Consider the following 127,417-nt stretch of genomic DNA (forward strand, 5'->3'; position numbering starts at 1 on the left):
GTGTTGGATATATATATTGGAAATAGAATTTGGTTTAATGAAGTTGTGTTGTATTGTGTTGGATATATATATTGGAAATTGAATTTTGTCTAATGAAGTTGTGTTGTGTTGGATATATATATTGGATATATTATCTTGTTTAATGAAGTTGTGTTGGATATATATATTCTTGGAAATTGATTATGGATTGGATTAGATTGGATTATGGATGGTAAATTATATATGTGGATTGTGGATTATGGATTATGTAGATGGATTGTGGATTATGGATTATGTAGGTGGATTGTATTATGAATGTATATTATGTATTGGATTGTGGATTATGTAGGTGGATTGTATTATGGATGTGTATTATAGATTGAATTGTAGAATATGTAGGTGGATTGTATTATGAATGTATATTATGTATTGGATTGTGGATTATGTAGGTGGATTGTATTATGGATGTGTATTATAGATTGTATTGTAGATTATGTAGGTGGATTGTATTATGTATGTGGATTGGATTGTGAATTATGGATTGGATTGTGAATTATGGATTTGATTGTGGATTATGTAAGTGGATTGGATATTGAATTTTGTTTAATGATATATATGTTGGATTTTGGATATATATTGGATGTTGGATATATATTGGTTGTGTTGTGTTGTGTTGGATATTGGATATATATTGGTTGTGTTGTGTTGGATATTGGATACGGATTATATAGGTTGTGTTGTGTTGGATATTGGATACGGATTATATAGGTGGATTATTGGATATATATTGGTTGTTGGATATTGGATACGGATTATATAGGTGGATTATTGATGATATATATGTTGGATGGAATATTTGGATACGGATTATATAGGTGGATTATGGATTACAAATATTGAAATTATTGTAATTGGAATTGAAATATTGAAATTATCCAATATATATCAGGAATTATTAAAAAAAAAAAAAAAAAAAAATTTTGACGTGTCACTGTAGACACGTCAAAAACCCCAGTTTTTTGACACCTACCCTTTTAACGGTTGATGAACGTCAAAAACGACACGTCAAAAACCCCTAGTCAAAAAAAAAATTAATTTTTGTAGTGAAGTTAGAGAGAGAGAAGGAGAAGTCGAGAGGAGGCAGAGGGCTGTAACGACTAATGATGGGTTCTGAAACAAACAAACAAATATAAACACCCTAAATCAAAACTCAAAAGCAAATATAAACCTAAAGTAAAAACAAAAGCCAAATATATATATATACCTGGTTACCCGGTTATAATCGGTTGCCAAAAACTAGAACCGGGGTACCCAGTTCCCCGATATTTTTTGATACCCCTAATTTTTAGGATAACTGTGTTTTTTTAACCATATATATATATTGGTACTTGGTTACCCGGTTATAATCGGATGCCAAAAACTAGAACCGGGGTACCCAGTTCACGGGTATTTTTTGATACCCCTAATTTTTAGGATAACTGTGTTTTTTTTTAACCCCCCCCCCAAAAAAATAGAAGTATTAAAAAATAACTTAAAATGCAAAATATTCAAGACTATTTTTATTTTTACATCATATCACAACTATAAAAAAGAAAAAAGAAAAAGAAAAACTTTCTAAAACATTTTAGATAAAAAACACATAAACTACCTTAAACTACCACCTCATTGTCAAATGCCAATGTCACTCTAAAAAACTCAAGCAATGGGAATAACGTGTTTCAATAACTTTAATCCTTCTTTCTTCACTATATAACATTTAGTTTCTGAGTTTATTATAATGATTAAGTAATTAAATTTACCTCTTCCTACCAGTTTAAGTTTTTAGGATAACTAGTAATTTAATATTGTATTAGATTTCTCTTTTTGAGGCGTCACTCTAATCAACAAGAAATTTATCCATCTTTTATTTTGTTCTTCTTTAATTTCTGTTGTTTTCCTTTTGTCCTGCATCATTAACACTAGCGTATAATATGCACAAGTTATTTTTGATTATTATCTTATCCAAATGTTTTTAAAAGATTATTGGTAACCAATTTCCTCCTCTCCCTTAGTAAACTAATTTGCTGTAAATTTTATACCCAGATTATGACTAATTCGAACTACACATCAAACTATACTTGTGAACCTAACATTATCCCTAAACACACAACTGCAATAATGTGACTCATATCATAAAGTATAATCACAGCCATTTTGTATCTGTAAATTTTTACTATTATTGACGATAATTTTTTTTTTTTTTTTCACAACTATATATTAATCAAATCTCTACGTCAACACTCAACACCAAATTAAAATCCAACTGTTCTAACTATCTCTAACTATTCTATTTTGAATGCAGGATTGGGAAAATCGTCAGATGAAGAACACAAACTAATCCTACCTATCGCACCGCGACCTCGTTTTTGTCAGAAAATTTTCTACTTACTTTGCAATTTTCGGTACTTAATTTCATATTAACCAAACAGAACTCAGAGAGTTTTTGCAATTCTCCAAAGTACTTTGCACCATAGAGGCAAAAAGAGTCCAAAAGTTTCTGAGCAATCAATTGTTGATATAGATAGATACTTTTCTGGAGGTCCACCATTTTTTCGAAGCTCCAAAAGCGTCTGTCATTCTATGATTTCTTCTTCAAGCTCCTTTAAGGAGACTAACCCGCATCCAAAATTAACCCATATAAATCTTATATGAACTAAGCCAATTATATGGTTGCACTGAAAACCCAAGCAATGGAAATGCAACCGATCCCAGCAATGGAGATGAGACTCATCAAGGGCTTACAATCTCCTCTAGATCGGTCCATTCGAAGATGCAGCACTGAATTGGGCCGGCCCAATAGAAAAGATGCAAGATGGCCTGGTGATGATTAGCCCACGGTCGGAACCATGGGGCTAAGAGCTATGTTCCCCCAATTTGAAATTTTCCCTTAATATATACACTAGTGAGTGGTGACCGACCCAAAAGAAATACTTATTAAAAAAAAAAATTGAAAGAAATAACTGAAACATAATTATTCTCAAAAATATTAAATAATATAAATAAATAAGATTTGTATTAGGGCTATAAGATTTGGTCTTCAAGTGAAACAATTTGTAAATTAGTCTTCTATAGTGGATACATCTAACTCCTTGAGTGATTTTACTTTTTAAGACCTCTCATACTTGTGATTTTTTAGGTTTAACTGTCTCAGAAAAGTTTTACTTTTAAAGAATTCTCTTCATAACCAAATATATGTGTCTCTTAATTTACAACATTTTTTATTATATATATTTGGTGTTGTTGCTGTGTTGCATGCTTAAGATTTTTAATTCTGTTTATTGTTGGTAAATACCTATTCAACCTCCATCTAGATGTAGATCGGAGACAATTAGATTTTTCAAATATATTTCAAACTTTCCTTCTCAAAATTCTTTCGATCTATGGAAAATCAAGGCCACTGGGAGGCTACTACTATTCTGCCAGAAATTACGACCACGCAGAAATAAAAGTTTGACTAAAGTTGATATTGACACATAAGTGTTGGAAATACACAACTACAACAAAAAGAGCTCAGCATTTTCCAATTGTTATCTGTAAGGAATGGCCAGCATCTTTTGGAGGTGATCTTTGTCACAAAAAAACTCCCAAGTCTTTTTTGTCTGCGTTCCTTGGGAAGCCTCAAAAGTCCAAAGGCAAGCCAATCAGAGAGCTCATCTAGCTCCAAAATGGGATGTGGCTCACAATTCTTATGAATATGCTTTCTGTAGCTGTCATTTGTATTCTTTTCTTAAATTCTTGTTTGTTGCTCCTTCCCCTTCTTTCTGTATTGCTTCGAAAAAAAAGGGACCAAGTTTTCTTCTAGCATTTTTCTGTAATTATTAACTGCGTTACAGCAAGTTATACAGAGGGATATATGAGTAGCATGACGAGGAAGCCATGGCTCTTATTTGCTCTGCTTCTAATCATGTCTTATTACAGAGCATGCTTTTCCACAGCTGGTGATACCCTTTCACCAGGTCACTCTCTTTCAGAGAGCGACACCATATTATCTAAAGGTATCAAATTTGAGCTCGGTTTCTTCAAACCAGGGACTTCATAAAAAATCTACCTAGGCTAAGGGCTATGTTCCCCCTATTTGAAATTTTCCCTTAATACAAACAGTGACTGAGCCAAAAGAAATACTTATAAAAAAAAAAAAAAAAAATTAAAAGAAATAACTGAAACATAATTATCGTCAAAAATAATAAATAATGTAAATAATAAAAATAATAATCATCAACACATTAACTAGAAGTATATCTTTTGTAAAGTTAAAATATGTAAAGAATGTGTATATATATATTCATCAACACATTAACTTAAAAGAACGTACAATTCAAATATTAAAGTTTAGAAATATAATTTGATTACTTACGATTAAATTGAGAAAATAAATTATTGTGAAAGTTTGAGTGCCTCGATTTCTTTAAAATAAATTGGGTGGGCACCTCTACATGAAAAAGGGAAAAGACCAATCATATTTTTGATTTGAAGTGGATAAGGTTTGTCCATGAAGGTAACTCATATAGAAGAAAGCCAAATTAAACTTCTGAAGTCACTGTGGTGGGAGGTGAACGTATCATTTATCGAGGTTACGCGATTTTGTAAGTAGAACAATATGTAACATAATTTTTCAATTGTGAATGTCTTTGGTGTTAGCTAACTCCTTGAGTAGTTTTACTTTTTGAAGAGTTCTTCAAAAATGTTTCCACTTTAGCATTAAATTCGTGTGTTCATTTAATTTTTTGCTTATTGTGATTGTGGTGATTTAATCTATGATAATCAGATTAATTGTGAGTATTTGTAACTTAAGGTATAAATTATAATTTTCAATTTATGTCTAGCTTATTATAGGAGTGATTGACCACCCTAAATCAGGTTAAAGGGTGGTTCGACCACCCATTAAGTGCTTCTTTTAGTGTTTTTTTTTTTTTTTTTTTTCAAAGTTCATCATCAATTTTCATTTAGAATTGATGGCGATGTCAATCCATGCACACAAGGGATACTTGCCACTTTTTTAAAAATTAAAAAATTAAAAAATTTTCTATTTTAATTTTCCTCTCTCTCAATATATGAGGCATGATAGTAGGAGGGACATAGTGTCCTTTTCTCAGTTTCGTCATAAGAATAATTGTTAGTTTTTGGGGGGAATATAATTTTAAAGGGTAAAGTTCTTTTAACTCCCTCAAACTACCAGTTCAATGACAATCTCCCTATAAACAATCTATTACACAATTTACTCCCCAAACTACCAAAACAATAACAAGGTGCCTCAATGCTAGAAAAATGACAAAATTACCCCTATAATTCTCTAGATCCAGCACCTGGTGTGTTCTCCTTGGGGTTAAGCAATCAATTTTTCTTAGAGTGGAACAAATCCCAAATTTATTGGAGTTCTGATGTTTGGAATGAAACATCTTTCAGCGTAGTTCATGACAAGAGCTTTATCTTCAACTGCACTTTTGTGTCAAGTGAATATGAAAGTGAGAGATATTTTACTTACTCTCTTTATAATCCTTCTAATCTTGCTAAATATCGGGTTGACCAAACGGGACAAATCAAGGCACATGTGTGGCAGTCTGGCGTCTCCATTTGGACTACACTTCGTTCTGGACCGACGAATTATTCTGTAGTGTATGCTTTGTGTGGTGCATTTGGCGTGGTACAATACCTTGACAATTTACTATTATTTGATTTCGATATTGAACTTTATGCGATCAATGATGGAAATAATACTGACAGTAATTTGAAGAAAAGAGAGAAGGATGCTGAGTTATCATTATTCAGTTACGAGAGTGTCTTAGCTGTAACTAATAATTTTTCAGCTGTGAATAAGCTTGGAGAAAGAGGGTTTGGACTTGTTTATAAAGTACGTTACATTTTCCTAATGAATGTGCTTTGAACACTATTAAGAAAATTGCCTTAATGCATGGTAAACCTTCATGAAAGTTTAAAGAGCTTATGGTTCTCTTTCATAGGGAAAATTACTTAGAGGGCAGGAAATTGAAGTGAAGATGCTTTCAAAAAGATCTGGACAGGGAATTGAAGAGTTTAGAAATGAGACAATACTAATTGCAAAACTCTAGCATAGAAATCTTGTTAGCTCTTAGATTGTTATATCGAGCAAGATGAAAAGATATTAATATATATATGAGCACATGTCCAATAAAAGTTTGGACTTCTACCTTTTTAGTGAGTGCATGTTTATGCGTGTATATTTTTCTCTCAATACGTTTCTAGGTTCTTAAGCACTAATTTCCTTGATTGTACTCTTTAAATAGATCCAACCAAGAAAAAGATGTTAGGTTGAGAGACACGCATACGCATTATTGAAGGGATCGCTTAAGGGCTTCTTTATCTTCATCAATATTCAAGGTTATGAATCATACATAGAGATTTAAAACCAAGTAACATTCTCCAGGATAGTGAAAGGAATCCAAAAATATCATATTTTGGCATGGCTCGAATAGTTGGAGGCGATGAAACACAAGCAAACACAAAACGAATTGTTGGACCTTAGTAAGTATGCAACCTGGTTTAAATATGACATTTGCAATTGACAATTAAATTCTTTTAGCAAGCTACTAAAAGAGTGATGTACTAAATTTTGGAATCCAGTGGGTACATGTCTCCTGAATATGCTATCAAGGGTCTATACTTAATAAAATCTGATGTGTTTAGCTTTGGAGTATTGCTACTAGAGATTGTGAGTGGTTGGAAGAATACTGACTTCTCTGACAGTGATTCACTTAATTTTCTTAGTTATGTGAGTAGCTTTTTATACCCTTTCAATTTCTTTATGTTTTACCTTAGTCTTACAAATTGAAATGCGTCTCATTTAAGCAAATATTTACTAACGAAAACAAGTTTGGGAGTTGTGGAGGAATGGTCAAAGTTTGGAGTTGACGGATCGAACAACAGGAAATCCTTCCTCTACTTCTATTCTATCAAGATTCATTAACATCGGGCTTCTTTGTGTACAAGAAAGCTCCATTGATCGACCTACCATGGTTGATGTAGTCTCATTTATTAGCAATGAATATGCACCTCTAGCTATACCAAAGCCTCTAGCTTTTAGCATAGACCGAAATACAGTAGTTGCCAATGTAGAGAATTGCTCTAGAAACAATATAACCCTTTCAATAATGGAAGCCCGATAGCTTTAAAATTCAAATTTACCCTTAAGTTCAAATTTTAAAATTTCAAATTTACCCTTAATTTTAAATTTTAAAATTTCAAATTTACCCTTAATTTCAAATTTAAAACTCTTTATTTACCATGGGTCACCTTGTGACCATTTTGTTTCAATTTTTTTTTTTTTTTTTTTTTTTTTTTTTTTTTTTTTTTTAAGGAAAATCAAAGGTAATTTTTCTTTTTTGGTGTTTTTGTTAGGGTTTAACAAAAGGAATTGATGGAGGAGGGTAAATTGCATCAAATTGAAAAGTTCGAAAGGTGAAATAGAGAGTTTTTGAAATTTGGGGAGTCTTCTCAAAATGTGCAGTAATTTAGGGGTCCTTTGTGAAGTTTTCATTTTTTTTGTTTTTTTATGAGCAAATATACAAGGGAAACTTGGAAAAGTTACAAATGGGGTCTTGTTCACTGTTAATCCTAATGGAAGAGAGAATTGAAGAAATATTGGGAAGAGAAATGATACGATTCATTTTTTTTTTTTTTTTTTCAATCACCTTTTAATCATTTTCATAGTGAATGAATGAATCCACTATTAAATTTGTAAGTGGTCCACATGAGTTTACAAATCTAATAGATGAATCTATATTGAGAATGCTTTCAAACACAACGTTAAAAGCGGCTCACTTTGCAAATCACAAAATTGGCCCTACAAGAGACTTTTGCTGCGGATTGCCTGGATTGTGGTTAATGAGTGGTGAAAGGTTAATCTTGCCCTTGCGAAATGATTGTACTCATAGCTATATGAAGGGCAATCTTGACTTCTTAAATTTGCATGTTGGGAGTGCTAAAGCGGTGTACAATGACCAACTCCTATTATAAGGAAAAAAAAAAAAAAATCTTAATTTAGAAGTGCTAATTTCCTCTCATTTTTTAGAAAGCTGCGGCCAAAAAGACATCTAATTAAGCTCTAATTTTTTTGCTAACATATTCACCACTCAGCCATCCCAAACGATGTGGGACATTTCTTCGTCGTGTGGTAGGACCCAGCCACTAGTGATCATGTTTAAAGACTTAACACGATTTTTACTCTAGCAATTAACTCCACCTGCAGGGAATTTTTCAAGTATTAATTTTTGCTTTTTTTTTTTTTCTTCTCTAATTGAAAAGCTTTGAAATTTTTTAAGAATACTAACTTTAAAGCACAACTGACGAAGATGGATGCCCAAGTTTGGAACGCCACACGCTAAATGGAGGCTTACACCAAACAATGCCGTATGAATTCTAGCTTTGTTGATAGAAACTATATTGGTGCGATGGGGTAACCAAGCTTATTTGATCGTATACAAAATTCTATTTATAGAAAAAGAGTTTGAATATTATATGTCTCTTATATTTTTACATTAACAATAAAATTAATATATACAAACTATATTGTAACTCTTATAAAAAAAGAAGAATAAATTTTGGAGAAGGTGCAAACTTTTCAATTTATCTTTAGATTAATCTTAATTAAAAAAAATTAAAAAATCAAAATTAATTAAGCATGCCACATTTGCTGAACATGCTGAAAAAATGATGAGAAAATACAAAATAGCATTTTTATATAAACAGAAATTTCCTCCAAACCAGTTTGGAGGAAATTTCTTTCAACCTACTTGGCTACTTTAATAGGTACAAGTGTCATCTCTCACATTTTTTAAATATTTTTAAGAGTCATTTATTGTCATTCTACTAACCCAAGAATTTAAACATTAATTTTTGATAAATCTAAGGATGTTGAATGACACAAGTCAGTGATGTCACTTATTGAGGTGGAAAATGATCCTTTCTGTTTCAAATAAAATGGATAGTATTCATTTATTGGATTTAGGAGGGCAAGATTGTCATTTTCTTTTTAAGGGCAAATTTTTTGGACTAGTTTGCGCTCCTAAATGTACTAAACGGATACACAATTTTAAATGAAATGGAGATGATCTGTTTCCGAGGTTTTGGAGGAAATTTCCTCCAAATTAGCTTGGAGAAAATTTCCTCCAAATTTACTTCAATCTATATCAACTAGTCTAAGAAAAAAGCTTTCTTAAACAAAGCCGTGTTTGAATAACTTGTTTCCTTCTTTCTTCACTACGTAACATTTATAGTTTCTGATGAGTTTAACTCAGGTATATATAGCAGTTGACTTGGAAATTGGATATGGAACACTTGTAATGCAGGCTGAGATTGGAGCAAGTGGGGAGTACATTTATGGTTTATTTTGATGATGAATAAAACCAAAACGAAAAAGATGTCCAACCACCCATGAAATTGCGTCTCTAGCTAAGTCTGGAGTGAACATTGAATAAAGGTGATCAAAGAAGATTAGACCATATTGTGGTGATAATTGTATAACGCGTCTTTCTCGTAATAAAACAAATATTTTGGCATATGGTCCACAATCTTTGGAAATATAAAGATAATAAGAAAAATATATATAAAGATAATTCCGTAATCAGGCAAAATAGAAAAGAAGAAAAATATAAAGGTAACTGGTGCGGTGACCAAGTTTCTTGGTGTTCGTGTCAAAAATTTATGAAGCTGCGTAATTCATTTGATGCTAGGAGTACTAACTCTTTTACTAACAGATGCTTACTAAACGGATGTGTAGTTTATTCATTAGAGAAAATAAAACAATTAATTAAGATAAATGTAACCAATATTAATGAATAAGTTACACATCAGTTTAGTAAGCCTCTTTTAGTAAAATAGTTAGTATTCCTAGTATTTTTCTTCCTTTTAATTTTTGTTTACATACAGTGATGTGGTTGTTTTGGAACTTTTTGTTGGGTTGCCTAGCAATTTGTTTTTCTTTGTTGTAATTTCTTAGTTGATGTACTTTAGGAAAAAAAAAAAAAAAAAAAAACAAAACCAATCCAAAGGAAAAATGAGATGCAACTGATCTAGCAAAGACTTGACTCCCTTGGCTCCCTAAAGCAACCGGCGTTTTACACCATAACGATTTGCCTTCAACTTATCTGAGAAGCTCTCTCTGCGCCGCCATCTCCCACCGAAAAAAACCTTAAATTTGGCTGGTGTAAGAGGAGCACGGGCTTCTTCGCTCCTCCCTTTTACTTCTTGATGCTTTTATCTACGGGTTTTTTCTTTCTCGTTTGAGACCATATCTATTGCCTTGTGCGATTAATCTCTCTTTGCAAGATCCAGCACCTGGTCTGTTCTCGGTGGGGTTAAATCCAAACGGAAGCAATCAGTTTTTCTTGAAGCCACCTCCCGCCACTGTTGCCAGTCTCTTGAAGCCATTTACTGCCTTTCGGCGTCCACTGTCAATTCAACAATTGAAGGTGGAGGAAATTGTTCAACAAAATAGTGTTAAGTATTTCAAAGAGAAAATAAATGTTGTGTAGTCGATCTTTCTGTCTTAGCCGTTGGAGAAATTTGTGCTGAAGTGATGTTCAAAATCGGTACATGGAAGTGAACTTTGTCATAAGGAAAGTCCGTTTTCATGCCTGCGTTCCTTCTTGGGAAGCTTCAAAAGTCCAAAGGCAAGCCAATCAGAAAGCTAATCTGGCAGCAAAATGGGCTGCGGCTCACAAATCTGATACACTCCCTGGAGCTCTTCTTTGTGTTCTTTTCTTTCTTCTTGTTTGTTTCTCCTTTTCCTTCTTCCTGTATTGCTCCGTAAAAAAAAAAAGTCAAAAGTTTTCTTCTAGCATTTTGCTGTAATTACTTTTCCTTCTTCCTGTACTGCAAGTTAGAGAGGGATAGGTAGCATGATGACTAATCACCAACCATGTCTCTTATTTGCTCTGCTTTCAATCCTGTCTTATTACAGAGCATGCTTCTCCATAGCTGCTGATACCCTTTCACCAGCTCACTCTCTCTCTCATTCAAAGAGAGAGACCATAGTATCTAAAGGTGGCACTTTTGAGCTCGGTTTCTTCAAACCAGGCACTTCATCAAAAATCTACCTGGGCATATGGTATAAAAGGTTTCATGAGGAAATTGTTTGGGTAGCAAATAGAGAAAACCCTTTGTCTCACCCATCTTCCTCAAGACTTGAGCTCTCAGAAAATGGCAATCTACTCCTTTTTGACGGTTCCTCCGAGATCCCAATTTGGTCAACAAATTTGACATTTCCCCAGTCAAATATAACTGAAGCAGTACTTGGTGATGATGGAAATTTTGTTTTGACAGGTAGATCGAACACGTCTTCTATATTTTGGGAGAGTTTCGACCATCCAACCGATACATTGCTGCCAGGTGCGAAGCTTGGGGTCGATAAGGTTACTGGAAAACCACAGCAACTCATTTCATGGAAAAATTCACAAGATCCATCACCTGGTGTGTTCTCATTCGGGTTAAACCCAAATGGAACCAATCAGTTTTTCTTAGAGTGGAACAGATCCCAAATCTATTGGAGGTCGGAAGTTCTGAATGGAACATCTCTCAGCTCACATTCTGAAAGGAGCATGTTCTTCAACTTCAGTGTTGTGACAAGTAAAATTAATGAAAGTGAGAGATATTTTACTTACTCTTTTCGTAATCCTTCTACCCTTGGTAGATATCGAATTGGCCAAACAGGACAGTTTAGGGCACTGGTGTGGCTACCTGGCGTCTCCGTTTGGAATACATTTTGGTCTGCACCGACGAACCTATCAGATGTCTACGCTTTGTGTGGTGCATTTGGCGTGGTACAATACCCTGACAATTTCTCAAACCCTTGTGAGTGTCTAAAAGGTTTCAAACCATTTTCGATGGAAGACACCAGACTAAATGATTGGTCAGGCGGTTGTGTGAGGAAATCTCCTTTGCAATGTGAGAATAATACGCATGCTAATGTCAAAAAAGATTGGTTCATGAAAATATCGAACATGCGATTGCCTGTTTATTCGAAAGAATATAATTTGGCCTTGAATGCTAGCAGATGTGAATTGGCTTGCATGGAAAATTGTTCTTGCACAGCTTATGCTTATAATAGGAGTGGGTGTATGATATGGGAAGGAGCTCTTTTGAACTTACAGCAACTTCCATATGGTGGCGAGATTGGACAAGATATCTACCTCAGACTTGCTGCTGTTGAGTATCCAAGTACCCAAGGTGAAAAATATACACAAATTTATGTTATCTTTCCTTTTGAACTAATACTTAATTTCTCTTTTATGGTTTAGCTAATAGTGATTATTCTCATCAGAATCAGGCAACAAATGGAAAGTATGGGTAGCTGTGCTGGTCCCTGCAACAGGGCTTATCTTATGCCTCTCAATTTGGTTTTCATGCAAAGGAAGGCTCAAACGCAAAGGTAAGTGCATGTGAATGTTCTAACCGTATATAAAAATCACTTTAAAAAAACTACAAGGAAGTCTACCTTAATCTAAGACAAGAAAATTGTCAAAAGTCCTTGTTCTTAGGGAAGTCACTTAACAAACTTTTCTAATGGCCTAACAATGAAAAGTAAATAGTATGATTAGTAATTGGTTAAGTTTGATGGGATCCTCCTACAACCTTCTCCATGTCTTCGGGAAGGAGCTTTGTAGTTATTTGGGATCATTTTACTAAAATGGGAATGAATTCCTAAATTATTAGTTCTTATTTGCGAAAATGACTATATAAACTTACCTTTAGATACTGGCATTGCTCATAGTGGTTGAACTTTGGTGAACCTAATGATGTCACCTCAATTTTTCTCTGACCAAACACTACATTTCCGCATGTATAGTGACCAATTCTTATCATTCTAGATCAAACAGGAGAGAGACCTTCAAGTTATAATCTACTATTATTTGATTTTGATGCTGAAATTCATGCAATCAATGATGAAATGAATACCAACAATAATATGAAGAAGAGAGAGAAGGATGCCGAGTTACCACTTTTTAGTTATGAGAGTGTATTAGCTGCAACAAATAATTTCTCAGTTGTGAATAAACTTGGAGAAGGAGGTTTTGGACCTGTTTACAAGGTACGTTACATTTTCCTCTTCATGATGAATGTGCTTTCAACACTATTAAGAAAACCAACATTAATGGTAAACCTTCATGAAAATTTAAAGAGCTTTTGGTTCTTCTTCATAGGCAAAATTACTCAGAGGGCAAGAAATTGCAGTGAAGATGCTTTCAAAAAGATCTGGACAGGGTATTGAGGAGTTCAGAAATGAGACAATACTAATTGCAAAACTCCAGCATAGAAATCTTGTCAGACTGTTAGGTTGTTGTATCGAGCAAGATGAAAAGATATTAATGTATGAGTACATGCCGAATAAAAGTTTGGACTTCTATCTTTTTGGTAAGTGCACGTTTATGTATATATATGTGTATATATTTTTTTCTCATATGTTTCTAGGTTCCTAAGTACTAATTTCCTTGGTTGTACTATTTAAATAGATCCAACCAAGAAAAAGATGTTAGGCTGGGAGACACGCATACGCATTATTGAAGGGATCACCCAAGGGCTTCTTTACCTTTATCAATATTCAATGTTACGAATCATACATAGAGATCTAAAACCTAGTAACATTCTCTTGGATAGTGAAATGAATCCAAAAATATCAGATTTTGGCATGGCTCGAATAGTTGGAGGCAATGAAACACAAGCAAACACAAACCGAATTGTTGGAACTTAGTAAGTATGCAACTTGTTTTACATTAATTGAGCAAGCTAAATTTCTCTTGTTTTACATTTACTTAGTAAGTAACATTCTCTTGGTACTTTCAATTCCTAGTTAAATTTATTGAGCAAGCTACTAATCGGGTCGTTTTCTAAATTTTGGAATGTAGTGGCTATATGTCTCCTGAATATGCTATGGATGGTTTGTACTCAATAAAGTCTGATGTGTTTAGCTTTGGAGTATTGGTGTTAGAGATTATGAGCGGCAGGAAGAACACTAGCTTCTATAACAACGAGTCACTCAATCTTCTTAGATATGTATGTAGCTTTTATACTCTTCAAAATTCCTCATGTTTTACAATAATCTTTAAAATTAAAATGCTATTAGTTTTTAATTAAATTTAGTCTTATTTGAAATGAAACTAGGCTTGGGAGTTGTGGAGAGATGATCGAAGTTTGGACTTGTTGGAGCCAACAATAAGATATCCTTCTTCCACTTCTATCATGTTGAGATTCATTAACATTGGCCTTCTCTGTGTCCAAGAAAGCTCGACTGATCGACCTACCATGTCTGATGTAATCTCAATGATTAACAATAAACATGCACCTCTATCTACACCTAAGCAACCAGCGTTTTCCACCAGCCGAAATATGATGGACACAAATTTAACAGTTGACAGTGCAAAATATTGCTCAAAAAATAGTGTAACTATTTCAGCAATGGAAGCCCGATGATTGATTCCTATCTGAAAGAAAAGAAATGTTGGAGAAGCAATCTTTTCAGCCTAATTTGTATGCATGTTGATATGCTACATAATTTTCACTAAATGTTGCATGTCTTAGTTCACTCATTTTGGTTTTGTTGCCAATGATACTATAGATGTAATTTTTTTTTTTTTTTTTTAATTTTTTTTAAGGTCTATAGAATAAATGTTGCCAGCAACTTCAGGTGTCTTTAAGAGATTATCGATTATTGATTTCCTTTCCCTCCCTCAGTGGCTACCTAAAAGGGTTGAAATATGAAATCTTGACTTATTTCTTTTCATGTTTATTCATGTAAGAGACAGAATGTTAACAACTAATTCAAGCACACATTTACTTAATGCTTAAGACCCAAATTATGACTAATTCGACTACACATGCATAAAAACTATACTTGTGAACATAACATTGTAACTAAATAGACATGTTCATGAAGATTTTGAACAATATCTTCAAATTATGTGATACATATAACTGCAATGATCGATGTTTATAAACAGTATATCAAGAAACTAATTAATATCAACACAATCCTTATAAACGTTATACTTATAGGATTCTCTCTTTATAATCCTTCTTTCTTCACGACATAACATTTATAGTTTCTGATGAGTTTAATTCGGTAGTAGTTGATGACTTGGAAATTGGATATAGAAGACTTGTAATCCAGGCTGAGATTAGAGTAAATGGGGGGGGGGGGGGGGGGGGGGGGGGCATGTGATAATAATTGGTCTGTGCTTTGGGATTTTCCTACCCATCTCTTCCATTAGAAAGACTTGACTCCTTGACTCCTTGCCTCTTCAAAACCTCTGAATAAAACCAAAACGAGAAAGGATTTCCAATCGCCCCTGAAATTGCCTCTCTAGCTAATTCTCGAGTGAACATTATTGAATAAAGGTTGACCATATTGTGGTGATAATTGTATAACGCGTCTTTCTCATAATAAAACAAATATTTTGGCATATGGTGCACAATCTTTGGACATACAACTGAGCTAGCAAAGACTTGACTCCCTTAGCTCCCTAAAGCAACCAGCGTTTTACTCATATATTAACATTTTTTCATCTCGCTCAATACAGCAACCCATGATTCTAACAAGATTTCTATGTTGGAGTTTGACAATTAATATTGTCTAATTTCTGAACTCCACAAGCTCCTGTCCAGATATTTTTGAAAACATCTTTACAGCAATTTCCTGCCCCTAAAGTGATTTTCCCTATAAAAGAGAACCTTAAGCTTACCTTTATGGGGTAGCTTTTTAGTTATGTGAGTAGCTTTTTATACCCTTTCAATTTCTTTATGTTTTACCTTAGTCTTACAAATTGAAATGCTTCTTATTTAAACAAATATTTACTAACGAAAACAGGTTTGGAAGTTGTGGAGAAATGGTCGAAGTTTGGAGTTGACGGATCAAAGAACAGGAAATCCTTCCTCTACTTCTATTCTATCAAGATTCATTAACATCGGGCTTCTTTGTGTACAAGAAAGCTCCATTGATCGACCTACCATGGTTGATCTAGTCTCATTTATTAGCAATCAATATGAACCTCTACCTTTGCATAGACCGAAATACAACGGTTGCTAATGTAGAGAATTGCTCAAGAAACAATATAATTGTTTCAATAGTGGAAGCCCGATAGCTTTAAAATTCAAATTTACCCTTAAGTTCAAATTTTTAAATTCCAAATTTACACTTAATTTCAAAATTTAAAATTTAAAATTTACCCTTAATTTCAAATTTTAAAATTTCAAACTTTAAAACTCTCAATTTACCTTGGGTCACCTTGTGACCATTTTGTTTTCATTTAGTTTTATTATTTTTTTTTTTTAAAAAAAAGGAAAATCAAAGGGTAATTTGGTCTTTTTTTGGCTTTCTGTTAGGTTTTAACAAAAAGAATTAATTGAGGAGGGTAAATTTCATCAAATTGAAAAGTTCGAGAGGTGAAATTGAGAGTTTTTGAAATTTGAGAGTCTTTTCAAAATGTGCAGTTCAGGGGTCTTTTGTGAAGTTTTTCCTTTTTATTTTTTATGAGCAAATATACAAGGGAAACTTGGAAAAAGTTACAAATGGGGTCTTGTTCACTGTTAATCCTAATGGAAGAGAGAATTGGAGAAATATTGGGAAGAGAAATGATACAATTCATGTTTTTTCTTTTTCCAATCACCTTTTAATTATTTCCATAGTAAATGAATGAATCCACCATTAAATTTGTATGTGGTCCACATGAGTTTATAAATCTAATAGATGAATTTATATTAAGAATGCTTTCAAACACAACGTTAAAAGCTGTCCACTTTGCAAATCACAAAATTGGCCCTACAAGAGACTTTTGCTGCGGATTGCCTGGATTGTGGTTAATGAGTGGTAAAAGGTTAATCTTGCCCTTGCGAAATGATTGTACTCATAGCTATATGAAGGGCAATCTTGACTTCTTAAATTTGCATGTTGGGAGCGCTAAAGCGGTGTACAATGACCAACTCCTATTATAAGGAAAAAAAAAAAAAAAAATCTTAATTTAGAAGTGCTAATTTCCTCTCATTTTTAAGAAAGCTGCGGCCAAAAAGACATCTAATTAAGCTCTAATTTTTTTGCTACCATATTCACCACTCAGCCATCCCAAACGATGTGGGACATTTCTTCGTCGTGTGGTAGGACCCAGCCACTAGTGATCATGCTTAAAGACTTAACACGATTTTTACTCTAGCAATTAACTCCACCTGCAGGGAATTTTTCAAGTATTAATTTTTGCTTTTTTTTTTTTTTTATTCTCTAATTGAAAAGCTTTGAAATTTTTTAAGAATACTAACTTTAAAGCACAACTGACGAAGATGGGTGCCCAAGTTTGGAACGCCACAAGCTAAATGGAGGCTTACACCAAACAATGCCGTATGAATTCTAGCTTTGTTGATAGAAACTATATTGGTGCGATGGGGTAACCAAGCTTATTTGATCGTATACAAAATTCTATTTATAGAAAAAGAGTTTGAATATTATATGTCTCTTATATTTTTACATTAACAATAAAATTAATATATGCAAACTATATTGTAACTCTTATAAAAAAAGAAGAATAAATTTTGGAGAAGGTGCAAACTTTTCAATTTATCTTTAGATTAATCTTAATTAAAAAAATTAAAAAAAATCAAAATTAATTAAGCATGCCACATTTGCTGAACATGCTGAAAAAATGATGAGAATTTGCAAAATAACATTTTTATATGGACAGAAATTTTCTCCAAACTGGTTTGGAGAAAATTTCTGTCAATCTACTTGGCTACTTTAATAGGTAGAAGTGTCATCTCTCACATTTTTTTTAATATTTTTGATAGCCATTTATTGTCATTCTACTAACTCAAGAATCTAAACATTAATTTTTGATAAATCTAAAGATGTTGAATGACACAAGTCAGTGATGTCACTTATTGAGGTGGAAAATGATCCTTTCTATTTCAAATAAAATAGATAGTATTCATTTATTTGATTTAGGAGGGCAAGATTGTCATTTTCTTTTTAAGGGCAAATTTTTTGGACTAGTTTGCGCTCCTAAATGTACTAAATGAATACACAATTTCAAATGAAATTGAGATGATCTGTTTCCGAGGTTTTGGAGGAAATTTCCTCCAAATTTACTTCAATCTACATCTACTAGTCTAAGAAAAAGGCTTTCTTAAACAAATCCGTGTTTGAATAACTTGTTTCCTTCTTTCTTCACTACGTAACATTTATAGTTTCTGATGAGTTTAACTCAGGTATATATAGTAGTTGACTTGGAAATTGGATATGGAAGACTTGTACGTGGCTGAGATTAGAGCAAGTGGGGAGTACATTTATGGTTTATTTTGACGATGAATAAAACCAAAACGAAAAAGATGTCCAACCACCCTTGAAATTGCGTCTCTAGCTAATTCTGGAGTGAACATTGAATAAAGGTTATCAAAGAAGATTAGACAATATTGCGGTGATAATTGTATAACTCGTCTTTCTCATAATAAAACAAATATTTTGGCATATGGTCCACAATCTTTGGAAATATAAAGATAATAAGAAAAATATATATAAAGATAATTCCGTAATCAGGCAAAATAGAAAAGAAGAAAAATATAAAGGTAACTGGTGCGGTGACCAAGTTTCATGGTGTTCATGCCAAAAATTTATGAAGCTGCGTAATTCATTTGATGCTAGGAATATTAACTCTTTTATTCACAGATGTTTACTAAACTGATGTGTAGTTTATTCATTAGAGAAAATAAAATAATTAATGAAGATAAATGTAACGAATATTAATGAATAAGTTACACATCAGTTTAGTAAGCTTCTGTTAGTAAAAGAGATAATATAGTATTTCTCTTCCTTTTAATTTTTGTTTACCTACCTACAGTGATGTGGTTGTTTTGGAGCTTTTTGTTGGGTTGCCTAGCAATTTGTTGTTCTTTGTTGTAATTTCTTAGTTGATGTACTTTAAAAGAAAAAAAAAAAAAAAAAAATCCAATCCAAAGTAAAAATGAGATACAACTGATCTAGCAAAGACTTGACTCCCTTAGCTCCCTAAAGCAACCGGCATTTTACACCTTAACGATTTGCCATGAACTTATCTGAGAAGCTTTCTCTCTGCACCGCCATCTCCCACTGAAAAAAAACCTTAAATTTGGCTGGTGTAAGAGGAGCACGGGCTTCTTTGCTCCTCCTTTTTACTTCTTGATGCTTTTATCTTCGGGTTTTTTCCTTCTCGTTTGAGACCATATCTATTGCCTTGTGCGATTAATCTCTCTTTGCAAGATCCAGCACCTGGTCTGTTCTCGGTGGGGTTAAATCCAAACGGAAGCAATCTGTTTTACTTGAAGCCACCTCCCGCCACTGTTGCCAGTCTCTTGAAGCCATTTACTGCTTTTCGGCGTCCACGGTCAATTCAACAATTGAAGGTGGAGGAAATTGTTCAACAAAATAGTGCAAGTATTTCAAAGAGAAAATAAATGTTGTGTAATTGATCTTTCTGTCTTAGCCGTTGGAGAAATTTGTGCTGAAGTGATGTTCAAAATCGGTACATGGAAGTGAACTTTGTCACAAGGAAAGTCCGTTTTCATGCCTGCGTTCCTTCTTGGGAAGCTTCAAAAGTCCAAAGGCAAGCCAATCAGAAAGCTAATCTGGCAGCAAAATGGGCTGCGGCTCACAAATCTGATACACTCCCTGGAGCTCTTCTTTGTATTCTTTTCTTTCTTCTTGTTTGTTTCTCCTTTTCCTTCTTCCTGTATTGCTCCGTAAAAAAAAAAAGTCAAAGTTTTCTTCTAGCATTTTTCTGTAATTACTTTTCCTTCTTCCTGTACTGCAAGTTAGAGAGGGATAGGTAGCATGATGACTAATCACCAGCCATGTCTCGTATTTGCTCTGCTTTCAATCCTGTCTTATTACAGAGCATGCTTCTCCATAGCTGCTGATACCCTTTCACCAGCTCACTCTCTCTCTCATTCAAAGAGAGAGACCATAGTATCTAAAGGTGGCACTTTTGAGCTCGGTTTCTTCAAACCAGACACTTCATCAAAAATCTACCTGGGCATAAGGTATAAAAGGTTTCATGAGGAAATTGTTTGGGTAGCAAACAGAGAAAACCCTTTGTCTGACCCATCTTCCTCAAGACTTTACCTCTCAGAAAATGGCAATCTACTTCTTTTTGAAGGTTCCGCCGAGATCCCAGTTTGGTCAACAAATTTCACATTTCCCCATTCAAATATAACTGAAGCTGTACTTGGTGATGATGGAAATTTTGTTTTGAGACGTAGATCGAACACGTCTTCTATATTTTGGGAGAGTTTCGACCATCCAACCGATACATTGCTGCCAGGTGCGAAGTTTGGGGTTACTGGAAAACCACAGCAACTCATTTCATGGAAAAATTCACAAGATCCATCACCTGGTGTGTTCTCATTCGGGTTAAACCCAAATGGAACCGATCAGTTTTTCTTAGAGTGGAACAGATCCCAAATCTATTGGAGGACGGAAAATGGAACATCTCTCAGCTCACGTTCTGAAAGGAGCATGTTCTTCAACTACAGTGTTGTGACAAGTAAAATTAATGAAAGTGAGAGATATTTTACTTACTCTCTTCGTAATCCTTCTACCCTTGCTAGATATCGAATTGACCAAACAGGACAGTTTAGGGCACTGATGTGGCTACCTGGCGTCTCCGTTTGGAATACATTTTGGTCTGCACCGACGAACCTATCAGATGTCTACGCTTTGTGTGGTGCATTTGGCGTGGTACAATACCCTGACAATTTCTCAAACCCTTGTGAGTGTCTAAAAGGTTTCAAACCATTTTCGATGGAAGACACCAGACTAAATGATTGGTCAGGCGGTTGTGTGAGGAAATCTCCTTTGCAATGTGAGAATAATAAGCATGCTAATGTCAAAAAAGATTGGTTCATGAAAATATCAAACATGCGATTGCCTGTTTATTCGAAAGAATATAATTTGGCCTTGAATGCTAGCAGATGTGAATTGGCTTGCATGGAAAATTGTTCTTGCACAGCTTATGCTTATAATAGGAGTGGGGGTGTATGATATGGGAAGGAGCTTTTTTGAACTTACAGCAACTTCCATATGGTGGCGAGATTGGACAAGATATCTACCTCAGACTTGCTGCTGTTGAGTATCCAAGTACCCAAGGTGAAAAAGATACACAAATTTATGTTATCTTTCCTTCTGAACTAATACTTAATTTCTCTTTTATGGTTTAGCTAATAGTGATTATTCTCATCAGAATCAGGCAACAAATGGAAAGTATGGGTAGCTGTGCTGGTCCCTGCAACAGGGCTTATCTTATGCCTCTCAATTTGGTTTTCATGCAAAGGAAGGCTCAAACGCAAAGGTAAGTGCATGTGAATGTTCTAACCGTATATAAAAATCACTTTAAAAAAACTACAAGGAAGTCTACCTTAATCTAAGACAAGAAAATTGTCAAAAGTCCTTGTTCTTAGGGAAGTCACTTAACAAACTTTTCTAATGGCCTAACAATGAAAAGCAAATAGTATGATTAGTAATTGGTTAAGTTTGATGGGATCCTCCTACAAACTTCTCCATGTCTTCGGGAAGGAGCTTTGTAGTTATTTGGTCATTTTACTAAAATGGGAATGAATTCCTAAATTATTAGTTCTTATTTGCGAAAATGACTATATAAACTTACCTTCAGATACTGGCATTGCTCATAGTGGTTGAACTTTGGTGAACCTAATGATGTCACCTCAATTTTTCTCTGACCAAACACTACATTTCCGCATGTATAGTGACCAATTCTTATCATTCTAGATGAAACAGGGGAGAGCCCTTCAAGTTATAATCTACTATTATTTGATTTTGATGCTGAAATTCATGCAATCAATGATGAAATGAATGCCAACAATAATATGAAGAAGAGAGAGAAGGATGTCGAGTTACCACTTTTTAGTTATGAGAGTGTATTAGCTGCAACAAATAATTTCTCAGCTGTGAATAAACTTGGAGAAGGAGGTTTTGGACCTGTTTACAAGGTACGTTACATTTTCCTCTTCATGATGAATGTGCTTTCAACACTATTAAGAAAACCAACATTAATGGTAAACCTTCATGAAAATTTAAAGAGCTTTTGGTTCTTCTTCATAGGCAAAATTACTCAGAGGGCAAGAAATTGCAGTGAAGATGCTTTCAAAAAGATCTGGACAGGGTATTGAGGAGTTCAGAAATGAGACAATACTAATTGCAAAACTCCAGCATAGAAATCTTGTCAGACTGTTAGGTTGTTGTATCGAGCAAGATGAAAAGATATTAATGTATGAGTACATGCCGAATAAAAGTTTGGACTTCTATCTTTTTGGTAAGTGCACGTTTATGTATATATATGTGTATATATATTTTTTCTCATATGTTTCTAGGTTCCTAAGTACTAATTTCCTTGGTTGTACTATTTAAATAGATCCAACCAAGAAAAAGATGTTAGGCTGGGAGACACGCATACGCATTATTGAAGGGATCGCCCAAGGGCTTCTTTATCTTCATCAATATTCAAGGTTACGAATTATACATAGAGATCTAAAACCTAGTAACATTCTCTTGGATAGTGAAATGAATCCAAAAATATCAGATTTTGGCATGGCTCGAATAGTTGGAGGCAATGAAACACAGGCAAACACAAACCGAATTGTTGGAACTTAGTAAGTATGCAACTTGTTTTACATTAATTGAGCAAGCTAAATTTCTCTTGTTTTACATTTACTTAGTAAGTAACATTCTCTTGGTACTTTCAATTCCTAGTTAAATTTATTGAGCAAGCTACTAATCGGGTCGTCTTCTAAATTTTGGAATGTAGTGGCTATATGTCTCCTGAATATGCTATGGATGGTTTGTACTCAATAAAGTCTGATGTGTTTAGCTTTGGAGTATTGGTGTTAGAGATTATGAGCGGCAGGAAGAACACTAGCTTCTATAACAACGAGTCACTCAATCTTCTTAGATATGTATGTAGCTTTTATACTGTTCAAAATTCCTCATGTTTTACAATAATCTTTAAAATTAAAATGCTATTAGTTTTTAATTAAATTTATTCTTATTTGAAATGAAACTAGGCTTGGGAGTTGTGGAGAGATGATCGAAGTTTGAACCTAATGGAGCCAACAATAAGATATCCTTCTTCCACTTCTATTATGTTGAGATTTATTAACATTGGCCTTCTATGTGTCCAAGAAAGCTCGACTGATCGACCTACTATGTCTGATGTAATCTCAATGATTAGCAATGAGCATGCACCTCTATCTACACCTAAGCAACCAGCATTTTCCACAGGCCGAAATATGATGGACACAAATTTAACAATTGACAGTGCAAAAAATTGCTCAAAAAATAGTGTAACTATTTCAGCAATGGAAGCCCGATGATTGATTCCTATCTGAAAGAAAAGAAATGTTGGAGAAGCAATCTTTTCAGCCTAATTTGTATGCATGTTGATATGCTACATAATTTTCACTAAATGTTGCATGTCTTAGTTCACTCATTTTGGTTTCGTTGCCAATGATACTATAGATGTAATTTTTTTTTTTTTTTTTTTTTTTTTTTTTTTTTTTTTTTTTTAAGGTCTATAGAATAAATGTTGCCAGCAACTTCAGGTGTCTTTAAGAGATTATCGATTATTGATTTCCTTCCCCTCCCTCAGTGGCTACCTAAAAGGGTTGAAATCTGAAATCTTGACTTATTTCTTTTCATGTTTATTCATGTAAGAGACAGAATGTTAACAACTAATTCAAGCACACATCTACTTAATGTTTAAGACCCAAATTATGACTAATTTGACTACACATGCATAAAAACTATACTTGTGAACATAACATTGTAACTAAATAGACATGTTCATGAAGATTTTGAACAATATCTTCAAATTATGTGATACATATAACTGCAATGATTGATGTTTATAAATGGTATATCAAGAAACTAATTAATATCAACACAATCCTTATAAACGTTATACTTATAGGATTCTCTCTTTATAATCCTTCTTTCTTCACGACATAACATTTATAGTTTCTGATGAGTTTAATTCGGTAGTTGATGACTTGGAAATTGGATATGGAAGACTTGTAATCCAGGCTGAGATTAGAGTAAATCGGGGGGGGGGGGGGGGGGGGGGGGGTGGGGGTGGGTACCCATGTGATAATAATTGGTCTGTGCTTTGGGATTTTCCTACCCATCTCTTCCATTAGAAAGACTTGACTCCTTGACTCCTTGCCTCTTCAAAACCTCTGAATAAAACCAAAACGAGAAAAGATTTCCAATCGCCCCCGAAATTGCCTCTCTAGCTAATTCTCGAGTGAACATTATTGAATAAAGGTTGACCATATTGTGGTGATAATTGTATAACGCGTCTTTCTCATAATAAAACAAATATTTTGGCATATGGTGCACAATCTTTGGAAATACAACTGAGCTAGCAAAGACTTGACTCCCTTAGCTCCCTAAAGCAACCAGCGTTTTACTCATATATTAACATTTTTTCATCTCGCTCAATACAGCAACCCATGATTCTAACAAGATTTCTATGTTGGAGTTTGACAATTAATATTGTCTAATTTCTGAACTCCACAAGCCCCTGTCCAGATATTTTTGAAAGCATCTTTACAGCAATTTCCTGCCCCTAAAATGATTTTCCCTATAAAAGAGAACCTTAAGCTTACCTTTATGGGGTAGCTTTTTAGTTATGTGAGTAGCTTTTTATACCCTTTCAATTTCTTTATGTTTTACCTTAGTCTTACAAATTGAAATGCTTCTTATTTAAACAAATATTTACTAACGAAAACAGGTTTGGAAGTTGTGGAGAAATGGTTGAAGTTTGGAGTTGACGGATCAAACAACAAGAAATCCTTCCTCTACTTCTATTCTATCAAGATTCATTAACATCGGGCTTCTTTGTGTACAAGAAAGCTCCATTGATCGACCTACCATGGTTGATGTAGTCTCATTTATTAGCAATCAATATGAACCTCTACCTTTGCATAGACCGAAATACAACGGTTGCTAATGTAGAGAATTGCTCAAGAAACAATATAATTGTTTCAATAGTGGAAGCCCGATAGCTTTAAAATTCAAATTTACCCTTAAGTTCAAATTTTAAAATTCCAAATTTACACTTAATTTCAAAATTTAAAATTTAAAATTTACCCTTAATTTCAAATTTTAAAATTTCAAAGTTTAAAACTCTCAATTTACCTTGGGTCACCTTGTGACCATTTTGTTTTCATTTAGTTTCATTTTTTTTTTTAAAAAAAAAGGAAAATCAAAGGGTAATTTGGTCTTTTTTTGGCTTTCTGTTAGGTTTTAACAAAAAGAATTAATGGAGGAGGGTAAATTGCATCAAATTGAAAAGTTCGAGAGGTGAAATTGAGAGTTTTTGAAATTTGGGAGTCTTTTCAAAATGTGCAGTTCAGGGGTCTTTTGTGAAGTTTTTCCTTTTTATTTTTTATGAGCAAATATACAAGGGAAACTTGGAAAAAGTTCACCCACAAAGAGTACCTAGACAAGCAGAAACAACAAAAGCAAAAACAAAAAGAAACAACCACAAACGCTAGCAATAAAAGGAGAGAATACAAGAAAATAAAATAAAGAAACAAGAAACCCAAAATAGAAATCACGTGAGGGAGGAAGGTTGCTGAGGGAAAATGGCGGGAACGCGAAGAACCCGGACAAAGCCGAAGAGGACAGGCGGAGGGGTGACCGACGATGTGGGTTCGGCAAGGATAGTAGATCGGGCAAAGAACGGCCGATCCAAAAGCCTAGTGAAAAAAAAAAGGGGACCAAAGGAGGGGGAAGAGGCGGAGAGGGAGGGAAAGAAAAAATCACCCAAAGAGATAGGAGCATCAGGTAAATAGGCTAGCTAGCTAAGAGAAAGAGGGCAATGGGATGGGAGGGGAGGGGAGGGTGGAGGCAGAAGAGGGAGAGGGGAGGAGGGCCGGAGGGGGAGAACCTCCGATGGCGCTCTTTGCTAGAGATGAACCCTAGCAGAGAGGGAGGGCGAAAGGCTTGTTGGAAGGCTTAAGCCTTAATGCTATTTACCTCTAAATGATTCCAATATCAAATAAAAGAAATGTTGCATAACCAATCTTTTTGTCTTATTTGTATGCATGTTGATATGCTACATACATAGTTGTCACTAAATGTTGTCGTAGTTCACTCATATTTAGTTTTGTTGCCAATAATACTATTAAGATAGAATTTGAATGTACTACTACATTAGCTAGTAAACACCAACCTATAGTATGCACACACTAGTTTTCATTATGAGAAACTCCAATTGTCTTTAAAAGGTTATCAATAATCGATTTCCTTTCCCTCCATCACTAAACTAATTGGCTCTACCAAAAGGGGGTTAAATTCGAAATCTTGGCTTATTTCTTTTCATGTTTATTCATGGAGTAGACAAAATGTTAACAACTAATTCAAGCACACATCTACTTAATGTCTTAGACCCAAATTATGATTAATTCGACTACACATCAAAACTATACTTGTGAACATAACATTGTAACTAAATCGACTTATTCTTGAAGATTTTGAACAATATCTTCAAATTATGTGATACATATAACTGCAATGATCGATGTTTATAAACAGTACATCAAGAAACATATTAATATCAACACAATCCTTATAAACGGTACACATAAAGGATTCTCTCTTTATAATCCTTCTTTCTTCACAACATAACATTTATAGTTTCTGATGATCGAGTTTAACTCGGTAGTAGTTGATGACTTGGAAATTGGATATGGAAGACTTGTAATGCAGGCTGAGATTAGTGTAAATCGGGGGGTACCCATGTGATAATAATTGGTCCATGCTTTGGGATTTTCCTACCTGTCTTTTCCATTGACCTGCATTAGAAAGACTTGACGATGTACTTGACTCCTTGACTCTTCGAAACCTTTGAATAAAACCAAAACGAAAAAGATTTCCAATCACCCATGAAATTACCTCTCTAGCTAATTCTTGAGTGAACATTGAATAAAGGTGATCGAAGAAGATTAGACCATATAGTGGTGATAATTGTATAACAAATAATTTGGCATATGACCCACAGGCTTTGGAAATATAAAGAAAAGAAGAAAATTTAGAAAGATAATTCCATAATCAGGCAAAAAAGATAAAGAAGAAAAATATAAAGATAATGACGGACGACTCATTTGGCAAAGGTTGGGCCTCTATGATCTACAACAATTTCAATTAAAATTTTCAAGTGTTTGGCCTCATCTATTAAAAGAGAGTTTGAGTCCACATGTGAGGGGAAATGTAAAAATATTTATTAAATGATTAATTTATCTCTTCATTTAAACTTAGGCACTATTTGGTTTGCAGAATAGACCCCTGGAATGGAATAGTAATTCTTTTGTTTGGTATAGGTTTATTCCTAAGAATAATTATTCATGTATGAATGATTAATCCCTTACATAGAGAAATAGTTATTCTTCTAAAAAAGTGAAAGGGATAGTTATTCATTAAAAAATGAAATACATTTTTCAAAAACACCCATAATATTTTTTATTTTATTTTAAACTTAAACAAAAATAAAAAATAAAAAATAAATAAATAAAGGAAAAAATATAAAATAGCCCCCCAAATTATCAGCCACTTGTAATTTAGCCTCCCAATGTTCAAAATGTAATAAAGTAGCCCTCAAACTACCAACCAGTTACAATTTGGCCACTTCGTTAGTCAGTACAGTCAAAATAGATGGAAAATGCAAAACGACATCGTTTTATTGAGGTTAAGTTACTAAAATGCCATTTTTGGAAAAAAAAAATCAAATTAAAAACAAATCCAACTAAACTTGTCGTTTTGCTTTAAAAAAATCGCTTGCACGACAACCATATCAGACTTTGGTCAATACTGTTTCTCACTTCGTCTTCTTTGTTCCAGTTCGTCACTTCCAGCTCAAAACCTTCTCCTATCCGGCTCAGAGCTTGTCAAGATGGTTTTAAAAATTAGGGGTTTTACGAAATAAGTTTCTTAGGGTTTATTTGTGAATCGCGGCCGTTTAGTCTCTCGATTCCAGGTATCTCTCTCCATCTCTTCTATCTCTCATTTCTCGCCCTCTCTCTGTATTTCTAGCTCTCATCTCTTTGTTACTGTTTTCGTTTTTCCCTCTTTGTATTTCTATCTCTCATCTCTCGGTTTGTTTTGGAAGAAGATAGGGTTTCATTTGATGTGTTTTGTGATTTGCTACTTATTTATGTGTGGGTCTTAAATTGTTGGGTGGTCCCTCTTTATGTGGGGACCAACCCACGTGGCAGGAAACACAAAGGGTTTCAAACCCTTTGTGTACTATATATATATAAGACGTGAGACAAAAGAAAAAGTGAAAAAGAAAGAAGAGTGCGGCGCGCAGGAGAAAAAAGAATAGTGCCGCGCAGGGAGAGAAAAAGAAAAAGGAGAAAAAAAAAAAAGGTTAGGCTTTTTTTCACATTCGTCAGAGATTGGAAGGTCGTTTGTGGTTCGATCTTGATGCAAATTTAGAGTGTTGCTCCTGACGACGAGTGCTACGTATTGACTGGTGTCGATCGTTGGAATTCCTCTCCAATCGCTTGGTTGCTAATACCTACTTGGTGAGATCTTTCTTTATTATTGTTGGAATCCACTTTAGGGTGATGAATTTATGTTTAATCCAAGAATGCATGTATTCTTGATGTGGTGATAACCTCTAGATATTTCTCTAGGGAAGACAAATTGTAAACTCATTATTGTTGATAGTGGAAGATTTAACTGGACTAGGTCCCGTGGTTTTTACCTTCGCATTGGAGGGTTTTCCACATAAAAATCTTGGTGTCTTGCTTGTAGGTTTGCTTGATTATTATTTTGCTATTGTTTTACTATTTAATTTGCACAAAGAGGGGTAGATTAATTCCGCTGAGCATCTGAATTTGGTGTTCACCCCTAACATAAATTGACATGTATTGTGATTTAGATTCGTTATTTCGGTCTCTGTTTCATATTGATTTCGGGTGATTGTGGTTGATTGAAGGGTTGATTAGGTGTTCTTGTTCAGTTGTAGTTGATTAATTGATTGCAAATCATGGGGTTTGATTTTGGAGGTTTTGTCGTTGAATTGAAATGTTCTGGGCTGTCAAACCAATTGGGTTTTGAGAGGAGTTTTGATTTGGTGATTTTTGGGGGATGGCCGATCGGAGCCTGGAAAATGGGTTAAATAACTGCTCTTCTGCATTTATGTGCAGCAGCCATGTTTTCCCCTTTTGTCCAGAGTAATTTTTCCTGTCTGAAAATCTAAATTTGGCTGGGATTTCTGTTGCGTCATTGATTTGCTTCCTTTCTTTTTGTTGTTCCAGACAAAAGTACAGAATGCTACAAAGTTGAAAAAGATTCTTCAAGATTCAAAGGAAACTGTGGTGGAATCTGATGTACGGGGTAAAATGCAACCACTGAAAGAGCAGGTGACAAATACAATAAGTCAGCTTCATACGGTCTTTGAGACTCATGTTTTCATTGCAATCTGTCGAGGTTACTGGGACCGGCTGGGGCAGGTAAGCTAATTGCATCCGTCTTACGAATGTTAGGTTCCAGATTCAGTCTCAAGGTTAATGTTTTTCACGATTATATATATATATATTCTGTCACAGGATGTTCTAAGTTTCTTGGAGAACAGGAAAGAGAATAGGTCATGGTATAAAGGTTCACGAATTGCAGTAACTGTAAGTACAACTCCTTTTTCCTTTGATGAGTAGTAGTGCTATAGCTTCAGTTATTTAGTTGTAATCTAGATACTGAATTTCAATTATAACAGATTGCAGTTTGCATGCATATGCCCAATGATATAGTCGGTTCCTTCCAATTATTGCTAAATTTAAAAGTTTATCAGATTTATATATTATTTTTACCGCCTGATCCCATTATCAAAAAAAAAAAAAGAAAAAAAAAAGGTGTGATCCAGTAAAAGGTTTTTGTCATTTTGGGGGATGGCCGATCGGAGCCTGTGATCGGCGAGAAGGTTTCTGTTCATAGATATACATCAAAATTTTGGAAAATGAGTATCTTTTATATGGTTCTGTACGTGCTGAATGCTTCATTTTTTGTCTTTATTTGAGCTTCCTTGTCTCAAGCAACTTTGGAGAACTGCTAAATGGATTTTAATTTGCATGGTTTTTGTTATTTGGAACAATAAGTTAGTTATGGTTGCTTTTGATTCAGTTTTAAGATTGTGTTGAGGAGATTTACTTCTTGGAGTTCTTTTAGGGAGACTAAATTATATTACGCTCCATTTGTCAATGTTTTTTGTTCAAAAAAATTTTTTGATGTAAAAAACAAAAATTTAGTTTTGTATGTTTTATGTTTTGAGTTATCACTCAAACCATAAATCTCTCCTGATGGTTCTGCAGGACGAATGTTAAACAATCTGTATGATGGACTTTCATGAGGTTTTTGATTTGCTGTTACTTTTTTGGATTAAAGAAGTGCATAATTTGCATGCATAGTTGTGAGGACATCTGTTTGAGGGATTTGGCTTAGGTTTTTTTACAGCACCTATGTTGTTCTTTTAAGGGCTGGGATTCAATTTTGATCTCTCTGTTAAGGGCTTAGGATTCAATTTTGCTCTCTCTTTTAAGGGCTTAGGATTCAATTTTGCTCTCTTTTAAGGGCTTAGGATTCAAATTTTTTTTATTAAGGTTCTTTAAATATATAGAACGAACAATTGATGACTAATTCTCATTTATGAAATATGCAGAACGAAGATGATCGTGGTTGTGATTATTTTATCTGGGTTGACGAAGAAGCTATGCTCCCTGTGTCACAGTTCAATGCCCAAATGGCTGATCAAGAGAAGGGTCTTGAAACTGAACTGGCGAAATTGACGTTGCAGATTGATGCCAAAAAGTGCAAAAATAATAGCATGGAAAAAAACTTAAGGATGTCATTGGCCACTTGTTTGATTTTAGCATCTTTGTTGTTGTCTTGTTTAGGGTTTAGTATTTAGTGGCTGGTCTTAAAGTGAGAAAACCATATTGCCTATTAATTTTTGTTGAACTTCTTTTGTTGATGTAGCCATTAATGTATAGATTTTTACTCACCTTGCTATTAATTTGCAAAATTATTTCTTGTTGATGGTGTTGGTGCAATGATGATATGATTTGTACATGATATGGCTATGATAAAATGTATCTATATATTCTCCATTCTTGAACTTTGGTAATGTCAAATATACATTTGCTTTCTTGCTTTAAATGTTTATACAAGTGAAATTTAGAAATTGCTTGAAATGACTTGAATACCCAAACAATGTACATGCAACAGAAATGGAGGATATATTGAATACCCAAACAATATACCTTCATCAATGTGCATGCAACAAAGACACAAACACAAATGACTTGAATACCCATAAAAAAAACACTTTTGGTTCTCCCCTCATCAGCTGCCCAACCAAATGCACATTTGGGTTTTGGACATAATACCTAAGCTACTTCATTTGTATATATAATTCGGACCAAATAATAGAGACAGTTTTCATTTAACATCAAAGCTAAGAATAGACATTTCCAAAAAAAAATTGTTTGTTGCTTTCACAAGGTAAATGTGTCTACCATTAATTATATATATTCCACATCGAACATGACCAATTGTTGCTTTCAGAATCCATTTCTTTGTATCTAATATTTTTGCCAATCCGGCTTCTTCCATTTTTTCTTGTTAGCCTCCATTACTGCAATTGTCTTCTCCACGATTGGTACAATAGTTTTACCTCTTCTGGTAGGTGTTGATGTACATGCAGTAGTAAGCCCCAATTGTGGTTGAGGAGGCTGAGAAGATCCAATTGGTTGCGATGTCCCATGTTCCTGCGTCGACAAGTGTGTGCTCACATTAACCAACTATCAAATTCAAAGGAAAAGAAAATAAAAGACACACTTAGTGTATGAAGTACTCACAGTAGTACTAGCATTGCTCACAATAGCATTGCTCTGATATTGTGTGGATTGTGTTTGAGGAGGTCCATACAACCTTACTGTGTTGACAATACCCTGAAACTATGTAACATTAAAATATTAACTTTCATTCAAAAGTAAAATGCACATTAAATTAAATGGACCACAATAAAATATTATTATAATTGCTCACACTAGCATTGCTCTGAGACTGTATGAACTGTGTTTGAGGAGGCCCATATAATCTGACTGTGTGGACTGTACCTTGAAATTGACCTCTACCTCCATCCTTAGTCATTGGTCCACCTCTATATAGTCCAGTAGGCCCTCCCCTAGTCCTTGGTCTACCTCTATGCAATCCAGTAAGCCATCCCCTAGTCCTTGGCCCACCTCTATGCAGTCGAGTAGGCCATCCCTTAGTCTGTAGTCCACCTCTTTGCAGTCCAGCAGACCCTTCTGGGGTAGGTTGACCCATACTCCTACCTCGACAAGATGCATCAGTTGCTTGCAAAATCTGCAAAGATGATGAAAACTTGATAAATCAAATGTAATGCAGTTATGACAATGAGTAATGACATATTAACAGTTTGAAACTTACTGTTTCAGCAGCAGTGGTTGGCTGGGGAGTTGGGGTCTGACCATGTAAACTTGGACCTATTCCATCTTGTACCTATCATAACAAATTTGTCGAACATTAACATATTATAACCATAAAAATAAAAAAAAATAAAAAAAGACAGCTCCAGTAGTAGCTCACCCCATATTGTCTTGCACTACTGCTTTCTCCCCTGTAATTCACTGCCTCTCTTCTGTTCTGTGGACATGTTCTACTATTGTGTCCAATCCCTTTACATTTGGAGCATCTCATCCTAACTCCACCCTTCCTCATACGGTATTGATTAACAGGTTCTTCTGGACCCCTTGTCCTTAATTTTCTGGGCCTCCCTGGTTGTATTTTACGTAGGGGAGGGTCCACATGGTCGTAGTTTGTCTTCACCCATTGGTCATCTCTAGGCATTGGATAAATAATTTCATCATATGCTTTTTTATACATCTCAACAGTATATCAATCATCTACATAATCTTCGGGGTCTGCATTAAAAAACCAAATTGTAGACATTGCATGTGCACATGGGATTCCTGTCAAGTCCCACTGTCTACAGCCATAAGTTCTCCTCAACAAATTTACAACATACTACTTGTTATTGTGTGTCACTTCATATTACCCGGCCCCAGCATATGTGCTGTAGCAATGCCCAACAATCTGTCCAATTTCATCCAATTTTGCAACAACCCTTGGACAAAGCCTACCAGTCATGGTGCGGATGCCATCCCTCTTTGTTTGATATCTCTTCATCAACTTCTTCCTTATCATCTCCAGCATAGATATGATCGGCAGGTCACGTGCCTTCAGAATGTAAGCATTGAAGCACTCGCACAGGTTGTTCACAAGTAGATCACACTTGGGGAATGTATTGAACCAAGCCCTGGACCATGAGCTTGGGTCAATCTTTGACAAATAGTTGTATGCATCCTGGCTTATAAGCTTCAATTCATCCATTTCCTTATGGAATTCAGCTTCAGTGTATGTTGCAGCCGCAGCCTATAACTTGTCCTTCAATGCAAGACCACGATGACCCACGTCTCTGTAGTTCGCATACAAATGCCTTACACAAAACCGGTGGTCACCCCCGGGAAGCACCACATCAAAAGCTGGTTGCAGCCCCTACAGTCAGTCACAATAATAAATAAAAATTGGTTACCTTTTGATGAAAACAACGAAAAACAAAAACAAATAAATATAATGAACTTAAAATATATTACCTTTTGACGATCAGAAATAAATGTCCATCCTTATGCAGGAGGAATGCCAAGATCTGATAGCAAAGTCTCAAGAAATCATATCCAACTATCTTTGGTTTCTGCCTCAACAACTGCAAGTGCCACTGGGTACATATTATTATTGTCATCCCTCGAAATGGCAGACAAAAGTTGTCCCTTATAAGTCCCCTTAAAAAAACATCAATCTAACCCAATGATAGGCCTACAACCAGCTCGAAAACCTTTCTTCATGGTAGCCAAAGAAAAATACAACCTATGAAAACATGCTGGATGGTCAGGTAAAGCTCTATCAACCTTCATCATCACACAACTACCCTGGTTCGTTTGTCTAATTGTCTCACAATAATCTCAAAGCCATTGTATTGAAGCTTTTCTTTGCATTGAATCATTTCCTTTGCAATTCTTCTAGCCCTATACTTCTGCCAATTAATAACATCAACACCCCACTTATCTTTGACTTCCCCAAGACTTGCCTTCAACGGCATGTTAGGTTGTGCTCTAAACTTGTCAATCAGTTTATCAGCAATCCATGATGATTTCACAGTCGAATTCCTATGCTTCCTTGTACAAGTGTGTTTGGCCTGTATTGATATAATTTCCAATGACTCCTCATCTTTACATTTACGACCGTAAACCCGATACCTACAACTTTGATCCCTACATACCACAATACATTTGGCCATGTAATTCTTTTTAAACCTTATATCCTTCCCATTTCTTAAATTGTTCTGTCTAATAGCTTCTCTAAAGACTTTGATTGAGGAAAATCTTTGTCCATTATTCAACTGTGGGTTGTACATGTCAGTTTGTTGAAACTCTGTTCGCCTAGTTACACATGTGGTAAGAGAATCAACCTCATTCTCCTCATCACTTCTGGGAGGGGATACAAGAATGTCACTTCGTACCATGTCTGAGTTTGCATCATCATCATCAACCTCATCACCATAGCATTCACCCCTTCTACTAACTTGTATTATTGCTCTCTCTGCACTTACATTTTAATTATCACCGTCCGCCTCCTCATCACTCTCCTCTTTATCATGATTATCCTCCTCGTCATCCTCACCCTCATTACCATCCCCATCACCCTCAACACTACCTTCCTCGATAATGCCCCCTTCCATGGATGGCCCAGGAAGGTTGTTATCTTCATCAAACAAGTCCAGTTCTAACATCTCTTCCCAATAAGGATCATCTAGATCAATCCTACTGTTTTCACCATATTCACCATCATTATCATCATTATCGTCTTCTATTCATCATCATTAACTCTAGGCTCATCAAATGAAACAAGGTACAACGTAATAACCGGTACCCCTACATTTGCAGCAACCATTTCCAACACATTATAGTCTGATGAAATTAATTTTAGACCACTCTGGATACTACAACCTGGGTGTATGTAATACACAAGATCCCCTGACTTGTATCCATATTTTTTTACTATACCCTCAATCTCAAAAAATGACAATTTGTCCTCGTCAAATTTCTCATCATACACATCTACCCCACCTCCCACATATGCGCATGTAAACCCCCTATTAATCTTACCACCGTAATGCACCTAAAACACAAACTCTTGTGTAGTCATCCTAAACAATCAAAAAAATAAAGAAAATTAACAAATCAATAAAATATTAAACAAATCAAGCTTATATATATATATATATGCTAGTTTCAAGAAATACATCATATGTATTATAATTGGCAAAGAGAGACATCTATATTCATTGTTTGCTCGTTATGAGGTCATTAAATTTTGATGGTGTTTGATGGCATGCACAAAGGGAGTTTTAGTAAATAAATTGATGGGTTTTAATGAAATAAAGTAGTATTTAATTCACGTACGGGATCACAGACAAAAGGGAAAACTATACCTACCCATTAACCCCTATACGTGAAACACGTCAGACAATAAGCAGAACCAAAACCCCCCAATAAGCAGACAAGCAAAAAAAATATACCCAAAAAAACAAAAAAGAAAGGGACCCATATTATTTTCCTTTCACCATAAAATCAATTTCCCTTCACCCAAATCAAAACATCAATAAAGAGAACTTAAACCCATCGAAAAAGATAACTCCACAAACCTTAAAAAACAGGAAAATTCAATTAAATTTAGTGTTAAACCTTCAGTGGCCGAAATCTTAAAAGGAAGACGTCTTTTCCCCCACGACATATATGCTTTTTGCAAGTTTAATGGGTTGGCTAAACAAATTGTAGGTGAGGCGAGGTGAAGTGACGAACTGAAAACGGCGTCACAAACTGAAATCTACTTGAAGGGGCTCTTTCGTTTGCTGAAATCTGTTGAAATCTGAAGGAGTTGGCCTACTAAAATCGAACTGAAATCTTGAAAGGAACAAATTGCACATGAAAGGATCAAGTTGCTAACGAAAAAGATCCAATAGCTACTGGATGGGGGGTTCTTTTTGCTGGACGGGGTTCTTTGCTTGAGAAAGAAATCAAAACGACAACGTTTTGTGGAAGGGGGTTTGTTGCTTGAAAGCCAAACGACAAGGGCTTTTTTTTTTTTTTTTTTTTTAATTTGACGGCGTGATGAACTGAAATATTGAAAGGAACAAATTGCACATGAAAGAAACAAGGCGCCGATGAAGAAGAGGAAGTAGCTGCTGGACGGGGGGTTCTTTGCGGAAAACTTGAAGCCGTGCAACATATCCTTCTACATACACGGTAAAATCTGGGCTAGCTTCAAGGTCTACACATATAGAAATTCCATAACAAGAACAAACTTGGCAGCCGCCACATGGACCACCAAAAGCACTACAATCACTAATAAAAGATTCTTGTGAAATTTGTTAAGACCTAAATAGTCCACCAGATTCTGAAAGGGTGAAGTCCATGGCAAAACTTGATCAAGTGACTCTAAATAAGAAACGGGGTTCTTTGCTTGAGAAAGAAATCAACACGACAACGTTTTGTGGAAGGGGTTTGTTGCTTGAAAGTAGAACGACAATGTTTAGTGGGTTTTTTTTTTTTTTTTTAATTTTTCTTTTAAAAAGGGCATTTAAGTAACTTTACCTCAACAAAACGACGTCGTTTTTACTTTTCCATCCATTTTGACGGTGTTACTTAACGGAGTGGCGAAATTGCAACTGGTTGAAAGTTTGGGGGGCTACTTTATTACATTTTAAACATTTGGAGGCTAAATTACAAATGACTGGTAGTTTGGAGGGCTATTTTATATTTTTCCCATAAATAAAACATGAAAAATAACAAAAGAGGTTGGGGGACCACCCCCGAGGCGTCTAGGAGTGGTGCGGCCACCCCGTTGCATTTGGGCGTGACTACGACCACCCCAAATTTGCTTCAAGGGTGGCCGCAGCCACCTTGGAGCTCCTTTGGGGTGGTCTGGGGTGGCGCGGCAACCCCCAGCCGTTTTTGTGGGTGGTTGGCCACCCACTTTATTTTCTATTTTATTATTTTTTTTTATGTAAGTTGAAAAAAAAAAAAAAAAAAAAAAAAAACAAGAAATACATAGCATGAGGTTTTTAGTAATTTTAGGTTAAGTGGTGATTTAACATTTTATTTTCCTCCCTCATTAAATTAAGGGAAATGCTAGGTATTCTTCGAGTGTTCTCCCAACTGTGATGCGGTTTTTAAAATTACTGTTGAATTTGAAATTATCATTATTGACTTTTAATCTATTGGTGAATTTAATAGCCACATCATAGATGAGAGAATATTAAGAGAACACTAGAAGAACACCAAACATTTCTCTTAAAAGTAATTGGCTACGAAAAAGAGGTGAAATCCCACACCTTATCTTTGTCTCGTTCCTCTTCATGTTTATTCATGTAAGAGATATACACAGTTTTAAGAATCAGTTCAAGCACACTTCAACCCAATATTTTAGACCTAGACTATGACTAATTCGAACTACACATCAAAACTATACTTAATACTTAATTCTTTGTTAGGGTTGAGCTAATAGCGATTGATCTTGTCATCAGAATTCAGAATCAGGCAAAAAAAGGAAAAAAATAAAAATAAAAAATAAAAAAATAAAAACAGGAGGAGGAAATAACGTGTTTGAATAATTTATTTCCTTCTTTCTTCACTATATAACATATAGTTTCTCAGTTGAAGTCCGTAGAGTAGCTGACTTGGAAATTGGATATGGAAGACTTTGTAATACAGGCTGAGATTAGAGCAAGTCGAAGGGTACCCATGTGATAATTGGTCTGTGGTTTGAAAAATTCCTTTATACCACAATCGAAGAATCTACTGATCAGGTGAAGGATTTTCCTACCCATCTTCCCCATTGACCCCACTAGAAAGACCTGAATCATTGACTCTTCAAAACCTCTGAACATTAAATTTTTTTGATGATGAATAAAACCAAAACAAAAAAGATCTCTAATCAGTAATCACCCATGTCTTGCCTCTCTAATTCTCGTGTGAACATTGAATAAAGGTAAAGAAGATTAGACCATATAGCGGTGATAATTGTAGAATGCGTCTTTCTCATAATAAAATAAATAATTTGGCATATGGTCCACAATCTTTGCAAATATAAAGAAAAGAAGAAGAAAAAAACATAAAGATAGTAGGGAAAACTATATTTACCCTATGAATTAATACGTTTTTTGCACTTACACCTCTAAACTTTAAAAAGTGACATCGGGACCTCTCATACTACTACCGCGTGTCAACTTTAAGAGTGTATTTTTGGAAGAAAATTGAAAAATTTCAATTTAACATGCAATGGTAGTATGTTAAATGGGTGATAATTCGAAGAGTTATATTTTCCTCAACATAATAACTCTAGACTCATTTGACAACAATTTTTAGTAGGGGCAACCCGGTTATTGGCCAAAATCGGGAACAGGAACTGGGGTACCCCAGTTATTGATTTTGGAAAACCAAAATCGAGTAATCGGTTCCTGGTTAACTGGTTATACAATAAATGGCTAGTTTCGGTTTGTACTTGGTTATCCAGATTGGGTAATCGGGTTTTTAAATTTTTTGTATTTTGGGCTTATTTTTGCTCCCCACTTCGTCCTCTTTTCTTCTTCTTTTTCTTTTCTCTCTACCCCTGTTTCACGCCCATGGTTTTCATATTCTCCATTTTTTTTTTCCTGTTGCTTAATGCGTCTTCACCATCTCATTCATTCTTTCTTATGCTTATTTATTTCTTCTTTCATTCACCTTAACGCAGAAGCTGAGAGATTAAGAGAGAGATTGAACAAGTTAGAGAGAGAGAAGGAGAAATTGAGAGGAGATAGAGAGGCAGAGGGCTATAACGACTAACGAGGGGTTCTGAAACAAACAAACAAATATAAACACTCTAAATCAAAACTCAAGAGCAAATATAAATCTAAAGTAAAAACAAAAGCCATATATATATATATATGGCTTTTTGGTACCTGGTTACCTGGTTATAATCGGATGCCAAAACCGGAACTAGGGTACCCAGTTCTCCGGTATTTTTTGATACCCCTAATTTTTAGGATAACTGTGTTTTTTTAACCCAGAAAAAAAAATAGAAGTATAAAAAAATAACTTAAAACATAAAATATTCAAAACTATTTTTATTTTTACATCATATCACAACTATATATAAAAAAAAAAATAAACGAAAAAGAAAAAGAAAAAACTTTCTAAAACATTTTGGAAAAAAAAGCACATAAACCACCCTTAAACTACCACCTCATTGTCAAATGCCAATGTCACTCTAAAAACTCAACACTTGAATCCTTCTTTCTTCACTATATAACATTTAGTTTATGAGTTTATTATAATAATTAAGTAATTAAATTTACCTCTTCCTATCAACTTAAGTTTTTAGGATAAGTGGTAATTTAACATGATATAAGATTTCTCTTTTTGAAGCGTCACTCTAATCAACAAGAAATTTATCCATCTTTTATTTTGTTCTTCTTTATTTTTTGTTGTTTTTCTTTTGTCCTGCATCATTAACACTAGCGTATAATACGCACACAAGTTATTTTTGATTATTATCTTATCCAAATGTTTTTAAAAGATTATTGGTAACCAATTTCCTCCTCTCCCTTAGTAAACTAATTTGCTGTAAATTTTATACCCAGATTATGACTAATTCGAACTACACATCAAACTATACTTGTGAACCTAACATTATCCCTAAACACACAACTGCAACAATGTGACTCATATCATAAAGTATAATCACAGCCATTTTGTATCTGTAAATTTTTACTATTATTGACGATTAGTTTTTTTTTTCACAACTATTCTAAGTGAACACCCAATTAAAATCCAACTATTCTAACTATCTCTAACTGTTCTATTTTGAATGCAGGATGGGGAAAATCGTCAGATGAAGAACACAAACTAATCCTACCTATCGCACCGCGACCTCGTTTTTGTCAGAAAATTTTCTACTTACATTGCAATTTTCGGTACTTAATTTCCTATTAACCAAACAGAACTCAGAGAGTTTTTGCAATTCTCCGAAGTACTTTGCACCATAGAGGCAAAAAGCGTCCAAAAGTTTCTGAGCAATCAATTGTAGATATAGATAGATACTTTTCTAGAGGTCCACCATTTTTTCCAAGCTCCAAAAGCGTCTGTCATTCTATGATTTCTTCTTCAAGCTCCTTTAAGGAGGCTAACCCGCATCCAAAATTAACCCATATAAATCTTATATGAACTAAGTCAATTATATGGTTGCACTGAAAACCCAAGCAATGGAAATTCAAGATATAATTAAACATCAATTCGTTTATTTTCCTTCATTTTCCCATCAACCAAACAAAGAATTAATTGAACAACTTATCGAAACTTCGAATTGAGAAACGTACCCAGAACAGCAAGCTCGGTTGAGCTTCCACAACCGATCCCAGCCATGGAGATGAGACTCATCGAGGGCTTACAATCTCCTCTAGATCGGTCCATTCGAAGATGCAACACTGAATTGGGCCGGCCCAATAAAAAAGATTCAAGATGGTCCGGTGATGATTAGCCCACGGTCGGAACCATGGGGCTATGAGCTATGTTCCCCCAATTTGAAATTTTCCCTTGATATATACACTAGTGAGTGGTGACCGACCCAAAAGAAATTCTTATTAAAAAAAAATTAAAAGAAATAACTGAAACATAATTATTGTCAAAAATATTAAATAATAGAAATAAATAAATAAATAAATAATAATCATCAACACATTAACAACAAGTATATATTTAGTAAAGTTAAAATATATAAAGAATGTCTTTATATTCATCAACACATTAACTTAAAAGAACAATTCAAATATTAAATTGAGAATTTCTACATGCAGCATGCAGCATAAAACCATCTACAATTAGAAAGTAGCACCTCAGCAGCATGCAGTAGTGACAGAGGAGTTGATATTTTCGGCAGCCTGGGGTCATCCCAGCGTCTGCCAAGTCTAGTCAATTTTTTTTTTTTTTTTTTTTTAAATTGAAGAAGAGATATTAAAAAAAAAAAAAAAATTGAAGTATTAGTATTAAATTTGAGGTATTAGCACTAAATTTAAGGTATTAGCACCAAATTTAGGATGATCAAATTCCTTTTGGGTGATACAATCCCTAAAGGGTTAACCTTCCACCCTTAGATTTTAGTTTTAAATTCAAAAATAAATTTTGAGGCATTAGAAACTAAATATTAACTCATTAAAATTTAACAAAAAATTAAAAAAAACAAAATCTAGCAGGACTAGGAAAAGAGAGATTTTTTTACAATTTTTTTTTTTTTTTTTTAATAAAGCCACATCAGACTTTGGCAGACACTTGTCTGACTCTTGGCAGCCTGATAGCAGGACTCGTGACAGAGACTTCATCTACAATTTCATAAAACCATCAATCATAACTCATAAGTGCCACGTACATTGAGAAACACCATATTATATATATATATATATATATGAACCTTTGTGCTTGAAATTTAAATAAAGATCAAACAATTTTAAATATGGGAACAGGCATCTCATCTATACGATAAACCTAGTGGTGTCTTGCAAGTGGGTCTAGTTGTTAGAGTTGGTGAAATCTGGTTTATATATATATATATATCAGAGCTAACAAAATATGAACCTTTGTACTAAATATAAATAAAGATCAAACAATTTTAAATATGGGAACAGGCATCTCATCCATACGATAAACCTAGTGGTGTCTTGCAAGTGGGTCTGGTTGTTAGAGTCGGTGAAATCTGGTTTATATCAGAGCTAACAAAATATGATTCCTTTGTACTTGAAATTTAAATAAAGATCAAACAATTTTAAATATGGGAACAGGCATCTCATCCATACGATAAACCTAGTGGTGTCTTGCAAGTGGGTTTGGTTGTTAGAGTTGGTGAAATCTGGTTTATATGTTAAAAAATATAATTTGATTACTTAAGATTAAATTGAGAAAACAAATTCTTGTGAAAGTTTGAGTGCCTCGATTTATTTAAAAAAATCTGCGTGGGCGCCTTTGCATGAAAAAAGGAAAAGACAAATCATATTTTTGATCTGAAGTGGATAAGGTTCGTTGGTGAAGGTGATTCATATAGAAGAAAGCCAAATTAAACTTTTGAAGCTACTGTGGTGGGAGGTGAACGTCTCGTTTACTAGGGCTATAAGATTTGGTCTTCAAGTAAAACAGTTTGTAATATTAGTCTTCTATAGTGGATGCATTTAGAGTTGGCTAACTCCTTGAGTGATTTTACCTTTTAAGACCTCTCATACTTGTGATTTTTTGGGTTTAACTGCCCCAGAAAAATTTTACTTTTAAAGAATTTTCTTCATAGCCAACTATATGTGTCTCTTGATTTACAACTTTATATATATATATATATATATATTGCCTCTAAATCTGAAATTGATAACGGTTGTTTAAATTTAGTTTCTGCTAAGCATAAACAACTCAATTTCCTCAAACAAGAATTAAGGTATAAGAAGATTGCTGAACAGCTCTCGGACGAGCTTTTACAATCAAAAATTTCTGTTTTTAATACCTTGATTGTTGATTCTGTTTGTTCTGATTTTCCTAATGCTTTTTGGCATAGGAAAAAGCATATTGTTTCCTTACCTTATGTTAAAGATTTTTCTGAAAACTCACGATTTTCTTTTGAAGAAAAATCTTTGTTCAAAGCTTTCCAATCAATAACAGAAAAGAAATCTTTGATATGGGCAGTGATAACATTACACTGATGGGGAAAATCAGAAGGAACAGGAGCAACAAAATCAGAAGCAGAGGGAGAAAGAGATCTACGATCGTCATCCGTCAGTGGATGATTTTTCGTAGAATAAAAAGCAGATGAAACTTGGGAATCAGTGGAAATTCCTTTGAGTTTCAAACCAGGACTAACTGTGGGATGAAGATGAGGAGAATCGTTAAGGGATTCGTCGACATCTTTATCTCTACGACGGAGTCCTTCTGAGGTCGTTGAACCCGTAAAAGAATTCCTTCGTTCGTTAATCAACAGGGGACATTCAATTCTGTTTGAATATCCCAAATCAGCAAAATTGATTTTAACAGATCCATCCATGTATTGTTGGATGTAATCAAGATTAGAGGCATCGTTAACTACTCGAGAAGGTTTTGCAACATTCTCCAAAAGCCACTCGTTGGGGAGTTCAATCTCCGACCACCGAATCATTTTTGGAGTTTTAATATGAGCATTCTGAGTAGAGCTCTGAATCAACAGAGTCGATTCGCCAGTATTCTTAATCACAGCACGTTGATCAAGATTTGTTTTCATCAACTTGTAATAAATACGGTAGATGATAGCAACAGGATGGCTACCTTCTTCCATATTATAACCAGATGTGAGAATATTCAGCGTTAGTGCTTTCAGAATATGAACATCGGTTAAACTCAAAGTCATGTTGGGGAAAACATCAAAGTGGACAGGGCCACCAAATAATGAAGACTGAATTAAACCAATAATGCTTGTTTTAAAATCAAGAAAACGAGCATCACGCAAACAAAGCAAAACAGAAGCATTAATACCGAGTCGAGTCAAAGATTTGACTGCAACTTTTTTAACAATGGGACCAATTTTTGGAGACATTGTCCAAGTTTTGCACATAAACCATCGCCTTTCAATTTTCTCTTGATTTCTGGTATATTTCCATTTGAGAAACCAAGGGATTCTGAATTCTCTGGCAAAATAAAGCATGGGAGAAAAAATAGGGTTGTAATGGGCAATAAAGCCTTTACAGCCAACATGGGAGGAGAAAAGATGAAAAGCATAAACAAGAGGACCAGGAAGAACATCAATTGTTAGGCCAAAATAATCCCACCAATGTTTGAACCAAGAGGGAAGCTGGCAATTGAAATCTTCGATGAAAGTTATAAACCAAAAGTGTTTGGATTCAGAATTCTGGTAAAGCATAAAGCGAAACCAGGCATTGACATAGTCATAATATGAGAAGCAAACAGGAGAATTAGAAGATGGGAGTAGCTGAGATGGGTGAGAACCCCATTCTTCTACAGAGATGAATTTGACAATATAGGCAACAGTCCCGATAGCCGTTAAAGGGTTATCTTTCTTGGGAATATTCCTAAATTTGATGGATTTGGTTTTGATTAGGATATCAGTAAAAAATGATAAATCCTTCAAAGGATGCTCAGGAATCCAATGGAAATGAGCAGGGAAATAATTGAAGGCTAACTGTCCAGGAGTCCTGGAGAGATCTTGGGAAGAGAACAAATATTGAGAAAATGGTAGGGTAACCCATGGGAATGACAAAACAATTGGGTTAGAATTTGGTTCCGTCTGAGAACCAGGTTGGGAGCTGGATTCCGTCTGGGAATCTGAAGAAAGGGGAATATAACCATGAAAAGCAGAAGAATCTGACTGGACAATAATTGGGGATTTCCCAAAAACTGTCGAAGTATGGGTTACAGGTTCTCCAAGAAAATCAAGGGGAATCATGTCAAGTGGGATGGAGGGGCAAGGCTTCAAAACAGAGTTAACCTTTTCCTTTCCCTTGTTGCTGGCCATTGTGGCACTGCAAGAATTCACGGGTAAGAAAATCAGGTATTGAATTGTTTGAGCCTTTGATGTATTCAATATCAAAATCAAAAACACTCAAAATAGCTTGCCATCTGGCAAAAATCTGTTTTGATGCAATATTTTCAACATCTTTTTTCAAAATATACTTGGCAGATTTACAATCGATTCGCAAAAGAAATTTTTGATTGAGCAAATCAGACTGAAATTTGGTAATGCACAAAACAACAGAAAGTATTTCTTTCTTAATAGTACTATAATTAACCTGCGCAGAATTCCAAGAGCCAGAATGGAATCGAACAATTTGTTCAATAGGTTCTGGGTTAGATTCTGATGGAACAACTTGTTTCAGGATACCTCCAAAGCCAATATCAGAGGCGTCAATATCAACAATCTTGAAAGAATTATCAGAAGGGATGCCAAGGCAAGGGAGAGTCTTGACATGGAGTTTGATTTCTTTGACAAGAGAAGTATGGATATCAGTCCAAGGGGGAGGATTGCCTTGCAACCTTTCAAATAAAGGTTTACAATGTTTTCGCAAATCCTTGTAGAAATCAGCAATGTAATTCAGAGAACCAAGAAATCTTTGAAGCTGTGATTTCTCAGTGATGACATCAGGGAATTTATCAGCAAATTGAATCGCCCTGTCAATAGGACGAATCTGGATTTTTCAAATAAATGTCATACTTTCCTTCTCAAAATTCTTTCGATCTATGGAAAATCAAGGCCACTGGGCGGCTACTACTATTCTGCCAGAAATTACGATCACGCAGAAATAAAAGTTTGACTCAAGTTGATATTGACACAAAAGTGTTGGAAATACACAATTACAACAAAAGGAGCTCAGCGTTTTCCAATTGTTATCTGTAAGGAATGGCCAGCATCTTTTGGAGGTGATCTTTGTCACAAAAAAAGTCCCAAGTCTTTTTTGTCTGCGTTCCTTGGGAAGCCTCAAAAGTCCTAAGGCAAGCCAATCAGAGAGCTCATCTAGCTCCAAAATGGGATGTGGCTCACAATTCTTATGAATATGCTTTCTGTAGCTGTCATTTGTATTCTTTTCTTAATTTTTTGTTTGTTGCTCCTTCCCCTTCTTTCTGTATTGCTTAGAAAAAAAAGGGACCAAGTTTTCTTCTAGCATTTTTCTGTAATTATTAACTGCGTTACAGCAAGTTATACAGAGGGATATATGAGTAGCATGACGAGGAAGCCATGGCTCTTATTTGCTCTGCTTCTAATCATGTCTTATTACAGAGCATGCTTCTCCACAGCTGGTGATACCTAGCCTAAGGGCTATGTTCCCCCTATTTGAAATTTTCCCTTAATACATACAGTGACTGAGCCAAAAGAAATACTTATAAAAAAAAAAAAAAATTAAAAGAAATAACTGAAACATAATTATCGTCAAAAATAATAAATAATGTAAATAAAAAAAATAATAATCATCAACACATTAACTAGAAGTATATCTTTTGTAAAGTTAAAATATGTAAAGAATGTCTATATATATATTCATCAACACATTAAGTTAAAAGAACGTACAATTCAAATATTAAAGTTTAGAAATATAATTTGATTACTTACGATTAAATTGAGAAAATAAATTATTGTGAAAGTTTGAGTGCCTCGATTTCTTTAAAATAAATTGGGTGGGCACCTCTACATGAAAAAGGGAAAAGACCAATCATATTTTTGATTTGAAGTGGATAAGGTTTGTTCGTGAAGGTAACTCATATAGAAGAAAGCCAAATTAAACTTCTGAAGTCATTGTGGTGGGAGGTGAACGTATCATTTACCGAGGTTACGCGATTTTGTAAGTAGAACGATATGTAACATAATTTTTCAATTGTGAATGTCTTTGGTGTTAGCTAACTCCTTGAATAGTTTTACTTTTTGAAGAGTTCTTCAAAAATGTTTCCACTTTAGCATTAAATTCGTGTGTTCATTTAATTTTTTGCTTATTGTGATTGTGGTGATTTAATCTATGATAATCAGATTAATTGTGAGTATTTGTAACTTAAGGTATAAATTATAATTTCCAATTTACGTCTAGCCTATTATAGGAGTGACTGACCACCCTAAATCAGGTTAAAGGGTGGTTCGACCACCCTTTTGACCTTAAGTGCTTCTTTTAGTGTTTTTTTTTTTTTTTTTCAAAGCTCATCATCAATTTTCATTTAGAATTGATGGTGATGTCAATCCATGCACGCAAGGGATACTTGCCACTTTTTTAAAAATTAAAAAATTAAAAAATTTTCTATTTTAATTTTCCTCTCTCTCAATATATGAGGCATGATAGTAGGAGGGACATAGTGTCCTTTTCTCAGTTTCGTCATAAGAATAATTGTTAGTTTTTGGGGGGAATATAATTTTAAAGGGTAAAGTTCTTTTAACTCCCTCAAACTACCAGTTCAATGACAATCTCCCCATAAACTATCTATTACACAATTTACTCCCCAAACTACCAAAACAATGACAAGGTGCCTCAATGCTAGAAAAATGACAAAATTACCCCTATAATTCTCTAGATCCAGCACCTGGTGTGTTCTCCTTGGGGTTAAACCCAAATGGAAGCAATCAATTTTTCTTAGAGTGGAACAAATCCCAAATTTATTGGAGTTCTGATGTTTGGAATGAAACATCTTTCAGCGTAGTTCATGATAAGAGCTTTATCTTCAACTGCACTTTTGTGTCAAGTGAATATGAAAGTGAGAGATATTTTACTTACTCTCTTTATAATCCTTCTAATGTTGCTAAATATCGGGTTGACCAAACGGGACAAATCAAGGCACATGTGTGGCAGTCTGGTGTCTCCATTTGGACTACACTTCGTTATGGACCGACGAATTATTCTGTAGTGTATGCTTTGTGTGGTGCATTTGGCGTGGTACAATACCTTGACAATTTACTATTATTTGATTTCGATATTGAACTTTATGCGATCAATGATGGAAATCATACTGACAGTAATTTGAAGAAAAGAGAGAAGGATGCTGAGTTATCATTATTCAGTTACGAGAGTGTCTTAGCTGCAACTAATAATTTTTCAGCTGTGAATAAACTTGGAGAAGGAGGGTTTGGACTTGTTTATAAAGTACGTTAACTTTTCCTAATGAATGTGCTTTGAACACTATTAAGAAAATTGCCTTAATGCATGGTAAACCTTCATGAAAGTTTAAAGAGCTTATGGTTCTCTTTCATAGGGAAAATTACTGAGAGGGAGGGAAATTGAAGTGAAGATGCTTTCAAAAAGATCTGGACAAGGAATTGAAGAGTTTAGAAATGAGACAATACTAATTGCAAAATTCCAGCATAGAAATCTTGTTAGCTCTTAGATTGTTATATCGACCAAGATGAAAAGATATTAATATATATATGAGCACATGTCCAATAAAAGTTTGGACTTCAACCTTTTTAGTGAGTGCATGTTTATGCGTATATATTTTTCTCTCAATACGTTTCTAGGTTCTTAAGCACTAATTTCCTTTATTGTACTCTTTAAATAGATCCAACCAAGAAAAAGATGTTAGGTTGGGAGACACGCATACGCATTATTGAAGGGATCGCTCAAGGGCTTCTTTATCTTCATCAATATTCAAGGTTATGAATCATACATAGAGATTTAAAACCAAGTAACATTCTCCAAGATAGTGAAATGAATCCAAAAATATCAGATTTTGGCATGGCTCGAATAGTTGGAGGCGATGAAACACAAGCAAACACAAAACAAATTGTTGGACCTTAGTAAGTATGCAACCTGTTTTAAATATGATATTTGCAATTGCCAATTAATTTCTTTTAGCAAGCTACTAAAAGAATGATGTACTAAATTTTGGAATCCAGTGGGTACATGTCTCCTGAATATGCTATCAAGGGTCTATACTTAATAAAATCTGATGTGTTTAGCTTTGGAGTATTGCTACTAGAGATTGTGAGTGGCTGGAAGAATATTACTGACTTCTCTAACAGTGATTCACTCAATTTTCTTAGTTATGTGAGTAGCTTTTATACCCTTTCAATTTCTTTATGTTTTACCATAGTCTTACAAATTGAAATGCGTCTTATTTAAGCAAATATTTACTAACGAAAACAGGTTTGGGAGTTGTGGAGGAATGGTCAAAGTTTGGAGTTGACGGATCGAACAACAGGAAATCCTTCCTCTACTTCTATTCTATCAAGATTCATTAACATGGGGCATCTTTGTGTACAAGAAAGCTCCATTGATCGACCTACCATGGTTGATGTAGTCTCATTTATTAGCAATGAAAATGCACCTCTACCTATACCAAAGCCTCTAGCTTTTAGCATAGACCGAAATACAATAGTTGCCAATGTAGAGAATTGGTCTAGAAACAATATAACTATTTCAATAATGGAAGCTCGGTAGCTTTAAAATTCAAATTTACCCTTAAGGTCAAATTTTAAAATTTCAAATTCACCCTTAATTTCAAATTTTAAAACTCTCAATTTACCATGGGTCACCTTGTGACCATTTTGTTTCAATTTTTTTTTTTTTAAAGGAAAATCAAAGGTAATTTTTCTTTTTTGGTGTTTTTGTTAGGGTTTAACAAAAGGAATTGATGGAGGAGAGTAAATTGTATCAAATTGAAAAGTTCGAGATGTGAAATTGAGAGTTTTTGAAATTTGGGGTGTCTTCTCAAAATGTGCAGTAGTTCATGGGTCATTTGTGAAGTTTTCCCTTATTTTTTTTTTTATGAGCAAATATACAAGGGAAACTTGGAAAAAGTTACAAATGGGGTCTTGTTCGCTGTTAATCCTAATGGAAGAGAGAATTGAAGAAATATTGGGAAGAGAAATGATACAATTCATTTTTATTTTTTATTTTCAATCACCTTTTAATCATTTCCATAGTGAATGGATGAATCAATTATTAAATTTGTAAGTGGTCCACATGAGTTTACAAATCTAATTGATGAATCTATATTGAGAATGCTTTTAAACACAACGTTAAAAGCAGCTCACTTTGCAAATCACAAAATTGGCCCAACAAGAGACTTTTGCTGCGGATTGCCTGGATTGTGGTTACTGAGTGGTGAAAGGTTAATCTTGCCCTTGCGAAATGATTGTACTCATAGCTATATGAAGGGCAATCTTGACTTCTTAAATTTGCATGCTGGGAGTGCTAAAGCCGTGTACAATGACCAACTCCAATTATAAGGAAAAAAAAAAAAAAATCTTACTTTAGAAGTGCTAATTTCCTCTCATTTTTTAGAAAGCTGCGGCCAAAAAGACATCTAATTAAGCTCTAATTTTTTTGCTACCATATTCACCACTCAGCCAATCCAAACGATGTGGGACATTTCTTCGTCGTGTGGTAGGACCCAGCCACTAGTGATCATGTTTAAAGACTTAACACGATTTTTTCTCTAGCAATTAACTCCACCCGCAGGGAATTTTTCTAGTATTAATTTTTGCTTTTTTTTTCTTCTCTAATTGAAAAGCTTTGAAATTTTTTAAGAATACTAACTTTAAAGCACAACTGACGAAGATGGATGCCCAAGTTTGGAACGCCACACGCTAAATGGAGGCTTACACCAAACAATGCCGTATGAATTCTAGCTTTGTTGATAGAAACTATATTGGTGCGATGGGGTAACCAAGCTTATTTGATCGTATACAAAATTCTATTTATAGAAAAAGAGTTTGAATATTATATGTCTCTTATATTTTTACATTAACAATAAAATTAATATATACAAACTATATTGTAACTCTTATAAAAAAAGAAGAATAAATTTTGGAGAAGGTGCAAACTTTTCAATTTATCTTTAGATTAATCTTAATTAAAAAAAATTAAAAAAATCAAAATTAATTAAGCATGCCACATTTGCTGAACATGCTGAAAAAATGATGAGAATATGCGAAATAACATTTTTATATGGACAGAAATTTCCTCCAAACCAGTTTGGAGAAAATTTCTTTCAATCTACTTGGCTACTTTAATAGGCACAAGTGTCATCTCTCACATTTTGTTTTAAATATTTTTAAGAGTCATTTATTGTCATTCTACTAACCCAAGAATCTAAACATTAATTTTTGATAAATCTAAAGATGTTGAATGACACAAGTCAGTGATGTCACTTATTGAGGTGGAAAATGATCATTTCTATTTCAAATAAAATAGATAGTATTCATTTATTTGATTTAGGAGGGCAAGATTGTCATTTTCTTTTTAAGGGCAAATTTTTTGGACTAGTTTGCGCTCCTAAATGTACTAAATGGATACACAATTTCAAATGAAATTGAGATGATCTGTTTCCGAGGTTTTGGAGGAAATTTCCTCCAAATTGGCTTGGAGGAAATTTCCTCCAAATTTACTTCAATCTACATCAATGGAAATTCAAGATATAATTAAACATCAATTCGTTTATTTTCCTACATTTTCCCAGCAACCAAACAAAGAATTAATTCAACAACTTATCGAAACTTCGAATTGAGAAACGTACCCAGAACAGCAAGCTCGGTTGAGCTTCCTCAACCGATCCCAGCCATTGAGATGAGACTCATCAAGGGTTTACAATCTCCTCTAGATTGGTCCATTCGAAGATGCAGCACTTAATTGAGCCTGCCCAATAGAAAAGATTCAAGATGGTCTGGTGATGATTAGCCCACGGTCGGAACCATGGGGCTAAAAGCTATGTTCCCCCAATTTGAAATTTTCCCTTAATATATACACTAGTGAGTGGTGACCGACCCAAAAGAAATACTTATTAAAAAAAAAAATTGAAAGAAATAACTGAAACATAATTATTGTAAAAAATATTAAATAATATAAATAAATAATAATCATCAACACATTAACTACAAAGAATGTAGTACTTAATGTTAAAATATATAAAGAATGTCTTTATATTCATCAACACATTAACTTAAAAGAACAATTCAAATATTAAAGTTTAAAAATATAATTTGATTACTTAAGATTAAATTGAGAAAATAAATTCTTGTGAAAGTTTGAGTGCCTCCATTTATTGAAAAAAATCTGGGTGGGCGCCTCTACATGAAAAAAGGAAAAGACCAATCATATTTTTGATCTGAAGTGAATAAGGTTCGTTGGTTAATGTGATTCATATAGAAGAAAGCCAAATTAAACTTTTGAAGCTACTGTGGTGGGAGGTGAACGTCTCATTTACTAGGGCTATAAGATTTGGTCTTCAAGTGAAACAATTTGTAACAGTAGTCTTCTATAGTAGATGCATTTAGAGTTGGCTAACTCCTCGACTGATTTTACTTTTTAAGAATTATCTTCATAACCAAATATATGTGTCTCTTGATTTACAACTTTATATATATATATATATATATATATATATATATATATTTTGGTGTTGTTGCATGCTTAAGATTTTTAATTCTGTTTATTGTTGGTAAATACCTATTCAACCTCCTTCTAGATGTAGATCGGAGACTATTAGATTTTTCAAATATATGTAATACTTTCCTTCTGAAAATTCTTTCGATCTATATAATACTACTATTCTGCCAGAAATTACGATCACGCAGAAATAAAAGTTTGACTCAAGTTGATATTGACACAAAAGTGTTGGACATACACAATTACAACAAAAAGAGCTCAGCGTTTTCCAATTGTTATCTGTAAGGAATGGCCAGCATCTTTTGGAGGTGATCTTTGTCACAAAAAAAGTCCCCAAGTCTTTTTAGTCTGCGTTCCTTGGTAAGCCTCAAAAGTCCAAAGGCAAGCCAATCAGAGAGCTCATCTAGCTCCAAAATGGGATGTGGCTCACAATTCTTATGAATATGCTTTCTGTAGCTCTCATTTGTATTCTTTTCTTAAATTCTTGTTTGTTGCTCCTTCCCCTTCTTTCTGTATTGCTTAGAAAAAAAAGGGAACAAGTTTTCTTCTAGCATTTTTCTGTAATTATTAACTGCGTTACAGCAAGTTATACAGAGGGATATATGAGTAGCATGACGAGGAAGCCATGGCTCTTATTTGCTCTGCTTCTAATCATGTCTTATTACAGAGCATGCTTCTCCACAGCTGGTGATACCCTTTCACCAGGTCACTCTCTTTCAGAGAGCGACACCATATTATCTAAAGGTAGCAAATTTGAGCTCGGTTTCTTCAAACCAGGGACTTCATAAAAAATCTACCTAGGCTAAGGGCTATATTCCCCCTATTTGAATTTTTCCCTTAGTATATACAGTGACTGAGCCAAAAGAAATACTTATAAAAAAAAAAAAATTAAAAGAAATAACTGAAACATAATTATCGTGAAAAATAATAAATAATGTAAATAAAAAAATAATAATAATCATCAACACATTAACTAGACGTATATATTTTGTAAAGTGAAAATATGTAAAGAATGTCTATATATATTCATCAACACATTAACTTAAAAGAACGTACAATTCAAATATTAAAGTTTAGAAATATAATTTGATTACTTAAGATTAAATTGAGAAAATAAATTATTGTGAAAGTTTAGAAATATAATTTGATTAATTGTGATTATTTGTAACTTAAGGTATAAATTATAATTTCCAATTTACATCTAGCTTATTATAGGAGTGACTGACCACCCTAAAACAGGTTAAAGGGTGGTTCGACCACCCATTTGACCTGAAGTGCTCCTTTTTTTTTCTTTTTTTTTTTTTCAAAGCTCATCATCAATTTTCATTAGAATTGATGGAGATGTCAATCCACACAAGGGATACTTGCGACTTTTTTTAAAATTAAAAAATTAAAAAATTTTCTATTTTAATTTTCCTCTCTCTCATTATATGAGGCATGATATATAGTAGGAGGGACATAGTGTCCTTTTCTCAGTTTCGTCATAAGAATAATTGTTAGTTCTTGGGGGAATAGAGTTTTAAAGGGTAAAATCCTCTTAACCCCCTTAAACTACCAGTCCAATGACAATCTTTCCATAAACTATCAATTATACAATTTACCTCCAAACTACCAAAACAATGACAATGTGCCTCAATGCTAGGAAAATGACAAAATTACCCCTATAATTCTCTAGATCCAGCACCTGGTGTGTTCTCCTTGGGGTTAAACCCAAATGGAAGCAATCAATTTTTCTTAGAGTGGAACAAATCCCATATTTATTGGAGTTCTGATGTTTGGAATTAATGAAACATCTTTCAGCGTAGTTCCTAACAAGAGCTTTATCTTCAACTACACTTTTGTGTCAAGTGAATATGAAAGTGAGAGATATTTTACTTACTCTCTTTATAATCCTTCTAATCGTGCTAAATATCGGCCGGTTGACCAAACGGGACAAATCAAGGCACATGTGTGGCAGTCTGGCGTCTCCATTTGGACTACACTTTGGTCTGCACCGACGAATTATTCTGTAGTGTATGCTTTGTTTGGTGCATTTGGCGTGGTACAATACCTTGACAATTTACTATTATTTGAGTTCGATAATGAACTTTATGCGATCAATGATGGAAATAATAGTGACAGTAATTTGAAGAAAAGAGAGAAGGACGCTGAGTTACCATTATTCAGTCACGAGAGCGTTTTAGCTGCAACTAATAATTTTTCAGCTGTGAATAAGCTTGGAGAATGAGGGTTTGGACTTGTTTATAAAGTAAGTTACATTTTCCTAATGAATGTGCTTTGAAACTATTAAGAAAATTGCCTTAATGCATGGTAAATCTTCATGAAAGTTTAAAGAGCTTATGGTTTTCTTTCATAGGGAAAATTACTTAGAGGGCAGGAAATTGAAGTGAAGATGCTTTCAAAAAGATCTAGACAGGGAATTGAAGAGTTCAGAAATGAGACAATACTAATTGCAAAACTCCAGCATAAAAATCTTGTCAGACTCTTAGATTGTTATATCGAGCAAGATGAAAAGATATTAATATATATATGAGCACATGTCCAATTAAAGTTTGGACTTCTACCTTTTTAGTGAGTGCATGTTTATGTGTATATATTTTTCTCTCAATATATTTCTAGGTTCTTAAGCACTAATTTCCTTGATTGTACTCTTTAAATAGATCCAACCAAGAAAAAGATGTTAGGTTGGGAGACACGCATACACATTATTGAAGAGATCACTCAAGGGCTTCTTTATCTTCATCAATATTCAAGGTTGCGAATTATACATAGAGATTTAAAACTAAGTAACATTCTCCTAGATAGTGAAATGAATCCAAAAATATCAGATTTCGGCATGGCTCGAATAGTTGGAGGCGATGAAACACAAGCAAACACAAAACAAATTGTTGGAACTTAGTAAGTGTGCAACCTGTTTTACATATGATATTTGCAATTGCCAATTAAATTCTTTTAGCAAGCTACTAAGAGAGTGATGTACTAAATTTTGGAATTCTGTGGATACATGTTTCCTGAATATGTTATCAAGGGTTTATACTCAATAAAATCTGATGTGTTTAGCTTTGGAGTATTGCTACTAGAGATTGTAAGTGGCCAGAAGAAGACTGGCTTCTCTAACAGTGATTCACTCAATCTTCTTAGTTATGTGAGTAGCTTTTTATACCCTTTCAATTTCTTTATGTTTTACCTTAGTCTTACAAATTGAAATGCTTCTTTTTTAAACAAATATTTACTAACGAAAACAGATTTGGGAGTTGTAGAGGAATAATCAAAGTTTGGAGTTGACGGATCGAACAACAGGAAAGTCTTCCTCTACTTCTATTCTATCAAGATCCATTAATATTGGGCTTCTTTGTGTACAAGAAAGCTCCATTGATCGAGCTACTATGGTTGATGTAGTCTCATTTATTAGCAATGAATATGAACCTCTACCTATACCAAAGCCTCCAACTTTTTGCATAGACCAAAATACAACGGTTGCCAATGTAGAGAATTGCTCTAGAAACAATATTACTGTTTCAATAGTGGAAGCCAGATAGCTTTAAAATTCAAATTTACCCTTAAGTTCAAATTTTAAAATTTCATATTTACTCTTAATTTCAAATTTTAAAACTCTCAATTTACCCTGGGTCACCTTGTGACCATTTTGTTTCAATTTATATTTTTATTTTTTTAAAAAAAGGAAAATCAAAGGTAATTTTGTCTTTTTTGGTGTTTCTGTTAGGGTTTAACAAAAGGAATTGATGGAGGAGGGTAAATTGCATCAAATTAAATAGTTCAAGAGGTGAAATTGAGAGTTTTTGAAATTTGGGGGGGTCTTTTCAAAATGTGTACGTAATAGTTCAGGGGTTCTTTGTGAAGTTTTCATTTTTTTATTTTATTTTATTTATTTTATTTTATTTTATTTTATGAGCAAATATACAAGGGAAACTTGGAAAAAGTTACAAATGGGGTCTTGTTCGCTGTTAATCCTAATGGAAGAGAGAATTGAAGAAATATTGGAAAGGGAAATGATACAATTCATTTTTTTTTTTTTCAATTACCTTTTAATCATTTCCTTAGTGAATGGATGAATTCACTATTAAATTTGTACGTGGTTCACATGAGTTTACAAATCTAATAGATGAATCTATATTGAGAATGCTTTCAAACACAACGTTAAAAGCGGCTCACTTTGCAAATCACAAAATTGGCCCTACAAGAGACTTTTGCTGCGGATTGCCTGGATTGTGGTTAATGAGTGGTGAAAGGTTAATCTTGCCCTTGCGAAATGATTGTACTCATAGCTATATGAAGGGCAATCTTGACTTCTTAAATTTGCATGTTGGGAGTGCTAAAGCGGTGTACAATGACCAACTCCTATTATAAGGAAAAAAAAAAAAAATCTTAATTTAGAAGTGCTAATTTCCTCTCATTTTTTAGAAAGCTGCGGCCAAAAAGACATCTAATTAAGCTCTAATTTTTTTGCTACCATATTCACCACTCAGCCATCCCAAACGATGTGGGACATTTCTTCGTCGTGTGGTAGGACCCAGGCACTAGTGATCATGTTTAAAGACTTAACACGATTTTTTCTCTAGCAATTAACTCCACCTGCAGGGAATTACAGAAAAATGGAGGCTTACACCAAACAATGCCGTATGAATTCTAGCTTTGTTGATAGAAACTATATTGGTGTGATGGGGTAACCAAGCTTATTTGATCGTATACAAAATTCTATTTATAGAAAAAGAGTTTGAATATTATATGTCTCTTATATTTTTACATTAACAATAAAATTAATATATGCAAACTATATTGTAACTCTTATAAAAAAAGAAGAATAAATTTTGGAGAAGGTGCAAACTTTTCAATTTATCTTTAGATTAATCTTAATTAAAAAAATTAAAAAAATCAAAATTAATTAAGCATGCCACATTCGCTGAACATGCTGAAAAAATGATGAGAATTTGCAAAATAACATTTTTATATGGACAGAAATTTTTTCCAAACTGGTTTGGAGAAAATTTCTGTCAATCTACTTGGCTACTTTAATAGGTACAAGTGTCATCTCTCACATTTTTTTTAATATTTTTGAGAGCCATTTATTGTCATTCTACTAACCCAAGAATCTAAACATTAATTTTTGAGAAATCTAAAGATGTTGAATGACACATGTCAGTGATGTCACTTATTGAGGTGGACAAGGATACTTTCTATTTCAAATGAAATGGAGAGTATTCATTTACTTGATTTAGGAGGGCAATATTGTCACTATCTTTTTAAGGGCAAATTTTTTGGACAAGTTTGCCCTCGTAAACGTACTAAATAGATACACAATTTCAAATGAAATGAAGATGATCCGTTTACGAAGTTTTGGAGGAAATGTCCTCCAAATTGGTTTGGAGGAAATTTCCTCCAAATTTACATCAATCTACATCAACTAGTCTAAGAAAAAAGGGAGAAGTCCACATAACTCCCTCAAACTACCACCCAATTGACAATGTCCCCCCCAAACTTTCAATTGTGACAATATCCCACTTAAGCTACCAAAAATTGTCAATGTTTCCCCTAATGACGAAACTACCCTTAATAAAATAAAAACAAAAAATAATAAAACTTCTAGAAAAAACCTAAAACTAATTACGAAAAAAAAAATCCAAAGGGTAGAAAATTAAAAATAAAAAAAATCCTTTTTATAAGAAAAAAATTAAAAAATTTAGTTTTTTTTTGTTATCAAAATTTTGTTTTTTATTTTTATTTTTATAAATTTTTTAGAATAAAAAATTTCCGTTTTAAAAAATATAAATATATATTCATTTTTTTTAAAAAAAATTCTTATAAAAAAATTAAAAAATTTCGTTTAAAAACTATTTTTTTTTTTAAAAAAAATGTTCTTTTGAAATTCATTTTTTTTTAATTTTAATTTTTTAATTTTTTTGAAATTTATAAGGGTATTTTTGTTTTATTAAGAAATATATAATGGCATTTTGATCTTTTTGTTAGTCTTGAGAGGGACATTGACAATGTTTTGGTAGTTTAGGGGGGACATTGTCACAATTGAAAGTTTGGGGGGACATTGTCAATTGGATGGTAGTTTGAGGGAGTTATATGGACTTTACCCAAGAAAAAAGCTTTCCCAAACAAAGCTGTTCGTGTTTGAATAACTTGTTTCCTTCTTTCTTCACTACATAACATTTATAGTTTCTGATGAGTTTAACTCTGTATATATAGTAGTTGACTTGGAAATTGGATATGGAAGACTTGTAATGCAGGCTGAGATTAGAGCAAGTGGGAAGTACATTTATGATTTATTTTGATGACGAATAAAACCAAAACGAAAAAGATGTCCAATCACCCATGAAATTGCGTCTCTAGCTAATTCTAGAGTGAACATTGAATAAAGGTGATCCAAGAAGATTAGACCATATTGTGGTGATAATTGTATAACGCGTCTTTCTCATAATAAAACAAATATCTTGGCATATGGTGCACAATCTTTGGAAATACAACTGAGCTAGCAAGGACTTGACTCCCTTAGCTCCCTAAAGCAACCGGCGTTTTACACCTTACCGGAGAAACTTTCTCTCTGCGCCGCTCTCTCCCACTGAAAAAAACCTTCAATTTGGCTGGTGTAAGAAGAGCACGGGCTTCTTCGCTCCTCCTTTTTACTTCTTGATGTTTTTATCTTCTGGGTTTTTTCCTTCTCGTTTGAGACCATATCTATCGACTTGTGCGATTAATCTCTCTTTTTCCCACCTTCACTGCCGGGGTTTACCAAAGACCGGAATATGAAGGACACAAATTCAACAATTGACGGTGGAGGAAATTGTTCAACAAAATAGTGTAAGTATTAATTTCAAAGAGAAAATTAATAAATGTTGTATAATCGATCTTCCTGTCTTATCTGTATGCACGTTCATAACCGTTGGAGAAATTTGTGCTTAGTTTCCACCTCTGTGCAGTCTGTGCTGAAGTAATGTTCAAAATCGGTACATGAAAGTGAACTTCGTCACAAGGAAAGTCTGTTTTCTTGCCTGCGTTCTTTCTTGGGAAGCTTCAAATTCAAGTACAAAGGCAAGCCAATCAGAAAGCTAATCTGGCTGCAAAATGGGCTGCGGCTCACAAATCTTATAGATACACTCCCGGAAGCTCTTCTTTGTATTCCTTTCTTACTTCTTGTTTGTTGCTCCTTTTCCTTCTTCCTCTATTGTATTTTTCTGTAATTAATAACTGCGGTACTGCAAATTAGAGAGGGATGGGTAGCATGATGACTGATCACCAGCCATTGCTCTTATTTGCTCTGCTTTCAATCCTGTCTTATTACAGAGCATGCTTCTCCATAGCTGCTGATACCCTTACCCCAGGTCACTCTCTCTCTCATTCAAAGAGAGAGACCATAGTATCTAAAGGTGGCACTTTTGAGCTCGGTTTCTTCAAACCAGGCAGTTCATCAAAAATATACCTGGGCCTATGGTATGAAAGGTTTCCTGACGAAATTGTTTGGGTAGCAAATAGAGAAAACCCTCTGTCTCGCCCATCTTCCTCAAGACTTTACCTCTCAGAAAATGGCAATCTACTCCTTTTTGAAGGTTCCTCCGAGATCCCAGTTTGGTCAACAAATTTGACATTTCCCAAGTCAAATATAACAGAAGCAGTACTTGGTGATGATGGAAATTTTGTTTTGAGAGGTAGATCGAACACCTCTTCTATATTTTGGGAGAGTTTCGACCATCCAACCGATACATGTCTGCCTGGTGTGAAGGTTCGGTTCAATAAGGTTACTGGAAAATCACAGCAATTCATTTCATGGAAAAATTCACAAGATCCAGCACCTGGTCTCTTCTTGGCGGGGTTTAACCTAAATGGAAGCCCTCAGCTTTTCTTAGAGTGGAACAGATCCCAAATTTATTGGAGTAAGGAAGTTTCGAATGTTATTAAGGAAGGAACCAGTATCTTCAATTGGAGCATTGAGTCAACTACAAATGAAAGTGAGAGATATGTTACATACTCTCTTTATAATCCGTCTAACCCTGCAAACTATCGGATTGACCAAACAGGACGGGCCAAGGCACGTGTGTGGGACTCTGGCCCTTTTTGGCGTACATTTTCGAGTACACCGGGGAATCTATCTGAAGTCTACGCTTTCTGTGGTGCATTTGGCGTGGTACAATACCCTGACAATTCCTCATACCCTTGTGGGTGTCTAAAAGGTTTCAAACCATTTTCGATGGAAGACACCGGACTAAATGATTGGTCAGGCGGCTGTGTGAGGAAATCTCCTTTGCAATGTGAGAATAATATGTATGCTAATGGCAAAAAAGATTGGTTCATGAAAATATCAAACATGCGATTGCCTGTTTATTCGAAAGCATATTTGGCCGTGAATGCTAGCAGATGTGAATTGGCTTGTATGGAAAATTGTTCTTGCGCAGCTTATGCTTATAATAGGAGTGGGTGTATGATATGGGAAGGAGCTCTTTTGAACTTACTGCAACTTCCATATGGTGGCGAGAGTGGACAAGATATCTATCTCAAACTTGCTGCTGATGAGTATCAAGATCCAAGTACCAAAGGTATGATGAGTGAAATGAGAAGTATGGTTGAGCTAATACTTAATTATATATGTTATTTTTCGTTCTGAACTAATACTTAATTCTCTATTATGGTTGAGTTAATAGTGATTCTTTACATTATAATCAGGCAAAAAATGGAAAGTATGGGTAGCTGTGCTGCTCCCTACAACAGGGCTTATCGTATGCCTCTCAATTTGCTTTTCATGCAAAAGAAGGATCAAACACAAAGGTAAGTGCATGTAAATGTTCTAACCGTACATAGAAATCACTTTAAAAAAAAATTAGAAGGAAGTCTACCTTAATCAGATTAAGATAAGAAAATTGTCCCAAGTCCCTGTTCTTAGGAAAGTCCTTGTTCTAATTAGTGCCATTAGTTGGTGATAGATCCCCACAAGCTTCACCATGTCTTCCGGAAGGAGCTTTGCAGTTATTTGGTTATTTCACTCAAATGGGAATGAATTACAAATTGGTACTTACTTGCGGAAATGAATAAAGAAACTTACTTACCTTTAGATACTGGCATTGCTCATTAATTGATTTTCTCTTACCAAACACTACATTTCCATGTATAGTGACCAATTCTTATCAAACAGGACAGAGCCCTTCAAGTAATAATCTACTATTATTTGATTTTGATACTGAACTCCATGCAATCAATGATGGAATGAACACCGAAAATCATACGAAGAAACGAGAGAAGAAGGATGCTGAGTTACCACTATTTAGTTATAAGAGTGTATTAGCTGCAACAAATAATTTCTCAGCTATGAATAAACTTGGAGAAGGAGGTTTTGGACCTGTCTACAAGGTACGTTACATTTTCCCGATGAATGTGCTTTGAACAATATTAATAAAACCTACATTAATGGTAAACCTTCAGTTTAAAGAGTTTATGGTTCTCCTTCTTAGGGAAAATTACTTAGAGGACAAGAAATTGCAGTGAAGATGCTTTCAAAAAGATCTGGACAGGGAATTGAGGAGTTCAGAAATGAGACAATACTAATTGCAAAACTCCAGCATAAAAATCTTGTCAGACTCTTGGGTTGTTGTATCGAGCGAGATGAAATGATATTAATATATGAGTACATGCCCAATAAAAGTTTGGACTACTACCTTTTTAGTGAGTGAACGTTTATGTATATATATTTGTGTGTGTGTGTGTGTATTTTTTCTCATGTGTTTCTAGGTTCTTAAGCACTAATTTCCTTGGTTGTACTATTTAAATAGATCCAACCAAGAAAGAAATGTTAGGTTGGGAGGCACGCATACACATTATTGAAGGGATCGCTCAAGGGCTTCTTTATCTTCATCAATATTCAAGGTTACGAATCATACATAGAGATCTAAAACCAAGTAACATTCTCCTGGATGGTGAAATGAATCCAAAAATATCAGATTTTGGCTTGGCTCGAATAGTTGGAGGCAATGAAACACAGGCAAACACAAACCGAGTTGTTGGAACTTAGTAAGTATGCAACTTGTTTTACATTTGATATTTTCAATTCCGAGCGAAATTCATTGAGCAAGCTATTGATAGGTTCATTTATTAAATTTTGGAATGTAGTGGCTATATGTCTCCCGAATATGCAATGGATGGTTTGTACTCAATAAAGTCTGATGTGTTTAGCTTTGGAGTATTGGTGTTAGAGATTGTGAGCGGCAGGAAGAACACTAGCTTCTATAACAACGAGTCACTCAATCTTTTTAGATATGTATGCATCCTCTATACTCTCCCAAATTCCGCATGTTTTACAATAATCTTTTCAATTAAAATGCTATTAATTTTTACTTAAATTTTTTCTTATTTGAAATGAAACTAGGCTTGGGAGTTGTGGAGAGATGATCGAAGTTTGGACTTGATGGAACCAACAATAGGATATGCTTCTTTCACTTCTATTCTGTTGAGGTTCATTAACATTGGCCTTCTTTGTGTCCAAGAAAGCCCAACTGATCGACCTACCATGTCTGATGTAATCTTAATGATTAACAATGAACATGCACCTCTACCTACACCTAAGGGACCAGCGATTTTCACAGGAAGAAATATAATGGACACAAATTCAATAGTTGACAGTGCAGGAAATTGCTCTAAAAATAGTGTAACTATTTCAGCAATGGAAGCCCGATGATTGATTCCTATGTGAAAGAAATGAAATGTTGGAGAAGCAATCCTTTCATCCTAATTTGTATGCATGTTGATATGCTACATAATTGTCACTAAATGTTGTCTTAGTTCACTCATTTTAGTTTTGTTGCCAATGATACTATAGATAAAAATGTTTTGTGTTTTTTTGTTTTTTTGAAGGGCTATAGATATAAATGTTGCCAACAACTCTAGGTGTCTTTAAAAGATTATCGGTTATTGATTTCCTTCCCCTCCCTCAGCAGGGGAAGGAAATCTATCGCCTTGTGCGATTAATCTCTCTTTTTCCCACCTTCACTGTCGGGGTTTACCAAAGACTAGAATATAAAGGACACAAATTCAACAATTGACGGTGGAGGAAATTGTTCAACAAAATAGTGTAACTATTTCAAAGAGAAAATAAATGTTGTATATATAATCGATCTTTCTTTCTTATCTGTATGCACGTTCATAGCCGTTGGAGAAATTTGTGCTTAGCCAATCAGAAAGCTAATCTGAAAGTCCAAAGGCAAAGGCAAGCCAATCAGAAAGTCCAAAGGCAAGCCAATTAGAAAGCTAATCTGGCAGCAAAATTGGCTGCGGCTCACAAATTTGTTACACTCCCTGGAGCTCTTCTTTGTATTCTTTAATTTCTTTCTTCTTGTTTGTTGCTCCTTTTCCTTCTTACTGTATTGCTCCATAAACAAAAGTCCAAGTTTTCTTCTAGCATTTTTCTGTAATTACTAACTACAGTACTGCAAGTTAGAGAGGGATGGGCAGCATGACGACTAATCACCAGCCATGGCTCTTATTTGCTCTGCTTCTAATCATGTCTTATTACAGCACATGCTTCTCTATAGCTATTGATACCCTTTCACCAGGTCACTCTCTTTCTCATTCAAAGAGAGAGAGCAAAGTATCTAAAGGTGGCACTTTTGAGCTCGGTTTCTAATCGGAGGATTTGACACAATTCTAATTAAGTTCAATTCCTCATTGTATTTAAGTACCAGTATTAGAAAAAAGAATTTTTTTTTTTTTTTTTTTTTGTTGGGGGTGCCACGATCGAGTCCCATCGGTAGGAAAAAAGGAAAAAAAAAATTAAAATCTTTGGGGGAGCCGTGGCACCTCCAAAGACTGTTGTGGCTCCGCCACTACTTTTAACACTATTAAGAAAACCAACATTAATGGTAAACCTTCATGAAAGTTTAAAGAATTTTTGGTTCTTTTTAATAGGCAAAATTACTCAAGGGTCAAAAAATTGCAGTGAAGATGCTTTCAAAAAGATTTGGATAGAGTATTGAAGAGTTCAGAAATGAGACAATACTAATTACAAAACTCCAGCATAGAAATCTTGTTAGATTATTAGGTTGTTGTATCGAGCGAGATGAAAAGATATTAATATATGAGTACGTGCCCAATAAAAGTTTGGACTTCTACCTTTTTGGTGAGTACACGTTTATGTATATACATGTGTATATATTTTTTTCTCTAAAATTCTAAACCCAAGATCCACAAATTCTTCTGACCCTAAGCCCACCACAATCACACGTAGACAGAATCAATAAATCTATCCTAAGTCAATACTTCCACGCGCCAGAGCCCGAATTAGACACGACTCTTATATCAAGTTTCAGCAGGCTATGTTCACAAAATATCCAAATGACTTGAAGAATAAGACTCAACAAAAAAAAAAAAAAATGCTGATTTTTTAATGGTGTATGGACGCATACCCATTTTTTAATGGTGCTGACGTGGTTTATCGTTAAATTTTGGAGACAGAGTTATTATCTCAATTTTTAGTCATTATTGACGTACTATTTGTAATACAAAATAAAACTGAGACGGCAAAAAATAAAATTGTTAAACAACTGGGGACAAAAAAGTATTTAACCCAATTTTTTAAAAAAATTGGAATTTCAAAAAATTTTATCCGTGTGGAACCGTTGACGGCTCTACCCATTTTTTACTTGTTCTAGAACCTTCCCATTTTCTTTCCTTTTAGGTATTTCTCCAGTTGACCTGAGTCAAGAGTAATGCCCATGACCCTGTTACTGAAGTCTCTGCAGTCCAAGAATATTCCTTGGATGATTCAGCAAAGTGAAGATATTGAGGACCCGTAAATAAAGAATATAGAGATGCTACTGATTGTCCTGCCAAACTGTGAAGTGATGCTTTATTGTCCAAATACAATGAACAGCTTCAGCCAACAATTCTTAGTCTTGTGCTACGTTTGCCTTAGTGGGATTTATTTAAATCCCTTGTATAAACTAAGAGTAATATTCTTTTCATACAGACTTTCATATTAGCTGTACATGTTAGGAGTACGATCTTTTCTTTCCTTTGTCGATCCATGCCATTAGTGGTTTTACTTTATTTGATTTCTTTAAACAAACTACAAATAGAAATACAATTGCTCTGTTTTTGGATCAAGTAACCAAAAACAGTTTTTCCACTTTCCATTTTGTCCCTTCCTCCTCAAAATTTTTACGTCACTTTGACTTCGTTTGACTGCTTATATTTCAAGCCTAGCTCCTCAAAATTTTTGCGTCACTTTGACTTCTTGCGACTGCATATATAATCTCAAGCCTTCCTCCTCAAAATTCTTTCCATATATATCCATGGAAAATCCTCTACACGGCGCGGATCAAAGTTGAACATAAAGTACAGTGTTCAACTTTGATTCTTTGATCCGCGCCGTGTTTAGATAGAGCATTTATATTGAGCTACTATTTATTTATTTATTTATTTTTTTCAGTTTTTCAGTTTTCAGTTTTTAGTTTCTTTTTTTTTTTTTTTTGAGTGTTTTCTGGACTCCATGTTGGTGTTTCTTTTCGTTAGCTTTGACTCGAAATTCACTAATGTCTTCTTTGCTTTGGTTCTCTTTTGGGTGCGCTGCTGCAGTAGTTATTTCTTTGGTGGGCTTCACAATGGGTTGATGGATCTCTTGACGTGTGTGGCCCTTCTTGTGCCTCTTGGATGTGTAATTCCTAGTGCGCTTCATCTAACCACCTTAATTAGTGATTAAGTTTTTTGGTGTTCGTACCAAAAATTTATAGAGCCATGTAATTCATTTGACTCATTTTCTTTCAATTTTTGTTTACTATACATGTGGTTGTTTTGGAGTTTTTTGTTGGGTTGCTCAGCAATTTGTTGTTCTTTGTTGTAGTTTCTTAGTTGATGTACTTTAAAAACAAAAAACAAAAGCCAATCCAAAGGAAAAATGAAATACAGCTGGGCTAGCAAAGACTCAACTCCCTTAGCTCCCTAAAGCAACCGGCGTTTTACACCTTAACGATTTGCCTTGAACTTATCCCAGAAGCTTTCTCTCTGCGCCACTCTCTCCCCCTGAAAAAAAACCCTTAAATTTGGTTGGTGTAATAGGAGCACAACCTTCTTCCCTCATCTTTTTTCCTTCTTGATGCTTTTATCTTCGGGTTTTTCCTTCTCGTTTGAGACCATATCTACGGCCTTGTGCGATTTATCGCTCTTTCCCAAAATTCAACAATTGACGGTGGAGAAAATTGTTCAACAATATAATATAAGTATTTCAAAGAGAAAATAAATGTTGTATAATCAAACTTCCTGTCTTATCTGTATGCACGTTCATAGTCATTGGAGAAATTTGTGGTTAGTCTCCAGCACTGTGCTGAAGTCATGATGTTCAAAATGGGTACACGGAAGTGAACTTTGTCACAAGGAAAGTCCGTTTTCTTGCTTTTCCTTTCCTTCTTAGGATGCTTCAAATGTCCAAAGGCAAGCCAATCAGAAAGCTTCAAAATGGGCTGCGGCTCACAAATCTTATAGATACACTCCCTGGAGCTCTTCTTTATATTATTTTCTTTCTTCTTGTCTGTTTGCTCCTTTTCCTTCTTTCTGTATTGCATTTTCTGTAATTTCTAACTGCAAGTTAGAGAGGGATGGGTAGCATGACGACTAATCACCAGCCATGGCTCTTATTTGTTCTGCTTCTAATCCTGTCTTATTACACACCATGCTTCTCCATAGCTGGTGATACCCTTTCACCAGGTCACTCTCTTTTAGAGAGCGACACCATCTTATCTCAAGGTAGCAAATTTGAGCTCGGTTTCTTCAAACCAGGCACTTCATCAAAAATCTACCTGGGCATATGGTATAAAAGGTTTCATGAGGAAATTGTTTGGGTAGCAAATAGAGAAAACCCTTTGTCTCACCCATCTTCTTCAAGACTTTATCTCTCAGAAAATGGCAATCTACTCCTGTTTGAAGGTTCCTCCGAGATCCCAGTTTGGTCGACAAATTTGACATTTCCCCGGTCAAATATTACTGAAGCAGTCCTTGGTGATGATGGAAATTTTGTTTTGAGAGATAGATCGAACACGTCTACTATATTTTGGGAGAGTTTCGACCATCCAACCGATACATGGCTGCCAGGTGCAAAGCTTGGGATTGATAAGGTTACTGGGAAACCACAGCAAGTCATTTCATGGAAAAATTCAGAAGATCCATCACCTGGTGTGTTCTCGTTGGGGTTAGACCCAAATGGAAGCAATCAATATTTCTTAAAGTGGAACAGATCCCAAATCTATTGGAGTTCTGGACTTTGGAATGCAACATCTCTCAACTCACTTTCTGAAATGAGCATCATCTTAAACTACACTTTTGTCTCAAGTAAAAATGAAAGGGAGAGATATTTTACTTACTCTCTTCGTAATCCTTCTACCCTTGCTAGATATCGACTTGACCAAACAGGACAGGTTAGGGTACTCGTGTGGTTGACTGGCGTTTCGCTTTGGAGTATATTTATGTCTGCACCGACGAACCTATCAGATGTCTACGCTTTGTGTGGTGCATTTGGCGTGGTACAATACCCTGAGAATTTCTCAAACCCTTGTGAGTGTCTAAAAGGTTTCAAACCATTTTCGATTGAAGACAAGAGACTAAATGATTGGTCAGGCGGTTGTGTGAGGAATTCTCCTTTGCAATGTGAGAATAATACGTATGCTAATGACAAAAAAGATTGGTTCATGAAAATATCAAACATGCGATTGCCTGTTTATTCGAAAGCATATTTGGCCTTGAATGCCAGCAGATGTGAATTGGCTTGCATGGAAAATTGTTCTTGCACAGCTTATGCTTATAATAGGAGTGGGTGCATGATATGGGAAGGAGCTCTTATGAACTTACTGCAACTTCCATATGGTGGCAAGATTGGACAAGATATCTATCTCAGACTTGCTGCTGATGAGTATCCAGATCCAAGTACCAAAGGTATGATAAGTGAAATAGGAAGTATGGTTGAGCTAATACTTAATTATATATGTTATCTTTCGTTTTGAACTAATACTTAATTCTCTATTATGGTTGAGCTAATAGTGATTATTGTCATCAGAATCAGGCAAAAAATGGAAAGTATGGATAGCTGTGCTGGTCCCTGCAACATGGCTTATTTTGTGCCTCTTAATTTGCTTTTCATGCAAGGGAAAGCTCAAATTCATCGGTAAGTGTAGATGTTCTAACTGTATATGGAAATCACTTTAAAAAAATTTACAAGGAAGCCTACCTTAACCTAAGACAAGAAAATTGTCACAAGTCCTTGTTCTTAGGAAAGTCCTTATTCTAATTACTGTCATTAGTTGGTGATGGATCCCAACAAACTTCACCATGTCTTTGGGAAGGAGCTTTGCAGTAATTTGGTCATTTCACTAAAATGGGAATGAATTACTAAATTATTAGTACTTATTTGCAGAAATGACTAAATAGACTTACTTACCTTTTGATACTGCCATTGCTTAATTGATTTTCTTTGACCAAACATTACATTTCCATGTATAGTGACCAATTCTTATCATTTTATATCAAACAGGAGAGAGCAGTTCAAGTAATAATCTACTATTATTTGATTTTGATACTGAACTCCATGCAATCAATGATGGAATGAACATCGAAAATAATACAAAGAAACAAGAGAAGAAGGATGCTGAGTTACCATTATTCAGTTATGAGAGTGTATTAGCTGCAACAAATAATTTCTCAGCTGTGAACAAACTTGGAGAAGGAGGTTTTGGACCTGTCTACATGGTACGTTACATTTTCTTGATGAATGTACATTGAACAGTATTAATAAAAACTACATTAATGGTAAACCTTCATGAAAGTTTAAAGAGTTTATGGATCTCCTTCTTAGGGAAAATTACTCCGAGGACAAGAAATTGCAGTGAAAATGCTTTCGAAAAGATCTGGACAGGGAATTGAGGAGTTCAGAAATGAGACAATACTAATTGCAAAACTTCAGCATAGAAATCTTGTTAGACTCTTAGGATGTTGTATCGAGCAAGATGAAAAGATATTAATATATGAGTACATGCCCAATAAAAGTTTGGACTTCTACCTTTTTGGTGAGTGAATGCATATGTATGTATGTATCTATATGTGTATATTTTTGCCTCTCATATGTTTCTAGGTTCCTAAGTACTAATTTCCTTGTTTGTACCATTTAAATAGATCCAACCAAGAAAAAGATGTTAGGCTGGGAGAAACGCATACATATTATTGAAGGGGTCGCTCAAGGGCTTCTTTATCTTCATCAATATTCAAGATTACGAATCATACATAGAGATCTAAAACCGAGTAATATTCTCTTGGATGGTGAAATGAAACCAAAAATATCAGATTTTGGCATGGCTAGAATAGTTGGAGGCAATGAAACACAAGCAAACACAAAACGAATTGTTGGAACTTAGTAAGTATGCAACCTGTTTTACATATGATATTTGCAATTGCAAATTAAATTCTTTTAGTAAGCTACTAAAAGTGTGATGTACTGAATTTTGAAATCCAGTGGGTATATGTCTCCTGAATATGCTATCAAGGGTCTCTACTCAATAAAGTCTGATGTGTTTAGCTTTGGAGTATTGCTATTAGAGATTGTGAGTGGCAGAAAGAATACTGACTTCTCTAACAGTGATTCACTCAATCTTCTTAGTTATGTGAGTAGCATTTTATACCCTTTCAATTTCTTTATGTTTTACCTTAGTCTTACAAATTGAAATGCCTCTTATATAAACTAATATTTGCTAACGAAAACAGGTTTGGGAGTTGTGGAGAAATGGTCGAAGTTTGGAGTTGACAGATCCAACAGCAGGAAATCCTTCCTCTACTTCTATTCTATCAAGATTCATTAACATCGGGCTTCTTTGTGTACAAGAAAGCGCCATTGATCGACCTACCATGGTTGATGTAGTCTCATTTATTAGCAATGAATATGCGCCTCTACCTATACCAAAGCCTCCAGCTTTTTGCATAGACCGAAATACAACGGTTGCCAATGTAGAAAATTGTTCAAGAAACAATATAACTGTTTCAATAATGGAAGCCCGATAGCTTTTTGTATGTAAAGGAAAAAAAGAAATTTTTTTTTTTTTTTTTCTCATAGAGATTTTTCTTGTATTCTTTTTTTTTTTTTTTTTTTTTTGACATGTCCACACAAGGGAAGGGGGAGATTCGAACAAGTGACCTCCGCTTCATGAAATGTTGTTTATAGCCAATTGAGCTACCCCTTGAAAACTCTTGTATACTTCTTGCACAATGATTGTAGCCTTATACCCTTTCTACTGAGATTAAATTATTAATATTAAAAAAAAAAAAAAAAAAAAAAAAAAAAAAGAACTATTGTAGAACTAGAACGATAGTTTTTATCTACTCTTTATGCATATTGATGTGCTACATGCTAGATATTATTTTTTGAGGAAACTTCACTTAGAACCCCTAAACCATCATACGTTTTGAGAAGATCGCTTAAATTTAAAAAAATCTCAATTTCACCCAAATGAACTTTTAATTTGATGCAATGTATCCCCTCTGTTAATCTTTTAAAGGTTAAAAGTGATATAATGACATTTATACCCTGATTTAACAAAAAAAAATAATCTAAATTTACCCTTAATTTCAAATTTAAAAAATAAAGTTATTAAAAAAAAAAAAAAAAAGTAAACCACGCTAGGTCACCTTGTGACCCTTTTGTTTTCATTTTGTTTCATTTAAAAATAATAATAATAAAAAAAAAAAATTTTAAAAAGGAAAATCGAAGCATAATTTGGTCCTTTTTTTGGGATTTATGTTAGGGTTTAACGAAAAAAAATTGTCGGAGGAGGGTAAATTGCATCAAATTGAAAAGTTTGAGGGCGTGAAATTGAGAGTTTTTGAAATTTTGAGGGCCTTCTCAAAACACGCAATAGTTTAGGAGTCCTTTGTGAAGTTATTATTATTATTTTTTTTTTTTTTGGTGAGGAAATATACAAGGGAAACGTGGAAAAGGTTACAAATGGGGTCTTGTTTGCTGTTTTTTTTTTTTTTTTTTTTGACATATCCACACAAGAGGGGGAAGAGGATTCGACCTAGTGACCTCCGCTTTATTAGGCGTAGTCCAAGCCGATTGAGCTACCTCTTGGGGACATAATGGAAGAGAGAATTGGAGAAATATTGGAAGAGAAATGATACAATTCCTTTTTTTTCTTTTTTTTCTTTTTTGAATCATCTTTTAATCATTTTCATAGTGAATGGATAAATCCACCAATGAATTTGTATGAGGTCTACATGAGTTTACAAATCTAATAAACGAATATATATTGAGAATGCTTTCAAACACAACGTTAGAAGCGGCTCACTTTGCAAGGCACGAAAATTGGCCCAACAAGAGACTTTTGCTGCAGATTGCCTGGATTGTGGTTAATGAGTTGTCAAAGGTTAATCTTGCCCTTGCAAAATGATTTTTTTTTTTTTTTTTTTTTAAGCAAAAAAGTAGGCCAGGGAGACCAATTGTGGCTATCCTACCTGAACGTAACCATAGTAGCACCTACCCGCTAAGAGCAGCACAAGAGGGGACTAGACTGTGGGAACCGCATGCGCTCCCTCAAGTCCGACTGAGCCATAACCTAATTCAGCCCCACTAGGGCATCAATGAGAATCCAAGGTAGCTAATACTAATTATTAGTATATGGGGATTCTCCATTGCGGAGATTCGAACCCAAGCCCTAGGATATACCCTAACCATGTGGGAATTTCCTTGAGCCATTGAATCACCATCCTTAATGGTGCCCTTGCGAAATGATTGTACTCATAAAGACAAATAGCTATATGAAGGGCAATCTTGAATTCTTAAATTTGCATGTTGGGAAAAAAAAAAAAATTGCATGTTAAAGTAGAGGTGTACAATGACTAACTCCTATTCTAAGGTGGGGAAAAAAAATCTTAATTTAGAAGTGCTAATTGCCTCTCATTTTTAGAAAGATGTGGGACAATCATGAGGCCAAAAAGACATCTAATTAAACTCTAATTTTTTTGCTACCATATTCACCACTCAGACATCCCAAACGATGTGGGACATTTCTTCGCGCGTTGTGTGGTAGGACCCAGCCACTAGTGATCATATTTAGGACTAAGAGAACATATACTAGAAACACATCAGGAGAGTACCTAGTATTGTCCTATTTTTTATGTTAATTTTTACTTTTTTTCTTTCTTCTCTAATTGAAAATTGAAAGTTTTTAAGAATACTACTTTAAAGCATAACTGACGAAGATGGATGTCCAAGTTTGGAATGCCACACGCTAAATGGAGCCTTACACCAAACAATGCCGTATGAATTCTAGCTTTGTTGGTAGAAACTAAATTGGTGTGATGGGATAACTAAACTTATTTGATTGTATACAAAACTCTATTTATAGAAAAAGAGTTTGAACGTCATATGTCTCTTCTATTTTTACATTAACAACAATAAAATTAATTTATTCATACTATCTTGTAACTTCTGTATCCTTATAAAAAAGAAGAATAAATTTTGGAAAAAGTGCAAACTTTTCAATTTATCTTTAGATTAATCTTAAAAAAAAAAAAAAAAAAAAAAAAAAAAAAAAATTAATTGAGCATGCCACATTAGCGGACCATGTGAAAAAATGGTGAGAAAATGCAAAATAACATTTTTATATGGACAGAAATTTTCTCTAAATCAGTTTGGAGTAAATTTCATTCAACCTACTTGGCTACTTCAATAGGTGACAAGTGTCATCTCTCACATATTTTTTTAATATTTTTAAGAGTCATTTATTGTCATTTTACTAACCTAGAAACCTAAATATTAATTTTTGAGAAACCCAGAGATGTTGAATGACACATGTCAGTGATGTCACTTATTGAAATAAGTTGGAGAAAATTTTTGTCCTTTCCATATTTAGTATAGGGATAGATAGGGCTGTAAATACACCAGTCCGTTCGACAACCCACTCGGTTTAACTCAACTTGAACTTGAGTTTGATACTGTACAAACCCGCTCGTTACTATATAAACCCACTCGATTAGTAAATGATACAAACCTGACTCACTCGAGAAAACTTAATAGGGGCTCGCGAGCTCAGCTTGTTTAAAGCTCAACCTGTTCGTTTGCCCAACTCGTTAGCACGCTCATATATATATATATTAATTTATTACTAAAAATTAGTTATAAAAATTTAAGCATGTATATTAGTAATTAAGTAATATATGTAATATAAATTACTTACTATTTATATTTATACTATAGATAAATGTTTATAGGTTGTTTTAAAATTTAGGCTTGAACTCTGCTTTGATTATACATTAAAGAATTTAATAGCTTAACTTGAGCTCGAGTTGAGCCCGACTCGGCTCTGTTCGAATAACATTCTCAACGAACTCGAGTTTGAGCTCGAGCTTGCCCAAACTTTGAACGAGCCGAGCTTGAACACATATTTCATAGCTCGACTTGAACTTGAGCTTGACTCGAATAAGCATCTTCGTAAATAAGCCAGTCTTCAAATCTTAAAGCTCGACTCGGCTCGACTCGATTATAGCTCTAGGGATAGGTAATAATGAATAAAAATGTGTGCTTTCAATTTTCCTTTTTATATTTAGTACAAGGATAGGTAATAATGAATACAAATGTGTGCTTTTAATTTTCAATTTTTCAAATTGCTGTGTTGACTGGAACCGTGTGTTTAAAAAGTATACCCTTTTTTTTAAAAAAAAAAAAAATGAATAAAATAGAGTTTTTAAACGTGAATTTAAAAAATGTGAAAAAAAGACTTGCATATTTGTTGGGGCTATCCCACATCGATTGTGGAAGGTGCTGGTGGTCAATTTATAAGTGTGAGGGAAAGCCTCACCTCTTGAGCTACCTTTTGGGGTTGAGAGAGGTCCAAGACCACACAACACTGTTATCAGAGCCTAGGTTTACCAAAAAGTCTCGGCTCTAACAGTCTACAGGAGAAACGGGTTGTCGCTGCTCTGACCCAGGGCCCAATGTGTGAGGGGGAGATTGTTGAGGTTATCCCATATCGGTTGTGGAAGGTGATGTGGTATTTTTGTGACCAAAAATATCAATTATAAAAATAACCACTCGCAATAGGACGAATCTTTGTAGGATACGGCTATAGAGAGGGTGTCGAACCTCAAGGACTGCAGGAGTTTAATTATCAAAATTAAAAGATCAAAGTTAACTTAATTAAAAGAGAGTGATTTGTTTGTGTGAATTTAAAGTGCATAAAATAAATGGAAATAAAGGAAGTAAATATATGAGAGAGAGAGTATGGTATTGATTTCACCACTATCCACACATCAATGGTTAACCATATTTAATTCTAGCAATTCTTTTTATGCATGTTATAAATTAAACAAGAAAACATATAAAAATAATTTCATACAATCAACGAAATAGCATAACCCATCTTCAGTTGGCATGGATCGTCTATCTAAATTACACTAAATTAGGGTATAGTATGATCCGTCTTTCCTAGGTATGGTCTATCTAACCCTATTGATTGCATGCCAATTAAGAACCATTGTATAACCATCATTCTTATAATCACAGAAAATAAAAATGATTTGAGTTCAATAATAGTAAAATAATTTCTAAGACAAGATAATAATTTTACTAATATTGAATTGGAATTAAAGAACAATTGCATTTAATATGAAGAGCAGAAATCAATTGTAGCAATCCTCATAGTTATACAATCAACATGCATAAATAGAAAAAATAGAAATTAAATACAATCAAACCATTGTACTTGGAAAGGGTTACATCAATACCCCACAATTGGGTTTAGCCGCTCATGATCTTCTAAGCTTCACAGACAAATTTACTAAAATTTAACTCTAGAAAGTGGTATGTCTGTTTACAATGTTTAGAGCCCTATTTATAGGGATTTGGAAAACCCTAAAACCCTAGAAATCCTCAGAAAGTTAGAAGTCAGTCTCCCAGTCCAATTGGGAGACTGAAAAGCAAGTCCATGCTGGAAAAGGATTGCTGTCATGTAGTACACGCTCGAGCACGCTCGATCCTAGGTTTTGTGCGCTCGAGCTTGACTGTTGTGTGCATGAGCGCAGGCATGCGCTCGATCCCTGGCCCCAGACGCTCGAGCGTACCTGCGCTCGATCCCAGGAGTGCTGCGATCAATCCTAGATCCAGAATGCTCAACTTGTTGTCCTTTTCAGCCCAATTTCCAATGGTTTGTCAAACGAGACCTGAAACACAAAAACAAAACAAAATCAAACAAATAACAATGCTAAGGAATTAACATATGTAAATTAAGGGGCTTGAATGTGCAACATTCGGCGCTTATCACACCCCCCAACTTACATATTGCTAGTGCCTTAGCAATACAAAACAGAAAATAAAGTGAAAACTAAAAAAAATAAATCCAGCTTTCGTGGGATGTACGATTGCATTTAGCATATGCACAAGCCTTTTAAACCCCTAGGAGTTCCCTAGAGGACGAGTGAAGTCTCGTGAGGGTTTTCCAGGAATGATACCCACAAACATTTTATAACCATGTAATTCCCAAGAATGCAATATCATGACCATCATGATTCTCAGTCATTAACAGGCTTAATAAAACAAACACTATCTTCGCAATTTCAGGAAATTGCAACTTAGCTCCAATCATGGCAATTATGAGATATTACAAAATTCAACTAGTGTATGTGAACTCAACACATAGTCATGGGATTTCAAAACTATCTCAATCATGCATGGATCAATACTCAAAATTCATTAGACTCCCCATCGGATAAAACAACCAAGGCAAAAATTTCCTCTATTTTTTTTTTTTTTTTAAAGCTCACTTAGCTCCCTTAAGCTTTTTAATTGACTCATGTATCAAGTGTTAGGCCAATGACTCCCAAACTAGATGGTTTTAGGGCATTAGGTGTAAAGACACCCCTAAGGACTTACTAACTCGGGTCAAAAAGGCTACAAAGCTAAGCTACTTTTCTTTTTCTCTTTTTTTTTTTTTTTTTTTTTTTTTTTCAATCAAACCAAACTTATCACTTTTTGACATGAACACTCACTGCTTAATGAGGCAAGAGGTCCGATTACCTGGTGGAAAGTTTAAAATGATCATATGTTTATTTTTATTTTTTTATTTAATTTTATTTTTTAATTTATGGCAAGGTCATTTTTCCAATAAGTTGCCCAACTACATTCCCAATATTAAAACCAGACATTATTGATTCTAGATTTTATGCCCCACAGACTCATGCTAGTGTGCTTGTGAAAATCAAATTGAACAAGTAATATTTCATACTGCCAATGAGAGTAACACAATTGTAATTCCTTAATCAAGTGATCATGTGTTTGTCATATTAAGCCCATAAATGAATTTCAAATCACAACAGGAAAATCAATTGCATGCTCAGAACTAACATGTATGCCTACACCCCCCCCCCCCCAACTTAAAATGCACAATGTGCTCATTGTGTGGAAAAAAACAGTAAAGCAAGGCAGGGAATAAAAGTACCTGACCTATCACTGCTACGCAGCTACGCAGAAGAAGATGCCCCTAAATCAGGTGGCAGCCGTGCTAAAATGGCACGCAACAGTTCTTGCTGGGCTTCAAATCTTTTATCTGCCTAGCTCCTGTCCTCCACCCTCTGGGTAGCAAGCTCATATCGGAGCTCCCGCAGTTCTTTTTGGAGGGATTCATAGTGTGACATGGTCAGAGTGACGGTCGCTGTCGCTCCCTCTCTATCTATCGACTCAGCTGCAGGTGGCTCATCGTGTGTAGGCCCATTAGCCTCCCTGACGACCTCAGCTGCTGCGGGCTCCCGACGTCGTCTTGGCATGTGGGAATAGCTCTGGTTCCACTGGATTAGGCCAAACTGAGGGTGAGCAGAAATAGGGCCATCAGTTGGTGTACCCTCAATGCCTCGGGTTTGAAGGATCTGGGTGATGAGAAAAGGGAAGGGAAGTCCCATGATGACGACCCCTGAGTGCAGCACACAATCGCCCCGTCCCAAAATTTGTGTGTCTGATCCCAAATGAGCTGAGGGATGGAAATCCAAAAGCCACTCTAAAAGGCATAGAGGGCGGCGAGGAAGGGGCAGCGCTCTTGCGTTTTGTGTCCAAAGGGACACATATTCCTCTGCAAAATGAAATCCACGAACCAAAGTCGGGAAGGCAGCAGGACATTGCTTGTACAGTTACAGAGATCATCTGTATAACGGCCGAGGCAGATGTCGTCCACAATAAATTGCAATGTGAGATCAGACGGTAGGTCTGAGTATCGAGAGGAGCCATCCTGAGCCAAATGTTGGACGGGCAATCATGAGAACATTGCAAAGTAGCAGCAATGTCGTCGATGGTCAGCTCAATGGCCATGCCTGCCACCGATGAAGAGAGGATGCCCGGCTGAGTACAGTCAAAGGTAAGATGGGCATAAAATTCCTAGACCAACCTTTCATAAGCAACGGGGCAGACTGGCTGGAACAGGGCGGTGAGGCCGCGTCGTCTGCATTCTTTGACCGCCCACTTTGTTGCTTGGTGGCTTTGGAAGACGGTGTCGACGGCAAATGATGTCTCCAGGATAAGCTTCCATTGCTTCCCATGGCAAGGTAATGGCTAGGATGGGGCCTCGGGGGTTGGTATCCCAAGCAAGGGAAGACCGGGAAGTGGAAGCGGGGGCCGGAAGCATGATAATGCTTCGTTGAGGCCTTCTGTCGAGCACCTGGTGGGCACCTCAAAGGGAAAGTGGTCGAAAACCACGTTGCTCGGCTGCCCAACCCCCTACAAAAAGAAGAAAAACCAACACAGAGCAGTCCATGTCTGGTGGAGCACCCACGGACCACTATTTGAACAAAAAAAATTGAAGGGATATTGGGCACGGTTGGGATTTTGTGGAAGGGGGAATGTGGGAGAAAAGAGTGGATGGGAAGGGGGAGAAGAGAGCGGGGGAGGGAAGGTGGTGGCGGCGGGAGCTGGGTCGGTGGCCATAGGATGGGTGGCGGTTATGAGGTGGCGTGTGGTGGCGGTGGGTGGTGTGGGGGAGAGAAGTGGGGCTGCGGGGTGTTTGGGGGGCTAGGAGATGCGGCGCTTGGGGGGGAAAATTAGGGAAAAGAGAGGGGTCATGAACAAAAAAGGTCACGTGAGGCCTCTGAACGAGTGTGCTCGAGTGGCACTAGCGTGTGCTCGATCGTACTTGCACAGAGGGTGGAATGGATGGGCGGGAGTACGCTCGAGCGCTCCTGAAGGTGCGCTCGAGCACATTCGTGCAAGTGTGTGTTAAGTGTAGAGCGTCTGCCCTCGATCCCACTCATGGTGGGCTCGAGCACAGGCCCGTGGTCTGGGATCGAGCGCACAGTGGGTGCACCCTAGCCCAGGGTGCCAGTGCCTTAATCAAAAAAGTAGACGGGATCCGTCAAATCGACATATTCCACGTCTGTACCTAGCTCGAAGTTCTGGATGTAGGGCTTCAACCTTTGACCATTGACCTTGAACAGAGTGCCATCCTTTGGGTCTCGCAATTCGACGATGCCATGGGGCGACACCGAGGTAACTATGCAGGGGCCGTCCCATCTGGAGCGGAGCTTCCCAGGGAAATGCCATAGTTTGGAATTGAAGAGCCATACTTTCTGGTCCGGTACAAATGTCTTGGGCAAGATATGTTTGTCATGAAAAGCCTTAGTCCGCTCCTTATAAAGGCAAGCACTATCATAGGCATCTCGCCGCAGCTCCTCCAACTCTGTTAACTGAAGTTTCCCGTGGGAACCGGCTGCTTGCATGTCAAAATTGAACTGCTTGATTGCCCACAGAGCCTTGTATTCTAATTCAACAGGGAGGTGACACGCCTTGCCATATGCCAGCCTATAGGGAGACATTCCAATGGAGGTTTTGTAAGCTGTGCGGTAGGCCGATAATGCGTCATTGAGGCACAAGGACCAATCCTTTCGGTCTGGCCAAACTGTCTTCTCCAGAATGTGCTTAATCTCCTAGTTAGAAAATTCCACTTGGCCACTTGTTTGAGGATGGTAGGGAGTGGCTACCTTGTGTGTGACGGAGTACTTGAAAAGCAAGGCTTTGAAGAACTGGTTGCAAAAGTGTCTACCTCCATCACTGATGATAGCCCGAGGAGTACCAAATCTGCTGAAAATGTTGGCTTGGAGGAACTTCACCACAACCTTGTGATCATTGGTCTTTGTGACAATGGCTTCTACCCACTTAGAGACATAATCCACTCCTACCAAAATGTACTGATATCCACAAGATGGGGGGAAGGGTCCCATGAAGTCGATACCCCAGACATCAAAAATCTCGACAATGAGGATGGGGTTCAATGGCATCATGTCCCTCCGAGACATAGATCCTAGGCGTTGACATCTCTCACAAGCTCAGCAGAATTCATAGGCATCTTTGAACAAGGTGGGCCATCTGAATTCGCATTGTAGAACCTTGGCTGCTGTCTTCTTGGCACTGAAATGCCATCCACAAGCTAGAGAGTGACAGAATGTGAGAATACTGGAAAATTCACTCTCAGGGACATAGTGTCGGATGATCTTATCAGAACAATACTTGAACAACTCCGGATCTTCCCAAAAATAGAATCAAACTTGCTTGAAGAAGTGGTCCTTATCTTGCTTAGACCAATGAGAAGGAATCCGTCCTGTAGCTAGATAATTGACAATATCGGCATACCATGGTGGATTTCTCGAAGTGATTTCAAATAATTGCTCATCTGGGAACGAGTCATGAATAGGAACCGGTTGGGGTGTCTCCAATAAAAGTTGTGACAGATGGTCGGTAACAACATTCTCAGTGCCCTTCTTGTCCCGAATCTCAATATCAAATTCTTGCAGAAGGAGTATCCAGCAGATCAATCGTGGCTTTGTTTCCTTCTTGGCCAACAAATGTCGTAGAGCAGCATGATTAGGAAAAATGATAACCTTTGATCCCAGAAGATATGAGCGGAATTTATCCAGAGCAAAGACCACAGCTAGCAATTCGTTCTCGGTAGTTGTGTAATTAACTTGAGCATCCATGAGAGTCTTGCTAGCGTAATAAACGACATGAGGAAGCTTGCCTACCCGTTGTTCCAAAACTGCACCCACAGCATAGTCAGACGCATCACACATGATTTCAAAGGGCAAAGACCAGTCAGAAGGTTGCAGGATGGGGGCAGAAGACAACAAAGACCGAAGCTGCTGGAATGCATCGTGACATGCTTCATCAAAGGTGAAAGGGGCGTCCTTAGCAAGCAAGTTACATAAGGGCCTAAAATTTTTACTGAAGTCCTTAATGAAGCGGGGATAAAAGCCGGCATGCCCTAGAAAGAACGGATTTGCTTCACTGAAGTGGGTGGCGGTAGATTTTCAATTAGCTCAACTTTAGCCCGGTCCACCTCAATACCTCTTTTGGACACTATATGGCCCAAAACTATACCTTCTTGCACCATGAATTAGCTCTTCTCCAAACTTAGAATCAGGTTAGTTTCTTTGCAACATTGAAGCACAAGTGAAAGATTATGGAGACAGTTATCGAAAGAAGATCCAAAAACAGAAAAGTCATCCATAAATACCTCCAAAAATTTCTCCACCATCTTGGAGAAGATAGACATCATACATCTCTGGAATGTGGCAGGTGCATTGCATAAGCCGAAGGGCATGCGTCGGTAAGCAAAGGTGCCGAATGGACATGTGAACGTCATCTTCTCTTAGTCTTGGGGGTCAACTGCAACTTGATTATACTCGGAATAGCCGTTTAAGAAGAAATAGTAGCTTTGGCCAGCAAGACGCTCCAAAATTTGTTCAATGAATGGGAGCAGAAAGTGATCCTTTCGGGTATGGGAATTGAGCTTCCGGTAGTCGATGCAGACACGCCATTCTGTGGTTGTGCCCTGTGGAACCAACTCTCCAGCAAAATTCTCCACGACAGTGATACCAGATTTCTTTGGAACTACTTGAGTGGGGCTCACCCATTTGCTATCTGAGATAGGGTAGATGATGCCTGCATCAAGTAACTTAACTACCTCTTTCATCATTACCTCTTTCATGCTGGGATTCAACCGGCGTTGTGCCTCACGGGAGGGTCGAGCATCTTCTTCCAAATGGATCCGGTGCATACAGATAGAGGGGTCGATCCCTTTTAAATCTGCCATGGTCCATCCTATGGCCTCTTTGTACTTGTTTAACACTGCGAGTAGACTGTCTCCTTGGTCCTTTAGTAGGTCGGAAGCAATGATAACCGGTAGAGTGTTGTTAGACCCAAGAAATGCATACTTGAGCTTTGCTTGCAGGGGCTTCAACTCGAGCTTCGGTGGGGACAGTAGAGAAAGAATAGAGGGAGTGCTCGATGTCACAGGTAGGGGCTCCTTTACTACTTTCCATTGATGAAAATCTGCACTTGCAGCCGTTTCTAGCAAATTATGAACCTCTTTGATGTACTGGTCGGTGTTGAATTCTTCAAAGTCGAAGTAATTCAATCAGGCTTCCACTGGATCCTTTGTCAGGAGACTGGGTAGTGAATCTTCTACATATTCTTCAATGCTGTCCAAAAAGAAACACTCATTCTGATCAGGAGCATGCTGAAATACAGTAAAGATATTCAACCGAACCTTCATATTGCCAAATGAGATTTCCATGACTCTAGTTTGACAGTTGATACATGCATTCGCTATGGCTAGGAAGGGACGGCCAAGGATGATAGGAACCAGCTTCTCAGGATTGGGCATAGGCTCGGTGTCAAGCACTATAAAGTCAACTAGGAAGAAAAACTTATCCACCTGGATGATCACATCTTCAACAATCCCTCTAGGCTTCTTAATCGAATGATCAGCTAGTTGTAGAATCACTGTGGTAGCCTTCAGCTCCCCTAGGCCGAGCTGCTGATATACTGACTATGGAAGTAAATTCACACCAGCTCTCAGATCTAAGAGTGCCTTATCAATCTCCCTTTTTCCGATGATGCATGAAATTGTAGGAGCCTCGGGATCCTTGAACTTCGGAGGAGTATTTTGCCTAATCAGTGAACTCACTTGCTCAGTTAGAAGGACTTTCTTGGGGATGTTATTCCTGGTCTTTCGCTTTTGAGTACACAAGTCTTTAAGGAACTTGGCATAAGTAGGCACTTGTGCAATGGCATCAAGAAGAGGGAGGTTGATTTTCACCTGTTTGAACATTTCCATCATTCCTTGTATTTTCTCTCCTTGTTTCCCAAAGTGGGACGGTGCCTTGAGACGTTCTAGGAAGGGGGTCTGTGGCTCATATGGAATCTCTAGAGTGGGTGCTACTGATGACGAAGCCTCATATGGAATCTCTGGAGTGGGTGCTACTGATGACGAAGCCTCATTGCTTACTTGCTTGCATTTATCATTCTGCAAATTCTGTGCAACCTCCGTGTGCTCATCCTTCTTCTCCTCCACATGATTGTCAACTATTCTTCCGCTTGTCAAAGTGGTGATGACTTGAACTTACTGATGGTATGAAGTGCCCTCATCTACCATGTAGTGCCCCTTAGGATTTACCACCGGCTGACTCAGAAGCTTTCCTTCGTCTCTTCTATTGAGGGTGTGGGCAAGTTGTCCGACTTGAGCTTCTAGCTTGGCAATGGATTTGGAGTGTGAGTTTACTATTTCCTCTTGAGCTTTGACCGTCTGCTTTATCTCGCCCACCAGCTCACTCATTATTTTGAGCACCCGATCCTCCAGATTAGACTCTCCTGCCTGGTATTGCTGCTGTGGAGGCTGGTAAGTGAACTGAGGTTGATAGGGCTGCCTGTTTGATTGAGCTTGATTATGTGTCCCTGGGGCTGAGTTGCCTAAATGTGCATTCTTCCATGAGAAATTTGGATGATTTCTCCACCCTGGGTTGTAGGTATTGGAGTATGGATCATTTCCCGGTCTGGAGAAAGCTGCATTCACCTTCTCATTAGCAATATCAGTATAATTTCCCATAACAGGGCAGTTATTTACATGATGCATAGTACTAGAATAGAATGAACATGGTTCAGGTAGTGTGTGTGTGTGTGTTAGCAGCATTAGGGGCAAAACCAGCAATCATCCATTGGTCTAGCTTCTTGGTGATAGCCTCAACTACTTGGTTAGCCATATTTGGGGGATGGCCTGCTTCATACAAACTCTCTGTCTTGATTGCTTTAAGTGTTGGTGCCCTTCGTCTGGTGGAAACCTGCTGAAGAGAATTGTTACTCAAATTTTCAAACATAGCCCATGCTTCATCTTCACTTTTTAACATGAAAGTTCCCCCACATGAAGCACCCACCATTTTTTTATTGGACTCGGTTAGGCCATCATAAAAACACTGCACTAGCTGCCATTTTGGGACAGCGTGGTGTGGACATGATCTAAGCAAGCTCTGTAGCCTATCCCAAGTCTCATGGAAATCTTCTCCCTCATATTGGGAGAAACTAGTGATAGCTCTCCTAGTGTCATTGGTCATTCCTATGGGAAAGTACTTCTGAAGAAATTCTTGTTGCAATTGAGCCCAAGAAGTGATAAAGTTAGGTGTTAAGGACTGGAACCAATGTTTGGCTTTCCTCTAGGGAGAAAGGAAAAAGACGCCTCCTTAAGGCATCCTTAGTGAATCCGTTCATTTTAATGGTATCACAAATTGCTTCGAAATCACTGAGAAAGTCATAAGGATTTTCAGTGCTAAGACCTAGGAATGAAAATAAACTTCGTATAGTGCTGGGCTTAATTTCATAATGGGTTGCAGTAATTTCCGGCAGCCAGAGGCATGTGGGAGTAGTGTAAGAGGTAGGAAGATAGTGATCTTGCAAAGCTACGTGGTTACCGTCTCCCATGGTCTCAGTGGAACACTCTTCTAGCAATTTAGGGTTCTTTTGGGATCTAATTTGTCTAAGAGTGCGTTCAATTTCAAGGTTGCAAGAAATTAATGGAAAAGACAAAGAACGACGACCTCGCATAAACTAAACAGAAAATTTAAAAGAACAGAAAGAAAATAAGCTAAAACTAGAAAACAAACAAAGCTCACAAACGGCCTTAGGTGCACTCAGGGTTCTGGATGCAGGTTGCCGCAAGTGCGCTCGATTGCACGGCAAGGTGCGCTCGAGCGTACTGCTGCAGATGGGTGCAAGCGCAGGAGAAGAGGGCTCGAGCACTGCTGGCTTGATTCCTGCTGGAATGCGTCCGTGCGCTCGATCGCACGCGACCTGCGCTCGATCGCAGTCACAAAGAAGGCAGCTACGAACCTGTTTGCAAATTCTTTAAAAAAAAATAAAAAACAAACACATAACAGAATTAAAATTAGCAACTTAAAACAGAAAAATAAATTATTAAGCTAAAATCAATCCTTAAATTTAGATAATCAAACCGTTAAGCAGTCCCCAGCAACAACACCAAAAATTTGGTGTGGTGTTTTTGTGACCAAAAATATCAATTATAAAAATAACCACTCGCAATAGGACAAATCTTTGTAGGATACGGCTATAGAGAGGGAGTCGAACCTCAAGGACTGCAGGAGTTTAATTATCAAAATTAAAATATCAAAGTTAATTTAATTAAAAGAGAGTGATTTGTTTGTGTGAATTTAAAGTGCATAAAATAAACAGAAATAAAGGAAGTAAATATATAAGAGAGATAGTAGGGTATTGATTTCACCACTATCCGCACATCAATGGTTAACCATATTTAATTCTAGCAATTCTTTCTAGAATTTCTAGAATTAAATATATAAAAATAATTTCATACAATCAACGGAATAGCATAACCCATCTTCGGTTGGCACGGATCGTCTACCTAAATTACACCAAAATAGGGTGTAGTACGATCCGTCTTTCCTAGGTATGGTCTATCTAACCCTATTGATTACATGCCAATTAAGATCCATTGTATAACCACCATTCTTATAATCACAGAAAACAAGAATGATTTGAGTTCAATAATAGTAAAATAATTTCTAAGACAAGATAATAATTTTACTAATATTGAATTGGAATTAAAGAACAATTTCATTTAATATGAAGAGCAGAAATCAATTGTAGCAATCTTCATAGTTATACAATCAACATGCATAAATAGAAAAATTAGAAATTAAATACAATTAAACCATTGTGCTTGGAAAGGGTTACATCAATACCCATAATTGGGTTTAGCCGCTCATGATCTTCTAAGCTTCACAGACAATTTTACTGAAATTTAACTCTAGAAAGCAGTGTGTCTGTTTAAAATGTTTAGAGTCCTATTTATAGGGATTTGGAAAACCCTAAACCCTACAAATCCTCAGAAAGTCAAAAGTCAGTCTCCCAGTCCAATTGGGAGACTGAAAAGCAAGTCCATGCTGGAAAAGGATTGTGGTCGTGCAGTACACACCCAAGTGCGCTCGATCCGAGGTTTTGTGCGCTCGAGCGCAGTGCACTCAAGCTTGACTGTTGTGCGCACGAGCGCAGGCATGCGCTTGATCCTTGGCCGCAGACGCTCGAGCGTACCTGCGCTCGATCCCAAGAGTGCTGCAATCGATCCTCGATCCAAAATGCTCAACTTGTTGTCCTTTTAAGCCCAATTTCCAATGGTTTGTTAAATGAGACCTGAAACACAAAAACAAAACAAAATCAAACAAATAACAATGCTAAGGAATTAGCATATGTAAATTAAGGGGCTTGAATGTGCAACATTTGGCGCTTATTAGAAGGGGCTGGTAGTTAGTTTATAAGTATGAAGAAAAGCCTCACCTCTTGAGCTAACTTTTGGGGTTGAGAGATGCCCAAGACCACCCAACACTGGTATTAGAGCCTAGGTTCACAACAAGTCTTAGCCCAATAGTCTACGGAGAAACGAGATGTCACTACTCCGACCCAGGGCACGATGTGTAAGGGGAGATTGTTGGGGTTATTCCACATCGGTTGTGGAAGGGGCTGGTGGTCAGTTTATAAGTGTAAGGGAAAGCCTCACCCGTGGCAATTCTAAGTCCCTTTAGAGTATTTTTAGTTGACTCGTAGATATTTTTTTAAAAAAAAGGGTTGGCTTAGGTTAACAATGAGAATGGACGAATTAAAAATATATAATAATAATAATAATAATAAGTAAATAAAATAAAAGAGTTAAATATAATAATAGTAATAATATATATATATATATATATATATATATATATATATATATATATATATATATATATATATTGAAGCCTGGCCCTAGGCGCCGACTCCCAAAAGAAAAAAAAAACCTAAGCTCCTTGAAAACCTATTTCCTCTGATCTTCTACTCAGCCTATTTAAGGGAGTGAAACAAGCTTGCCGCACACCAAGAGAGAAAGAAAGAAAGAAAAAAAAAAAAGAAAAGAGAAAAGGGATTTTTCTTGCCGCTCACTTTTCCCTCGTCACGTTGCTCTCCCTGTGTGTGTTAGGTATGGCCTCACATATTTGCTTTTCTTCATCTGATATATATATATACTCATTAATAGCACAATTGTGAGTCAAATTTCAGCATTTTACCTTGGTTGCCGTGTGGCCTTGTAGTGGGAAAGAGATTGTCTTCTTGTTTTACACCTCACGTGCAGCTATATATATATATATATACATATATATAGTGATTTGAAGGAATTATAGATATATATACATGAATACTTTAAAGTATATATATATATAATGAGTTGAAGGATTTCAAATATATGTACATCTGATTGTTCAATATATTTATAATGATTCAAGGTATATATATATATATATATATATATAACTTTACCATGCGTGTATTCAAGTTGTTCATCTATATATATAGATGGGGTAGTGGGCAGTGTATATATATATATAGTATGGAAGAACTTAAAGTATATATACATAAAGGAGTACTACTAAATAAAATAAATTCTGAAAATTTTATGAGAAAATATACCTAAATACCTAAGTAAGTTCATTCTCAATTTATTAGCAAGCCAACTCATAATAGTAGTAGAATGTTTTGTTGTGACGTGTATGAGGGTAGTAATGTGTCTGTATTTCCTTCAGGAGATTAGTTAGCAGTCAGAGGAAAATTTTACTGGAATCAAGAGGTAAGTAAATTTATTATCCCTTCCATAAAAATTATCATGTCATGCTATTTATGCAATTTTGTTTTCAATTGCAAATGATTATTTTGTTTATATTATGGAATTTTACTACATGCATGACAAGTTTGAGAAAAAGAAATATTGTGAAAATAGTGATGTTTATAAAGAGAATTTTGAGACAATGATCATAAACCCTCCTACATGTTGCCCTAGAGAGGTACAAGCAATGAGAAAAGAATGTTATAAAATGAGGGCACATGTAGGGAGGAGTGTATTTTTGGCCCAAGAGAAACAAGAGAAAAGCTCGGTACCGATGCTAAGGATGGAGGTGCAACCGCTGAAGGAGGCTTTGCCAGAAGGTGGTTCCATCATAGTTTTATTTTTGTCATGCTGAGTGCACCCAGAGTTAATCGGCTGGCCAAGGGACGGGGCTGCGGCCACAGTATCTCATCCTAGGTCGCAAGGACCGCGCAACCCTAGTATATGGGGGTAATAGTATACATGGGCCCTAGTATGAGATAAAGACTATCATAAATTTTATTGATGAAAATATATTTTATTTGCTTTCTGTTTTCTTTAAAAATATACTGGGAACACATGTAGTTATGAGTTCCATTTTTCAAAACAGGACAAGGAGTAAAACTGCTCATGGCTGTGGATTTCACTTACTGGGCCCCCTTTGGGCTCATCAGTTTTTATTTCTTGTTTCAGGTGGTGACCAGGCTGAACTAGGAGGCCGGAATGGGGGCAGGCGTATTTAGGATTTCTTATGATTTCATATTAGTCAAGTTAATAAGTGCGTTGGCACAGTTTTCTTTCAGAAATTGATAGATTTATTTTAATAAGGATATCTATCTCGTTGTGAGACATATTTCTGTTAAACAAGAATATTTCAGTTTAGTTATTATTTTTAGACATGATATTCTAGACTTTCATGCATTCAGTGTTATACTAGCATTGTTTAGTTGATAAACCTTATGGATCTTTGCAAGTAAGAAAATCATTAACGAACCTAACCCTAATGGGCTGGGGATGTTACATCACCTCTTGAGCTAGCTTTTTTCCTAGTTACTTTTTGAGGTTGAGATAGGCCTAAAAGCACGCAACACTAGTATTAGAACCTAGCTATATGATCGCTAGAATTTGCACATCTTTTGCGAAATTCGACGTGATGAAGTTTGATGGATCCGGTAATTTCGGGTTATTGCAAAGAAGTGTCAAGGATTTATTAGTGCAACAATGGATCGTGAAGGCGTTATATGGGACGAAACCAAAAGGGATGGCGGACATAGATTGGAAGGAACTTGAGGCGAAAGCGGTGGCTACTATTTGGCTTTGTTTGGGAAATGAGGTGATGTATCACATCATGGACAAAGAATCTTCGGCAGCAGTTTGGTTGAAACTAAAAAGTCAGTATATGTCAAATTCGTTGACAAACAAGCTCTATCTAAAGCAGCGGTTGTATGGCTTGAAGATGATGGAGCGCTCGGATCTGAACCAACACATCAACACATTCAATCAGATAATCGGAGATCTGAATAGGGTTGATGTGAAGTTCGAAGACAGGGCATTGACGCTATTGAATTAACTCCAAACTTCTCCTACGTATGAGAATTTGGTTACAACTCTGACATGGGGGAAAAAGACCTTGGAATTAGAGGATGTTATAGGCGCCCTGCTGGCTTTTCATCAGAGAAAGAAAATCAATGATGAAAGTTCTCAAGAAGAATGGATAGTTGTAAAGGGTAACCAGAAGCATGGAAGAAGCAGTAACAAGGGTGGTTCAAATGGCAAGAATTCTCGGTCAAAGTCCAAGAAGCAAAAGGACATCAATTGCTATAAGTGTGGAAAGAAAGGGCACATAAAGTAGGATTGTCCAGACCGGAAGAAGAATTAAAACGACGAGAACAAAGGCTCCTCAAAATCTGTGAACGTAGTGGAAGACATTCAAATGATGCTGATGGTGATATGCTTTATGTTGCGCCAAATTCAGAGCATCTTATGAATTCTTGGATTCTGGACTTAGCATGTTCATTTCACGTGATGTCCAACAGAGATTGTTTTGACACCTATAAGTTAGTTAATTCTGGTATAGTTACTATGGGTAATGGTGCACATTGCAAAATTACTGGCATAGGTAATATTAGAATTAAAATGTTTGATGGTGTGATATGAACGTTATGTGATGTTAGACATGTATCAGAAATGAAAAAGAATCTGATTTCATTTGGCACCTTAGACTCAAATGGTTATGGTTATAAGTCTAAAGGTGGAGTAATGAAGGTAACTAAGGGTGCGATGGTAATGATGAAGGGGTAGAAAAGTTTTAAGAATATTTATAAACTGTTAGGAAGTACAGATGTAGGTGGAGTCACCTCTGTGGAGTCTGAGTCTAATTGTACTGTTTTGTGGCATATACGGTTGGGTCATATGAGTGAGCGAGGTATGTTGGAGCTTCATAAGAGAAATCTGTTGAAGGGTGTTAAAATGTGCAAGCTTGATTTCTGTAAGTTCTATGTTCTAAGGAAGCGGAATTCTGGATTATGTTCATTTAGATGTTTAAGGACCAGTGAGGGCAGCATCACAGGGAGGACATATGTATTTCGTTATTTTTATTGATGACTTTTTCAAAAAAGTTTAGGTGTACTTCATATGGCACAAATCAAAGACGTTTACCAAGTTCAAGTTATGGAAATCTAAAGTGGAGAACCAAACAAGGAAGAAGGTTAAGTGCCTCAAGACTACTAATGGCAATAAGTACACAAACAATGAGTTCAAAGATTTCTATTAGCAGCATGGTATAAAGAGACATTTCACAGTACGCAAGACACCACAGCAAAATGATGTGGCAGAAAGGATGAACAAGTCTACTGCAGAGAGAGCACGATGTCTTAGGTTGAAAGCTGGGCTTGCAAAGATTTTCTGAGCAGATGCAGTGAGTATAGCATGCTACTTAGTCAATAGGTCACCGAGGATAGCACTAGATGGGAAAGTTACAGAGGAGGAGTGGACCAGTAATGAGGTAGATTACTTTGGTTTGAGAGTATTTAGTTGTCCAACCTATGTGTACATACCTAATGAAGAACGATCGAAGCTTGATCCAAAGTCTAGACAACATGTCTTTCTTGGATATGGGAAAGGGGTTAAGGGTTACAAGTTTTGGGATCCGGAGGCAAACAAGGCGGTGATCAGTAGAGACGTGGTATTTGATGAAAATTCCATGTTGAAGAGTACTCAGGGTAAAGAAAAGCAAGTGCCAGAAAGCAATAGTAGTGATAAGCAGGTGGTGCAGGTGGAGTTAGAAACTCCTGTGTGGGAGAACACTTCTCAAGGTATAGAGACCTCTACTTCAGGAGTTAAAGAGCATCACACACTATAGCCACAGGCAGGCTTAGACGCACTATCAGGCCACTGACCAGGTACGGTTTTAAAGACATCGTTTCTTATACTCTTGTCATCAACAGCGGAGATCCAACTATTTTTAAGAGGCTGTCAATAGTCAAGAGAAAAGCAGATGGGTGGGTGCTATGGTGGAAGAGATGGAGTCACTGCATAAAAATCAAAAATGGGATTTGGTGGAGCTTCTAAAGAGGAAGAGAGCGATAGAGTGCAAATGGGTGTTCAAGAACAAGGAAGCAATATCAGAAAAAGGGAGAGAAAAGTTCAAGGCTTGCCTAGTAGCAAATGGTTACTCACAATAGAAAGGGATTGATTATGAGGAAATATTTTCCTCAATCGTCAAACATACTTCCATCAAAGCAGTATTAGCGTTGGTAGCTCATTATGACATGGCATTGGAGCAGATGGATGTGAAGACAGTTTTTTCTCCATGATGATTTGGAGGAGTAGATTTACATGGAGCAGCCAGAAGGGTTTAGTCAACCTGGACAGGAGCACTTGGTTTGTAAATTGAATAAGTCACTTTATGGGCTGAAGTAGTCTCCAAGGCAGTGGTATAAGCAGTTTGACTCCTACATGATCAGAATTGGCTTCAAGAGATGTGAATATGATTGTTGTGTGTATGTAAAGAGCCTTGATGATGGCTCATTTATTTTTCTGTTACTGTATGTGGATGATATGCTTATTGCAACTAAGAGTATAGAAAAGGTTAACAAACTGAAGGTTTTGTTGAGTAGAGAATTTGACATGAAGGATTTGGGCGTAGCCAAGAAGATGCTTGGGATGGAGATCACAGGGACAGGGATGCTAAGAGATTGTGGCTATCTTAGGCCGGCTATGTGAAGAAGGTGTTGGAGAGGTTTAGCATGGAGAATGCAAAACCGGTGAGTACACCTTTAGCGAATCGCTTCCATTTGTCTACCTCACAGTGTCCAAAGACAATTGAAGAAACTAAAGACATGTCTAAGGTCCCATATGCTAGTGCAATGGGGTGTTTGATGTATGTCATAGTATGTACTAGGACAGATTTGGCTCATGCAGTCAATGTGGTGAGCAAGTACATGGCAAATCCAGGGAGACAGCACTGGGATGCAATCAAATGAATTTTTAGACACTTGAAAGGTACTACAAATCGAGTATGGCATCAATTTTGTCAGACAGAAAAGTACTTTGTCAGTTGTCAGATATGTAGATGCAGATTATGCAGGGGATTTGGAAGACAGGAGGTGACCAGGAGGACCCATATGTTGGAGGTCTATGATCCAGTCCACAGTTGCAATGTCCATGACTGAGGTGGAGTACATGGCGGCGGCTAAGGCTACAAAGGAAGCTTTGTGGCTTACAGGGTTAGTCAAGAAGCTGGGTAATCAATAAGGTGGAGTTTCGTTGTATTGTGACAGTCAGAGTGCCATTTACTTGGCAAAGAACCAGGTGTATCATGTGAGAACCAAGCACATTGATGTGAGGTTTCACAAGATCAAGGAATTGGTTGCTACAGGTGAATTGTTACTTGAGAAGATTCATACTTTTGAGAGTGCAGCGAACATGTTGACGAAGCTTGTTACCGTAGACAAGTTCAAGCATTGCTTGGACTTGACAAATATCTTCAGGTGCTAGACAGGAGAGGAGAGGAGGAGGCATCCCCAAACTTATCAGTTCTAGGTAGAGGCCCAATACTTGATTATCTTCAAAGAGGTGAATACTCACCAAGGTGGAGATTGTTGGAACAAGTGGCTCACATTTTATTACTAGCCCATTGGGTGTAATTAGTTTATGTGGGCTTGGGCACAAATAAGTTATGGGAGGTATTTTAGGGTTTTTCAAAATACTTACAATTAGGGTTTTCCTATAAATATGTTATATTGTAACCATAAATCATTGAATAGTAAAATATAGCCGCACTCTCTCCTGTGGACGTAGGCATATTGCCGAACCACGTAAATCAGTATCTCGACTCTCTCTTAATCTTTCTCTTTTTAAATTCCATATTATTCATCATTGTTGTGCACGGTAACAACAATATTTACAAATTATTTAAATAACCAAAATTAGGATGAATAAAATTAAATCAACACAAATAACGTGTTTGCATAACTTGTTTCCTTCTTTCTTCACTACATAACATTTATAGTTTATGATGAGTTTAACTCGGTAGTAGTTGACTTGGAACTTGGAACTGGAAGACTTGTATTAATGCAGGCTAAGATTAGAGCAAGAGGGGGTACCTATGTGATAATGAGTAATTCTATAAGTTCTTTATGTCCCTCTTGTATCACTCTAAAAATAAGGTGATTTTTAAAATCACCATGTGATCAAAATTCAATAATGATCAATCATATATTCAAGGCTTTTACCCCCTCTCATCCGCCCCCCCAACCTTTTTTGTTTTTTACATAGGGGAAAGGGGAAATGGAAATTATACCCCTCCTCACCCCCCCCCCCCCCCCCCCCCCCCCATCCTTTTTTGTTTTTTACATATGGGAAAGGGGAAATGGAAATTATACCTTGAGAATTGAGTTGAGTTTAGCATGTTAACAATCCACTGACATATTATATATATATATATATATATATATATATTAAAGTAAAACCTAAACTCATAAACTGTGTTGCGATTTAGCGATTTCAATTTTGCGATTTGCAAATTCAAATTCAATTAGCCAAATTTCTCTTCTTTAAGTCATTAAACAATCCAAATAAGGTGTTTAATTATTTTTACTGAGAGGTATGTAATCAATTTTTTACACTTATTTATTATTAAATAACAAAATGTCTATGTACAATTTTATATTTAGATTGGTCATTATAGATTTAATTGTTTATGAATATATAAAGCAAAAATAAATTATAATTTATATTTTTATGTTTTAAACAATAATTTCGGCCTTCTGTTCCAGCTTGCTCTTTACCTAAGAACAAGAAATAAAACTCAATGAGTCCAAAGGAGCCCAATAAGTAAAATCCACAGCCATAAATAGTTTTACTCATTCTTCCCGTTTTGAAAAATGTGTTGTAATGAAATTGGAAAGCACACAAATATATATATATATATATATACACACACACACACACGGTTGCATCTCCCATAGCATTTACTTATTGTTACATCTAGCAAGAAAACATTATCATAAATCATCCATGCAATTGTTTTTAGTTATTATCTCATAATAGGGGCTATGTACACTGTTATTCATGTGTACGAGGGTTGCGAGTCCTTTAGACCATAGCACCAACTATGGCCTCAGCCATGTGCGACTATCAATTAACTCTTATTTGGTCCACTCAGCGGTTATGTTGATAGAATACCACATTCTTGCATAGCATCCTTCAGTGGTTTCGCCTCCATTCAAGTATCGGTACTGAACTCATCTCTTTCTTGTATCTCTTAGGGCCAAAAATACTCTCCTCCATATATGTGCCCTCATTTTATAAATTTTTATCTCATCCCTGGTACTTCTCTTGATGCATCTTAAGGCAACATATATGAGAGTTTATCATTATTCTTATTTCTTATAAGCATCACTATTTTCACAAAATTTCTTTTTGTAACTCTATCATGCATGCAGTATAACTCCATAACAACTAAACAAAATAATTATTTACAATTTGAAACAAAAATGCATAAATAGCATGATATGATAATTTTAGAAGGGGTAGGGAATTTACTTACATTTAGACTGCAGCTATGAGCAGTCTTTTAACTTGCTAATTAATCACCTTGAAAAATAACTTAGTTGTTCCATTCTGTTTAACAACTTCTAAATTAATAACATCTTAATACTAAACCAAATTGAAATTAACTAATTACTCAAAAAGACAAGGAAATGGTTTTGCCTCATACGAACCCATTAATACTAATTCGTAACACCATAATTTTATTTCCTCTCTCTCACGTTTCTCACTGCCTTTTTCTCTCAATAACACTTATCAGCTCTTTCTTCCATCGATCACCTTCTTACAGCATCTTCATCTCTCTCCTACGGTCCCTCTTTCTCTTTCTTCTTCTTTCATCTCTTCTATCTCTCTCTATCTTGAATCAATTCCCTCTCTATCTCCCTCTGTCTCAGACTCTTTCTTTTTCTCAATCTCGTTCTCTCTGTCTCGTTTTCATTCGCTCAGTCTCTCTTCTCCATTTCAATTTAGTTTCGCTCTCAACTTCTATCTCTCACGCTCTCTCTGAGTCTTCGTCTCTCTCTGTCTCCTCCTTCTCTGTCTTTCTGTCTCTCTCAGTTACTCTCTCTACTCTCCGTCGTCTCAGTCTCTCTCTCGCCTAACCTCTCTCTTTCCGTTGAAGAGAAAGAGAGTATGAAATAAGCGAAGAAGGAATAAGGGAAGAGTAGAAGACATGTGTAGAAAAGAAAGGAAGAGCAAATAATTGGAGTCTGTCGGCAGAAAGAGGAGAAAGAAGAAAAATAAAAAAATAAAAGAGAGAGCTAGGAATTTCAGTTTATGAAATTTTAAATTTAGGCAATCCATTTTTCATCTAATGGTCATTGTTTTGTCACGTATCCCATTACTAATAAAATAATAAATATTTATTATTTTATTATTTTATTAATAGTGGGACACGTGGCAGAACAATGACCCTTGAATGGAAAATAAATGGACTAAATTTGAAATTTCAGAAACTGAATTTAAGTGGATAAGAGGGGAGAATGTAGGAGTATTTTATATATTTTAAATTAGGTTTATTAATATTTTTCTTAGTAACTTATTTCTCTTTATTTTAGAATATTTTTATTTTTCGTTATTATATTTCTTTATAAGGTTTATTCTCTTCCTTAATTAGTTTAGATCTATTATACGGTTTCTTGATTATTACTCATTGTCTTTTTCTAAATAGAGAGTTATGTGAATATTGTTTGATATATTAAAGATACAAGATGTAGCACATACGTCTCTCTCCGCTTCCTCTCTCTTTTCTTTTTCTTTCTTATTTTATTATTTTATATATATATTTCAACAGAAAATAAGAAAATAAAAAGAAAAGATAAGGAGAAAAGGAACGTGACGTTGGGAAAAGTGGGGAATAAGAAAATAAAAAAGAAAAGGGAGAAGGTGGAGTGGTTGGAAGGGTGGGGGTGCTGTGAAGAAATTTGAGGAAGAGAAGAAAAATAATGGAGCAGGTGGAGTCAAGGTTTTGGATACTCTCATACACTTTGCTCCACGATTCTGGTCCAGCCTTGTCGTGACCCATTACCCTTCAAAGTTCAAACCATCAAAGTATCAATCATTCACTATCAAATCACAGTACTCTACATATTAGCCTTATTAAAAATCATTCTATCTCTTAAATCACCCCATCAAATAATCAGGATATAATTTTCTCATAAAATTAAGGCTCATAATAATCCTAAACCAATATTCATCTAGCTCCATCCATTATTCCATCTATTAGTTTCATTCACTATTCTATCTACCAATCTCTCATACTATTTCGTATAATATTCATACAGCATCATATTTTTCGCAATAATATATATTCTTACCTAGTCATCATCAAAGTAATATCTTTAAATAAGAATTTTAAATTTGGGGCGCTACATATGTGGTTGTTTTAGAACTTTTTGTTGGGTTGTCCATAATTTGTTGTTCTTTGTTTTAGTTTCTTAGTTGATGTACTTTGAAAAACAATAATAATAATAATAATAAATAATAAATAAAAAATAAAAAATAAAAAACTAAACAAAAACCAATCCAAAGGAAAAATGAAATACAACTGGGCTAGCAAAGACTTGACTCCCATAACTCCCTAAAGCAACCGGCATTTTACACCTTAACGATTTACCTAGAACTTATCCAAGAAGCTTTCTCTATGCGCCGCTCTCTTCCCTTGAAAAAAAAAAAAAAAAAAAAAAAAAGGCCTTAAATTTGGCTGGCTGGTCTAAGAGGAGCACGGCCTTCTTCCCTCCTCTTTTGTTCCTTCTTCTTGATGCTTTTATCTTTGGGTATTTCCTTCTCGTTTGAGACATGTACGTGGTTCTCTTTCGGGTGCGCTGGCAATGTTCTCTGGACTCTGTGTTGGTGTTTCCTTTTGTTAGCTTTCATTCAACAGTCATTAGTGTCTTCTCTACTAATGTAATTTTCTAAGGATTTTAATTCTTTTATTTTTAATTAAGTGTATGGACATGTGTCGATTTTTAAAGAGAATTACTGTCAAATTTTGGAGACAGAGGTATCATCTCAATTCTTAGTCATTATCAACATAAAATAAAACTAAGATGGCAAAAAATAAAATTATTAAACTACATTAGACAAAAAAAAGTATTTAATCCAATTTCTTAAAGAATCTGTAATTTCAAAAAATTAGATCCGTGTGGGACCGTTGACAGCTCTACCCGTTTTTCACTTGTTCTAGAACCTTCCCGTTTTCTTTCCTTTTAGGTATTTCTCCAGTTGACGTGAGTCAGAGTAACGTCCATGACTGTCCCTTCCCCCCTCATATCCTCTAGCGATACCCCATCTCCTTTATTCACGCCACCTCTTCGGGTCCTCTATTTTTTTGTGTCGCTTTGACTTCGTGGGACTGCATATATTTGAAGCCTTCCTCCTCAAAATGCTTTCCATATCTATGGAAAATCCTCTACCCATTCCCGATAATCTCGCTCCTAATTAATATCAACACAATCCAGAAAAGGAAAGGATTAGAGAAATGTTTTTATTTCTACATCACATTACAACTATAAAAAATAAATAAATAAATAAAAACACCCTCTAACAAATTTTGTCAACACATGCAGTAAAGCAATTCAAAAAGTAGTTTGATAATATTGGTGCGATGAACACGTCCGGTTGAATATAGTGATCACCGCGTGCCCTTTTTCTCCACTCGAGAAAAAGCAGATCCTATGGAGAATTCCCGTTTGGCAAATTGACTCCAGCAGTATCGATTTCGAAACTAGTCTATCCAGAGAGTGATTATGTCGGATACAAAGTACAGTGTTCAACTTTGATCGGCGCCGTGTTTAGATAGAGCATTTATATTGAGCTACTATTTTTTTTTTTTTTTTCACTTTTTTAGTTTTTAGTTTTTCTTTTTTCTATTTATAGGGATATTTTTGGGAGGATATTGTAAGAAAATGTATTGGAGAATGGCAGGGTAAAAATTTGAAAGCAGTGTTGTGTGTGAAATTGGCTTGGAGCTAGGCAGTTTACAATACATGAAGGTATATAGAAATGATGTCAAATTTGGAAATCCATTGAACCCCAAAAAAAAAAAAAAAAAAAAAAAAAAGGTTGCAGAAAGTATGGTGGGAGCTGCATGGTTAGAACCAGAATTATGGGGAATGGTAAATTCAAGGGCTTGAAGAGAATGTGGGCATTTGTACTAGTTGGCGTATACCTTCAATTATTTTGGGAAAGTGCTAGGAAGCCAAACAAATGATTCTAAAAAAATTTTAAAACTGGCGTGGCAAACCGTGAGTGGCAGATAAAGGAGAGAGAATTGCATTTTTTTAATCTAAAAACTCTTGCCATGTCAATTTGAAAAATTTTCTAGATTCATTTATTTGGCTCCCTAGCACTTCTCATTATTTTGGGTTACAACTTCCCGTTTTGCCTTTTGTAACAGTACTTGAAGGTTGCTGGCTTTCTTGAGCTCAAGTTGTTAAGAATTTCTTGTTTTTTTTTTTTTTGTAACAAACCACTTCATAGAAAAGAACCAACAGAACAAAACCCTCACAAGGAGGGGAGAGAAGGAGGTGGATCTTTTCCACTACAAATGGGAATAGAGAGAGGAGGGGAAACTAAGGAGGGAATGCAGCCCGAGATAACTCTTGCCGCGGCCCTATATGCCACATGATGGGCGCAGAAGTTTGCACTTCTGTTGACTTTTCTGGCCTCCCAAAGGGAAGAGGCCGGAATAAGAGAAATAGTGTCAGTAATTACATGATCAATATGCCAATCCAAGACTATAGAAGGTTGCTGTAAAGATGAGATTACAATAGAGGAGTCTCCTTCTAAAATGAAATTATCAAGATGCATAGAAGCTGCCAAGGAAGCTGCCAAAAGGGCTGCTTGAGCTTCACCATAAGTAGGATTACAAGGGGGCCTGACTTGGGAGAGGATTTTGATAATCTGCCCATTAGAATTTCTGCAAACAGCTGCTTGCACAGAGAAACTCTCTCTGATGGCTGTATCAAAATTCACCTTGAAGATGCCTGTTGGAGGAGGAGACCAAAGCTCTCTCACTGGTTTAGAGGAAGGAGTCCAAGCTGCATGGTGTTCCAAGGAAATCCGATTGATTTTTGCAGCCAGCTGGGAGGCTTCAGGGATAACACCGTTATGGACTGCTTGATTTCTGGAAAACCAAAGCAAATCACAAAAGACAGCAGCATAGCTTTGGAACAAATGTGAATCTGCAAGAGGAATACCAAAAGAACTATGAGGAGTTAAAATACCTTTTATCCATTCTGGAAGACTGAGAGAGGACCATTTTAACGAGTCTAGAGGCCAATGAGAAGATCTCCAAGATATTCTAGCAAAGAAGCATCTGAAGAAGAGGTGAGAAAGTGAATCCTCTTCCACATTGCATAGAGGGCAAATTAAATTGGCAGGAGGTATGGGAAAAATAGCATTTAACCTAATCTTGGAGGGGACTATGTCCCAAGCAATTTTCCAAAGGAAGAGTTTCAGCCTGTCATTTAGCTTGAGTTTCCAGAGGAGCTTCCAATGACTGGAAGAGAGAGGGGAAAACCCAGCTGAAGTTCTCGGGCTGCTAATGAGATTATATGCAGATTTAGAAGAGAAAGAACCATTAGCAGAGGGGGTCCAGATATGCTCATCCGAAGAGAGATGGGTATATTTGATTTTTAGGATTTCCCTAACACTGACAGAATCAAAAAGAAAATGAAGGAGAGGAAAATTCCATGAAAAGGTGGAGGAAATAGGATCATAACAGAAAAGATCCGAGACTATAAGGATGGGAAGAGGGAGCAACAAAAGAGGGGAGGCAGAAGGAGAGAAGGAAGGAATGGTAGGGATCCAAGAGGAGCTCCAAATAGGGAGAGAGGAGGAGCTATGGATTCTGTTACAGGCACCTTGAGAGATAAAAGATTGAGTTTTAAGGATACCTTTCCATAACCATGAGGAGGAGGAAGAAGAAAGGGATGGGAGGGAGAGAAAAGAACAAGAGTGGAGATACTTACCTCGCAAATGAGCAACCCAACAAGAGTCTGCATTTGAGTGAATTTTCCATCCTAACTTGGAAATGAGGGCCAAATTTACTTCTCTCATTTTCCTGACACCCAAACCTCCTAATTCCTTTGGAAGACAAAAGGAGTCCCAAGCCTTCAAAGAAAGGTTCCTGGTTTTTTTTGGAGGAAAGCCCCACCAAAAGATTTTGAAGGTCTTGTCAAGTTCAGAGCAGATACTAATGGGAAGTAAGAAAGAGCTCATGGCATAGGAGGGAAGAGAAGCTGCCACTGATTTGATAAGAACCAACCTGCCAGCTTGAGATAAAGTTTTTGCTCTCCAACCTTCAACTCTACTGTGAACCTTGTCAAGAAGACCTTTGAAAGCTCTTTTTTTAGAATTCCCCATCAGAATAGGGAGGCCAAGATAAAGAGAAGTAGAAGGATTACAAGGATAAGGAATAATGTTGGAGATAGCTGAAGAAGTGGAGTAATAGGTGTTCTTGCTGAAACGAATGGAGGATTTTGCAGCATTAATAGACTGACCAGACCATCTACAATACTTATCCAAACAAGATTTAATGCAGCCAGCTTCAGAGACAGTAGCCTTCCTAAAAATTAGAAGATCATCAGCAAACAACAGATGATGAATAGCAGTACAATTCCTAGCAATCCGAAGACCTTTAATAGAACCTTTTCTTTCCTCTTTGAACATAAGTCTAGAGAAGACTTCAGAACCCAAAATAAAGAAGAAAGGAGAGAGGGGATCTCCTTGTCTCAACCCTCTTTCAGGGGAGAAATTACCAAAAGGGCTTCCATTAAGAAGAATGGAGAAAGATGAAGAGGAGATGCAAATTCTGACCCAGGAGATCCAAATGGGGCTGAAACCCAATTTTTCCATAATAGACAAGAGAAATTCCCACTCCATTCTATCAAAAGCCTTCTCCATATCCATCTTGAGAAACATGTAACCACCTTTGCCTCTCTTGGATTTGAAAGTATGAAGGAGCTCATGAGCCAGAATCGTATTGTCTTGGATATTCCTCTTTGGAACAAAAGCAGATTGTAAAGGAGATATGATCTTGGGAAGAAGGATCTTCAATCTGTTAGCCAAGATTTTAGCAATAATCTTATAGACTATGTTGCATAGGCTTATAGGCCTGAACTGATGAGCAGTGTGAGAGCCACTTATCTTGGGAACCAAGGCTATAAAGGTGTGATTCTGATCCCTCAAAAGAAAGTTGTTCTCAAAGAAATTCCAAATGCATTGCAGAACATCCCCTTTAACATGACACCAGTATTTCTTGAAAAAAAGGGCAGTGAAGCCATCTGGACCAGGAGCTTTAGTGGAGCCAAGACTAGATAAAGCTTGAAAAATTTCTTCCTCAGAGGGGATGGAGCATAGAGAGACATTCTCCTCCTCAGTGATGATAGGAGAGAATAAATCCAGCATTTCAGCTTCAATGGGAGGTCTAGAAGAAGTAAAGAGGGTTGAAAAGTGAGCAGAGAAATTCCCACCAATATCTGCTCTTGAAGAAACCCAATCACCAGAATTCAACTTGAGAAAGTTCACAGCATTGGATCTTCTCCTGATGAGAGTAGAAGTGTGGAAATACTTAGTATTGAGGTCCTTGCAAGTCAACCAAATTTCTCTGGATTTAGAGCGCCAGAGGATTTCTTCCTTGGTGAGGAGATTATCCAATTGCAGCTTCAAACTAATCTCCTGATCAGAAGAGGAGGGAGAGGGAGGAGATTGCTGGACAGAGTCTAAAAGGAAGAGAGTAGCCTTAATCTTTTTTTGAATGTTACCAAAATGTTGAGAGTTCCATTTCAATAAGGCTGATTTGGTATTTTTGAGTTTCTTAGGAAGACAAGTGGCAGGGTTACCAGGAACAAATTTTTGCCAAGCAGCTTCTATAATCTGACCACAAGTAGAGTCTTTGGTCCAAAATTCCTCAAACCTAAAGGGTCTAGGAAGGAACAGGGGAGAGTTGTTGGTATTTAGGGAGATGGGGTTATGGTCAGAGTTGTGGGCAGGGAGGTGGAGCAAGGAGTATTCAGGGTGAAGATGAATCCAATTTGGAGAAGCCAAACCTCTATCCAACCTTTCCTTGATAGAATCCATTCCACTCCTATTGTTACACCAAGTGAAAGGATTTCCAGCAAACCCTATATCAATCATACCAAACCGATCAATGAAGCTTCTAAAGGGGCAGTGGGAAGAGCTAGCTACTGGTCTCCCACCAAGCTTCTCAGATTGATCCAAAATAGAATTAAAGTCACCTATACACAGCCAAGAGGCTTCAAAAAGATCACCAACAGAGGCAAAAGAGTCCCAAAATGCCATTCTATCTCTTCTATTAGGAGGACCATACACACAAGAGAGAATCCATGGAGAGTGAGGAGGATCAGAAAAGCACCAAGCTGAAATATTATTCTTATTGGTTATAAAACATTCAAGGTCCACTCCTGGACGCCAAGAGAGAACCAAACCTCCACTAGTACCAGAGGGAGCAACTTGAGACATGAGAAAGAAGCCAAGCCTGTTCAAAGTAGCAGAGACTTGGGGGGGAGGGGATTTAGTTTCAGAGAGGAAAAGAACATCAGGAGACTGATCACGGATCAACATCCTCAAACTTCGAACTGCAGCAGGACGAGAAAGTCCTCTGCAGTTCCAGGATAAAATTTTCATTGGTTTTGGGGAGGCTTGACAAAGCCCCCCTTCTTCTCAGATTCAACTTCAGCAATCTCAACTGCTGAAACCAGTTTGTTTTTCCCTTTTCTAGCAGCTTTAAACAAGGGCCTAGCTGGGAGTTTTCCAGCAGAACCTGGTGTGAACAAAGGAGTTTGAGAGAGGGACAAGTCTGGAGGGTTAACATTTTCAGAGGTAGCACCAGGTCCTTTTTTATAAGAAGAGATCAACTCAGAAATTCTAGGCCTTTTCCTACTGATCTGGAGGGAGGGAGGAGAAGGAGGGCTAGGGGAAGTATTTTCTGGAGATGATAAGGAGGGTACTTTTGGGGGACGGGTGTTATATGGAGATTTCCTTGTCTGCTTGGTGATTTTGGTTGAAGTGGGGAATGATTTAGTGGGAATAGAAGGTAAGTTGGGAATGTTGATAGTAGCCGTAGAGTTTAAATTTTCAGAAGGGATGGGCTTGAGTTGGAAGTTTTGGGCTTTGTCTGGTAAAAGGAGGTCAGTGGGTCCATATTGGGTTAGGTCCATAGAGTTGGGATCCAACGATGGGTTGGAAACTAACATGCTAGTAGAGGGGGAAAAAAGTTGAATAGGTTTCTGTAACAAGGATAAGGCTTTTAAAGTTTTTTCAAGAGGAATGTCCAATCTTGCAGCAGTTGGTGGGATTGGAGCAGGGATATTTTGTGAGGGGGTGTCTTGAGTAAGGGAGGAAACAGACCTCGGATTTTGGGACAAGAGAGATGGTTGTTGAGATGTCAGGGAGTTGTGAGGATTGAGGCGGGTTTCTAGCTGGTTTGCATGGGGTTTAGAGCTGGTCATGCATGGCTGTGTGGGATCATTTCTGAGACCTAAAACTGGGGAAGAAGAAACAAAGCTTTTCCCCACATGATGAGTCATAGCTGAAGGAGAGAGCAAGTTTGAAAAAATGGTAACTTTGAGAGAGATTTTGTACCTGGACGGAACTCTGTCAACTTGGGAGGCTTGGCAAGAAAATTGCTTGTGACCAATCAAACCACAATCCGTGCAATAGACATCCAACCTTTCATACTTCAGACTGACCCAGGTGGAAGTTCCATCATTCTTGGTGAAGGGAAACCCAGGATTCAAAGGCTTGCTGACATCAATTTCAACAAGAAGCCTTAGATAGCTACGAAATGTGTTATCAGCACCACTAGCATCATCAACCTTCACAAGGAGGCCCAATCCTTTACCAATAGCAATGGCATTTTTTATAGACATGTTGTGCAGAGGAAGCCCGTGAACTTGAATCCAAAAAGGTACTGCTTTAAGTGAAAGATCACCTAAAGTGGCTGAGGGAGACCAAACTTGTAAAGCTAGTAAGAAACCATTTACATTCCAGACTTGCTTGAGAATTCTGGATATGTGTTCCTTCTCAGAAAATTTGAACAGAAAAATGTTTGGGCCAAGAACAGCAAAAGAAAATGGGAGGGCAAAGAACCAAGCTTTGATCAGGCTAGCATTAACAGATTGATTGTTTTGTGTTTTTTGGGAGATGACCTGTCCTACCAAAGGTAGAAGTTCATCATTAACGAGTTCAGGGGAGAGAGTTTCTAGTTGAGAGGAAGGGTCCTCCCAAGTTAGAGCAGCTGTCTGAGCAATAAGGGAATCTAGTTCTAGAGTAGAGAAATCCATAATCAAAGAGTAAGGAGAAGAGGGAAAGAGAGGGAAAGAAAAGAACCCAGGTTCTAGAGGAGCTCCGGAGAGAGCGAGATGGTTGTTGAGTCCATTATAGAAATGTAGAATTTCTTGTTGAATATGATGCATTTTTGTCTTTTTTGCTGGCCTTAGTTGGTACTTTTAAGAGATATGGACACAATTGATAATTTAGGAGATACTTTAATGGGGTATATGTACTTTCTCAATTTGTTTTTGTTTTGTTTTTTTATTTAAATGTTGTGAGAGACCTCTTTTATAGTTTTTTCTGTTTAGATTGAATCACCCAAGATTTTTTATTTTTTATTATTATTATTTTTATAAAGTGTTTAGTGGTAACTTGGATATTGGCCTAAAAAGTCCATTTTTTAGTTTATGTTTTTCTTGAAGGTTCAGACGGGCAATGGAGGGTTTGGTAGATCCCCCGCAGCCCCCTGTCTCCACCACTGTGCTGAAGCGAGTTCAACATGGTACATCATGACACAAAAGCATCCAGCGTTTTCCACACGCTCTGTAATGAATTCTGTGGAAGTGAACTGTATCACAAGAAAAAGTCTTTGTTTTCTTTGTTCACCCATCCATGTCTTCTTCTACCATTTTTCTGTAATTAGTAACTGCGGTACTGCAAGTTAGAGAGGGAATTGAAAGGTGCCATGAAGAGTAAGAAGCCATGGCTCTTATTTGCTCTGCTTCTAATCATGTCTTATTACAGAGCATGCTTCTCCATAGCTGCTGATACCCTTTCTCCAGGTCACTCTCTTTCTCTTTCAAAGAGAGAGACCATAGTATCTAAAGGTGGCACTTTTGAGCTCGGGTTCTTCAAACCAGGAACTTCATTAAAAATCTACCTGGGCATATGGTATAAAAGGTTTGGCCAGAAGGACAATACTGTTTGGGTAGCAAATAGAGAAAACCCTTTGTCTCACCCATCTTCCTCAATCCTAATCCTCTCAGAAGATGGCAATCTACTCCTGTTTCAAGGCTCCTCCAAAATCCCAGTTTGGTCGACAAATTTGACATTTCCCGGATCAAATTTAACAGAAGCAGTACTTGGTGATGATGGGAATTTTGTTTTAAGAGATAGGTGGAATGCGTCCTCTATATTTTGGCAGAGTTTCGACCATCCAACCAATATATTGCTGCCAGGTGCGAAGCTTGGGGTCGATAAGGTTACTGGAAAACCACAGCAGCTCAGTTCATGGAAAAATTCAGAAGATCCATCACCTGGTGTGTTCTCGTTTGGGTTAGACCCAAATGGAAGCAGTCAAATTTGCTTAGAATGGAACAGATCCCAAATCTATTGGAGTTCTGGACTTTGGAATGGAACTTCTTCCAGCTTTGCCTTTATTCCTGAGATGGGATTGAATCATATCTACAACTTCAGTTTTGTGTCAAATGAAAATGGAAGGTATTTTACTTATTCTCATTATAATCCTTCCCACCGTTCTAAATATGTGATGGACTCTACAGGACATATCCAGCTATGGTCGTGGCTGTCTGGCCCTTTGGCATTTGCTAGATTTTGGTCTCAACCGGCGGCAGAGCTATCAGTCTATGCTTTGTGTGGTGCTTTTGGCGTGTATCGTGAGAATTTCTCGAGCCCCTGTGAATGTCTTAAAGGTTTTGAACCATTTTCGATGGAAGACACCAGACTAAATGATTGGTCAGGTGGGTGTGTGAGGAAATCCCCTTTGCAATGTGAGAATAATACGTATGCTAATGGCACAAAAGATTGGTTCCTGAAAATATCAATCATGCAATTGCCTGTTTATTCGAAAACATATTTGGCCATGAATGCTAGCAGATGTGAATTGGATTGCATGGGAAATTGTTCTTGCACAGCTTATGCTTATAATAGGAGTGGGTGTATGGTATGGGAAGGAGCTCTTTTGAACTTGCAGCAACTCTCATATGGTGGTGAAGTTGGACAAGAAATCTATCTCAAACTTGCTGCTGATGAGCATCTAGATCCAAGTACCAAAGGCAAGATGAGTGAAATGAAAAGTATGGTTAGCTAATACTTAATTACATTCTCTTTCATTTTGATCCAATACTTAATTCTTTTATATATATGGTTGAGCTAATAGTGATTCTTGTCATCATATTCAGGGAAAAATTGGAAATTATGGGTAGCTGTATTGGTCCCTGCAACGGGGCTTATCTTATGCCTCTTCATTTGTTTTTCAAGTAAAGGAAACCTCAAAAGCACAAGTAAGTGTAAATATTTTAATCTAAGAAGGAATCACTTTCAAAAAGTTACAAAGGAAGTCTAGCTTAATCTAAGACTTCTTAGTATTAGGGTGAGAATCACCTAGAGAGTCTGCAATAGCACATTAATATACACTATTAGTTACTATTCAAACTCAAAAACTTAAGTTTATGAGTTTGGAGCCACTAATATATATATATTAACTACTCACCTTTGTTTATTTTTCCTCAATGTGGTACTCAATACGCATACATGCACTTACAACAAATTTACCTTCATATGTGAGTATCTTCCACATTAACCTAATTCTTCTTGTGTGTGAGTCATTTACAAATCAAAGAGATTTACACGTACAAGAATTGCATCAATTGACCAAACACAACTTTGCTCCAAGAGCCATTAACACTCTTTACTGAAGCCAAACCAAACGCGTTAAAAGACCAAGACACTCGTTTAAGCGGAAGCTGAACCATAGCTTTAATACCAATTTATTAAGAAGAGAACCACTTATGATGTCCACCAGGCACCAAGTGCACTATATTTATTTGGACACCATATCTCCAAACCAAAAGCTTAAGTTTATGGGTTTTGATCTACTACTTACGTATATTAGCTACTTATTTTGTATATGAGATTCAATACTCACACATGTACTCACAACACTTAAGAATATCACTTAACATACCTTTCTCACGACTGGATACTAAAAAGCTCTTAGAGCTTGCTTGGGATTGCGTTTGAGAAATAGAAAATTTTAAGTTTTCCCAAACGGGTACTTTTTTCTTAAAATGGACTTTTTGAGTATTAAATGCACTTTTAGGCCTCTCAAACGTACACACAAACAAACTCTTAGTGTCATCATTAGTGAAGATAGTGTTTCAAGCCTTTGAAACTATCTCAACCTAGTTTGTTGGAGTTCTCCTACATACTTCACCGTGTCTGCGGGAACAAGCATTGCGGTTATTTGGTAATTTCAATGAAATGGGAATGAATTTAATATTTAGTTTTAGAAATGACTAAATAAACTTACTTACCTTTGGGTATTGGCATTGTTCATAGTGATTGAACTTTGGTGAACCTAATGATGTCATCTCAATTGATTCTCTCTTACCAAAAACTACATTTCCATGTATAGTGACCAATTCTTATCATTCTAGATCAAACTGAAGAGAGCCCTTCAAGTAATAATTTACTATTATTTGACTTCGATATTGAACTCCATGCGATCAATGATGGAATGAACACACACAGTAATTTGGAGAAAATAGAGAAGAAGGATGCTGAGTTACCACTATTTAGTTATGAGAGTGTATCAACTGCAACTAATAATTTCTCAGTTGCTAATAAGCTTGGAGAAGGAGGTTTTGGACCAGTCTACAAGGTACGCATATATGATTCATTTTCCTGATGAATATGAGTCAAAACTATTAAGAAACCCCATAAAGGTAAACTTTCATGAAAGTTTTAAAAGCTTATGGTTCTCTTTTATAGGGAAAATCACTTAAGGGGCAGGAAATTGCTGTAAAGATGCTTTCAAAAATATCTGGACAGGGGCTTGTGGAGTTCAGAAATGAGACAATACTAATTGCCAAACTCCAACATAGAAATCTTGTTAGAATCATGGGTTGTTGTATTGAGAGAGATGAAAAAATGTTAATATATGAGTATATGCCGAATAAAAGTTTGGATTTGTACCTTTTTGGTGAGTGCTTTTCTTTTCTTTTTTTTGTTATCATACTATTTATTATATTTTTTTTTATCTCTAAAATTTTTTTTATCATTAATTTTCTTAGTTGTACTATTTAAACAGATCAAACCAAAAAAAAGATGTTAGATTGGGGGACACGCATACGCATTATTGAAGGGATTGCTCAAGGGCTTCTTTATCTTCATCAATATTCAAGGTTAAGAATCATACATAGAGATCTAAAACCCAGTAACATTCTACTGGATAGTGAAATGAATCCCAAAATATCAGATTTTGGGATGGCTCGGATAGTTGGAGACAATGAAACACAAACAACACATCGAATTGTCGGAACTTAGTAAGTATGCAATCTATTTCACATCTAATATTTGCAAAGAAAATGCTTAGGATACCACAGCTTTTACTACAATATTTTGCACAAATTGATATGACGATCTATAATGGGTAAAATATTTAACATTGTATAGTTGACATGTAAGTAACTAACAAATTTTTTGCTTAATCATTTCATTAATTATAGACTATCACATCAAGTTCGGAAATGGCTCATAGTAAAAGATGTATACTCCAAACAAGACTCTATTTTGCAATTCTCAACTAAATTCGTTGAACAAGCTACTAATAGGATCGCTTACTAAATTTTGGAATGCAGTGGCTATATGTCTCCTGAATATGCTATGGAGGGCTTGTACTCGATAAAGTCTGATGTGTTTAGCTTTGGAGTATTGGTACTAGAGATTATGAGTGGCAGGAAGAACACTGGCTTCTATAACGAGTCACTCAATCTTGTTAGATACGTATGTTGGTTTTTATACTCTACCAAATTCCATATGTTTTACATTAGTTTTATAAATTAAAATGCTATTAGTTTTTAATTAAATTTAGTCTGATTTGAAATGAACTAGGCTTGGGAATTGTGGAGAGATGATCAAAGTTTGGACTTGATGGAGCCAACAATAGGATATCCTACTTCAACTTCGATTGTATTGAGATTCATTAACATTGGCCTTCTTTGTGTCCAAGAAAGCCCGACTGATCGACCTACCATGCCTGATGTAATCTCAATGATTAGTAATGAACATGCACCTCTACCTACACCCAAGAAACCTGCTTTTACTAGAGGTCGGAATGTGATGGACACAGATTCAACAATTGACAGTACTGCAGGAAATTGCTCAAAGAATAATATAACTATTTCAACAATGGAAGCCCGATGATTGATTCCTATATCAGAGAAAAGAGATGTTGTAGAATCAACCTTTGTGTCTTATTTGTATGCAAGTTCATATTCAGTAATAGCTATTATATTGGAACAATAAATAGATATGGTAGAAAATTGAAGATGTTTTGAACTCTTAATATGCATTCTACTGTTTAGAGACGTCCTAACATTTTAAGAAACATTTTTTTTTTCTCTATAAACCCTATTAAGGAGCAACCTCAGGTAAGTTTGGCTAACAGAAATCTAAAAAATTCCCTATAAAACTCAAACTTTCTCGTTCTTAAAAAGATGTCCTGCTTTCTTACAGCCTATCTAGATCCACCATCGCCGATTCGCCGCACCTTTTCATCATGCCACACCTTTTCATCGTACCAAGGATAAAGAGTGAAAATGATCGTTCCTTGTAATCTTCAAATAGCTCTGTAAGCTATTTGAGGGTGGTTAGTGACCATTATCAACTGATTTGAGGTGATCCAATCACTCAAAAACTTTGGGGTAGACCGATCTCCTTATCCACAATTTCAAGGATGGCCAACCACTACTATAATTGTTTTAGAATGTTCTGCTATTTTGAGGGTGATAGACCACTTTCAAAACAATTTTGAAGGTGACCTGGTTGACCAACCCCATCAGCCATTTTGAAATAATTGATTACATATAAAATTATTTAGAGATGGTTTGACCACATCGAGCCTATTGTGAAAGTGGTTGAATATAAATCTTATATGAACTAAGTAAGCCAATCATATTGTTGCACTTAAAACTCATGCAATGGAAATTAAATAACGTGTTTGAATAACTTGTTTTCTTCTTTCTTCATATATAGCATTTAGTAGTTGACTTGGAAATTGGAAATGGAATACTTTGTCGGGGGTTACCCATGTGATACGACTAATTGGTTTGTGCTTTGGGAAATTCCTTAATACCACAGTTGAAGAATCTGCCCATCTTCTCCACTTTGTATGACGCGTCTTTCTTATAATATAACAAATAATTTGGCATATGGTCCACAATCTTTGGAAATATAAAGCAAAGAAGAAAAAACAAATATAAAGATAATTCCACAATCATGCAAATATAAGAAAATAAGAAAATATAAAGATAATGACTCCGGACTCGATTGGCAACGGTTTTTAGGATAGCTTTTAAAAAAAAAAAAAAATAGAGGGCAACGATTCAACCTAAACGACTGGAGGTAGGGACATCAACCAACTATCCCAGAAGATCTTTTTAACATGAAACATTCGTCAAATATGTTTTAGATTGCTTAAATTACGTTGGGCTATTTTAAGAAGTTTATCATTTTATCTAATTAAGACATATATTCTAATTGTTACAGCATGTTGTTTTTTGCATAATACATAAATTAAGAAATTACCCAATAACAGAAATCGAGACTTCAAATGAATTCAAATGGAATGCATGGAGAACCACTTTGACAAATGAAATAAGTCTCGGATGGAAAATAGGCAAGCCAATTGATCATATTATGATATATTATTATATTGTAATTGAGCATGTTACCATATAGTTTGGAAACATTTTTTTTGGTTGGTTTTGTTCACTGCTTAGTGCACTTTCAAGTGTGTATTAGGAGGGACGAGTTGAATATAGTTATATTGGCAATTGAAGAATTTATTTATTTTTAAGGAAAAATTTACAAGGGACCCCGGAACAACCACGTGATTTAAAAAGACCTTCCTAAATTTCAAAACCTATCAATTTCACACCCGAACTTTCAATTTCATACAATATACCCCCTTCGTCAGTTTTTGGACGTTAAAAGTGATAAAATGACTTTTATATCCTTGAAACTTTTATAAAATTCAAAATTTACCCTTTAAAATAAACGAAAATTGAATGGTAATTTAATCTTTTTAGTGGTTTCTGTTTAGGGTTTAACGAAAAAAATTGACGGAGTGGTCAATTGCAATAAATTGAAAGTTCAATGGCTGAAATTGAGAGTTTTTAAAATTTATGAGGTCTTTGTTGATGAATCAATGCCGGCTCCATGCATTTTCAAAAAAAAAAAAATGCCGGCTCCATGCTTATGCAAATTAGGCAATTGCCTAGAGCCCCAAATAAAAATAAGGCCTCAAATAACTACAGTATAATTAAGTTTCCTTTTTATTAAAAAAAAATGAGCCTCAATTATGATAAAAAGTTAGTCAATTGTCTTTAATTAATGCACGAGGAAATTGAGAAAATTTGAAACGAAGAGAACCTTTTCCGACGAACAGTAATTAACTCTTAACATTTATTTCAAAACTAGTCATTATGTTGACTGCCCGGTAAAGTCAGCCGCCAGAGTGGTTATGTGATATACAATGGAGAGAAGATGTCAACTATGATCAGCGTTCAGCGCCATGCTTAGATCCAATCAAGCTTCTGAAAACGAATGATCATTTAATTCAGTTGACTGTTGACAGCTTCTGAAAAAGAATTCTAATTTAATTCTGTCGACACAGTGGTTCTTAGTTGTTAGACGTTGTTGTGGAACTCCATTAATGCGTTATCTAGAGCTTGATTGTACAGACTCAGCTGTAGGCTGGAAGAGAACTTCGTCACAAGAAGAGTCTAAGTTTTCTTCTTCAAGCATATATTAATATTTCTGTAATTATTAACTGCGGTTCTGCAAGTTAGAGAGGGAGGGGTGCCATCATGAAGAGTAAGAAGCCATGGCTCTTATTTCCTATGCTTCTAATCATGTCTTATTACAGAGCATGCTTCTCCATAGCTGGTGATACCCTTTCTCCAGGTCACTCTCTTTCTTTTTCAAAGAGAGAGACCATAGTATCTAAAGGGGGCACTTTTGAGCTCGGTTTCTTCCAACCAGGAACTTCATTAAAAATCTACCTGGGCATATGGTACAAAATGTTTGTTCCAAAGGAAGTTGTTTGGGTAGCAAACAGAGACACCCCTTTGTCTGACCCATCTTCCTCAAGACTTGACCTCTCAGAAGATGGCAATCTACTCCTGTTTCAAGGTTCCTCCTGGATCCCAGTTTGGTCGACAAATTTGACATTTCCCGGGTCAAATTTAACTGAAGCAGTACTTGGTGAAGATGGGAATTTGGTTTTAAGAGATGGGTCGAACCAGAGTCGTATATTTTGGGAGAGTTTCAACCATCCAATTGATACATGGCTGCCAGGTTCAAAGGTGGGAATCAATAAGCTCATTTCATGGAAAAATTCAGAAGATCCAGCACCTGGTGTGTTCTCGTTTGGGTTAGACCCAAATGGAAGCAATCAATATTTCTTAGAGTGGAACAGATCCCAAATCTATTGGAGTTCTGGAGTTTGGAACGGAAGATCTTTCAGCTCAGTTCCTCAAATGAACGGATTGAGTTCTATCTTCAACTACACTTTTGTGCCAAGTAAAAATGAAAGTGAAGCATATTTTACTTACTCTTTTCGTAATCCTTCTTACATTTCTAAATGTCGGATTGACTTCAGAGGACAGTTGAGGTTACTGGCGTGGTGGGGCGCGGGCCCTTGGGAATGGAGTGTATTTTGGTCTGCGCCGTGGAACCTTTCTGATGTCTTTGCTTTGTGTGGTGCATTTGGCGTGTGTCGTGACAATCTCTCAAACCCTTGTGAGTGTCTAAGAGGTTTTGAACCATTTTCGGTGAAAGATTGGTCAGGTGGGTGTGTGAGGAAATCCCCTTTGCACTGTGAGAATAATACGTATGCTAATGGCAAGAAAGATTGGTTTCTGAAAATATCAAACATGCAATTGCCCGTTTATTCGAAAGCATATTTGGCTGTGAATGCTAGCAGATGTGAATTGGCTTGCATGGAAAATTGTTTTTGCACAGCTTATGCTTATAATAGGAGTGGGTGTATGATATGGGAAGGAGCTCTTTTTAACTTACGTCAACTCTCAGATGGTGGCGAGACAAGACAAGATATCTATCTCAGACTTGCTGCTGCTGAGTATCAAAATACCAAAGGTGAAAAATATAAACAAATTTATGTTATCTTTTGTTTTGAACTAATACTTTATTCTCTGTTATGGTTGAGCTAATAGTAATTCTTGTCGTCATAATCAGGCAAAAAATGGAAAGTATTGGTAGTTGTGCTGGTCCCTACAATAGGGCTTCTCGTATGCCTCTTCATTTGTTTTTCAAGCAAAAGAAAGCTCAAATGCATAGGTAAGCGTAAACATGAATTTAAGACAAGAAAATTGTACATAGAAATCACTTTCAAAAAATTCCTATACCATTAGTACTTATTTGCAGAAATGACTAAAAAAAAACTTACTTGATGAACCTAATGATGTCACCTCAATTGATTTTCTCAGACCAACCACTGGATTTTCATGTATATTGACCAATTCTTATCACTCTATATCAAATAGGAGAGAAGGCTTCAAGCAATAATCTACTATTATTTGATTTCGATGCTGAACTCTATGTAATCGATGATGGAATGAACACTAGCAATAATCTAAAGAGAAGAGAGAAGGATGCTGAGTTACCACTATTCAGTTATAAGAGCGTATCAGCTGCAACCAATAAATTCTCAGATATGAATAAGCTTGGAGAAGGAGGGTTTGGTCCTGTTTATAAGGTACGTTACATTTTTCCTGATGAATGTGCTTTGAACATTAAAAATAAATAAAGAAATAATAAATAAAAACATTAATGGCAAACCTTCGTGAAAGTTTAAAGAGCTTATGGTTTTCCTTCATAGGGAAAATTACTTCAAGGGAAGGAAATTGCAGTAAAGATGCTTTCAAAAAGATCTGGACAAGGAATTGAGGAGTTCAGAAATGAGACAATACTAATAGCAAAACTCCAGCATAGAAATCTTGTCAGAATCTTAGGTTGTTGTATTGAGCGAGATGAAAAGATATTAATATATGAGTACTTGCCCAATCAAAGTTTGGATTTCTACCTTTTTGGTGAGTACACGTTTATGTATATATGTGTATATATTTTCCTCTCATATGTTTCTAGGTTCTTAAGTACTAATTTTCTTAGTTGTACTATTTAAACAGATCAAACTAAGAAAAAGATGTTAGAATGGGGGACACGCATACGCATTATTGAAGGAATTGCTCAAGGGCTTCTTTATCTTCATCAATATTCAAGGTTACGAATTATACATAGAGATCTAAAACCCAGTAACATTCTCTTGGATTGTGAAATGAATCCAAAAATATCAGATTTTGGGATGGCTCGAATAGTTGGAGACAATGAAACGCAAGCAAACACACATCGAATTGTCGGAACTTAGTAAGTATGCGATCTATTTCACATCTAATACTTGCAAAGAAAATACTTAGGGTACTACAACTTTTACACAATATTTTTAAAGTATAATATACTAGTTCATAATCAGTAAAATAATTAAGAATGTATGATTGACAAGTCAATCACTAACAAATATTTTGCTTAATCATTTCATCAAACATAGACTATTACTTCAAGTTTGTAAGGGGCTCGTAGTAAAAGCTATAGTACTCTCAGCAATAACACTCTATTTGCAATTCTCAGCTAAATTCGCTAAACAAGCTACCAATAAAGTCGTTTACTACATTTTGGAATGCAGTGGATATATGTCTCCCGAATATGCTATGGATGGTTTGTACTCAATAAAGTCTGATGTGTTTAGCTTTGGAGTATTAATACTAGAGATTGTGAGTGGCAAGAAGAACACTGGCTTCTATAACAACGAGTCACTCAATCTTCTTAGATATGTAAGTAACTTTTATAATCTCCCAAATTCCTTATGTTTTACATGAATCTTATAAATTAAAATGCCAGTAGTTTTTAGCTAAATTTAGTTTTATTTGAAATGAACTAGGCATGGGAGCTGTGGAAAGATGATCAAATTTTGGAGTTAATGGAGTCAACAATAGTGTATCCTTCTTCAACTTCTATTATATTGAGATTCATTAACATTGGCCTTCTTTGTGTCCAAGAAAGCCCGACCGATCGACCTACTATGCCTGATGTAGTCTCAATGATTAGCAATGAACATGCACCTCTACCTACACCCAAGCAACCTGCTTTTACAAGAGGTCGGAATGTGATCGACACAAATTCAACAATTGACAATCCAGAAATTTGCTCAAAAAATAGTTTAACTATTTCAACAATGGAAGCCCGATGAATGATTCCAATATCAATGCAAATAATGTTGTAGAACTAAACTCTCTGTCTGATTTGTATGTGCATTGATATGCTACATATATATACTTGTTTAAATGTTGTCTTAGTTCAATCTTATTTTAGTGTTGTTTCCAATAATACAATCCATATAGAATTTATAAGTTTTTACGGGATCTAAGTATAATTTTTCTTTCATGTACGGTACATTATTAAACACTAGCCATTTATATGCACATGTTATTTTTCATTATAATTAAGTGTTTTTAAAAAATTATCATTTTAAAACATGATACGTCACATTTTCATACTTTTTTCACCTCCCTATTACTGGTATTCGTAACTTCATTCTCTCTTTAGACAGTTCATGCTCTTCTATTTCTTTTTAGTTTTCTTTTTTCGTTCCCCCCACTATCTTCTTTTTCTTTCTTTCATTTCTTTGTAAGTAAAGAATGCAAAAGTTTAAAATATACTAAGGCTTATAATTAAGAAACTCGGTATTTGATAAATCATCTTCCTCCTCTAGTTCTAATCTTCCTCTTCTTCTCTTAACTAGTCTATCTCATTATATTATCTCTTGGCCATGTTATAGATAAAGTTAAATAGTTTAGTTATTTGCTTGTCCCTATTAGACTATCATATCTGGATTGACAATAATTTCAAAGAAATTGCTAGATCCTCAATTTTGATAATCCAGGCCGTTCATTACATTGAACAGCCTGCAATATGCCATGCACGTCATTGTACTCAAAATTCAAATCTCAATCAACCCGTTTTACACTCTTCCACCCAAACTAAATAATAAAAAATTAAAACTGCACACCCTTTTGTTCTTTCATAAAAAAGCCACACACCCTTTTGCCTACATCCACTAGTCGTAGCCATAATCCAAAGCAAAATGAAATTATTAGAAAAAGAAGTCTTCATTTCGAAAGAGATTCTCAAAGAAAGCTTACACTTTTTTGTTAATGAAACAACAGAAATGCATGAATGGTTGTGCATCTTTAGCAAAAGTAGGGTATTTTCTAAATCTTTCTCAAAAGGAGGATTTGTTTTCGTAAAGCATTTGCGTTTTTGAAAAGCGAGAAGAAAAAAAAAAAAGTGACATGCAATTGACTACTTATTTGGATATTTTCACAAACACCTTTCAGGGACATTTGATTTAACTCTACCAACCAATACGTAATTAAGTAAATACTTTATACCGAATCTATGAATAAACCCCGGCCCCTTCAGCAACGCTTCGGGGTTTTAACGGGTGTCACACTATGAGATAGTACGAGGAAGCCGGCAGGTTTGAACACGCACAACTTAATTTAGAATGTTGGTTTCAATTGATCAAATTAAACAAATGGAATTTGATCTCAATGTATAATGTAGGTGTGGACATGATTTGTAAAGTTTCTAAGGCATGGCAATTATTTTATAAAATGATACAAATTACTAAATAAACATAGGGAAAAATACATTTTACTCCCCTACTAAATCATGTCTTCAATGTAGACAATAATTTTGGTTCTCTTACAAAACTTATTAAAAATACATAACTGCCCCTTGTTTTTGAAAAAAAAAAAAAAAAAAAAAAAAAAAAAAAAACCCACCCCCAATCCAGCCATTGGGGTGGGTGGCCAGGCCACCCCCAAATGGCCCATGGGGTGGCCTGAGGCAATTTTGGAAATTTTTTACCCAAAAACTCACATACGGCGCATGTGAACCATTTTTTGTCAAAGAAGACCGAAATGGCTAACAAAGTGACTAAATTGAAAATTTTAGAAACTTGGTTGAGGTGCATTGCCAATTTTTGAGAGGGTAAAGTATTATTCCCATAAACATATCTCCATCCATGAGACCTAAAAAAAAAAAAACAGTTATATACTTCAAAAAAGTAATTACAACATAAATATGAAATTTTCACCACTTCCTAACACCAATGAACTTATGAGAACCTCTCCAGAAAGGAACCCTTTTTTTAAAATAAAATGATAATTTTATCTTTTATTTAAAAAGAACCGACTCTTCTCTAATTCATTTTATAAACTGGAGATCGAATCCGTTTCCTAAACATAAACGTATGCACTATATATACTTTCATTCTACTCCGTTCCTACTAAACTCATGTAACAATACATCGAATAAGCAGTTGATGTTGAAGTCAATTTGTCAACTGATTCAACACGACATGTTAGTCATACAATTGTGCAGACTGCTTTAATTTGATCTTATCAAACTACTTTCCTTTTCTTTTTCTCTAATTCAAAGGGGGAAAGGGAAAAACTCTTTTAAATTGCTTTAGTGCATGCGTCGCTCTGATTTTTATCTTTTTCGTCTTTTCTCTTTAGTTGGGAGGTTGCCACTTAATTACCAGGAAAATATTTTTCAATATCTTTCTTTCTTGACGGGCTTTCTAAGTAACCCATTTGATTTGCATGTGCTCCTACCATGGTTGACTAGTTGTTGCCTATGATGGTCATTTATTTATTTTCAGAAGACAAATTTCCTCCAAATAAATTTCTTTCAACCTACTCTAATAAGTGACAAGTGTTATTCAATATTTTTTTTGTTTCTAAAAAATTAATATTTAGGTTTCTAGATTAATGAAATAGCAATAAATGACTGTTAAAATATTTAAAAAAAAAAAAAAAAAAAAAACATGTGGGAAATGACACTTGGCACTTATTAGAGTGGATCCGGCTTATGTGCTGTAGAGCATGTATGATGTTAAAAAAGTAACGGTCAAGATTTAATCAAAATCATTTTAAATGAAATTCTGTCGTTTTATTAACCTAAGATGTCTGAATCATTGACGCCATGTAAAGAGCATTCACAATGGATGAGCCAAATTTTTATGCAAAATAGCTCTCAAAACTCACTTTATTTAGTTTAGCTCATGAATTTTAAAGGCCTTCTACATCCGATTAGCTATATTTTTATCTATATCATTTAAATATTATTTTATTAAAAATTGTGAAAGAATATTCTCATATTTATCCCTTGAAAAGTGAGAAAAGTTTTGGAAAAAAAAGAGAAAACATGTGAGAAAAACAATAAAAAATAAAATGACTCATTTGAAAAGTACTGCTAAATGTAAGCTATGTAGCTTGTTTTTTTGGCTCTTCTAATCAAATATCTATTTTGCTTTTTTTTCTTTTTTTTTCTTTTTTGGCTAATACAATGTAGGGGTTTTTTACAAATATGATTAGCCATTTTAGATAAAAGTAACATTTGGCTCTTCCATTGTGAATATGCTCGGCTGCCTTCTCTCAAATTTTATACCCTTAAGGTCCCTTATAATCACCCTCCAGCTCCAGCAGAGCTTTAATGGCGGAGGACTACCAGGACTTCATTCTGTCAAACATGTGCAAGTATTCTCCTTCTCTCCCTCCAGATGGTAGACACCATAGTAGCCAAAGCCATGTTCTTACAATTGCCGCTAGAAATATTTCCTTTGTCCTTAAGAACCCCGCTGTAGCATAGTCCGAGTTCTCTGAACTGAAACACTACCATGCCCACAGCCCACAGGATTATGAAAACCAGACAGGCACACCTTCTCTCCGTTTCTATCAACTGTCTCTCTCGAAATTCTATCGGCCATGGAATACCCATCATGAAAGGACAATAACTCACGAGTCCTCAGAGTCGGGGTAGTCCGCCATTAAAGCTCTGCTAGAGCTGGAGGGTGATTATAAGGGTATAAAATTTGAGAGAAGGCAGAGACGTTTCCTACCCGTCACAGTCAATGATTCAGACATCTTAGGTTAATAAAACGACAGAGTTTCGTTTAAAATGATTTTAATTAAATCTTGACCGTTGTTTTTTTAACAGTAGCACATAAGGCGCCGGATCCTATTAGAGTAGGTTGAAAGAAATTTCCTCCAAAATTTTCTCCAAACTAGTTTGGAAAAAATTTATGTCCTATTTTTAATTCATGCTTTGGCCCCTGTCGATAAAAAATTTTGGTTCCGTTCCTGTACGCAATACTTCTTTTCTTTTATTCACGCTTCTCATGTTGTGACATTAGTTTTTCAAAATTGAATTAGTTGCTCAAGTTTTTCATAAATTAGGTCATTTCATTGTTTTTTATCCAATAAAGTGACGCTCGTTAAGCAACGCCAGCTTGTTTTTGCCACATCATATTAAAATAACAATTATTTATTTTAGGGTTAATAACTTTTTTGGTACCTGAGTTTTCACTTTTTTATTTTTTCCCTCCTGAGTTTTAAAACATGAAAATCTAGTACCCAACCTATGGGGAAAAGACAAAATCAATACCTCTGTTAGTTCCGTCAGTCCTACTTAACGGGTTTAGTAGGGAAATCAACAAGGAAAGCTTGGAACTAGTCTCTAAAATTACCCGAAAGAACTTGGACATGTAATAGTGTCTGAAATAAAAATAAATTATTGTCAACTCGGCAACACATTCTTTCCCTTGTTTTCTCGGCAACCAAATAGAGGCAGGTCGTTTTTTTTTTTTTTTTTTAATTTTTAATTATTTTTACTTTTTAAGGGTTCTAAGCTTTCCTTGTTGATTTTCCTACTAAACCCGTTAAGTAGGACTGACGGAACTAACGGAGGTATTGATTTTGCCTTTTCCCATAAGTTGGGTACTAGATTTGTCATGTTTTAAAACTCAGGGGGGAAAAAATAAAAAAGTGAAAACTCAGATACCAAAAAAGTTATTAACCCTTTATTTTATTATAAAATAAATACTAAAAAAAAAATCTGAAAGAAAAAGGGGATCGAGAGACGCTCCCAGCCACCAACCCTACATTCCTAAGTTGGAGAGGGTGCAGCCACCAACCACCGTTGGGGGTGGGCGGAGTGCCACCCCAAGCAAATAGGACGGCTTGCAGCCACCTCCATTGGCTCAAATGTGCAAGTCACCTTAGCAATCTAAGTATCTGTTCGATGAATGTGAAAAATAATATTTGGTTCACATAGGAAATTAAGTCATTTTACCTTGGCATTCTAAGTAGCTAGCCGACGAATGTGAAAACTAGTATTTGGTTCACATAGTCGCATAGGAAAAGTCACTTTAATTACCTTGGCATTCTAAGTAGCAAACCGACGAAGTGAAAACTAGGAATTGGTTCACACAGACATCCTAACATGCAATTTATGCATGGAATTAGCTTTTGCATGGGAGAATTGCACATCTCAGCATTATCTGAAAAGAATCTTACTTTTCATAAAACTGTGGTATATATGTTCCTACTAATTTTGTGATTAAGACATGTTCTTAATCAATAAAAAAAGACTTGGTTTTCTTGTTCCCCATTCTTGTCTAGCTACCATCATTCTTACTTTTACCACTTTTCTGTAATTACCAACTGCCGTACCGCAAGTTAGAGAGGGATGGGTGCCAGGAGGACTAAGCCATGGCTCTTATTTGTTCTGCTTCTAATATTGTCTTATTACAGAACATGCTTCGCCATAGCTGGTGATACCCTTTCACCGGGTCACTCTCTTTCTCATGCAAAGAGCGAGACTATATTATCTAAAGGTGGCACTTTTGAGCTCGGTTTCTTCAAACCAGGAACTTCATTAAAAATCTACCTGGGCATATGGCATAAAAGGTTTGGCCAGAAGGACAATATTGTTTGGGTAGCAAATAGAGAAAACCCTTTGTCTCACCCATCTTCCTCAACACTTATCCTCTCAGAAGATGGCAATCTACTCCTGTTTCAACGTTCCTCCAAGGTCCTATTTTGGTCTACAAATTTGCCATTTCAGGGGCCAAATACAACTGAAGCAGTACTTGGTGATGATGGGAATTTTGTTTTAAGAGATAGGTCAAACGCGTCTTGTATATTTTGGGAGAGTTTCGACCATCCAACCGATACATGGCTGCCAGGTGCAAAGCTTGGGATCGATAAGGTTACTGGGAAACCACAGCAGCTCATTTCATGGAAAAATTCACAAGATCCAGCACCTGGTGTGTTTTCGTTGGGGTTAGACCCAAATGGAAGCAATCAATATTTCTTAGAGTGGAACAGATCCCAAATCTATTGGAGTTCTGGACTTTGGAATGGAACAACTTTCAGCTTTGCAAATGTTCCTGAGATAAGCCGGAATTCTCACTTCAACTACAATTTTGTGTCACATGAAAATGTAAGATATTTTACATATTCTATCCTTGATCCTTCTTCTTTCCGTTCTAAATTTGTGATGAAGTATACAGGAGAGATCACGCAAAACGTGTGGTTAGCTGGCCCTTGGGAATGGACTTTATATTGGCATTACCCGAAGAAACTATCTGATATCTATGCTTTTTGTGGTGCATTTGGGGTGTACCGTGAGAATTCCTCGAGCCCCTGTGAATGTCAAAAAGGTTTTGAACCATTTTCGATGGAAGACGTCAGCCTAAATGATTGGTCAGGTGGGTGTGTGAGGAAATCCCCTTTGCAATGTGAGAATAATACGTATGCTAATGGCAAAAAAGATTGGTTCATGAAAATATCAAACGTGCAATATTTGCCTCATTGTTCAAAACCATATTCGGCCGTGAGTGCTAGGAGATGTGAACAGGCTTGCCTGAAAAATTGTTCTTGCACAGCTTATGCTTATAATAGCAGCGGGTGTATGATATGGGAAGGAGCTCTTTTGACCTTACAACAACTCTCAGATGGTGGCGAAGCTGGACAAAATATCTATCTCAGACTTGCTGCTCATGAGCATCAAAATACCAAAGGTGAAAAATCTACACATGCAAATTTATTTCATCTTTTGTTTTGAACTAATATATAATTCATTCCTTGTTATCATAATCAGGCAAAAAATGGAAAGTATGGGTAGCTGTGCTGGTCCCTACAACATGCCTTATCTTATGCCTCTTCATTTGTTTTTTAAGCAAAGGAAAGCTCAAACAAATAGGTAAATGTAAATTAATGTTCTATCCAGATTGATATATGGTATTCAATAATAATGTGGGGGTGGCTGTGATATATGGTATTCAATAATACTGCAGGGTGGGTGTGTGGTGACAAATCATTTAAAGTGAATGTTAAAATAGCTTAATTAGAAAGAGTGGTCAAACTACCCAGTAGTTTTAAGGTGGCTTTGCCACCCCGTCTAGTTGAATATGTAGGTGGCTAAACTACTGTAGGCCTTTGGGAGTAGTTCGGCTACTCTTTCTAACCAAATCTAAGAATAAACGAATTACCCCCAAGGTCATTGGGCGGTTTTGGTCACTACCAACCACCCTAATAGCCACTTTCTTTCTTTTTTTCAATTTTTTTTTTTTTTTTTTACCTTGTTGTGGACCGTTCATTTAAAGTTTTTACATTCTAACCATACATAAAAATCACTTTCAAAAAGGTTATATGGAGTGCTACCTTAATTTAAGACATGAAAACTGTGAAGATAGTTAGATAGGGAGCTGTATGTTAACGGTGTTAATTTGGGAAAATGAATTACTAGCTAAATTATTAATATTTATGTGCGAAAATGACTAAAGAAACTTACTTACTTTTGGGTACTGGCATTGCTCATTGTGGCTGAACTTTGGTGAACCCATTGATGTCACCTCAATTGATTTTTCCTCTAAAGTGACAAATTCTTATCATTCTATATCAAACAGTAGAGAAGTCTTCAAGCAATAATCTACTATTATTTGATTTCGATATTGAACTCCAAGCGATCAATGACGGAATGAACGCCAACGGTAATTTGAAGAAAAGAGAAAACAAGGATGCGGAGTTACCACTTTTTAGTTATGAAAGTGTATCAGTTGCAACCAATAATTTCTCACCTGCGAAAAAACTTGGAGGAGGTTTTGGACCTGTTTATAAGGTACGCTTTATTTTCCTGATGAATGTGATTTTAACATTAGTGATGTAATACCCCAGTCCCATATTAAAAAATAAAAAAATAAATAAAATAAAGGGGAAAATACACTTTACCCCCCTGAACTTGTACACTTCTGTTGATTTTACCTCCAATGTTTAAAATTTTTCAATTTACCCCCCCAAACTTTTAATTTTTTGCAATTTTGCCATTCTGTTAAAATTCTCTGTTATGTTGGACGGAATCTCAAACACGTGCGCAGCACGTGCAAGCCTATTTCAAAATTTTCCTATAATGCCCCCAACCCACGCTAATCCACGTGTCAAAAAATAAAACCCACCCCTCCCCCCCCCCCCCCCCCCCCCCCACAAAAAAAAAAAGAGACCCTTCCCTACCGCACACTCATGCGTCTTTTTCCCCCAACCCAGTGCGAGATTTTTAGATCTTTGCGTGGGAAGCCCTTCAAGATATGACCCTTATGATTCTTGCTGTTTGCTCTCTTGTCTCTCTTCTTGTTAGCATTACTATGGAAGGATGGCCGAAGGTTGCCCATGATGGCCTTGGAATTGTTGCTAGCATTTTGCTTGTTATACTTGTCACTGCCACAAGTGATTATAAATAATCTCTGCAGTTTAGGGATTTGGACAGAGAGAAGAAGAAAATTACAGTTCAGGTTACCATAAATGGGTTTAGACAAAAATTATCAATATATGAACTACTTCCTGGTGATATTGTTCATCTTGCTATTGGAGATTAGGTCCCAGCAGATGGGCTTTTTGTTTCAGGGTTTTCAATGTTGATAAACGAATCCAGTTTAATAGGAGAGAATGAACCAGCTAATGTTAATTCTTATAACCCTTTTCTCCTATGAGGAACTAAATTTCAGGATGGATCATGCAAGATGCTTGTGACGACTGTTGCAATGAAAACGCAGTGGGGTAAATTGATGGCTACTCTGAGCGAATGAGGAGATGATGAGACCCCATTGCAGGTCAAACTTAATGGTGTGGCAACCATTATTGGAAAAATAGGCTTGTTTTTTGCCATGATTTCTTTTGCTGTTTTGGTGCAAGGACTGTTCAGCCGTAAGCTGCGAGAAGGGTCCCAATGGATCTGGTTTGGAGATGAGGAAATGGAAATATCAGAAAAAGATGCGTGCGTGGTAGGGAAGGGTTTGGTTTTTTTTTTTTTTTTGGGTTTTAATTTTTGACACATGGATTAGCGTGGGGTTGGGGCATTATAGGAAAAATTTGAAATAGGCTTGCACGTGCAGCGAACGTGTTTGAGATTCCGTCCAATATAACAGATAATTTTAACAGAATGGCAAAATTACAAAAAAATAAAAGTTTGGGGGGGTAAATTGAAAAATTTTAAACATTGGAGGTAAAATCAACAGAAGTGTACAAGTTCAGGGGGGTAAAGTGTATTTTCCCCTAAAATAAAATAAAATAAAATAAAAAAGAGTAGTCCACATAGAGTTGTTACAATTAAGAAAACCGACATTAATGGTAAACTTTCATGAAAGTTTAAAGAGCTTATGGTTCTCTTTCATAGGGAAAATTACTCAAAGGGCGGGAAATTGCAGTGAAGATGCTATCAAAAAGATCTGGACAAGAAATTGAGGAGTTTAGAAATGAGACAATACTAATTGCAAAACTCCAGCATAGAAATCTTGTCAGAATCTTAGGTTGTTGTATCGAGCGAGATGAAAAGATATTAATATATGAGTACATGCCAAATAAAAGTTTGGACTTCTACCTTTTTGGTGAGTGCATGTTTATGTATTTGCATATATATTTTCCTCTCATGTGTTTCTAGGTTCTTAAGTGCTAATTTCTTTGGTTATACTATTTAAACAGATCCAACCAAGAAACAGATGTTAGGTTGGGAGACACGCATACACATTATTGAAGGGATTGCTCAGGGGCTTCTTTATCTTCATCAATATTCAAGATTACGAATCATACATAGGGATCTAAAACCAAGTAACATTCTCTTGGATAGTGAAATGAATCCAAAAATATCAGATTTTGGCATGGCTCGAATAGTTGAAGGCAATGAAACACAAGCAAACACAAACCGAATTGTTGGAACTTAGTAAGTATGCAACTTGTTTTACATCTGATATTTGCAATTACCAATTAAATTCTTTTAGCATGGCTACTAATAGATTCATTTACTAAATTTTGGAATGCAGTGGCTATATGGCTCCTGAGTATGCTATGGATGGTTCGTACTCGATAAAGTCTGATGTTTTTAGCTTTGGAGTATTGGTACTAGAGATTGTGAGTGGGAGGAAGAACATTGGCTTCTATAACAGCGAATCACCCAATCTTCTTAGATATGTATGTAGCTTTTACACTCCTAAATTTATTATGTTTTACATTAATCTTATAAATTAAAATGCTATTAGTTTTTAATTAAATTAAATGAAACCAGGCTTGGGAGTTGTGGAGAGATGATCAAAGTTTGGACTTGATGGAGCCAACAATAAGATATCCTTCTTCCCCTTATGATCTTTTGAGATTCATTAACATTGGTCTTCTTTGTGTCCAAGAAAGCCCGACCGATCGACCTACCATGCCTGATGTAATCTCAATGATTAGCAATGAGCATGCACCTCTACCTACACCCAAGCAACCAGCATTTACCACAGGCCGGAATATGGACATAAATTCATCAATTGATAATGCAGGAAATTGCTCAAAAAATAGCGTAACTTTTTCAACAATGGAAGCTCGATGACTGATTCGTATATCAAAGAAAATAAATGTTGTAGAATCGATCTTTCTATTTGACTTGTATGCACATTCTTCTACTACATACTTGTCACTAAGGAACAACTTCAGTAATTATTATTTCATTTTAAATAGTTATTAATAGTAGCATTTTAGCCACTCATCACTTATCTTTTTTGTTATTTATTATTTTTTTTATATATAAAATTAAGCTAACCCACCTTGAACATGTCACAATTTCTCTACACCCCAGCTATAAAAATCTCATCACAGTGAGCCAATAATTTCCCGAACAACATTACAACATGTAGGATGCTCACACAACCACAAAGCACCATTATTCTAAAGCATAGTGCATATATAGAATGTCATTAAGGTAAAGTAAGAAATTTGAGGTGGGAAAGGAGGAGGAACCAGTGTGGGAAATACCAAGCCCACTACCATTACCTACTGCCATTGTCTCATTCCCATTGTATGGTTCCTGTATGGTCCATTTGTCCAAATCAAGTGTGATATGGATATTAGCCCCTCTGTCTGCTAGCAAGTGATCTTCATCTTGGATAGCATTGGCTTGGCCTACCATGGCAACAAGATCTAATGGTGGATGGCGCCCTTGGAAGGCATAGTCCATTCGATGGAAACAATCTAATGCTTGGTGATTAACTCTGCCACAGATTTGACAAGGGATCCTCTTGGATGAGCCAAGATTAGAAGCTAGGGCTCTGGTGAAGTTGCTGGGTGGTCCTCTGGTGAAGTTGATGGGTGGTCCAGAGTAAGGTCTGCCTTGAGAGAAGCCAACAATGGAATGGTAGGGTTTCTTCTTGGGAAAGTTCCTGGATGGAGGGAATTGTGTTTTGAAGTTGCTGTTGTGCTTGGCTGGCGATCTCTGAGAGAACATGGCAAAGGAGGTGTGTTCAGTAGTGTCTGTTTGATAGTCCAAGAGTTGTTCATGTCCCAGAAGTTGGGATTGAAATTCTTCAAGGGTCATTGACTTATCCTTGGTAAGCATGGAAAAAGTCATGACAAAGGCATTGTAGGTAGGGCTCAATCCTCCAATGATATAGGAGATTAGATCATCATCTATAATTGGATTACCAGCAATAGCTAGCTGGTCAGAGAGAGACTTGGCTGTGCGGATGAACTCAACACAAGTCTTGGAACCTTGCCTCAGGGTCTGCAATTGTCATTTGAGTTGTGTGACATGAGATTTTGATGGTGAGGCATAGCGGGCAGCCAACACAGTCCAAACTTGGGCTGATGTTTTGCAGCCATAGACTGTGGGAACAACTTGAGTGGTTAAAGTTGCAATGAACCAGCTAAGTATGCACTGGTCTTTCTTTTCCCAAAGGGTGTGTTCTGGATTCAATACTTCAGGTAGTGTTTTGTCAGAAGCAGGGATGAGTTTTGGTGGGCACAGCTCGGAGCCATCAACAATGCCCATCAATCCATTTGTCTTCAAGATGGGTTCAAATTGAAACACCCATCCTTGGTAATTGCTATCATCCAATTTGGATTGACAAAGGTGTGTAATATTAGGCATAGAGAAAGCAACGGCACGCAGATGAGCTTGATTCAGAAAAGGAAGAGAAGGGAAGAAAGTATAGAGAAGATGTTAACCGAGAGGCTCTGATACCAAGTAAGATTGCAAGGAAAACTTGCTTTTAGGCAGAATAATATCTGCTGCTTTCTCATTGACTATAAATAGGCGAAGAGATACAAG

At 36.0% G+C, this 127,417-nt stretch overlaps 7 protein-coding genes and 3 pseudogenes across 24 annotated transcripts; 9 read left to right on the top strand and 1 right to left on the bottom strand.

The window, feature by feature from the left end:
• Positions 1 to 10,842: 10,842 nt before the first annotated feature.
• Positions 10,843 to 14,545, top strand: LOC132167708 (G-type lectin S-receptor-like serine/threonine-protein kinase B120). Its single transcript, XM_088513702.1, has 7 exons — positions 10,843 to 12,216; positions 12,311 to 12,418; positions 12,858 to 13,078; positions 13,191 to 13,401; positions 13,500 to 13,737; positions 13,893 to 14,040; positions 14,149 to 14,545. Exons 1-7 carry the CDS (start codon positions 10,890 to 10,892, stop codon positions 14,455 to 14,457), a joined length of 2,562 nt encoding a protein of 853 aa, XP_088369828.1. The 5' UTR covers positions 10,843 to 10,889; the 3' UTR covers positions 14,458 to 14,545.
• Positions 14,546 to 19,834: 5,289 nt separating this feature from the next.
• On the top strand, positions 19,835 to 21,040 carry LOC148587428 (G-type lectin S-receptor-like serine/threonine-protein kinase At2g19130 pseudogene; annotated as a pseudogene).
• Positions 21,041 to 21,892: 852 nt separating this feature from the next.
• On the top strand, positions 21,893 to 23,473 carry LOC148587429 (G-type lectin S-receptor-like serine/threonine-protein kinase B120). Its single transcript, XM_088513705.1, has 5 exons — positions 21,893 to 22,005; positions 22,118 to 22,328; positions 22,428 to 22,665; positions 22,821 to 22,968; positions 23,077 to 23,473. The coding sequence occupies exons 2-5, from the start codon at positions 22,154 to 22,156 to the stop codon at positions 23,383 to 23,385; spliced, it is 870 nt and encodes a 289-aa protein (XP_088369831.1). The 5' UTR covers positions 21,893 to 22,005; positions 22,118 to 22,153; the 3' UTR covers positions 23,386 to 23,473.
• Positions 23,474 to 31,653: 8,180 nt separating this feature from the next.
• On the bottom strand, positions 31,654 to 44,656 carry LOC148587430 (uncharacterized; annotated as a pseudogene).
• A 1,287-nt stretch (positions 44,657 to 45,943) lies between these two features.
• LOC132170552 (uncharacterized) lies at positions 45,944 to 55,606 on the top strand (annotated as a pseudogene).
• A 2,967-nt stretch (positions 55,607 to 58,573) lies between these two features.
• Positions 58,574 to 63,180, top strand: LOC132167707 (G-type lectin S-receptor-like serine/threonine-protein kinase B120). 3 transcript variants are annotated; one of them, XM_088513980.1, is made up of 8 exons: positions 58,574 to 58,892; positions 58,995 to 60,622; positions 60,750 to 60,851; positions 61,216 to 61,430; positions 61,532 to 61,742; positions 61,850 to 62,087; positions 62,187 to 62,334; positions 62,443 to 63,180. In XM_088513980.1, the coding sequence occupies exons 2-8, from the start codon at positions 59,305 to 59,307 to the stop codon at positions 62,749 to 62,751; spliced, it is 2,541 nt and encodes an 846-aa protein (XP_088370106.1). In that variant the 5' UTR covers positions 58,574 to 58,892; positions 58,995 to 59,304; the 3' UTR covers positions 62,752 to 63,180. The 3 variants fall into 3 exon arrangements, with proteins under 3 accessions (XP_088370106.1, XP_088370105.1, XP_088370107.1); XM_088513979.1 differs by having other exon boundaries at positions 59,012 to 60,622; XM_088513981.1 differs by lacking the exons at positions 62,187 to 62,334; positions 62,443 to 63,180 and having other exon boundaries at positions 59,012 to 60,622; positions 61,850 to 62,088.
• A 3,481-nt stretch (positions 63,181 to 66,661) lies between these two features.
• Positions 66,662 to 70,103, top strand: LOC132170339 (G-type lectin S-receptor-like serine/threonine-protein kinase At4g27290). 4 transcript variants are annotated; one of them, XM_088513983.1, is made up of 8 exons: positions 66,662 to 67,991; positions 68,119 to 68,220; positions 68,587 to 68,642; positions 68,691 to 68,801; positions 68,908 to 69,118; positions 69,225 to 69,462; positions 69,562 to 69,709; positions 69,810 to 70,103. In XM_088513983.1, the coding sequence occupies exons 1-8, from the start codon at positions 66,662 to 66,664 to the stop codon at positions 70,101 to 70,103; spliced, it is 2,490 nt and encodes an 829-aa protein (XP_088370109.1). The 4 variants fall into 4 exon arrangements, with proteins under 4 accessions (XP_088370109.1, XP_088370108.1, XP_088370110.1 ...); XM_088513982.1 differs by having other exon boundaries at positions 68,587 to 68,801; XM_088513984.1 differs by having other exon boundaries at positions 66,665 to 67,982; positions 68,113 to 68,220; positions 68,587 to 68,801.
• Positions 70,104 to 102,886: 32,783 nt separating this feature from the next.
• On the top strand, positions 102,887 to 109,057 carry LOC132170333 (receptor-like serine/threonine-protein kinase SD1-8). Of its 8 annotated transcripts, none has more exons than XM_088512864.1 (8): positions 102,887 to 102,904; positions 104,589 to 105,906; positions 106,033 to 106,134; positions 107,290 to 107,513; positions 107,624 to 107,834; positions 107,943 to 108,177; positions 108,493 to 108,637; positions 108,746 to 109,057. In XM_088512864.1, exons 1-8 carry the CDS (start codon positions 102,887 to 102,889, stop codon positions 109,055 to 109,057), a joined length of 2,565 nt encoding a protein of 854 aa, XP_088368990.1. The 8 variants fall into 8 exon arrangements, with proteins under 8 accessions (XP_088368990.1, XP_088368997.1, XP_088368991.1 ...); XM_088512871.1 differs by lacking the exon at positions 102,887 to 102,904 and having other exon boundaries at positions 104,544 to 105,906; positions 107,290 to 107,354; positions 107,403 to 107,513; XM_088512865.1 differs by lacking the exon at positions 102,887 to 102,904 and having other exon boundaries at positions 104,544 to 105,927; positions 106,033 to 106,128.
• Positions 109,058 to 111,723: 2,666 nt separating this feature from the next.
• Positions 111,724 to 115,297, top strand: LOC132170327 (G-type lectin S-receptor-like serine/threonine-protein kinase At4g27290). 4 transcript variants are annotated; one of them, XM_088512874.1, is made up of 8 exons: positions 111,724 to 113,047; positions 113,092 to 113,215; positions 113,290 to 113,300; positions 113,488 to 113,633; positions 113,757 to 113,971; positions 114,191 to 114,301; positions 114,618 to 114,765; positions 114,873 to 115,297. In XM_088512874.1, the coding sequence occupies exons 1-8, from the start codon at positions 111,724 to 111,726 to the stop codon at positions 115,179 to 115,181; spliced, it is 2,388 nt and encodes a 795-aa protein (XP_088369000.1). In that variant the 3' UTR covers positions 115,182 to 115,297. The 4 variants fall into 4 exon arrangements, with proteins under 4 accessions (XP_088369000.1, XP_088368998.1, XP_088368999.1 ...); XM_088512872.1 differs by lacking the exon at positions 113,290 to 113,300 and having other exon boundaries at positions 111,724 to 113,014; positions 113,114 to 113,221; positions 113,422 to 113,633; positions 113,757 to 113,967; positions 114,064 to 114,301; XM_088512873.1 differs by lacking the exon at positions 113,290 to 113,300 and having other exon boundaries at positions 111,724 to 113,014; positions 113,114 to 113,221; positions 113,425 to 113,633; positions 113,757 to 113,967; positions 114,064 to 114,301.
• Positions 115,298 to 120,529: 5,232 nt separating this feature from the next.
• LOC132170310 (G-type lectin S-receptor-like serine/threonine-protein kinase B120) lies at positions 120,530 to 125,704 on the top strand. 3 transcript variants are annotated; one of them, XM_088513168.1, is made up of 8 exons: positions 120,530 to 121,865; positions 121,946 to 122,047; positions 122,754 to 122,812; positions 122,861 to 122,965; positions 124,514 to 124,724; positions 124,819 to 125,056; positions 125,157 to 125,304; positions 125,399 to 125,704. In XM_088513168.1, exons 1-8 carry the CDS (start codon positions 120,530 to 120,532, stop codon positions 125,702 to 125,704), a joined length of 2,505 nt encoding a protein of 834 aa, XP_088369294.1. The 3 variants fall into 3 exon arrangements, with proteins under 3 accessions (XP_088369294.1, XP_088369292.1, XP_088369293.1); XM_088513166.1 differs by having other exon boundaries at positions 121,946 to 122,053; positions 122,754 to 122,965; XM_088513167.1 differs by having other exon boundaries at positions 122,754 to 122,965.
• Positions 125,705 to 127,417: the final 1,713 nt, after the last annotated feature.

This window comes from Corylus avellana, chromosome 2, assembly GCF_965113065.1.
Source record: "Corylus avellana chromosome 2, dhCorAvel1.hap1.2, whole genome shotgun sequence".
Lineage (NCBI taxonomy): Eukaryota > Viridiplantae > Streptophyta > Magnoliopsida > Fagales > Betulaceae > Corylus > Corylus avellana.

Coding starts and splice junctions, on each gene's coding strand:
- LOC132170339 (XM_088513982.1), top strand. CDS start 66,662: ATGGGTAGCATGACGACTAATCACCAGCCATGGCTCTTATTTGTTCTG. Junction 68,221..68,586: donor GGGAAAGCTCAAATTCATCG/GTAAGTGTAGAT, acceptor TATATCAAACAG/GAGAGAGCAGTTCAAGTAAT. Junction 69,463..69,561: donor AAACGAATTGTTGGAACTTA/GTAAGTATGCAA, acceptor TTTGAAATCCAG/TGGGTATATGTCTCCTGAAT.
- LOC148587429 (XM_088513705.1), top strand. CDS start 22,154: ATGCTTTCAAAAAGATCTGGACAGGGTATTGAGGAGTTCAGAAATGAG. Junction 22,666..22,820: donor AACCGAATTGTTGGAACTTA/GTAAGTATGCAA, acceptor TTTGGAATGTAG/TGGCTATATGTCTCCTGAAT. Junction 22,969..23,076: donor CACTCAATCTTCTTAGATAT/GTATGTAGCTTT, acceptor AAATGAAACTAG/GCTTGGGAGTTGTGGAGAGA.
- LOC132167708 (XM_088513702.1), top strand. CDS start 10,890: ATGATGACTAATCACCAACCATGTCTCTTATTTGCTCTGCTTTCAATC. Junction 13,738..13,892: donor AACCGAATTGTTGGAACTTA/GTAAGTATGCAA, acceptor TTTGGAATGTAG/TGGCTATATGTCTCCTGAAT. Junction 14,041..14,148: donor CACTCAATCTTCTTAGATAT/GTATGTAGCTTT, acceptor AAATGAAACTAG/GCTTGGGAGTTGTGGAGAGA.
- LOC132170333 (XM_088512865.1), top strand. CDS start 104,577: ATGAAGAGTAAGAAGCCATGGCTCTTATTTGCTCTGCTTCTAATCATG. Junction 105,928..106,032: donor CAAGATGAGTGAAATGAAAA/GTATGGTTAGCT, acceptor CATCATATTCAG/GGAAAAATTGGAAATTATGG. Junction 106,129..107,289: donor AAGTAAAGGAAACCTCAAAA/GCACAAGTAAGT, acceptor TTATCATTCTAG/ATCAAACTGAAGAGAGCCCT.
- LOC132167707 (XM_088513980.1), top strand. CDS start 59,305: ATGGGTAGCATGATGACTGATCACCAGCCATTGCTCTTATTTGCTCTG. Junction 61,431..61,531: donor GTTTTGGACCTGTCTACAAG/GTACGTTACATT, acceptor TCTCCTTCTTAG/GGAAAATTACTTAGAGGACA. Junction 62,335..62,442: donor CACTCAATCTTTTTAGATAT/GTATGCATCCTC, acceptor AAATGAAACTAG/GCTTGGGAGTTGTGGAGAGA.
- LOC132170310 (XM_088513166.1), top strand. CDS start 120,530: ATGGGTGCCAGGAGGACTAAGCCATGGCTCTTATTTGTTCTGCTTCTA. Junction 122,966..124,513: donor GTTTTGGACCTGTTTATAAG/GTACGCTTTATT, acceptor TCTCTTTCATAG/GGAAAATTACTCAAAGGGCG. Junction 125,305..125,398: donor CACCCAATCTTCTTAGATAT/GTATGTAGCTTT, acceptor AAATGAAACCAG/GCTTGGGAGTTGTGGAGAGA.
- LOC132170327 (XM_088512872.1), top strand. CDS start 111,724: ATGAAGAGTAAGAAGCCATGGCTCTTATTTCCTATGCTTCTAATCATG. Junction 113,222..113,421: donor GCTCAAATGCATAGGTAAGC/GTAAACATGAAT, acceptor TATATCAAATAG/GAGAGAAGGCTTCAAGCAAT. Junction 114,766..114,872: donor CACTCAATCTTCTTAGATAT/GTAAGTAACTTT, acceptor GAAATGAACTAG/GCATGGGAGCTGTGGAAAGA.